The sequence below is a fragment of the Aquarana catesbeiana genome, linkage group LG03, assembly GCF_042186555.1.
Source record: "Aquarana catesbeiana isolate 2022-GZ linkage group LG03, ASM4218655v1, whole genome shotgun sequence".
In the NCBI taxonomy this organism is placed as follows: domain Eukaryota; kingdom Metazoa; phylum Chordata; class Amphibia; order Anura; family Ranidae; genus Aquarana; species Aquarana catesbeiana.
The window spans coordinates 557,762,897-557,902,773 of NC_133326.1; the positions used below are offsets into that span (position 1 = coordinate 557,762,897).

Below are 139,877 nucleotides of genomic sequence, written 5' to 3' on the forward strand. Positions count from 1 at the left end.
TACCCCCCATCACCGAGTTTATTAAATTAAATATCCAAATCCAAAATCTAGTCACAATGGGGCGTTGCCACCAAATATGATGCATCGTCCCCAACTGACCACAATGTCAAAAATAAGTCGGTGGGAAGGGATGGATTTTAGCCACCAGCGTAGGGGCCAAGTACCAACGCAGAAGTGTTTTATAATTGGCTTCCATTAGCGTTGTATTAATGGAAACTTTAGATAAAGCATAAGCAATATCTTGCCATTCAGACAAGTCAAGGGTAATATTCAGATCCCTTCCCCATTGATTTATGTAAGGGAACTTTGAATTTGGATCAGTGAGGGAAGCATAAACCGCAGACACTTGTCCCTTCAAAAGGCCCCTTGTTTGACAAGATAATTCAAAATTTGTAAGTGTAAGAGGCCCAACTAGTAAATTAAGTTTAGATCTGACAAAGGATGTATTTTAGGTATATCTAAATATTTCACTGGGGGGCATCTGCAATGTGTCCTTAAAATGTTGTAGTATATATGAATATGTCCCCATTGAGGTAGCCACCAAACCTTAAAAACCCCTTATTAAGCCACAACTGAAACAATAAAGGTACCAACCGAGGTGGGAACTCCGCATTGCAGAAAATAGAAACCAACGGTGTATACGGGGATGAGTGACGTACTCTGTCCCAGACAGCCAACAAATGCAATAAAGTAGGACATAGAAGGGTGCAGACGGCAAGGAGGCCACAATAGACAACCTATAGCAAAAGGACAAAAGGAGAGTGTCTCAATAGAGACCCAAAGCGGTGTAGGTCCTTTAGCAATGGTATAGGCAAGTTGGGCAATTTGAGCAGCTTGAAAGTAGACTAGTTAATTTGGGAAGGCCAAGCCCACCCCTAATTTTTGGAGGCATACAAAGTCAATTTATTAATCCAAGGCTTTTTGTTAACCCATATACAATGGATGACCTCAGTTTGCAGACGCTGTAAGTCTCCCGTCAGGACCGCTACTGGTAGGGTTCTGAAATAGTAAAGTATCCTAGGTAAAAATGTCATTTTAGGAGTTGATTCTGCCAAACCAAGATAGAGAATAGTCTGCCTGGTGATGGAGGTCTTCCCAAAGTCTTTAAAAAAAAGCAGGGGATAATTAGCCCTGTAAAGCATCTCGATAAAGGATGTTAATTGAATCCCTAAATATGGAAGGGAGCATTGTTTTTTGAGAATTGAGGGGGGGCCAGAAAGTCACGAGAATTGACTCAGTAAAGATAGTAGATTAGGTAAAGTGACTTGAAGATTAGTAATATGAAGAGAACGCATTTATGTTCTTGTCGTCCACAGCAAACGCCATGGATGTTGGGGTGAGAGCAAATTGCCAAAGCTAGGGGCACAATTGCTAATGCAAAAAGTAAAGGAGAGAGGAGAGAGAGTGGACAACCCTGCCGCTGCTATCAATCTGCCAATGAAGAGGGAGACAGCGGAGGAGGGAGACAGCTGCTCTCATGCACATCATTGGATCAGATTGGGCTCAGGTAAGCATAAGGGGGGGGGTGGCTGGGCGCTGGGTTTTTTTACCTTAACCACTTAAGCTCTGGAAGATTTACCCCCCTGCACGACCAGGCCATTTTTTACGGCACTGCGTTACTTTACCTGACAATTGCACAGTCGTGCGACGCAGTACCCAGATAGTTTTTTACATTTTTTTCCTTTTTTTTCCTCACAAGTAGAGCTTTCTTTTGGTGGTATTTGATCACCTCTGTGTTTTTGTTTTTTTTTGCACTATAAACAAAAACGACCAACAATATTAATTAAAAAATATATATATTTTTTACATTCTGCTAAAACACATCCAATAAAAGAAATGAAAAAAATCTAATTTCTTCATCAATTTAGGCCCATATGTATTTAGCTACATATTTTGGTAAAAAACATTATGGGTGCACCGAATGGAAATTTTGGTGCCGAAACCAAAAACGCAGGATGCACTTTGCCGAAAACCGAAACCGAAAATGACAGTTTTTAAAAAATATTTATATTTTTACATATAATTGTATTATATTTGACTTTTTAATTAATATCAATTTAAATTAATATGATTTTATTGTTGGCCATTATTGGCACCTTTAGTGCAAGTAAGGTCAAGAAAAATGCAGTCTGCAATCTCCAACCATCTCTTGTATCATTTCCTCAGTCTCTAACCATCTCTTGTATCATGTCTGCAATCTCTTACTTAAACACACTGCTAATAATATTAGCAAAATTTCCATTCAGTGCAGCTCTAGCAGACATGATACAGGAGATGGTCATAGACTGAAGACATGATACAAGAGATCATTGCAGCTTCACCAGTGTCCATCAAATGCAGCCTCACCAGTGCCTGTCAGATGCAGCCCACCAGTCAGATGCAGCCTTGCCAGTGTTTGTCAGATGCAGCCTACCTGTGCCTGTCAGATGCAGCCTACCAGTGCCTGTCAGATGCAGCTTTGCCAGTGCTTGTCAGATGCAGCCTACCAGTGTCTGTCAGATGCAGCCTACCAGTGCCTGTCAGATGCAGCCTTGTCAGTGCCTGTCAGATGCAGCTTTGCCAGTGCTTGTTAGATGCAGCCTACCAGTGCCTGTCAGATGCAGCCTACCAGTGCCTGTCAGATGCAGCCTTGTCAGTGCCTGTCAGATGCAGCCTACCAGTGCCTGTCAGATGCAGCCTACCAGTGCCTGTCAAATGCAGCCTACCAGTGACTGTCAGATGCAGTCTACCAGTGCCTGTCAGAGGCAGCCTTGTCAGTGCCTGTCAGATGCAGCCTACCAGTGCCTGTCAAATGCAGCCTACCAGTGACTGTCAGATGCAGCCTTGTCAGTGCCTGTCAGATGCAGCCTACCAGTGCCTGTCAAATGCAGCCTACCAGTGACTGTCAGATGCAGTCTACCAGTGCCTGTCAGAGGCAGCCTTGTCAGTGCCTGTCAGATGCAGCCTACCAGTGCCTGTCAAATGCAGCCTACCAGTGACTGTCAGATGCAGCGTACCAGTCAGATGCAGCCTACCAGTGCCAGTCAGAGGCAGCCTTGCCATTGCCTGTCAAATGCGGCAATCTCCCGCTGTGTCACGAAGCTGGAATTGAATTTTTCCCGGCCGCAGTAACAATGTCCTGCCTCCTGTGATCATGTCACACTGATTTAATGTCCCGGCATTGGATCAGTGTGCCGCCTATCACAGGAGACCGGACATTGTTACTGCGGCCGCCTGAACAATTTAGCTGCCTGTCAGATCCAGCCTTGTCAGTGTTCGGATCAGAGCAACGATCTCCCGCTGTGTCACGAAGCTGGAATTGAATTTCCTGGCCGCAGTAACAATATCCTGCCTCCTGTAATCATGTCAGACTGATTAAATGTCCCGGAATTGGATCAGTGTGCCGCTTATTACAGGAGGCGGCACATTGTTACTGCAGCCGCCTGAACAATTTAGCTGTCTGTCAGATCCAGCCTTGTCAGTGCCTGTCAGATGCAGCCATGTCAGTGCCTGTCAGATGTAGCCTGCCTGTCAGATGCAGCCTTGTCAGTTTCTGGATCAGAGCAACGATCTCCCGCTGTGTCACAAAGCTGGAATTGAATTTCCCAGCCGCAGTAAGTATCCTGCCTCCTGTGATCATGTCACACGGATTTAATGTCCCGGCACTGGATCAGTGTGCCGCCTATACCGCCACCCCAATGGGTGGCACCCAGGGCGGACCCCGCCCCCTTTTCAGCTCCATTATCGGGACCTTTTTTTCTTTTGGCCGATTGCCGAAAACCGATATGTTTCAGCGGCCAATAATTCGGCGCACCCACTAAAAAAAACCCCAATAATCGTATATTGATTGGTTTGCACAAAAGTTATAGTGTCTACAAACTTTGGCATATATTTATGGAATTTTTCTTTATCAATTTTTTTTTTTTGCTAGTAATGGCGGCGATCAGCGATTAATAATGGGACTGCGATATTATGGTGGACAAATCAGACACTAGCTGACACTTTTGTGGGAACCAGTGACACTAATACAGTGATCAGTGCTAAGAACATGCACTGTCACTGTACTAATGGCACTGGCTTAGGAAGGGGTTAACATCAGGGATGATCAAAAACTTAACTGTGTGCCTAGCTAGTGTTTTAGTGTAGTGTGGGAGGTGCTTTTATTAGTGGAAGGCATGGTTCGGTGTTCCTGCTTTGCAGAGACACAGGACCCATGCCTTCTCTACTGATAGACCGGCAATCTCCATCCGTTCTGCCTGTGTATAGAAAGATCAGTGGATGCCAGCGGACATCCAGTCCGCCAGCTCCTGCTGTGTAAAATCACAGTGGTAGCAAGCATCTGGCAGCATGCACTTGCGCCCAATACCCGGAAGTGCAGGATCACTGCTATAGGGCAGTTGGCAACTGGTTATTGCACAGAATGCATTAAAGCGGAGGTTTACACAAAAACTGAAGCTCTGCTTTTCAGAACCCCCCCCCCCCCCCCTCCGGTGTCACATTTGGCACCTTTCAGGGGGAAGGGGGGTGTCGATATCTGTCTAACACAGGTATTTGCACCCACTTCCGGGCATAGACTCCCACGGGAGTCTACGCCTCTTCCCCCCCCCCCCCTGCTGTCTGCTGGGACACACACGGGCCCCAGGAGATAGCGGGGACTAGTTAGGACGCGCAGCGCGACTTACGCATGCACAGTAGGGAACTGGGAAGTGAAGCCGCAATGCTTCACTTCCTGATATCCTCACCGAGGATGGCAGCGGCAGCTGCCGAGAGCCGAGCGATTGATCGGCTTCGGCTGGCGACATCGCTGGACCCTGGGACAGGTAAGTGTCCATTTATTAAAAGTCAGCAGCTGCAGTATTTGTAGCTGCTGGCTTTTAATATTTTTTTTTTAGGTGGAGCTCCTCTTTAAGGAAAAAACCTTGAGGCTTTAGAATCATTTTAAGGTTGTTTTAGTGTTTAGATAAACTTATATAACTGGCATCTAAATAATTTTTACTGTTTAAAGCTGCTTAAGTCCTGCCTAGAACCCCTCACCTCAAAGTGTCCTACATAAGAGTTACATTGCTACACAACAACAAATCCTTAGAATGTAGTCTAATACAAAATGAAAAAATAAACCGCAGTGCCCAGCAGTATGTACAAGGAAAAACTGCTTTAATAACAAGTATGAAAATATTTCAGTATTATATAGCACAATCTATCCCCCAAAATGTCTTCCAGCGCGTTTGCTTCCTGTGGGAAGAGGAATCCTTCAGGAAATGCTCTTTGTGTTTTTTATTTTCTGTAACATATAAAATACAAAAATAATGACAACTGTGTCTAAGCCCCATTAGATTACAGTACGTTTTGGTTGTGCGTTTAATGGCGGTCGGTGTTTAGCCCTGCTAAAGTGTCCAGTGTATATCATTCAGGCTTCCATTGTCACCAAGGCCTCCATCTGCCTCGAATAAGTTCATCAGGGTGGCCATGGTGGTTTCGTCATTCTCAAAATCAAGAGCAGAACCCTCACCTGAGAGACCAAAGAAATAAACAAAGTGAATGACAAGAAGAGTTAATATACTTTTAACACTTTATCTCTTTAACATACAGTGGTTAGGTAACGCAAGCAAATACGACCTTTCACTTTTTTTTTTCTTGCACCAGCTGTCCCCAGGGATCTGTAAAATTCACCCTACATTATTTTACCCACTGTCAGAGACTAAACAAAACTTTTGACAATTCAGAAGTTACTGCTCCCTAGTAATAATGGAAGTTGAATTTCAGTGGTTCTCTTGCTGGTGAAGTGTCAATGATAACAAAACTGGCCAAAGGCTGTCCATAGATGGATCTTTCAATGGCTGAATGAAAAAATACAAATGGATTCTTCCATCCACACAACTGAGGTAGGTGGAGTAATCCTCGCTGCTGAGACATTGTGTTTTGACAGCAGGGAGTCCCCACTATCAGAATATACTGACAGCCCAATAGCTACAGCCACGGATGAGTGGGAGTGGCCACACATAAATCTGGTCCATGCTAAACCACCCAAACTTCGATCCATCTATGGCTAAGTCCTCTTGCTAAGGGAGACAACGGGAGGGTACTACATTTTTTTTTTAAATATATAAAAGCCCAACCTTGAGAAAGCCAAAAGTCCACTCTTGCAGTGGTACTGCAACCTAAATGCGCTGTAGCAGTGGACTGCCCCTTGTTGGCATTGTGTCCACAGTAGGATTTGCAGTGGCAGAGCAGAGTAGGACTGGCCAGAGAGAGATTACTTTCATGCAGCTTGCCAGTTTAACCGCTTGGCATCCGCGCTATAGCCGAATGACGGCTACAGCGCGGACCTACATTCCCGGGAGGACGTCATATGACGTCCTCCCCTGTGCACGCTCCCTGCGCGCGCCCAGCAGGGCGCGCGCCGGGCGCGTTGTGATCACCGAGTCACTGAGACTCGGCTGATCACCGATCTGTGTAAGGGGCCGGTCCTGGCCCCTTACCATGTGATCAGCTGTCAGCCAATGACAGCTGATCACATGATGTAAACAAAAGATCGGTAATCGTTTTTTTTTTTTACTCACGCTGACAGCGCGAGTAGAAAAAAAAGCCGATCACCGGATCGGATGTGAGGGACATCGGTCCCTTAGTGGAAGAGGCACATCTGCCTCATCAGTGCCCAATAAAAGTGCCACCTAATAGTGCCCACAGTGCCACCTAATAGTGCCCACAGTGCCACCTAACAGTGCCCACAGTGCCACCTAACAGTGCCCACAGTGCCACCTAACAGTGCCCACAAGTACCACCTATCAGTGCCCACAAGTACCACCTATCAATGCCCACCTGTAGTGCCAATCAGTGCCACCTGCCAGTGCTGCCCATCACTGCCACCCATCAGTGCCCATCACTGCCACCCATCAGTGCCCATCACTGCCGCCCATCAGTGCCCATCACTGCCGCCTCATCAGCGTACATCAATGAAGGAGAAAAATTACCCGTTTAAAATTTTTTAAAACAAAATATAAAAAAATAAACTTTTTTTTAAAAAAAAATTCAGTTTTTTACATTTTTTTAATAAAAAGTAAAAACCGCAGAGGTGATCAAATACCACCAAAAGAAAGCTCTATTTGTGGTGAAAAAATGATAAAAATTTCATTTGGGTACAGTGTAGTATGACCACGCAATTGTCATTCAAAGTGCGTCAGCGCCGAAAGCTGAAAATTGGTCTGGATAGGAGGGGGGTTTAAGTGCCCGGTAAGCAAGTGGTTAAACATGTATTGCAATATGTGTGAACTAAATATCCCTATTTTGTATTGCAAAATTTGCTAGAAAGGGTGTATAGCAGTGTGCAGAGATGTGGTCACACCCCTTTATCAACTGATAGATTATATGCATGTACAAACTATTGGGATATGAGCAAAGGAATATCTTGTCTCTGTTGCATTTCAGGTCATTGACCAGACCTGAACCTAGTAGCTATCCCCCACTTTGTGTCTGTTTGCCACATGTTGCCATGGTGTCCACTATAGCATTTGCAGAGCAGAGTAGGACTGGCCAGAGAGATTACTTTGACACAGTTGGCCAGCTTAAACATGTATTGCAATATGTGTGAACAAAAAAAAAAATCCTATTTTTCATTGCAAAGTCTACTGGAAAGGGTATATAGCAGTGTACAGAGGGTTCATCCACAATTTCTAGTGTCCCTTGGTCTCCCCATGTCCAATGCAGGGCTAGTGGCCCTGCACCAGTCTTGATGACACCAGAGGACCTCAGACCACTGGCATGTAGAAGCAGAGGAGGCTGCAGGGACCGGTCTGCAGCGAATAGGAGCCTACAGTAGCGGAAGATCAGGTAAGTAAAACTGCTCTATCCAGTCCCCCTAGACAAGAACAGCAAGTTAACACTTGGAGTTCAGCATTAAACTTTTTTTTATTGATGGATGAAATGGTGTTTTGTTTTGTTTTTTGTCTTTTTTTGCAGTTAAGCTTTTGGGCTGCACCCCAAGGCAGATCTAATAATAAAACACCAATATATGTGCATTTCAAAAATAATGTGATTTATTTCTAAATACAACTAGGATAAAGTGTTTGTTACCTAAACATTTCATACTCCGTATATGTGGCTGCTGTACAATAGAAAGTATCCTGTTCACTTTGTATTGGTTCCTTTATGTGAAATCCCTGGTATTCCTGCAAGTCTATCTGCTTTCCTATTAAAAACTGACCACACTAAGCAGGTGAGCACACTGTGGTCAGTTCTCTAGCTATGCTGGGAACTCAGTCTGCTCCCCTCCAATGATCAGGCTTGTCCTGACATGCCCCTCCTGTACAACCATTCACTGGGAAGATCAGTGGACTTTTGCTTCTCCTCCCCCAAGCTTTTATGCAGCTGAGAACAGAGGGAATGTGATCACTTATAAAAAGGGGAAAAAAGGTATTTATAATGTATTCTGTTTTATATCTATACACAAATGTTTTCTCTTTCATTTCTATTTTAAACTGAATGGGATGTTTTAAAAGGTGATTGTTTACAATTACTTTAAGTACTCAAATTGAACTGGAATTAGCCTGTTGTGATTCTTTGTACAGCAGAGCTCAGACTGGGAGAGGGAGGGACAGCACTACAGGCCAAACAGACTCTTCTGCAAACACATGTGTTGACAAGGAACATGATGACAGAAGGAGAGAGCAGTGTTAGAAGAGTAGTGAACTCCTGCTGCTTCTTCCCTGCCCAGTCACAGGCTGGGAGTGGCAAGGTGGCCTAGCTTTTTTTTTTTTACTTTACCTGAAGCAAGGAAAAGTCAGGTACAGGAAAACTAAATATAAGAGAATTAAATATCGGCTTTTAAATACAACAGCAGAAACTTACTCAGGAGGTGATCTGGAATAGGGAACGAAGGCAAGATGTCATTTTGAGAAGACGCGTCTAGTTTCTCAATTTCTGTAGGGGACAGTTGTACCAAATCGTCTTTCTGAACCTGAACAAAAGCCGTCAAACAAACACTTCTTTAAAAAAAAAAACACAAGAGTAAAAATGCCACATTGATAACACTCACATTTAAAGCAAACAAGCGCTAAGCCTTTGGTTTCCATGGCTGTACAGTGTAACCTCATGTACATAACCTCGGCTGGTGTGTAACCAGGACACAAAGTGATGGCAAATCCAAAATTCCACAGTTGCCACCCCAAAAAGAACCAAAGGGAAATCTTACAATGAGAACACTTGTTCTAGAAACAACTATCTTAGGCCTTATTTAGATGGGCATACAATTGGGTGGTACTGGCGCAAGCTGTTAAACATAATACTTAATCTGACAGGGGATGAGGGAGTAAAATCCCTCAATCAGGGGTCAGCAGTCTGAGTGAGGCCTATGGACATAGATTGGGTAAATAAATCTATGCACAGACAGCAGATGATGGTCCAATGATGATAGTGGGGAACAGTTCAGTAGTTAGGGCAAGCCTCTTGAGGGAAGCAGAAGCAAAAACTCCAGGAACATGTAAAACAAAGATAGAGGCGCCGCTGAAGTAAACTGTATGACAATTATTTTAACAAGGCATAAAAGCACTTACATTTAGGTACGGTAAATGAAGCACATCGTGGAGTCCTGTATGATTAGTCTCTGCGCTGGCTGGGTGCAGTGGTGATTCATTGTACAAACACCACAGACTATATAGAACAAAGTCACCTGCTCAAAAGAAAATGACTCAATAAGAGTTATCCTGAGTCTCTTGTTGAGCAAGCACACAATTTCTACCTTGACGGCAAGCCAGTACGTACCGACAAGGAGACGGATAAAAAAATTCCACTAGATTTATCACCAAATTTCATCATCAGTATAAACACATGGAGAATATTCTGAGTAAACACTGGAACATTCTGGCTGGGGATCCACACCTAAAAACCATCCTACCAGCAAACCTAGGGTCACATACTGAAATGCGCCCAATCTTAGGAATAAAATTGCCCCAAGTAAACTAAAACCTGATAAACCCATACAACCCACACAATTTATGTCTCTTCCCTCTCAAAGGCATGTTCCACTGTAAAAAGGCACTAAAAACGCGTGCTTTCGTAAAAAAAAAAAAAAAAAAGGTAATAAAGAATATACTGCCAAAAGGAAAAACATATAAATTTGATGAATTCTACAATTGTTCATCAGATTTTGTCATTTACTGTTTGATATGCCCATGTAACTTGTACGTAGGCCGTACCATCCGACCACTCAGAAAACGTTTTGGAGAACACCGTCGCCTAGTAGAGGAAGGAAAGGACAAACATAGTGCCCCTCGCCACTTCGCTAACTGTCACAAAAAAATCGACCACAGGCCTCGAAGTTTGGGTGCTGGAGCAAATACCCAGGGGTCTTCCAGGGGCAGAGAGATTCGAAAGGGAGACCTACTGGATATACTCTCTGGATACCCTTTCACCAGGAGGGTTGAATAAGGAATTAGAGGTGGCGACCATCATATAACATTACACACCAGTTCACATACACATCACCCTGTTCCTTCTTCCCCCCCACCCCCCCTTTCCTTTTCGCATACCCCCTCTAGGTTTTTTTGTCTATATTTTAATCAATGTACTAATTTTGTTACAGGATTTTTTTCATACTACTCCAACCTGGAAGTCGGGTGGTCCCTAATCCAAGGGAGGTTGGGCACATATGTCACTCCTCTCCCCCTCCCCCTTCCCATCACTCACTTCAGTAAGTATATAGTGGTATAAGGTTAATTTAGTTGCCCATATTACTGCTCTGTGGTCTGGCTAGTGTTGTGCATGACGGGCTGCCCTGCTTCTCAGTAGTGTCTAGCCAGACTTGCGGCTGACATAGCTGAGGATAGGGTACCTAGTCGCCCACGTTGGGATTATAACATATCCATAGCACTCACCTCACCATTACATCCCCCACCCTTCCCATCATGCTAAGCATGACTGCGAATTACCCATACCCAATTACCCCATACTTTATACATGGATAATTCTATGTATATTGCACATTATCTCCACTACCAAGTTGAGGTGATGGACAATAGATTATAGACAAAAGTCTATTATGTATAACATCCGGTCATACCATTACTTCATACAGAATTGCCTAGACGACAAGATGTTGTGTCCACAGTATAGGTGTTCTGACCGACATGTGGATATGTTCACCAATGGATTACCATTGCATATCATATATGCCTATCCCTATGATACCCAGTAATTTAGACTCTATAGGTGCACAATTCTAACATGTTTGCTTTGTTCCATTGCATATTTATAATGAAACAACTGTCATCCATTCCAGCATTCCATCTACTTCTATGCATCATCTTGTAATGATGCATATGGCTTACCCAATTATGGTCTCCCCCAAGCACATATAGAGAGCTGTTTCAAACACAATATTTATCATGCGAGTATGTAATGTTTCTCACAACACACTATATTAGCGGAGTCTATTTTACTATAATGTTGAATTTAATGCGGGTTCTCTTTTAGGATTTTTAGATATCATTGAATTAATACATTTTTATTATTCAACACCATAGTGTTTACCATTTATTTCAATTGGATTGTTTGAGATGCATGTTGTTTTTCTATGTCTTTATCTTTTTAATTTTGTACCAATTGATGTCCTGCCAAGTACTAAGCAATGAAAATCTCACTATTGCTTTTTAAAAAGTAATTTTAGTTTATAGCCACAAGATGGCGCCAATCTCAGCCACTAGAGGGCCTTCTGAACCATCCATACATGTGAGTGTTAATTGATGCACCGCATCCGCCAATCATCGCCCCTTTATAACGCTCTCACACTCCTGTACAAGCCAGCTTGAAAAAGGAGCGCGCCTGTCATCACCATCGGCAGAGCGCACGCTCGGAAACGCGTTGCATCATATCCAGTGACGTCAGATGCCGCTGTGGTCCATGTGCGTTCCAGCCCTTCTTCCTGTTCCAGCCTAACCTATCTAGCTGACGATCGGCGCCCGCAGGAGATAATGCTATCAAACCACCGCTGCAACCCCAGCCAGCGCAGAGACTCATCATACAGGACTCCACGATGTGCTTTATTTACCTTACCTAGATGTAAGTGATTTTATGCCTTGTTAAAATAAATGTCATACAGTTTACTTCAGCAGCGCCTCTTTGTTTTACTTATTCAGATGGGCGCTGTCACCTGTACTACAAGCATTAGGCGTTTGTTTTGGTGTTTGCTTACGCCCCTGCTGTGTGCAGGGATCCGATGGAAGTGGGTGCAGACGCAGCGTCTGCACAGAAACCATTGCATATAAAAATTTTACAGGTGTGCAGAGCGGATGCATGGCCCAGAACACAGGAATCCACTCCTGTACACCTGTCAAATTTTAATACGTGTCTGCATCCACTTCCATAGGCTGCTTCACACAGCTGGGGGCTGATGCAGACACCGAAACAAACACCTCATGCATGCAATAAGTGCCTGAATGAGGCACTTAGGCAATAAGTAACTGTCTGAATGAGGCTTAAGAGGGAAATTCTTCTCACTTTTTTAAATTTCCTGTTGCATCTACAGGACAGGAAGTGATGAGAAATCTCCCCAACAGAACATAGTGCCAGCACAGAAGAAAGTCAAGGGAATCCTGATTGGTTGAACATGGAGTAACTTGGTTCTTCACTATTCTCACTCCTCTTCAGGCATGACAGTTCAGTCTTTGACTTACTCCAGGGGCACATCCTCCATTATCTGGTCCCACTTGACAGTAGCACTAGCAACCCCAAACTTTTTGCGTGTACCCCAATATATTGGCCTTCCAATAGTTACAATAGATCTTAGTCATAAAATCAAGTCCTGCTAGATGACGTCACGCTGGCCCCTTTTGCAGGTATAACTATGTAAAACATTAAAAATAAGCGTTTATGCGGTTTAAAATCCAGTAATACTCGGTCTCACCCTGCTCTGCACGTGCTCAGTTGCTCTCTATTTTTAGGCACTGTGCTGAATTTGTAGAGGCCGATCTACTGCCAGCCTAAATATTTACTGCTGTTCAGGAGCTCTGGGCTTCAGCAAAATGGCAGCCTCTAGCAAGAAGAAACGGGAACAATGCTAAAGGCAATTTACAGCATAGGTGTGCGCAGCCTCTTGCATTAGGGTGTGCACCCAAAAGCTCCAACACATATGCGTTTGACATATTTACCGGCCTCTTCCCCACTCTCCATCCTGAAACAATGGGGGGAAGGGGGAGCAAGGGAGCACATGGGGGATCCCGGCAACAGAAGGAAGAGGAACAGGGAAAGGAGGGGTGGCATATATTAATACCGATCCCCTATATTTTCCTCCTGTGGCAGCTGAATGTTGACAAAGGGAAGAAGAGGGGGAGAAGCCTACTTTCAGCTGCTGCAGGAGGAAAATACAGATCAGTTCCACAAAATTCCACCCCCCGCCACCTCTCCTGTGCAGGTTCTGAGGGTCGACAAGGAAGGATTGCAGTTTACCTATCAGCTGCCCACCACTGATGGGTTGCCAACCCCAGGATTAGGGTGTGCCCAGGCACACCTGGCACACCCCTTGCGCATGCCTATGATTTACAGCAAACACTAATTTTGGTAGTATAATTATTAATATGGAATGTATGTTCTTTGCTAAAGACCATTATTTTTATCACGTTGTTATGGGTAAAGTTCCACATTAAAAGGAGGAGTACAGCCAAAGCTCGTTTAGCTGTACTTCTGTGGATCACTGGCGTGCAGTTCGCTCTGCAGTCCTGTGACCCGTTTTCAGCAGACAGCAGGGTCAAGCCACAGAGCCAGTCCAGGCTTGGGAAGATCACAACCATATAGTCGGGATCCACCCACAGCCGCTGAGAGGACTAGCCGGCCTCTTCCGCCCCCTCCACAGTCCATGGCTCCAATGAGTGTGGGGGCAGAGCAGAGAGCTCGCAGAACTGAGCGATCGGCGGTGTTTGATCGCTCGGTTCTCAGTCTTAGAAGCGACGGGGGACAGATGAAACATCGAACCGATGCTGCATCCACCTAGGTAAGTATGATTCTTAAATAAAAATAAAACTCACACTTCTCTTTTAATTATAATAATCCATCTTACTGTTTATGGACCCCCCTCTCTATTTCTCCAATATCTGATGCTCTCTCAGGGAATAACTTAAAACGGTTAAGGGAATTAACCACAGGAACTGATCAGGTGTGGGGAAATTGGCCGGTGTACTTTCAGCTTAGGAATTTTTACACAAATCTTTTAAAGAAAGGTACCATACATCGATCCTTTACAGATTTAGAAAAACTGTGCTTAGGGACACAAGAGCCCAGAGCTGTCCAATTTCAACCATCTATGCTATGTTGTTGTCTATACCTCCTACAGTGCCATATTATATAGCCGAGTGGAAAAAGGAATTGGAGAGTATAATATCACAAGAAGACATTGGCAAAGGATTTTTGTGGCACACTCACTAAATGTCTATGGCCAGTAGGGATGAGCCAAATACCCCCCGGTTCGGTTCGCAGCAGAACATGTGAACAGGAAAAAAATGTGTTCAAACACACGAACACCGTTAAAGTGAAGTCAAAAGTGCTAATTTTAAAGGCTTATATACAAGTTATTGTCATAAAAAGTGTTTGGGGACCCGGGTCCTGCCCCAGGGAACATGTATCAATGCAAAAAAAGGTTTTTAAAACATCCGTTTTTTTTGGGAGCAGTAATTTTAATAATGCTTTAAGTGAAACAAGCATTTGCCGCGAACACCCCAAATTGTTCGCTATTTGGCGAACAGGTGAACACCCAATGTTGAAGTCGAACTTAATTTAGACTCCAACATCAGGCTCATCCCTAATGGCCAGTAGAATACAAGAAAATAATTTTAAGTTATTAACTAGATGGTACCGATACCTGGTAAGACTGCACAGAATATTACCCCAAAGGTCAAACAAATGTTGGAGATGTAAGACACATCTGGGTACACTACTCCACCTTTGGTGGTTGTGTCCCAGAATTGTACCTTTTTGGTCAATTGTACTTTATGCACACAAAACTATATTGAATATAGAAATTGCACAAACTCCACAGATGGCATTGCTGTCAATTATTCTAGGATCTGTTAGGGAGATCAAGGAGAGTTTTTTATGTTTTTTTAATGGCCGCAAAGGCTGTCTTACCAAAATATTGGAAATCTTCTGACTCACCAAAAATAGTAGAATGGGTAGAAGAAATGCAATACGTGCGAAGAATGGAGGAATTGACTGCAATGTTAGGCGATAAGTATGAGAAATTCCTGTGCAGTGTGGTCTCCTTGGATATCTTTCAGTGCATCGTTGGAAATTAGGGAACTGATTGAGGTAGGTAGGATATGTTGTAAAAAAAAAGCGAATTGGGGAACAGGGAGGGGTATGTGCCCCTGGATGGGGGGTTGGTAAGAGGGGAGAGAATTATATCCCTTTTTTTCTGGGTGAGTGCTTTAAGACTCCTCAATATATGAGGATTGCAAGTATTAGTCGGTCCCTGCATGATATTAAGGTCTGGTTGCACTATAGCCTGTAAAATGAAAATTGAGGGACCTACTTCTATGAGATTATGTGTATGATGTGTTAATTTCTCTGTAAAACTTAATAAAATTATAATTTAGCCAAAAAAAAAAGTTTTAGATGTGTATTTCTACTTGAAACTCAGTGTGCTTTGCATATTTCTTTCAGATCTGTACCGTAATTCAGTGTGAAACTTTGCCTCTGTGCAAGAGCTTCCTGTCATAAAGACCGGTCACTGCTGCTCTCTCCCCTTGTGCAGGGTGACTGGTCTTGTCTCCACCCACTATTGTAGTTTTCTGCAGGTAGCCTGTAGTGGGTGTGGCCTGCTGTGTCCCTCTTACAGCTCTCTGCACAGGCTATGTACAGCACAGTGATTATGTCATTGCTTATTATTATGTCACAAGGTAATATCTGGTTTTGGAAAGGTGTTTGATGCACACAAAGTGGTCTCAAATAATGTGTAGCTGGAATTCAGCTTTAAGCAAACAGTCTTAGCCTCTTTATTAAACTAAAACTATTATCAAGGCAAAGGATTGATGCATGGTGATTTCACAAAGACACTCCCGAGGCTGCAGAATTCTGAACTTACCTCCACGCATGGGGCGCCGATGCCAAGAGGGGATTTCTTTAAAAGGTCACTAGGACTTATATCCCCATTAAACGGAGGAGACTGTAACCTGTAAAACAGAAAGGATTTATACTTTGGTTATTGTGGTTATCACTGTATTTTTCATTTCCATAGCGCCATCATACTCTGTGGCACTGTAGGGTGGGATATACGGGATATACCTCACAAGCCCCTAAACATTTTCATTATATCCATCAGATGGTCCCAATCCCTTACCAGTAAGGTGATAAAGAAATGTTCAATAAGACGGTCTTGGCCTTGTTGCTATTAGAAAGACTTATGCTACCGTTAACTTCAGAATTCACAAAATGTGTTGGATAAAGAGAGAGTTCAACCAATAGAACCGTCTACAACTGGCTGAGCAAGGATGCGTTTTAAAGTCTAAGCCCCTGTTCACATCGGTGCGATTTGTCATAAAATTTGACAGGTCCAATTCGCATGACAAGTTATTGTTGGCAATGTAACAGTTTAAATCGGTGTGACTCCGACTTTGCGGTGCCACACTGATTTCAAAAAAAGGATTCCTGCACTATTTTATTGCGATTTCAGGTGCGACTTGCATAAACATCTGTGCATGACGTCGCACAGATATCAGCCAAAGTCACACTGACCTGCGGCTTTGAAATCATGCTAATCCCTCTCCACTATCCCGAACCAAAAAAAAAAAAAAACATTTTGCGTTTAGTGACACATTAAAGAGTGTCTAAAGTCAAGAACAAAAATGTGATATAGTGGCTGCATTCGTTTTTTTCTTTCATACTTTTTTGCCTTTATTTTAACTTTGATCCTGCCGTTAACAAACTTCTTGTCCTAAGGCAACAATGCTCACTGTACTCAGGGCCAGATTAATGTAGGGCAGGGGTCTCAGACTGGTGGCCCTCCAGCTGTTGCTAAACTACAAGTCCCATCATGCCTCTGCCTGTGAGAGTCATGCTTGTTAGCCTTGCAAAGCCTCATGGGACTTGTAGTTTTGCAACAGCTGGAGGGCCGCCACTTTGAAACCCCACATGTAGGGGCTATTGAAACTGCAGCTCCAGTTCCCTATCCTAATATAGGCTCAGCCGCTCAAAAAGAACAGGCCATGCACAGAAAGCAATAGGTGGGATTAATAACGGGTGACGTGGGTAAAGCGGGCACCTGCCCTGGAGCACTGTGTTGGTAGCTCACCCCGCTCCTCACTGACATGAGTAATTGCAGTGTCACCCCTGTCAGAAGAAGCAGTGGCCGATGGAGAACCTGCTGCTGAAGGCAGGATTCAGCTTTCTCCTCCCTCCAGCCTGCATGGGAGGGAGCCAACGGCACTGAGACAGAAAACTGTCCTTAGTCTCCAGTGTGGCGCTGCTGAGGAAGGAGGGCAGACTGTGACCTTCTTCCTCTCTCTCTAGTCATGTGACATGTCATATGACTGGAGAGAGGAAGGAGAGGTTGTTGTGAGCACCGATCTGCCAGTTTCGGTGAGTACTGATCTGCCAGTAGAGGGGGGGGGGGGGGGGGGCAACAACACGGAAACATGGGGACGCCCGATGTAAAGGGGGACTCTACTGGGGACGCCCGATGTAAAGGGGGACTCTACTGGGGACGCCCAATGTAAAGGGGGACTCTACTGGGGACGCCCAATGTAAAGGGGGACTCTACTGGGGACGCCCAATGTAAAGGGGGACTCTACTGGGGACGCCCAATGTAAAGGGGGACTCTACTGGGGACGCCCAATGTAAAGGGGGACTCTACTGGGGACGCCCAATGTAAAGGGGGACTCTACTGGGGACGCCCAATGTAAAGGGGGACTCTACTGGGGACGCCCAATGTAAAGGGGGACTCTACTGGGGACGCCCAATGTAAAGGGGGACTCTACTGGGGACGCCCAATGTAAAGGGGGGCTCTACTGGGGACGCCCAATGTAAAGGGGGGCTCTACTGGGGACGCCCAATGTAAAGGGGGGCTCTACTGGGGACGCCCAATGTAAAGGGGGGCTCTACTGGGGACGCCCAATGTAAAGGGGGGCTCTACTGGGGACGCCCAATGTAAAGGGGGGCTCTACTGGGGACGCCCAATGTAAAGGGGGGCTCTACTGGGGACGCCCAATGTAAAGGGGGGCTCTACTGGGGACGCCCAATGTAAAGGGGGGCTCTACTGGGGACGCCCAATGTAAAGGGGGGCTCTACTGGGGACGCCCAATGTAAAGGGGGGCTCTACTGGGGACGCCCAATGTAAAGGGGGGCTCTACTGGGGACGCCCAATGTAAAGGGGGGCTCTACTGGGGACGCCCAATGTAAAGGGGGGCTCTACTGGGGACGCCCAATGTAAAGGGGGGCTCTACTGGGGACGCCCAATGTAAAGGGGGACTCTACTGGGGACGCCCAATGTAAAGGGGGACTCTACTGGGCACTTAACCTGGTGAGTTATTCGTCATTTTCGCCCTGGGTGCTGGATTACTTTTTACGGGCGCTGCTGGGCAGGAAGTCCTAATGGAGGCCTGGTATTTGGCTTCTTCAGTGTTGCATTAGGCCTGCATGGTTGCACCCTTCCATCTCACCTCAGCTTGCACGCTTATGCAGACTTCCGCAGGATTGTGGCTGCTCCTTATTACCTCAGGGCGCATGGCCATTATGGAAGATTGGTAAATCAAATGCCAGACTTCCCTAGCGTTACCCCTGTGGTGTTTTGGCGCACACCAACACAAGCTCTTGGAAACGCAAGAGGGCGTCCAGTAAGAGGAGAGCGGAGATTTGATGGTTTGACAGCCTGACTGTCCCTGACCCGTCCCTTTCATTCACAAGATTTCAGTTCTTGCAGTAATAGATGCTCAACATCACAAGCAGCCCTTACCTGGGGTGGTTTGTATGCACATATAGTCTGCCTAGAAACACTCACTCCTCCAGACTGACATCCACCCATCAAGGCACCAACTCCTCCCAAAAGGCAACCCACTGCTTTCATCAGGGCTGAGGGCTCCTAAGAGAAGTACTGAGGTAGGGTGCTGTGATATTTTAATAAATTTGTACAGCACCCTGCCGGCCCCTCCCACCAACAAGCTCTTTCTTCTTGCATAGAGAAACACAGAGACCCACTGATGACATCACTGCATCTAAAATAAGGTAATGAAAACTGAAAGGTTTTATTAAAAAATATCACTAGCATGTTGATGAGTGAGGACAGGAGGAACCAGGGAAGGCAAAATATAAGATTAAACTTCTTTTAATCCATTTTTTTTTTAAACAGTCGGAAAAAGTTAGGTTTTAATTGTGACAATGCAGTAAGACACCTGTGCACACTATAACCATAAACAAATCACTAAAAAAGTTAAATATATGACTAAGGCCCCTTTCACACTTGTGTGACTTGATACTGCAAAGTCACATGACAAGTCGTAACCCAGGTTTTCCAATGAGTACTGTTCATATCTGTGCGACTTCAAGTCGCAGCGACTTCAAAGTAATCCCTGCACTACTTTGGTCAGACTTTGATGCGACTTGAGGTCCATAGACCTCAAGATTACACAGGCATTGCTCTAAGTCGCGGCAAAGTCCCGGCAAAAATTGCTACAACTTTCAGGTCGCACAAGTGTGAAAGGGGCCTAAAATGATGAAACACGGGACAATCCCCCCACACTGTTTACAGTAATCATACACAAAGTGTTAGCAAAGTAAAACCAAGAAACAGGAAACCAATGGAAGTTTTACCTTTGCAGTTCTAATATCTGTTTTGCAATCTCTTTTCCAATGTTTGCAGCACCGAGCAGTGTCCCGCTGGACATCCCAGGTACATGGAGGTAAGGACGCTTGGAAGTATCTACCACAAAACATATCAATTAGAAATCAACTTCAAAGTGCACCTGTGACCAGGCTTTGGACATTAAAGTGTTTAGTACTTAATAAGCTGTAAGGGGAGGTGCATCTGCATGCAGGCAGTCCCATGCAGGTCGTTTGGGAAACAGCCGCTGCTCCTTACTTGGCATCTGTGTGGGTGCAAGTGCGTGTCCCAAAACTTACACTGTCTGCGTTCGGGGACCTGAACCCCCATCCACGTGGATGTCAAATTGGGAGTAGTGGCTGTGTTTGTGCAGCTGTTGCATCCCAATTGACATGAATGGGACAGCCTGCAAGCAGATGCACAGAACACATGTGTATTCCATGTAGGTAAGACACAGCCCTCACACTGGTGTACACTTAAAGGGTTTGTAACCCTAAATTATGCTTTGCTGCCAGCCTCCCTATTTTAAGCTGCCATCTTGCATTGTATAAGTGTTTGTTAGAATAGATGCCTCAAAATACCTTTTTGTGCTGTATCTTCAGGCCAGTCATGTGACTCCCAGCCACTCTGCTATTCTGATCTAGGTCTACAACCTCTGTCGTCAGCCAGGAGTCACATGACCAGCGACCTGGCCACTCGACCCCTCCCGTTGTAGCCCTGGATTGGAATAGCAGAGTGGCCGGGAGTCATGTGACTGGCCTGAAGATACCTTTTTGTGCTGTATTTAGAGGCATCTATTCTAACAAACACTTTTACCAGTGTAGGATGGCAGCTTAAAAGAGAGGGGCTGGCAGCATTTTTTACTAGTTTACAGGGGGGTGCGCAGAAACTGGCAGGTTTTTTACCGTTTCCAGAGGGGCAGGTTAGACAGCACAAACACTGTGCTGTTAAACCTGCTATAAGGAAACAGGATCTCTATATTTTTTTTATTTAGGGTAACAACCACTTTAAGTATGTCTGTGTGCATGACACCTAAGGGAGCTTTAAAATAAGCCCTCACTAACCTCTTCAGCTTCAGGTACTGTGAATTTCCAAAGATCACATACAGCATACACTCTAAAGTCAGTTACAATCTGTTTTCTAAAAAATTTAGAAACATTTGAAAAGTTGCCTTATGACCAAACTCATGCACTGCCTGCCTTAGTTATGAACATACTATTGAGATTATTGTCCCCAGGGCAGGTAGGTGACCGACACCCCTTAACATCATCATGTTCTTACCTCTGCTAACCGCTATTGGTTAAAAAAAAAGAACTATGGTTATTCAATATTAACAAATACAATCCCTTCGGCTGTATAATCACGACAACTCAGAGCTTCCAGAGCACTTTACCACGCTGCCATCTCTCCGTTTCCGACTGTGGTAGGGGGCAGTGTGGTGCGCAAATTTGTTGTTCTCTCGCTTCTCATTAAAACAGAAGTATGGAAAACTTGAATACATTTCTTATTTTAAAAAAAATGGGTTTACATTAAGTGGCTAGCAGGCAGCTGCCATAGAGAAAAAGGGGAGAAAAGCTATGATTTCAGTGCCTGTGTTGTGAATTTTGGAGATGAATTTCTCCACAATGCCTGAAGGTACAGAGGTGATAAGGGAGTTGTTTTAGTGTGTCTTAAATGCTTGCTTAGAATATGTACATAATCTGTGCAAAAGTTCACTTAAAAAAATACAGCAACAAATTAAACAAACAATAGATAAATCTTCTCACCTTCTGAAGAGTGTGAGCTCCCAGGGAGAGAGGCAGTCTCTAGAGATGACCACTGGCCTCTGCAGAAGGATAACACATGAGCTCATAAACATTTTTGGGGTTCAAATAGTAAAAACCAAAATTGCTTTTGTGTTTCAAATGTATTCATATTTCATGAATATATATATACACATGGCTTAAAAAAGGAATTTTTACTCACCTGTAAAATTCCATATCTTGAGAGTACAGTACAGGACATAGGCTGGATATTCATAGACCCTGGGTTATAGCCTACCACGAGGGTCTATGAATATCTAGCCTGTGTCCTGTACTGTATGATTAAGAGAAAAGGAATTTCGACTTACCTGTAAATTTCATATCCAGACTCCACCTTACCAACCACTCAGCATCTGCTGCCCTTCTCTGTCAATCCCTCCACTGGATTCTGCTCGCTTAACGAAAAACACTAGCATCCAACCTATCCACCCCTATATCCAGAGCTACATTAGAAATCTTGCAACACAATATCACCCAAACCGTCCTCTTCGGCCCTCTCAAGACCTCCTGCTTTCCCATCACCTTGTCCTGTGCTCGACTCCAAGGCTTCTTCAGAGTCTCTCAAATCCCCTGGACCCCTCTACCTCAAATTTTCCGGCTATCTCCTACTCTGTGCGCCTTTAGGCAACCCTTGAAAACTCATCTCACCAGGGACGCCTACCCCGCTGCTATCTAAAAAGGTTTATTTACCTCAACTCAATCCCCCACAGTTATTACCTTTTGTATCACTTGACACTCCCTTTCAGATTGTAAGCTCTCACTGTTATTAGAAGCAGTAGAGAAGAAATATCCTCTGCTAATCTGCTGGTCACAGTGTTGGTGTAGGGCAGGGTGGTAAAAGCAGTGAGGGAGCTGACAAGCACAGGAGATAACTGGCAGAGCTGCAAGCACCGGAAGGAGAGAGCCTAAGATCTGTACAGCAGGGGTTTCTGTAGATCCTGCCTTGGAGTGAAGAACAGGTGCACAGCTGTTGGGGTTTGCAATATGCAGACGTTAACACTGAAAGAACTTGGCCGGGTAGCAGAGTGGCGGTATGTCTCCTAGGCAACACTCTCCCACCAGAACTGAGCCTCCCCGCTGTACGGAGCAGCTTATCGGCTCTCTCCTTCCAGTTTTTGCAACTCTCCACAGACATCTGTCAGTATGCCTCTCTGAGCCTGTCAGCTTCCACAGTGAGGAAGTGGACAGGCTCAGTGAGGCATGCTGACGGTGGAGGCATCACGGGTCGAACATGGATGGCCCAGGGGCCACAATTTACACAAGTCTGGGTTACATTGATCAAATTCCTATTAATAAGAAAGGCAATACCTTTACTGTTCAACCACCTGATACCAGGCACACACCTAGTGAAGGACCTGCCTTTTACCCTTAGTCAGATCTGCCACACCGCCTTGCCATTCTAGAATCCAAAGAGGACATTGCGAAGGCTGAGGCCCCCCCCACACACACACACCCTCAAAGGATTGGGAGATGGCAGGGTGGAAACTTGGGAAAGCTCCGAGATAGAACAAATGAACAACATGAACCCTGTGGAGTCAGAAAAAGATATACTAAGTATTAAAAGGTACCTGTGGGAACATTGTGCGTCATGCTTTTAGGCTCTAATATGCATGACCAGTCCCCTTTAATACTGACACAAGAATTTATCTGAAATTCCCCAACACTTACGAGACCACGGTGTTAACTGACACAATATATTCAAACTCTTTGGTCCACGGATTAATGAAACTGAACCACTGGCTCCTCAGAATAATGAAGGACCCGTCTTTCACCCTGAACTTGTATGGGTTTGTCACAATTTTCTCCTTGCTCTGAAGAACTGTATGAAGGAAAACAGACCATCAGTGGTGTAAAATATTTAATTCTTGCGTGCAATAAATTAATCTTACTCGTAGCATGATTTTACTTTTGCAGATAGCCAAGGGGCCCAAAAATTAAAGGAGTACCATGGGCAAAATAGCAAAAGTGACATTTATGATGCAGTCTGTCAGTGGCCTTAACACAACAATTTCTGTTTTTCTGCATCCCCTTTTAACATAGTTTTACTACCTGATAATCCAGCTGGTGGATCCATTATCTTATGACTTCTTGTAACAGGGTGACAACACTATTTGTTCTGCAGTAAATCACATAGCAGCACTGACACCCTGTGGACAGGTTAGTCTTAAATGAATATCTAGTTTTAAATGGACTTTAAAACAAGAGACAAAGAAATTAAACCCTAACTCCAGCTAACACTGTAAGGCAGCCCACACATTATGCGTTTTCTTTTCTTTCAACCATCGGGTTGAATAAAAGAAAAATGCCTCGATTTCCCCATCCACACATTCGATGTGGATGAGGGAATCCCTCCCGCTGCGGTATTGTATTCTGCCAGTGGGGAGCTTTCTCTGCCCTTAGTGTTGTCTTGTATAGCCGGCGCAATCGATGGTTCAGGAAAAACCTGACTGGCTGTTTGTATACAAGTCAAACAATAGATCGACTTGTGTACAACCAGCCTGGCCATACAGTACATGGACCAAAGTTCAGCCGGTCTCTGCTGAATCAGCTGAGTTTCAATCCAGGTATGGCTGGCTTATTTGTCTTTGATCCTTTTCCTGAATACATAACAGCAATCAGGAGAGTTAATTCTTAGACAATTGGGTTATGCTCCACTTCCACGTGATTATACACTGGCAAATAGCAAAGCCTGACACAGCCCAAATACTGGAGTGAAACCAGAGAACCTGTATCTTGTGATGTACTCCAAGAAAGGGATTTTACAGGTAAGTCAAAAATCCCTTTTTCTTGTAATTCACTGGACAAAGGAGAATTAAATCTTAGATTACTAGGGCATATAAAAGCAATCTCATGAGGGGTGGGCAACAGCAGACAACTGCTAACAGGCCCAACAGTAATAATCCTCTCAATGTAACAAGAGGAGGAATAATTGACGAGGCCTCTATAGGGCTGCCTGTAGGTTTTTTCGACCAAGGACAGCATTCATCAAGGCCTGAACAATAACTTGGTAAAACTTAGCAAATGTGTCAGCAGATAACCAGGTGGTGGCCTTACATACTTAGGAATTCTGCTGTTGAAAAGCCCATAAAGCACCAAAACTTCTGGTAGAGTGGACCTTCACAGGAAAGGAAGGAACACCACTTTTCAGTACTGGATTTGGCATATCAGTAATGTTACGCCAAATCGACCTAGCAATTGTGAATCGAGAGGAAGCTAGTCTCCTTCAGGAGCATTCAGCCAACACAAATAATATGGAAGTTTGACAAATCGAGACCATGGCTATGAGGTAGTCTAGCACAGCGCTAACCGCACCCAGGCAGTGAAAAGCAATTTCCTTACAATGCTTTGGAGCAGGGCAAAAAAGGAAAGCAATACTATGGCCTTCAGTTAACTGCACTAGTATGAAAAAGGAGACCTTAAAAAAAAACAAAACATTTTTTGGTTTGCAAGGTCCTTTAACACCAGCAGTTTAATGGTACAGAAAGGGTCACATTTAACTAAGGTCCACAGAGATCGCCCACTTGTTGGGGAAACAGGTATTGTTGCACAAATTGCTTAGGGGGCACAGATACCTTTCAGAATGAGAATGCAACAGAGAGGACTTGGTTGGTTTGGCCAGTTGCCAAGACCCTAAGCCTGATACCTTAGGCTGTGAAGGTTCTAGTAATGGTAGTTCAATTCTTATGGCCCACCTCTGTGGACTTTTGAGATGGAGACATATGAAATCCCAGGCATTCTCTTCAGAGAATTAAGCGGCCTTGCAGGAGTTTGCTTCCTTGGACCCTGCCTCTCAACCTAAGACATGGTAGAAGGGGAAAGGGAGGGAAACCTAGATTTCTCACAGTCATCTCTTTGCAAATCTTTACAGATATCCACCAGCTGTTCTAATACAATGGTAAAAGCAGCTTAAAATTCCTCCTTGGACACAAGAGATCCCTAAAGATTTTAAAGAAAATCAAGCATTAAAGCAAAAAAGGACTCTCTCAGCAAAGATAGAGACAAGTCAATCACTTATGAAACTAGCAAAAATGGAGGCAATGCTGGAAATGAGAGGAGTTAATGCGGAGTGGTGTCATGCTTGCTTTTCGACAGGGTGCAATCAACTGGAAGTGGAGCATAACCTAACAGTCTAAGAATAAACTCTCCTTTGTCCTGTGATGTACAATAAAGAAAAAAAGCTGAATAAAATCTAACTATTGCAAGCACCCCTAGTGTTATATAGTTTGTATAAACCCTTGTAGCTGCCACTTTTGCTGGACAGTTTGGCCCGTTACAGAAAGAGGAAAAATCTATTAATGGCAGGATAAACAGTTAATAAATTATGTTACCGGGGACTGAGAAAACAAAAAAGAGGGTGTGTTAATGCTAGTAACAGACTGTATTATGCACAGAATGTAATTTTTAGCCCACAGGTCAATTTTAAAGGAGGATATTTATAAAAGCAATAAATGTGACTATCACCAAACAATCACAGGTAGTGAATCAATCACAGTCGTTTAAAATACTTGCGCCAGAAAGGTTCACTTGGGGTAAATGTTTGGTGAATGTCTGCTAACTGCTTTAAAAATACACCTCTAGGTGTTGACACCTAAACATTTTAAGCAATTTCTTTCAGTATGAATTAAACTGAAATAAGAATATTTTTAGTGAGGGCTTATGTGGACTTATATTTTACAAACAAAATACGCAGAGACCAAAACACAGACATACGCCGCAATAACATGTATTAATTGGCTATTAAATATCCAGCAGGGACAGAAGCAGTACTGGGGAACAGGTGGACATTACCACTTTTGTGATGGTCCGTTAGGTGGCTGTGGTCATCTGGATGGAAGTACTCATAGCAGGAAGTGCCCAAAAGCTCCTGAGGAAGGTACCCTAAAATAGCCGTGGCTCTGAAAAAGACACAAGGTGGTTGAGTAAAGTGACTACAAAGCATGTCATGTTCAAATATTTGTTGCAAGGGATAGCTAGGCTTTGAGGGAGTTAGTAAATCCCTATTACATGTTTGCTTTTTGTAGCAGCAGAATCTCAATAAAAAAAAAAAATAATAGACTGAGAGCCAAACAAGTTTCAGAAATCTGACATAGTAGATGTAGTAAAATATGTACCACTTCCTTAGAAGGGAAGGATGGAACACAACAAAATCCAGCCACATTTTTTATCCTAGTTTTGGCTGACGTTTTCTATCTATTTGATAGGGTGTCAGACATAAGGGAGGGTAAGGGGGTCTGAGAAGGGGAGATTTTCCCTTTTTTACAGCAAGTGCGGGGATTGAAACGTAAGCGAGCCAAATAAAAGTGATCTTCAGTATAATTATCATCAAGTCCAACCTGATCCATTCTCACCGCAGCTACAAACATATGGTATTATTGTAGCCTCCCTGGCAGTATGATTATGTAAGATTCTCAAAGCAATACATTGTTTCGCAAGGAAATTTGGCATTTTATATTGTAGGCCTGTAATTCTTAGGAATAACTCACTTAAATCTGTCCAAACAAGAGTCTAGTAGACATCCCGGGTATGGTAAAGTTTGAAACACGAAATCATAAATTATAACATAATAAATACCGTATTTATCGGTGTATAACACGCACTTTTTCCGTCTTAAAATGAGGGGAAAATCGTGTTTGCGTGTTATACGCTGATATAGGCTGCCACAGAGGGGGAAGGAGGGGACGAGCGCTGCCAAAATAGAGCCGGATCTCCTGTGAACTCGGCTCGCAGTCAGGCTCAGTCCCGCCCCCTGGACGGCTCCTAGCATTGACGTTCTGGCATTGGGCTGGTGTTATGTCCATCATAGGATCCGGGCCAAGGGGCGGGACTGGGCGTGACGCCGAGCCAAGTACACAGGAGATCTGGCTCTATTTCGACAGCGCTCGTCCCCACCTTCCCCTCGGTGGCAGCCTAAATTTCAGCAAGGCTGCAGATGGACACTGATCAGGCTGCAGCAAGGAGCAATGCTGTAGATGGGCACTGATTAGGCTGCAGATGGGCACAGATCAGGCTGCAGATGGACACAGATTAGGCTGCACTAAAGCTGCAGATGGGCACAGATAAGGCTGCATTGATGCCCACTAACCATTATTTTTCTTCAAAGTGGTCTATTTTAAAGGAGTTTTTTTCCCTAAAACTTCCCTCTTAAATTGGGGTGCGTGTTATACGCTGGCGCGTGTTATACGCCGATAAATACGGGTAACTATAAATAATTATAAAAATAATAATACAATAATAATAAAATTAATTTCCCCACGACTCACTATCACTCAATTCTGCAAGTGTTCTAATTTACTATCGCTGTTTTCTAGCTGGTCTAAAACCGCTTTTGACTTAAAGGGACAGTTTTTGGTTGCCATGGACAATCTCAAGTTTCCAGGTAGAAATATATATATATATATATATATATATATATATATATATATATATATATATATATATATATATATATATAAAACTGCATGCAGGGCACTGGACAAAGTACTAGGGACAACAGGGATGTGAAATAATTTGATACAGTAATGTAATCTGTAAGATTACAGTGTACTGTGTTATGTATTTTGTACTTTTTGAATTTGCCACCGGGCTCCGCCCCATGCGTCGCAACGCTCGCAGGGCAAGAAGCCCGGAACACAGGACATCGGGAAGATGATCCGGAGGAGGACACAGCGGGGGGACTTCGCAGGATCCTGGTGACAAGGCAAGTATGTTGTACCAGGATTCTGCAATGCAATCCCGAGTGTGGCTCGGGGTTACCGCTAATGATAATGAAATTTGACACCGAGCCACACTTGGGAATACTGCCAGGAGGGTTAAATTGGAATTCTAGCTAAATTTTTGCTGCTATCGGAGTTCCAACTAAGAATATTTCCTTACTTTCAGATGTGTTGTCAGGCAGGAGGTGAGGGGAAAATATCCTCAATTCGGACTCAGACAGCTTTAAAAATCCAACTGAGATTCTAACCCTTTCCCATCCCATCCAAAATTAGGCCATTTTCGGCTAGAGTTCTACTTTAAAATGAAGTACATCTTCATTAAAATGTCATTAACAACAAGTAAACAAAACAAAAACACTTTTATGGCCACAAAACAACAACCCAACACGATAGGAAGGAAAGGGAGAAGGATTGATTGACAGTCCTTACCGTTGATCCACATAAACAAATTTACCATCCATGGTGTAACGTGTGACAAACTCGGTGGGCTTGACTTTAATCTCGGGGGTGCTCTGCGGCATGATGAACGGGTGGAGCCTCCCAATGGCCACAAGGCAGCTGAAATTGTAGGACTCTTTCTCAGAGTCACTGTCTTCTTTCATTCCTACTTCGCTGGATAGGCAGTTACGGAGGTAACCCGTGCAGTGGATGGTACAGAATCGCCGGTGTTCTACAAAGGAAAAAAAATAAGACCAGTGGCATTCATTTATAAAAGTGGCCCTTTTCAACCAGGAATCCCGCAGAAATTGCTAGGGTTCCCTGAGCAGTTCTGAAAGGTGGATTGACCTCCTGATACAGCCTGCATAGTTTCCTTACCAGGCACTTTGCAGGTATCATGTATAGTGGCTGCCAGTGGATCTCTCCTGTTCTCTTATAGGGAAGTAAATAAGGATACCAATGACCTTTCTAGTGGTCTATATGTGTGGCATTCTTCTCACTTAGCATTAATGTAAGGGACAGGCTTCCCTTTGACTCCATATTGTAAAAGGGTACACTTCTCACTGAGCAACAATGTAAGGGAGATCACCCAATAAGCAAAAATGTAAGGGAACGCTTCGCTTTTCCCAATGAACACGTGTGGCAAAGCTCCTAATTTATTTTTTTTTTTTTTACATTTTTCTTCTTTTTTTTTTAGCAGCCCTGTTGGGAGGAGGGGGGAGGCTTTAGTAAAATATCAGGGGTCTAAGCAGCCTCCTCATGTCTTACTTTTGAGACAGAAAGGTACAGAGGACATAGATTCCTCAATCCCTTTTTCTGTAGCCTCATGAATGAACAGGAGGACTGCTGTACAGAGGCTCCCTGTTCATTGACAAACTGAACTATAGTAAACACAGTTAACATTGCTTCAGTTATGAATGAGCACCAGAGCGATTGGTACCGTTCCCTCACTCTGTTCATTTAGAAAGGGAAGGGGCCAGTAAATATCACATGATTTACCATCCTCCATTCCCCTTTTCATCCTATCCCCCAATCCTCCTTTGCCCAGCAGCAGCTGCAACCGGCAGGAAGATCAGGAGGAGAAGCTGGCAGCTCTGTGATGGGGCAAACAAGATTGGAGAAATGGAAAGGGGGATGATCAGAGTGATGGGAAGGGGGGCGCAGTTAATTTAACCGATCCCTCTGTAGCTCTCCCGGCAGCAGCTGAAAGCCAGCGAGAGGCAGAGGAAGAGAAACTGACTGCACTGCAGTGAGAGCCACAGGGAGATCACTTTCGGCGATAAGGCAGTACAGCCAGCCCCTTGCTCCTTAGGTGCCCGGGCCTCTTTGTTGAACTTATGAGGCCTGGGCCCTGTACAGGATGGCCAGCTGTACTGCCTTATCAGCAGCCTTGAGCACCATGTAAAGGGGACTTTCCCCCAATAAGCACCAATTTAGAGAGACTTTCCCCCATGAGCACCAATGTAAGGGGAGACCTTTTCCTAATGAACAAGCTATTGCACATAAAATTTTTAGTAGGGATTTTCTGAACGATGAAATTTATTTCAAGGGTACCTTCAGCCTGGGTTCACACTAGCGCAATCTCAGAGATCGCATGTGATTCGCACCCGCACCGCAGGTGCTGATCACATGCGATCACTGAGCAATGCGAGTTCAGCCATACAGTTGTATGGCTGAACTCGCATTGGATTCGCACAGAAAATAGTGCAGGGACTTGTTTTTCCACGCACTAGAATCGGATCACATGGGGGTTCTCAGGATCAGTTTATTCTTCTTTTTTTGTGTCCCAGAGACACAACAGGAAACTAACGGTAATTTCCAAAGTGAAGGAAAATCCCACTTAGACAACTGTCACCAGAACAGGTGTCCCAACTGGAAAACTTCTCTCACCCAGTTACCCCACCTACTACCAGTTGTAAAAGTTTGAATTCCTATCAATGACAATGGTCGCCTGGACAAACAGAGGGCTGAATCTCCCAATCAGGGTCACAGACAGCAATAAAACATCAGAAGTTATAATCCTTATCTACAGCGGGAGAGAAGCTCAGACTATGTGTGCTATATGTCCACATCCTAACAAATCGTATACAACTATGAACAGAATATGCAGTCATGGACTTTGTGTGGACATATGGAAGAGGAACTAAGTAACATAAAACAACTTTATTATGTACCATTAAAAATGTATTACACAACAATAAAAGTTACTCTCCACATAGGGGTTCAGGCTGGATCAAGAGCCCTCTCTTTAGAATATACAGGTGCATTTCAAAAGATTAGAATATCATCAAAAAAATAATTTATTGCAACAATTCATTTCAAAAAGTGAAACTCATATAGATTCATTACACATAAAGTGATATAATTTAAGCATTTCTTTGTTTTAATTTTGAGGATTATGGCTTACAGCTAGTGAAAAACCCGAATTCAGTATATCAGAAAATTAGAATATTGTGAAAAAGTTCAATATTGTAGACTCATGGTGTCACACTCTAATCAGCTAAATGGTTTCTCAGTCTGGTTCAGTAGGTTACACAATCATGGGGAAGACTGCTGACTTGACAGTTGACCAGAAGACAGTCATTGACACCCTCCACGTTGCTAAAGAAGCTGGCTGTTCACAGAGTGCTGTATCCAAGCATATTAATGGAAAGTTGAGTGGAAGGAAAAAGCGTGGTAGAAAAAAGGTGCACAAGTAACAGGGATAACCGCAGCCTTGAGAGGATTGTGAAGCAAAGGCCATTCAAGAATTTGGGGAGATTCACAAGTAGTAGACTACAGCTGGTGTCAGTGCTTCAAGAGCCACCACACACAGACGTATCCAGAACATGGGCTACAACTGTCCCATTCCTTATGTCAAGCCACTCCTGAACTAGAGACAATGTCAGAAGCATCTTACCTGGGCTAAGGAGAAAACTGGATTGGACTGTTTTTGGATGAAAGTAAATTTTGCATTTAATTTGGAAATCAAGGTCCCAGAGTCTGGCGGAAGAGTGGAGAGGCACAAAATCCAAGTTGCATGAGGTCCAGTGTGAGGTTTCCACAGTCAGTGATGATTTGGGGAGCCATGTCATCTGCTGTAGTTGATCCACTGTGTTTTATGAAGTCCAAAGTCAGCGAAGCCCTCTACCAGGAAATTCTAGAGCACTTCATGCTTCCCTCCTCTGACCAGCTTCATGGAGATGCTGATTTTGTTTTCCAGCAGGACTTGGCACCTGCCCACACTGCCAAAAGCAACCTGGGCTTCCATAACAGGCTGATCGCCTCCATGCCATGCCGCATTGATGTAGTAATTCATGCAAAAGGAGCCCAAACCAACTATTGAGTGCATACTATACTGTACAAGAAATATACTTTTCAGTAAGCCAACATTTTTGTATTAAAAATCCTTTTTTTATTGGTTTTATGTAGTATTCTAATTTAATTTTCTGAGATACTGAATTTTGGGTTTTCACTAGCTGTAAGCCGTAATAATCATCAAAATAAAAGAAAGAAATGCTTGAAATCGATCACTGAGTGTGTGTGTGTGTGTGTAACACATCTATATAAAATAAATGAGCTTCACTTTTTAAATTGAATTACTGAAAAAAAAAAATGTACTTATTCATGATATTCTAATTTTTTGAGATGCACCTATATGTGCGCCTTGACTACTTTGACTACCATGCTGTCTTTATGGTGACTTATTCACATTGGGTCTGGATGGTTCCCCATTGGGAAGTTGGTCCTTTTATTTTAAGATTATGTGTACAAGACTATTGACTGTTTACTGAATGTACCCGCATTTTCCATCCAAGAAGCAGTGGCTTCACCTTGGCTTACTCATTTGCACCTCTATGAGCAGCATACACATGCTATGAATTCCTGTCTACCCCACTGGCAGATATTAAAGATTATTAAATATTAAAGATATTAAAGATTAGGAGTGGGTTCCAGTGTACCGATTCTGTCACATGTGCTCCTGAAGGATTCCCAAAATGTGAATGTGAACTGTAAATTGGAATAACTGCATGTTGTGAACCCCTATGTGGAGTGTAGTTTTCAATTTTGAGTAATAGATGTTTAATGTTACATAATAAAGTTGTTTTTATGGTATGTCCACACAAAATCCATGACTACATATTCTGTTCATAATTGTAAGTTATAATCCTTCCCCACTCCATCTAAGATGCAAAATCTGCTATGTGTTGGAGTGATACAGTGACATCCTAGTGTACCATGCCAATGAATGTACACTGCGGTGCACTGACAGAAGTGGAGCATTCACCTGTTTTTTATGCATTGTGGTGCATTGGCAGCCCAGTCATTTTGAATGTGCTGTCCTAACACAACAAACATTGACAAACAGAATTGCGAGTGTCAAATGTACAACATTGGGCCCTTAGATTCATTTTAAACCTGACAGTGGGAAGTCACTGTTGCCTTTAGTAACATAAGAACTACCTTTTTTCTTTGCTCCGCAAAGGAATTCCTCCTTCTCTTTGTTGGACACGCGACCGGTCCTTATGCGACAGAAGAACGACCGCCGGGAGCCCCAATGGAGACGGGAAGAGCCAGCCTGAAAGTGTGTGTGCACTTGCAAACCAGCTTTCAAAACAGTTTAATAAGACTGAATCAGTTCAAAAGATGACGTCTGGATTAATGAGGAAAGACATTTAGTTTTATTATAGCAAGGAGCGACAGATGATGAGTCCACAGGCAGACAGCATCAAACTTGAAAGCGAGTGAAAATTTTACAACAAAAGTTTGTTGTTTTTTTTTTTTCGTTTTTAAAGATTAAAGCTGAACTCTAAGAAAAGCAAATATTATTTAAACAGAAGAGTCATGTATTTTTACTTGACTCTTGGTGTGCTTTGTGTATTTCTTCCAGATCTGTGCAGTAATCCAGTGTGAGACTTTACCTCTGTGTAGGAGCTTCCTGTCATGAAGACCGGTCACTGCTGCTCTCTCTCCTTGTGCAGGGTGACTGGTCTTGTCTCCGCCTCCTCTTGTAGTTTTCTGCAGGCAGCCTGTAGTGAATGGACCTGCTGAGCCCCTCCCACAGCTCTGCTCTCTGCACAGATAGATTATGTACCTCACACATTGATGATGTCATCGTTACTTTTGCAAGAAAATATCTGGACTTGTAAAGGAATTTGGTGAACACAAAGTGGATTTAGATCCATGCAGGCTACTAAGGAACAAATTTAAATACAGGTCTTTGTGCCCGGAGTTCAGCTTTACCTTTGACAGCTAAAAGAAGCTCCACAAAGCACCAAATACATCTAAAATGGCCATATAAAATTATGTCATAACTCCAAGGTCATTTTAGAAAAGCCATAACCTTTTCTTGGGGAAAAAAATATATATGTTATGGCCGAGGTTTATATGAATCCTCTGCATCTAAGGCTGGCCATACATGCTTTAATTTTATTATCCAACTGATGGGTGATTCAATCAATATGATCATATCTGCAAGCAATCAAAAAGCCATAACCTAGATTCCAATTGATGTAGACTCAATTTAGATTGTATCTGTTAAACTGAGTCGATTGCCCAGGGTGGAATAATATCAGTCGTTTTGTATCAATTAGCAGCACGGAATCTGCTCATATTTCGATAGATTAGACCATGAGACTGAATAGTGGAAACAGAGATCTGATTGATGACGTAGGATTGGAAGTTACAATCATATCTTAACTATCAATAAAAATCTACTTACCCATGTGTGGCATATCGACTGAATGAGTTATTGATTCTATATTGATTATTCCAGACGAGATAGATCGAAAAAGAAATTGATCCTTTGTTGAAATGTGTTTGGTCACCACAAGGGTTATCCACACAAGGAAGAAATAATCTTTATATATAATTAAATATATACACTGTATTACCAAAAGTATTGGAACGCCTGCCTGTACACGCACATGAACTTTATTGGCATCCCAGTCTTCGTACGTAGGGTTCAATATTGAGTTGGCCCATCCTTTGCAGCTATAATAGGGAAGGCTGTCCACAACGTTTAGGAATGTATCTATGGGAATATTTGATCATTCTTCCAGAAGCGCATTTGTGAGGATAGGCACTGATGTTGGACAAGAAGGCCTGGATCACAGTCTCCGATCAAATTCATCCCAAAGGTGTTCTATCGGGGTGAGGTCAGGACTCTGTGCAGGCCACCCTAAACGTGCTCATCAATGTCTTTATGGACCTTGCTTTGTCCACGGGTGCACAGTCATGTTGGAACAGGAAGGGACCTTCACCAAACTGTTCCCACAACGCTGGGAGCATGAAATTGTCCAAAATGTCTTGGTATGCTGACAACTTAAGAGTTCACTGCAACTAAAGGGCCAAACCCAACCCCTGAAAAACAACCCCACACCATAATCCCCCCTCCACCAAATTATTTAGACCAGTGCACAAAGCAAAGTGCAATAAAGACAATAGATACACTCCTAAACCTTGTGGACAGCCTTCCCAGAAGAGTTGAAGCTGTTATAGCTGTAAAGGGTGGGCCAACTCAATATTGAACCCTACGGACGAAGACTGGGATGCCATTTACACGTACAATTCATGTGCGTGTAAAGGCAGGTGTCCCAATACTTTTGGTAATATAGTGTACATGTACATACATACATCTCCTTATGAGCATACTGTAGCTGTGCAAGTCTGAGCCAGGAAAAAAAATCTGCAACAGACAACTGCCGATGAGAGTTAAATTGTCCATAAATTGTGTCTGATTTTATAGGATGAGTTGAAAGTTCTCTGCACATGGCTGTGTTGTTACTTTAGGCCATTTTACATATAGATAGTAGTTTGTGGGATTGGCTTGAAAAGCACTTTGTGTCATCACTGTGTCTTTTGTCACGTGAGTCACGTGCTTCTCCAAGACTAATCACAGGTGTGGGAAATTCAAGAGAAAGCGCGTAAGCCATAGACACAGTTCGCTTACTTTTGGAATCGATTAATTTTTCCCGTGGGGTGATGTCCGAGGAGGACAGCTGTTCCTTTACTTTGGCAACATCCTTGGGATGTAGATAGTCGAAAAGACTTTGTCCTATAAGGTCAGCCTAAAAAGGAGAAATGATAATGGATAATGCATGGCACTTCAACAGTGATTATAATGGGAAATTTACATTAAACAACCTTTCAGTGTGAATGGCATCTCACGATTTACTGATGGGGAATTTATTTCTTCTATTACCATTTACTATAATACTCAGTACTGCTGGAGAATATTGCTCTGCCCGCTCACCTCCAGTCCTTTCCCCACATTTTGCTCCCGTTATATGCATTCCTTTTATTAAAGCCCAAATCCAGGCAACTAAAAAAATTCTTCCTTGCATTGGGATTGTGCCAGCATTGCAAGGGTTAATAGCTTGTTTTGTCTAAGGGGGGGAGAAACAGTTTTGCCTACCCGATCCCCCCCCCATCTGGAACTGGACTCTCCCTCTGTGTCTTCACATCCAGTGCAGGGCTATGGGCCATGCTCTGGTTTTGATGTCTTTAGGATTCTAAATCAGTGCAGCGTGGGGGTGCAGATGCTGCAGGGGCTGGTTTAGCTGCAGGAAGGAGCAGAGGATCGGGTAAGTAAATCTCCTTTTATTGCTCCCTTAGGCCCCTATCACGCGATCGGCCCTCTCGGATCCGCCCGTCCGTTTTTCAGGCGGACTTGAGCAGGCCACCCATGACTTCTATGGGCAGGCGGATATCAGTAGAGATGTGTCCGCTGACACCAGCCTGCCATCCGATCCGACAATATCCACTCAAAACAGACGGATGATGATACTTTCACCATCCGTCCATCGGATGAAAATGGACAGGCTGTCCGTTTTCATCTGCTCTCCCCAGATCTCCAGCCCAGCCCCTGATCTCCCCAGCTCCACAGCGGGGCTCTGACAGGTCCGTCCCTGCACAGTGAGCAGAGACGGACCAGTCATCCACCTGCTCAGCGGGGATCAATGGAGCGATCCCCCGCTGAGATGGCGGAGTTCGTCCAGTGGATCCGCGCCATGTGAAAGGGGCCTTAGACATAAACGAGCAATTAACCCTTACAGTGCAGGCACAGCCCCACTGCAATGGATGATTTCTTAGTTGCCCGGAGTTGGGCTTTACATTAGACGCCTTTCACACCCAAGCATTTTGTAGTTTAAACCCCTGAAATCCCATGGTTGCTTAAAGTCTGTAACTCGAAAAAGTACATGAGTTTCTTTTGAGCTACAAAATTCCTGCCTTTTTGGTCCCAGTAGACGAAAACACACATAGCATGCGATTTTCTTTCCCCTTCTAACCAGCTTTGCATTGGCTAAAAATTGTTTTTATAAAATTGCTCAAGCCTCAGACACCTGCCTGTACAAATGCTCAAAAAAGGAAAAAAGTCTAACGAAAAGCAAAAGCTCATATCCAGGAACACTCTCCCCTTAAACTACCTTTTAACCCCCACCTCCCTCTAATCCCTGGGTTAGACAAGTAGTTGTGAACAAACTAAAAATTAGAGACACTTTCAAATATAGTTATACTGTAACTATGCAGACACCGTAACTGCTTTTGAATAATTTCACAGATGATCTTTCTTTTACAAGGTTAGAAAATTCTGTCATGTGACCAAGCACCTCTTCCACCTGACAATGGGGTTACAGGACATTGAGCAGACACACCGTATGCCTGTATTATTATTATTATTATTATACAGGATTTATATAGTGCCGACAGTTTACGCAGCACTTTACAACATTAGGGCAGACAGTACAAGTACAATACAATTCAATTCAATACAGGAGGAATCAGAGGGCCCTGCTCGTTAGAGCTTATTCTATAGTCTATTCAACCGGACACAAGATGCAGGATGTGCTTGGGCAGGGGGCGTGTTCAAGAGGCAGGCTGTGATTGGATGGGGGGGGGGGTGCGCCAGTGGCAGGCTGAATGCTGAGCCAACTACCCAATACAGGCATGCTGTGTGTCCGCATAGTGTCCTGTACCTCTAAAAACTCACCACGATAACACAGATGAACTTCAGTGCTTTTAGATGGAAGAAGTACATGAATATGATAGACTTTGATTTATAAAATACATATACTGTATGTGAACAGGCTATGCAAAAAAACTTAAAAATAGCACTGCACAGGGGCATGGCCTGGCTATGGAGGAGTGAGGACGTGCTGAGACCGAGCTCCGTCCAGTCCGCAGGTATAACAGCAGCTACAGGGGTGATTACCCCCCGATTTCCACCCAGGGTATGTCACAGCGACGGCGGGCTTCATCACAGCCGAAAAAAGCCCACTCTCACGGCCAGGGATCGTTGGATTGCTTCCTTTCAGACACCCCTCGTCAGCAGAGGGGAAAATCCAAGATGGCGCCGGGAACGAACGGCCACGCTGCAGCAACAGGAGACTCAGCCTGCACCTCCAGCACTATCTCCTATCTCCTCTCCCAGGCTTGTAAGCGACTCCATCCCCCCTGCATCCCCCCGCTCCACATCACCACAAGACAGGGGTACAGATTTGGCAGATCTGACTGAAGACAGGGATATCAGACAGCACCTATGGTCTGAAAGGGCTTTCAAGCAGGATATTGAACAATTGCAAGCAGATACCACTGAGCTGGTTCACAGGGTAGAGACTTTGGAGCAGAAATTCGACGATACTATACCCACCATCTCCCAGCTCAGAGAACAGACCGTAACCCACAGTCACCAAATTGAGGCCCTCCTGTGCCAGTTAGACGACATGGAGAACCGCAGCAGGCGAGCGAATATTCGCATACGAGGCCTTACAGAAGCTACCGCACCTAAAGATATTGCTCCCACGCTGCAGGGAGAGTTCTGTGAAATCCTGAGTCTGCCTCCGTCAGTGCCGATTGAGATAGATAGGGCTCATAGGGCACTCAGGCCCCCATCAGAAGACCCGGAAAACCCCAGAGATGTGATCTGCAAGCTGCATAAATTTACACTAAAGGATCGCATCATGCAAAAGATGCGCAATAGACCAGTCTTTGACTTTGATGGAGCTCAGCTGTCCTTCTATCAGGACCTCTCCAGGCGCAACCTAATGCAACGACGGGCCCTAGGCCCACTTCTGGCAGAAATTCAAGCGGCAGGCCTCACATATCGCTGAGGCTTCCCATTCAGCCTCCAGGCGTCTAAAAATGGCCGTTGGGCTATATTGCGTACAAAAGATGACCTCCCCCGCTTCTTACACACCTTGGAGCTTAGCCCTGTGGATTTCCCAGATTGGCGCACCGCACCGGACATCCCGATCCCCCAGCTACCTCAACCATGGATCCAGGCGGCTGGAAGCAGGCGCTCCCGTGGTCGTAACAGGCAGATAGACGGCCCCCGTCCGGGCACCTCTGCAACCAGCGACTGAACACGCTACTGCCAACCTTTCTCTAACTTCTGGACGAGACCACGGATTACCTCCTCTCCATTATCGGTATTTTGGCCGGGACACTGGACTCAATGGACGCACTGCATTAAAACCGCACCTCCTCTTGCAGGACGCTGCACCTTGGGTCCCCTGTAGTACTACCCAACTTCGAGCTACACCTTATGCACCGTGATGGACTGGGGGGTCTGTTACTCAGCCCTCTGCCCGGCTGCCTTGTTTTTGCACTTTTTGGGAGTTTGAGTTCCATATACTTTTTTTTTTCCTTTCTGTTGTTGTTTTTCTTTTTTTGCACCTCATTTTTTCACCCTGTTTACATGTTGTATTGAACTGGACGGGGCAATGGGCTACTTGTCCCCTTGGTGGTTGCCCACGTACCCCACCTAGACCTCACCTTATCAGGTGATAGTCCCTGGAGGGACTCCGAGCTTCTACCCAGGCGGTTTTTGGGTTGATACCCCCCTCCCGGGTGAGCTCTGTAGTTCACCACGGTGCAACACACCGGGCCTGTTAGACACGGTCCGGCCCCTGTGGTGCTGTTTTATTCTCCTCTTCTTTCCTTCTCTCACCCCTTTCTCTCCCTTACCCCCTCCCCTATCCTTTTCTAAACCCCCCCCCCCCTTTGCTCCCCCACTTCTCCATCTTATATCACTACTGTGCCTTATATTGCTTTTGAAAGCTAACATTTATTGCTTTGACCTTCAGGTTGCCTCTTTATCAACTGAAACATGCGCAGAGGACCTAGAAGAGGTGAGACAGATCGGTTATCATCGACTTCAGGTACGCCATCACTAAAGGTACTGTCCTATAATGTCAGGGGGCTCTGCTCTCCACACAAATGCAACAGGCTCTGGCTAGAATTAAAGCGTCTGGGGGCTCAGGTGGTTTTCCTGCAGGAGACCCACTTCAGACAACAATCCCTCCCCAAGATACCCACGCACCTATACACCCAATGGTTCTTTAGCAACTCCCTGGTGGCCAAATCGCGTGGTACCGCCATTGCATTTCATAAATCCTGCCCATTCCAACTTTCGGAGAGTCAGGTTGACCCACATGGCAGGTACGTATTCGTGAAGGGGGTCTTGGCCAACACAAAATTCACATTTGCGACTCTCTACGCACCCAATGCTCAACAACTCCCCTTCATAGACTCCGTGCTAGACAAATTGAACGAATTTAGGGAGGGTCACTTAATTCTTGGAGGAGATTTCAACGTGAGCCCTGACCCGCTAATAGACACGTCCCGCGGCCGCCCTACTCACTCCCAAGCCTTCCTCAAGCATTTTCGCAAATCACTGCAGAATAACTTCCTTATAGACACGTGGAGAGCTCTTCATGCGTCGGATAGGGACTATATCTACTGCTCGGGGGTACATGACGTATACACGCGCATTGATCTCTTGTGTGTGGATCATGATACCCTTGAACTACTGCAGTCAGCTGAAATAGGAAATATCACTATATCAGATCATGCCCCTGTTTGGGCCGTGCTTAGGGTTCCAGATGGATCACCGAGGGCTTGGTCTTGGAGACTCAATGAAAACCTCCTGGACGATGCCTCTGTGGTAGCTAAGGTCTCTGAAACCATCACGCACTATTTTGCAGAAAATGTGTCTGAGCACATGGCGGAAGGAGTGGTGTGGGAAAGTCATAAGGCAGTACTTAGGGGTGAACTAATCTCCCTGGGTTCTAGACTCAAAAGAGAAAGACAGATAGACTTCAAGAGGGTACTGACAGCCTTACAAAAGGAAGAACTTAGACATAAACGTCAGGGAGATGCTAAGGCCCGCGAGCGGTTGACCGAGCTGAGGGAGCTGTTCTCACGCCTCCTTGATCGTCGTGCACGTAGACAACTACGCTACCTATCACATAAATATTATGAACAGGGCAATAAGTGTGTCAGAATGCTAGCTAGAGCACTTCGGAAGCAACGAATGACAGCTCATGTACACTCGCTTAGATCCCCCGATGGAACTGCGACTTTACACTCCTCTGGGATTGCTTCAATCTTCAGAGATTACTATACAGACTTATATCACTTAGATAAAGATATCTCCCAAACCGGGCGGTCGGCTAAACTGAAAACTATAGGCGACTACCTCGCTTCGGCCGGACTCCCCTCTCTAACACCCGAACAGCAGCTAGACCTTGTCTCCCCTCAGGAGATCATCGCGACAGTGAAGGCCCTACCTAACGGGAAGAGCCCTGGCCCGGATGGATATTCCAAAGCTTATTACGTAAAATTTCTCCCCCTGCTACACAACCATATGTGCAGGTGTTTTAACTCTTTAGCCACAAACCACCAGATTCCCACTGAGGCATTGTTGGCCCATATCATTGTACTTCCTAAGGAAGGCAAAGATCCTACTCTCCCACAAAGCTATCGACCAATATCGCTACTAAATGTCGATATAAAAATCTTTGCTAAAATCATGGCAAATCGACTCAAACATGTCATACCATCCTTTATTCACCCCGACCAAAAGCTATTCATTTCGGGTAGAGAAGCTAGGGATAATTCCATCAGGGCCATGCAGCTCATACAGTGGGCCCGTTCCCACAGGGATTCCACCCCCTACCTCATTCTGTCCACAGACGCCGAAAAGGCTTTTGACAGAATAGATTGGTCATACCTTAAGGCGGTCTTGGAGGCTTTGGGACTGGGCCCTCATATGCTCCAATGGATCATGGCACTCTACACGACCCCCAGTGCGAAGGTCAAGGTAAATGGCCACCTGTCCTCGGGGTTCCCCATATGGAATGGCACGAGGCAGGGGTGCCCCCTCTCCCCCCTTTTGTTCACTCTAGCTATGGAGCCCTTGCTTAGAACAATACGGGCGAGCGCTGATATTAGAGGGGTGATGATGGGGTCCACGGAACACAAACTGTCGGCCTACGCTGACGACGTGCTCTTTCATTTGACCCAACCTCTTGTATCGTTGCCAATCCTTATGAGGGAACTCAAAATTTTCGGACACATATCAAATTTCAAGATTAACTTCTCCAAATCCGAAATTCTGCCCATCACCATTTCCGCGAAGATGGCTACTGACTTACAGCAAGCTTTCCCGTTTAGCTGGGCTAAAACCTCTATTAAGTATCTAGGTATCCAACTTACAAACCAGTTTGACACTATATACTCTGCTAACTTCCCTACCCTTTTGAGCTTGGTGCATAGGGACTTACAAAACTGGGCCAAGACCTCCTTTACATGGCTAGGTAAACTTAGCATACTTAAGATGAACATCCTCCCTGGAGTGCTTTTTTACTTGCAGATGTTGCCCATCCCTCTCCCCAAAAGCTTTTTCACGCAGCTTCAAAGCCTAATGATTAACTTCATTTGGCATGGTAAAAAAACCAAGACTGGCTGTGTTGGCCTATTGCAGAGACCCAAAGAGATGGGAGGTTTGGGCCTCCCAGATGTACGGCGATATTACAAAGCCATTGTGATCCAACACATCCTCAACTGGTGCCACCATGGGGGCTCAAAAATGTGGGTCTCCTTAGAGAAGAGTTTAGCTGGTCGCGACTTGTCATATGCCCCCTGGTTACCCCACGAATACAGGGGACTCTCACAGACGTCTTCCCCGCTGACCACCCACACCCTACAGGTCTGGGACCACACAAACACTCTGTATGCCCTGGCGCCCCCTGGCTCCCCACTGGCACCACTGGGGGAATTCAGGTGGTTTCCTCCGGGGGAGCAGAGGACCTTCTTTGGTTCCTGGGTGAACAATGGCAATTATAGTTGTGGCAAATTTATGGATAAGGGCAAGTTGATACCCCTAGACGCTTTACGGAATAGTCATGGCAGATTCCCCATGGATTGGTGGAGACACCAACAGCTCCAGCATTTCATTGCGACCCAGGGTGCGAGGGCTGGACACTATCACCACACTGGAAAGACTGTTCATAGAGGAGGAGCCCACTCCCCATCTGATCTCTGAGATATATAGGCTTTTGGGATCAGTGTCCGTCGTCAGCAAGCCAACTTTTATACAGGAATGGGAGCGGGATCTAGGGGTAGAGTTCACACCGGAACAACATTCGCACATGTACAGACTAGCACACTCCAGCTCCATAAAGTCTAGAACGCAAGAAAGTAACTACAAGCTTCTGACTCGCTGGTATCGCGTACCAGCTGCCATATCACGTATTTACCCCTCAGTTTCGGACCGTTGCTGGCGGGGCTGTGGTCAGAAAGGCACCTTCCTCCATATTTGGTGGGAATGCTCAGCAATCAAGCTGGATGGAAATACATACTTCTATTAAAAATGCCTTGCAGATCGAAATCCCGTTCTCCCCAACGCACCTCCTCTTGCACCTCCCTGCCCTTCCTTTGAGCCATTACAAAAAAAGGGCCCTTCCTCATTTACTAAATGCCGCTAAATGGCTTATACCTCTCTATTGGAAATGTCCGCAGATCCCTACTTTAACAGAATGGGTACAGAAGGTGGGCGATATTAGAGAGGCGGAGGAGTGGGTGGCGAGGTGCAAAGATAGGAGTGAGCGTTTCAATAGAGTTTGGGCCCAGTGGCGGAAGTATACCACTGACGCTAACCCTGTGTCATCTAGCCTGGATGTCGCGCTGCTGGAGCTAGCAGAGCCCTCCCTGAGGCTGAGGAGGCCTGCGAATGGTGATGTGCGTACCTGACTACTATGTCTCACTGCCCTACTGGTAGCGCAATGATATATACTCTTCCTTTTCTTTAGCGTGGCTCATAAGGTCTACAGTTGAAGGTCAACCTAAGGCGCTATGCACTGCTAGTGGTTAAAGGCATGTTCATATGTTTCTCTCTTTAGTTATCACCATGTCGTTACCCGTTTGGATGTATTAGATAGGAGTTCTGCCTGGCGGCCTCGGTACCTTAGTTAGAAATTAGCGCCCGAATTGGCCTTGTGGGGGGCCCGGGGGGTGCTTCCCCCTTGCTGAAGGTCAGTTGGAGGCTTGTAGCCCCCCTCCTGGGGGACCCACCCACCGGGTCTCTGATAGCCCCAAGGCCGAGTAGTGCCCCCCAGTACATAGGTGGGGGACTGGGAGAAGATAGGTCTGGGCTGAGGCCGCGGGGGCAGGAAACTCTTTATAACTCATTATGACTCTTTTGTGGTGTGGAATGGTGTAGAGATAACCTAATCCCCCACTCCCCTTCCCTCCCTTCCCTTGCCACTCTGTTTTATATTCTTTGTCTAACTCTTAGGTTTATAATGTATAGTCTGCACTGCTATGTGGAAAGACCAATTGTACATTATGTGTTTTGTATTTTCTCTATAAAATAAAGATTACATAAAAAAAAAAAAATATATAGCACTGCACTAGCTTTATATATTTACACATGTGAACACACACATAGAAAAAAATATTCAGGGTAACATGCACTTTAATTAAAAAAAATAAATAAATAAAAATCTACTTAAAAGTGGTTCTAAAGGCAGAAGGTTTTTTTACCTTAAAGAGGAAGTAAACCCTGACTGGTTTGACTTCCTTTTTTTCCCACTGCAAAGTAAAAGCATAATGTGCTAGTATGCATCACATACTAGCACATTATGTGACATTTACCTTCAAACGAAGCCTGTTCAGTCCCTGCTGCAGGCCGCATCCATGTTTGTCCCTCTTCCTTCCGGGGCCCCGGACTCCAGGCTCTGTGACTGGCCAGAGCCGCCGTTCACGGCACTCACTATTGAAGAAACGGCACAGGCGGCTGCTTCTTCACAGTGCATGCACCGATGACATCATCAGCACAGTGTACAGCAAATATACACCCTCTTTACAGCCTCTTTAATGCATTCTATGCATTAAGGTTATACTTACCTGAGCCAGATCTCATTCCAGTGATATGCACAAGAGCAGAGGCTCTATCTGCTCTCTTCCTCCTCACTGGCCCAGAGACAGCAGTGGATGCCAGTGGGGTTGACATAGACAATTCCAATTCGCTGGTCAGTGCTAGGGTTCTCTCCAGTTCCAGAAGACTGCAGCAGTGTAACAAGGTCAGGACAAGGAGCAGCAACAAGACCCTTTGGCCGAGGGGGCAAATTGCAGCACTGGATTGCCGGAGTCTCCATCCGTGGAAGAGGCACCGTGAAGGGTCACTTGACAGTGGATTCAGGTGAGTAAAAGAAAAGGTGTCAGAGGGGATTCTTTTTTAAATGCATAAATGGGTAGAAGTAGGGTGTGTCAACATTTGTACAGAGAAGCGCTTTAAAAAAAAATTCCTTTTAATGGGAATAATCTTTTAATTAGCGTTTTAATGTTTTAACATTTGTGTTTCCACATAAAGTTTACCAGGCAGGGTCTGTCAGATTGGAAACAGACTCCCTGCAGTCTCTAATGATACAAAAGTAAGTACACCCCTCACATTTTTGCCAGCGGTTTAGACATTAATGGCTGTGTGTTGAGTTATTTTGAGGGGACAGCAAATTTACACTGTTATACAAGCTGTACACTCACTACTTTACATTGTAGCAAAGTGTCATTTCTTCAGTGTTGTCACATGAAAAAATATAATAAAATATTTACAAAAATGTGAGGGGTGTACTCACTTTTGTGAGATACTGTATATTACGGGAGGGAGATTAGAAGCAGAAGTTTTTTTTCATAGCCAGAAACAGGTACTTTTCTTAAACACCAAACAATAATGTGAATTGCCCAATGCTGACATGTGTTCTAATAATCCATGTGACATGTGAACTTTAATGACAGGTCCACTTAAACAATGCTTCCCCTGCATGTGGGTACGTTTTCTCAAGGTAGAATTAGAACTGCTAACGTTACCAGCAACCGGTTCGTATAAGATCAGCATTTGTTTCATGTTTAGTGACCTATTAATGGCTCAATGTGTCACAGCCCCATCTGACTTTAATTCTTCGATAATAACTCCCATCTTGCTATTGATTTGCCGGATAAAGAGCTCCCTGCAGAGAACAATGTCCCCATAAACATCCGCGCCTCTCGTTAAACTAGGACAGGCGATCACAAATTCACTTGTATTTCTGGGTTACGGTAACAATTTCCTGGAGGATGGATTTGCACTGGGATTTGCGGCAGAGGAAACGAGCTCAGGGGACTTGGCAGATCTGGGCAGACAGTATCATGTACCTGGCTGTACTTCAGCGTCTTCGACACAGATTCAGACACAAACAGGATTTTTCCTCTGTCACATCCGACCACAAACAGGAAGCCGTCGGCTGCCTAAAAAAATAAAAAGAGCCTATTGGACTGGGGAAGAAAACTGGCAAATGAGAAAATTAAACTGGACTGTGTTCAGCTTGTATCAACAAGGAGAACAATCTCCTTTCCATTACATAGGGAGGATGGGTTGTGAAATTCTCAGAAGCTGAGAAAGCAGATAACGGTTGGGATTTCAGTTCAGTCCACAGAAAGTTACAAGGACACTGAATTTCTGGCAGGAACAAAAAGGCATTTTCTACATTTGCAGAAAATCTATTTACCTTGAAAGGAAAACTAGAGCAGCCACCACATCTAAGGATCCGTAAGCTGCAATATATTACTTTACTGGATTAATTGTATTTTAAAATTGAACTCAATATATAGTTACATAAGTGCCTTGAAAAAGTGTTCATACTCCTTGAAAATCTTCCACTGTTTGTCATGTTACAACCAAAAACATAAATGTATTTTATTGCGATTTTATGTGAAAGACCAACACAAAGTGGCACATAATTGTGAAGTGGAAGGAGAATGATACAGTAAATGGTTTTCCACGTTTTTTTAGAATAAAGTGTGGCGTGAATTTGTATTTAGCCCCCCTGAGTCAATACTTTGTGGAACCACCTTTGGCTGCAATTACAGCTGCAAGTCTTTTTGGGGATGTCTTCTACAGGCTTTGCACATCTAGAGAGTGACATTTTTGCCCGTTCTTCTTTGCAAAATAGCTCAAGATCTGTCAGATTGGATGAAGAGCGTCTGTGAACAGCAATTTTCAAGTCTTGCCACAGATTCTCAATTGGATTTAGGTCTGGACTTTGACTGAGCCATTCTAACACATGAATTTGCTTTGATCTAAACCATTCCATTGTAGCTCTGGCTGTATGTTTAGGGTCGTTGTCCTGCTGGAAGGAGAACCTCCGTCCCAGTCTCAAGTCTCTAAAAGGATTTCTTCTAATGCCGTGTACACACGACCGGACTTTTCGACCAAAATGGTCCGATGGAACGAATCTGTCGGACAATTCGATCATGTGTGGGCTTTATTGGATCTTTTCTGTCGAAAAATCTGTCAGACTTTAGAAATAGAACATGTTTCAAATCTTTACGACGGACTTGAGTCCAATCGAAAAATCCGTTCATCTGTATGCTAGTCCGATGGACAAAAAACAACGCAAGGGCAGTTATTGGCTACTGGCTATGAACTTCCTTATTCTAGTCCGGTCGTACTTCATCACGTTCGAAACGATCGGACTTTGGTGTGATCGTGTGTAGGCAAGTCTGTTTCGTTGGAAGTCCGACGAAAAGTCCGGTCGTGTGTACACGGCATAAGATTGCCCTGTATTTGGCTCCATCCATCTTCCCATCAAATCTGACCAGCTTCCCTGTCACTGCTCAAGAAAAGCATCCCCACAACATGAAGCTGCCATCACCATGTTTCACAGTGGGGATGGTGTGTTCAGGGGGATGTGCAGTGTTAGTTTTCTGCCACACATAGCATTTTGATTTTAGGCCAAAAAGTTCAATTTCGGTCTCATCTGACCAAAGCACTTTCTTCCACGTGTTTGCTGTTTCCCCCACATGGCTTCTTGCAAACTGCAAACAGGGCTTTATAAGGCTTTCTTTCAGCAATGGCTTTCTTCTTGCCACTCATCTATAAAGGCCAGATTTGTCGAGTGCACGACTAATAGTTGTCCTGTGGACAGATTCTCCCACCTGAGCTGTGGATCACTGCAGCTCCTCCAGAGTTACCATGGGCCTCTTGGCTGCTTCTCAGATTAATGCTCTCCTTGCCCGGCCTGTCAGTTTAGGTGGACGGCCATGTCTTGGTAGGTTTGCAGTTGTGCTATACTCTTTCCATTTTCAGATGGTGGATTGAACAGTGCTCTGTGAGATGTTCAAAACTTGGGATACTTTTTTATAACAATCCTGCTTTAAACGTCTCCACAACTTTATCCCTGACCTGTCTGGTGTGTTCCTTGGCCTTCATGATGCTGTTTGTTCACTAAGGTTCTCTATAAAACCTCTGAGGGCTTCACTGAACAGTTGTATTTATACTGAGATTAAATAACACACAGGTGGACTCTATTTACTAATTAGGAGACTTCTGAAGGCAATTGGTTCCACTAGATTTTAGTTAGGGGTATCAGAGTAAAGGAGCTGAATACAAACGCACGCAACACTTTTCAGATATTTATTTTTTTAAAAATGGAAAGCCATTTATCATTTTCCTTCCACTGGACAATTATGTGCTACTTTGTGTTGGTCTATCACATAAAATCCCAATAAAATAAATGTATATATTTGGTTACAACATGACAAAATGTGGAAAATTTTAAGGGGTATGAATACTTTTTAGACACTGTAGTTAGCCTTTCTAAAAAATAAAAAATAAAAAAAAAAGACACAAAAGTCCATCTAGTTCAACCAATAAAAGGGAAAAACACAATTTTACAATCCTATATACAGTGGGATATAAAAAGTCTACACGCCCCTGTTAAAAAAGTCAGGTTTCAGTGATTAAAAAAAATGAGACAAATATAAATAATTTCAGAACTTTTTCCACCTTTAAAGTGACCTATAAACTGTACAACTAAATTGAAAAACAAACTGAAATCTTTTAAGGGGGTATATAAAAATTAAAAACTAAAATAATTGTGTTTGCATAAGTGTGCACACCCTCTTATAGCTGTGGATTAGCTGTGTTCAGAATTAAGCAATCACATTCAAACTCATGTTAAATAGGACTCAGTACACACCTGCCATCATTTAAAGTGCCTCTGATTAACCCCAAATAAAGTTCTGCTGTTCTAGTGGGTCTTTCCGGACATTTTCTTAGTCGCATCCTACAGCAAAAGCCATGGTCCGCAGAGAGCTTCCAAAGCATCAGAGGAATCTCATTGTTAAAAGGTATCAGTCAGGAGAAGAGTACAAAAGAATTTCCAAGGCATTAGACATACCATGAAAATATCAAATGGAGAAAATACGGCACAACAGTGACATTACCAAGAACTGGACTTCCCTCCAAAATTGATGAAAAGAGAAGAAAACTGGTCAGGGAGGCTGCCAAGAGGCCTACAGCAACATTAAAGGAGCTGCAGGAATATCTGTCAAGTATTGGCTGTGTGGCACATGTGACAACAATCTCCCCTATTCTTCATGGCTTGGGTATGGTGTAGAGTGGCAAGAGGGAAGCCTTTTCCTACGAAAAAAAAAAACATCCAAGCCCGGATAACTTTTGCAAAAACACATGTAGCCGTGTGGTTGCCACTAGTAACGAAACATCCACCATATCACCCTGCTGACAGACCTCCAAATATCACCTCTGAGACAATGAACAGTCATTTGCTTTGTTTTTGTTTACTGAGGGGTATAACTTGGTTGGGGAAAGGGGTATATGGGATGCCCATAGATTAAATTACTTTGCCATCATATTATAAATTAGAACTTTGTTTGAGCCTGAAGAAATGATGCACATGTATAACATCTACAGTCTCTTCCCTGCATCACCATGCAGATTATTGCTCCTCCTCTACATAACTCCTGTAGACTATTGCTCCCAGGAACTCCTCATCAATGACCGTGTAAATATGAGGATTTCACCCATGACCGTGTAAGGGTGAAGCTCCCAGAAATCCTTCCCTCCAGCACAAACTTATACTGTAGCACATTAATTTCTTCTCACATCCTCTTCTGTATGCAAAAGAACCCACTCTGAATAGTCTCTAATGCTAACTCTGATTGATTGCTGCTACTAGGCCAGAGGCCTGCAGTACCTCTCCCCGGAGGCCTAGTAGTTTAATAGCATGTGCTGAATGGTGAACTACTGTTCCCAGCCAGCCCAGCTTGCAAATTCTGCACCCTCGGGCCACATTGATTTGAAACTATTCCCCACAGTCTCTCCTCTGATCCAGGACTCCTCATCAATGACCGTGTAAAGATGAGGACTTCACCCATGACCGTGTAAGGATGAAGTTCCCTCGCAGACTTCCTGGCATGTCTCCACATCCAGCCCTCCACTGTGGTACACTCACAGACCCTTCTCTGCCCGAGTCCATGATGGAGAACTTAACCGGACCGTACGTTCCGACAGCTTCTCCTGCCCCTCTGCTCCAGGAACTTCTCATCAATGACCGTGTAAAGATGAGGACTTCAATGACTGTGTTAAAGGTGAAGTTCCCTCACAGTTCTCCCGGGCCTCCTCCTGCGATCGGCCCACCCCCTGCTAATTCCAGCTGGGGATTGGTCAGGGCTCCTTACATGAGCTGCCTGCCACTCCAGTTCTAGGCTCTGCAACTCTTCCAGAATATTCTCCCTGTTAGCAGGGGAGGTGCCTCAGCACTGAACCACAGGTGGTCACACCCACTGCTACACTAACCACTCCCTGTCCCCAGGTCAAAACAAACAGGCCTAGCTTGAAGCATAGGCCTGCCTAAATGTACCTGTACTGACAGTTTCCCTAGCAAAAATCCTATGCTAGCACCTACCTATAGTAGAGGGTGCTACACACATCTGAAGTCTCCCAAAAGCATGTGGGAAAATGTGTTATGATCTGATAAAACCAAGGTTGAACTTTTTGGCCATAATTAGAAAATATATGTTTGGTGCAAAATCAACACTGCACATCACCAAAAGAACACCATACCCACAGTGAAGCATGGAGGTGGCAGCATCATGCTTTGGGGCTGTTTTTCTTCAGCTGGAACAGGGGCCTTAGTCAAGGTAGAGGGAATTATGAACAGTTCCAAATACCAGTCAATATTGGCATAAAACCTTCAGGCTTCTACTAGAAAGCTGAACATGAAGAGGAACTTCATCTTTCCACCCAAAGAATACCTTCAAATCAACAAAGGAATGGCTTCACCAGAAGATTAAAGTTTTGGAATGGCCCAGCCAGAGCCCAGACCTGAATCAGATTGAAAATCTGTGAGGTGATCTGAAGAGGGCTGTGCACAGGAGATGCCCTCGCAATCTGACAGATTTGGAGTGTTTTTGCAAAGAAGGGGTGGGCAAATATTGCCAAGTCAAGATGTGCCATGCTGACAGACTCATACCCAAAAAGACTGAAAGGTGCTTCAACAATTAGTTTATGGGTGTGCACACTTATGCAACCATATTATTTTATTTTTTACTTCCCTCCGCCTAAAAGATTTCAGTTTGTTGTTCAACTGACTTGTACAATTTATAGGTCATATTAAGGGTGGAAAAAGTTCTGAAATGAGTTATCTTTGTCTAAGTTTTTTACATCAGAGAAACCTGACATTTTAACAGGGGTGATTAGACATTTTTATATCCACTGTATACACAATCCGATACCCACAGTTAAACCAGAGGAAGGCAAAAAAAAAGCAAAGTATAATCCAATTTGCACCAGCAGGGGAAAAAATTCTTTCCCGATCCCCCAAGAGGCAATCGGATATTCCCTTTACCCATTCCTATTCAACTTTACCTATAAAATGTTAGTATCCAGTTATATTATGTACATTTAGGAAAGAACCAAGCCTTTTTTAAAGTGATTTTAAAGGCTCGTTTTTTTATTTTTTTAAAATAACAAACATATCATACTTGCCTCCACTGTGCAGCTCGTTTTGCACAGTGTGGCCCCGATCCATTTCTGGGGTACCCCGGCAGCTCCTGCGGCTCCTCCCCGCATCAGATAACCCCCTAGGAGAAGCGCTCTCCCAGGGGGGTTACCTTGCGGGCACATTCCCGAGTCCAGCATTTGCATCCATAGACACGAATGTCAGACTCGGCCCTGCCCCCGGCTCCCACGTCATTGGATTTGATTGACAGCAGCGGGAGCCAATGGCTGCGCTGCCATCAATCTGTCCAATTAAGAGCCGGGACCCCAAGGAGAGAGGGACAAGAAGAAAACATGCTTACCAACCTTTAGGATTAACCGTCTGAGCTCATCCTGCTGCAGGAAAGATGGCCTGTAACTTTCCTCTGCGAACGAGCTGCTGGAACCTGAAATGAATAAAAAGTGACTTGCATACAACACAAGAGATGGGAAGCCTCCAGCTACTGGGGATTTAAGCTGGACACACACACACTCTCAAATTTGGGTCTGTCAGGTCAATATATTTTATTAACCGAATATAAGAAAAAAATATTTTGTAGTATGTGTGCACCCAATTCTAACCCCTAAATACATGGTTTTCAATGTTTTTAATTTTTTCACATGTAAAAAAACAAAAATAAATTATTTGACATTCACAAATGTGTTAAAACCATGAAAAGGCCTATTGCAACTCCACAGTATAAATCATAGATAGGCTTACATTTGCTATCCAACACGTTTCTTGGCACAAAGTCCATGTTGTCAAGGCTGCAGATGCAGTTCAAATAATAATCGCATATAATAGATATTTGCAAAAATTGCTTCAAAGAATGTTTCTTTTTTTTTTTTAAACTATAAAATGTGCAATGTCCAGCTCACACCATAGGATAAATAACATAAAGAGGCAACTGGAATGATGGATTTGTTTGGAACAACTAAGTGCCGGTTCACACAGGGGCGGCACGACTTGCAGGTCGCCTCAGCGAGGCGACCTGCAAACGACTTCTGAGGCGACTTGCAAAACGACTTCTGTATAGAAGTCTATGCAAGTCGCCCCAAGTCGCCCCCAAAGTAGTACAGGAACCTTTTTCTAAGTCGGAGCGACTTGCGTCGCTCCTATTAGAACGGTTCCGTAGCACAGAACGGGAGGCGACTTGTCAGGCGACTAGGTCGCCTGACAAGTCGCCCCTATGTGAACCGAGCCTAAGGGGTTCCTCAGGCTGAGACTGTCCTTCAAGGGGACTGTACCTCCTGGCACCACTCTTGTAAGCAATGAAAGAGAGCTATGTAATTTACTCTCATTAGTTAAGAGTGATGGTTTAACTGACAGAATATGATTCGAATAGGTTTATGTTTAGGACCCCACTGGCACTCTCACATGTTCGAAGGTGGTAGCAGGTCATCAAATCACCCTCCACTACTGCCCCGGAAGACGTTTGTTTATGACAAAACATCTAGGGCGGCGCCTCCCTGCGACATCATCGTGTAGAGGAAGTGAACTGGAAGTTGATGCCAATATTACTGGCTTGATGATTACACTTTTATGTGCATACTGGTTTATGTTTGTAAGTGTGTTTTTTGCTCAGTAAAAGGTGTTTTCTGTGTTTACACTATAAGAACCTAAATTGTAAGCTCTAACGAGCAGGGTCCTCTGAATCCTCCTGTATTGAATTGTATTGTAACTGTACTGTCTGCCCCCATGTTGTAAAGCGCTGAGCAAACTGTTTGCGCTATATAAATCCTGTATAATAATAATAATAAGAAGTGTTTATCTGTTTGCTTTACATGAATATACTTACCTGTATTGAGCTCATCAAATTCCTGAGGAGCGATGCTGGTGAACAGTATTGGGATTGGTGTGGAGAGTTGCCATTGAGGTTGAGCATTCTGAGCACACAGTTTTTGACCACTCTGAATAAAAGGCTCTTTGCATCTCGTAAGCCCGCATCTTAGCTTTACAGTGGTGACAGGCAACACTGGTGCTGGCAGAGGAAGACAGAAGTTTTGGAGTGTTCCTCTTTTTCTTTGAAGTGGATTAACACTTTTAATTCATTCACTGTGGACTAATAGTTTTTGACTTCATATTTTTTTTTTTGTATGTACTGTGATTTTTTCTTTCTACACTTTTTTTGTAAATAACTTTGTTCATTTTATGTGATTCTAGGTTGGTTTATAAAATAGCGCAACACTTATCATATTGAAAGTTATTAGAGAGGATATCCTCTTTTGTATTTACTGCTCACTTTTTAGATTGTGCACAGATTTGCGCGGTTTCCACCTTTAATCAAGTGTATCAGAATAACACTAGCAATGGCAAGCAGTAATTGCACTGACCAATGAAAATTACTTTTTTGTTCCGGGACAGAGGTACGACTTAAAGGGGTTGTAAATGTAAAAGTTTTTTCACCTTAATGCATTATATGCATTAAGGTGAAAAAACATCCGACAATACCGGCCCCCCGAGCCCCCCCCCCTCCGTTTTACTTACCCGACTCCTCGAAAGTCCCCCGCTCTCCCCCGACATCCTCTTCGCCGCTCAGCCTCGCCGTTGATTGGTTACAGTGGATGGATTGATAGCAGCGCAGCCATTGGCTCGCGCTGCTGTCAATCACATCCAATGATGCAACGCGCTGGGGGCGGAGCTGAGTGATACAGTGAGCGGCTATGGCCGCCGGCTGTATCACGGGAGCTCACCCGCAAGCACTCAACACCATGCGAGGGAGCTCGCATGAAGGTGTTGAGTCCTTGCGGGGGGGGGAGCCGAGACAGCCGCCCAGGAACCCCAGAAGACCAGGTTCGGGGCCACTCCGTGCAAAACGAGCTGCACAGTGGAGGTAAACAGAACATGTTTGTTATTATATATATATATATATATATATATATATATATATATATATATCTTTAGTGATCCTTTAAGTACTAGCCTGTAATACCCCTATATTGCCAGGTAATTTTTTTGTTTTCAGTGCTGTGATTAGTTTTATTGACAATTATTTGCAAATTGGATCCAAATTAATTTTATATCTTTTTAGACAGATAGAGCTTTCTTTTGGTGGTATTTAGTAACCACTGAGTTACTACCAATATTTCTCTAACCTTCGGTTATAAAATATGTCAAATAAAATGCCAGGACAGTAAAAACTCCCCTAAAATGACCCATTTTGGAAAACAGATAATCCAAGGTGACCTGATTTTTTGCCACAATTTTTGGGAATGAAGAAATATGCTGTTATCAAAGGGGGCGAAACATTTTGCTTTGTAATAGCGCACTAGGCACAGTGCATCACTAATGTATAAATCATATATAGGAGGAGAAAGCAGTGAAAGGATTAATGTACAGGTCATATACAGTGATGAGAGGGTTTGCATACAGAAGTGCAGAATAAGATAGCACTGAGATATACTGGAGAGGAAGAAAAGGTTCAAAAGTATTTAACAACTTTGGGATTTACAGATGCGCTGATCTGGAACCAATGAATGAATGATTCATTCATTGGTTAGTTCCTCCTTCTTCCATTGTAAGAGGAAGGGGTGGGCTCTGCAATGTAAACACTACACTGTTTACATTTGTTAGAGCTGTTGGTCATCACGGGCATCACATGGTACAGAGCCAGTGATGTTTGCATTGCATAGAGAAGCACAGAGATCCAGATATAACATCACCGGGTGTATCATAAAAAGGTATGCAATGAAAGCAGAAAGGGGTTATCTAAATTTTCATTATTCTGTTGCCAAAGGGGGATAGGGAAGAACCAGAGAATGCAAAATAGAAGCATATTAAATTTCAACTTTAAAATCACTTTAAAGCAAATGGTTTCTGTTTTACCCTGAGAGAAGTGCGATTCAATGTTCTAGGACAATACAAAATTAAAAAATTCAAAGAGGGGTTAATACTTTTTTGTGGGAATTGTATACTATGCTAAATTATACAGTAAAGAACTGTTCACACCAGCCATTTGCTGTAAAATGCATGTGTTACCACAACGCATGTGAACGCACCGTATACTCTACAACACAACTCCACACCTGCGCTGTTGTCTTGAGCAGGCCATTAATGTTTTTGACTCAATAAAATAAATATGTAACTTTACAAATATTTTGCCAGGTTAAACCATTACTATGTATGTCACTCTGTTGCCCCTTTTAGATGTTTGGCAGGAGGTGTCCAATAATGACATAGTGTTTCAGATAATGAAATTTCTGCACAGTTGGTTTCAAGCCATACCAATCAATTCTAAGAATTCCTTCTAGTTCCTCACCAACCAGCAAGGATTGGCAGTCTCGCAGCACCCGCCTAAGAATTGGCCAGTAAGGCCAGCCATACACGATTCAAATGTCGGCCGATTCAGCAGGTATCAAACCATTAATGGGCAGGCTGAATGTACCAAGTTGATCGATTGACCATCCTACCAGATTCATTTGTGATTATCGCAAGCAGCTGCTTTAGCCGCTAGCGATAATCGATGTATTCTCCCGGCAGGGATAGCTTCCCCTGCCGGGAGAAGACAATTACTGATTCTCCTGTAAGCACTGCCTGTGTTGATGGGGGGAATTTCTTTCCTGCAGCCCATGTTTGCAGGAAAGACATTTGCACCATGTATGGCCTGCCTTAGTTAAAACTGGCAGAAGCTGAAGAGGGTTTTAGTTTAGTTGAATCCACGTCATTGAAAACAATACTGGTCTTTTCTTGCGAGATTACATCCACGTAGGATTAACACTGCTCAAGATTGTTCTCGAGTTTACAGTACCTGCGCCAAGTAGTATAAAAAACATAATTATTCCTGGAAATCCCATTCTCGCCACAGCTGGAACAAATCCAAAAGTGCATGCAGCAAAACACAGAGTTCAAATTATAGTTCAGGAATAATGGATACACCCCAGACACAAAAATCTTACATTTATAGTTGATCTTTTAGTAAATTTACAAGCCTGCAGACTTGGCAGACTCTGGCAGCATCACCGGGTAAAAAAAAAAAAAAAAAAAGTGCTTTTGAAGAAGTAATTACAGACTCAGAGGTGACCTTTTCTTTCAGAACTTGGGCCTCAACAGCCATGCTGTTTAAGCCAGCCCCCGTGCAGCAGAATGGTAAACCATACTGGTCTACAATTTTTTTGTTTACCAGTAGTGATGGGCTCGGGTGTGTTCGGATCAGTCCATCACTGCACACCGCCAATCATAGGGAGTGAGGCATTTCCCGACCGGCAGCTGCACATACACATGCTTCCTATGATTGGCGGTGTGCAGTGCCGTCTTCCTGGCGGGTTCGATCCGAACTCGCCCAAGCCCATCATTATTTACCAATGTCTGATCTTCCTGTAGGTGGCGTTATAGTCCAAAAAGTGAATCATTTCCTGTATCCCTTAATGAATGAGAAAGAAACTTGCGCCACACATGGATTGAAATTCAGCCAGTCCCTGCTAAGCCGGACAAATTTAGAACCATGAATGGCCGGCTTTATTTTACAGGACAGGCTAGACCAGTACCCTCTCAGTAGGGAGGCTTGGCTCTTACAGTCGGGATTTAATCGGCGGTTTTGGATCCCTTTCATCCACCCCTAACACTCCTTCGGGTTTCCTCTCTTGGTGCGGTAACCAAAATAATTAAATACATAATATGTGTGTGTATATATATATGTGTATTATATATATATATGTATATATATGTGTGTGTGTGTGTGTGTGTGTATATATTATATATATATATATATATATCCACACACATACAGTATCCCACAAAAGTGAGTACACCCCTCACATTTTTGTAAATATTTTATTATATCTTTTCATATGACAACACTGAAGAAATGACACTTTGCTACAATGTAAAGTAGTGAGTGTACAGCTTGTATAACAGTGTAAATGTGCTGTCCCCTCAAAATAACTCAACACACAGCCATTAATGTCTAAACCACTGGCAACAAAAGTGAGCACACCCCTATGTGAAAATGTCCAAATTGGGCCCAATTAGCCATTTTCCTACCCCGGTGTCATGTGACTCATTGGTGTTAAAAGGTCTCAGGTATGAATGGGGAGCAAACAAAGTAGTTACCACCACTCAAGGCTGTTCGGGTTCAAATCTCCCGTCCTCCACTGTGTGAGAAAATGAGAGCTCCAGGTGCTGGCAATTGCTGTTCCAATGGTGTACGTGCAGGAGAAAAATCTGCACAGCCGCACTCCGGAATAGGAGTAAGCGCTCTGCAAGAGCGTGAAACGCGTTAGTGGTTATGCTGTATTATCCCAACAGTGCCATGTACTGATTTTATGCTACGTTATTGAATAAAGAAGATTTTATTTATTTGCCTATTCAGGAGTACGGCTGTCCAGATTTTTCTCCTGCACGTACACCATATGAATGGGGAGCAGGTGTGTTAAATTTGGTGTTATTGCTCTCACTCTCTCATACTGGTCACTGGAAGTTCAACATGGCACCTCATGGCAAAGAACTTTCTGAGGATCTGAAAAAGAGAATTGTTGCTCCACATAAAGAGGGCCTAGGTTATAAGAAGATTGCCAAGACCCTGAAACTGAGCTGCATCATGGTGGCTAAAACCATACAGCGGTTTAACAGGACAAGTTCCACTCAGAACAGGCCTCACCATGGTTGACAAAAGAAGTTGAGTGCACGTGCTCAGCATCATACCCAGAGGTTGTCTTTGGAAAATAGAGGTATGAGTGCTGCTAGCATTGCTGCAGAGGTTGAAGGAGGTCAGCCTGTCAGTGTTCAGACCCAATGCCACACACTGCATCAAATTGGTCTGCATGGCTATCGTCCCAGAAGGAAGCTAAAGATGATGCACAAGAAAGCCCACAAACAGTGGGCTAAAGACAAGCAGACTAAGGACATGGATTACTGGTACCATGCCATGTGGTCTGATGAGATTAAGATAAACTTATTTGGTTCAGATGGTGTCAAATGTGTCTGGCGGCAACCAGGTGAGGAGTACAAAGACAAGTGTGTCTTGCCTACAGTCAAGCAAGGTGGTGGGAGTGTCATGGTCTGGAGCTGCATGAGTGCTGCTGGCACTGTGGAGCTACAGTGCATTGAGTGAACCATGAATGCCAACATGTACTGTGACATACTGAAGCAGAGCATGATCCCCTCCCTTTGGAGACTGGGCCACAGGGCAGTATTCCAACATGATTACGACCCCAAACACACCTCCAAGACGACCACTGCCTTGCTAAAGAAGCTGAGGGTAAAGGTGATGGACTGGCCAAGCATGTCTCCTAAACCTAAACCCTATTGAGCATCTGTGGGGCATCCTCAAACAGAAGGTGGAGGAGTGCAAGGTCTTCAACATCCACCAGCTCCGTGATGTCATCATGGAGGAGTGGAAGAGGACTCCAGTGGCAACATGTGAAGCTCTGGTGAACTCCATGCCCAAGAGGGCATGGCAGTGCTAGAAAATAATGGTGGCCACACAAAATATTGACACTTTGGGCCAAATTTGGACATTTTCACTTAGGAGTGTACTCACTGTTGTTGCCAGCAGTTTAGACATTAATGGCTGTGCATTGAGTAATTTTGAGGGGACAGCAAATTTACACTGTTATACAAGCTGTACACTCACTACTTTACATTGTAGCAAAGTGTCATTTCTTCAGTGTTGTCACATAAAAAGATATAATAAAATATATACAAAAATTTGAGGGGTGTACTCACTTTTTGTGAGAAAGTGTGTGTGTGTGTGTGTGTGTGTGTGTGTGTGTGTGTGTGTGTGTGTGTGTGTATATATATATATATATATATATATATATATATATATATATATATATATATATATATATATATATATATATATATATATATATATATATATATTAGATAGATAGATAGATAGATAGATAGATATTATATATATATCAACACTTTCTTTCCCTACAGGCTTGTCAGTTAATGGTGGTATTGATCAGGAGAATTCTTGGGACCAATACTCCACTTTTGATACAGCACTTTCTTTGCTAAGTTCTCTGGTGCTCCTACCCTTCTGGTGAAAGCTGACATCAAATCGGCCTTTCGCTTCCTTTCAGTACACTGCAACTGTTCCATCCCAACAACATGGAAGGTCCTGCCCATCTTCTGTCTTTTTGGGCATTGAGAATGATATTGTGGGGATGGTCTGCTGACTTCCTGGGGTTAGCTTCTTTCCTTGGTTAAATTCCCAAGGGACTCTAGGAAGCCATGGCTGTAGCAGCTTCAACCTTTTTGGGCCATCTTGTTTTCACATTCCACATACTTTTGATGGGCAGTGCCTTCTGTGGGCGTCTATGATATGTATATCAGATACACATCGTTATGTACCGATTATCAGCTCCTAGGTGTGACGACTTAAAAGTGCAGTTGTCCTTTTTGCACTCCTCTAATGGTCCTTCTTTGATGAATGGAGGAATTGTCGAACACACAGCTGCAGTTTTTTTTACAGGTCTGCATTCAGCTCCTGTAGCTTTGGCATTGTATTCATTATTTATAAACCTTGGCCAGCCTCATTGGCCCAACTATTTGTTGTGTAACATTATGCTGTTAGAGCCCTTACCTAATATGGTCAAGTGGTTAACTGCCTTTCTCCACCTTTGTTCTCCCTGTTGTATTTTTCTGGTGCTTGGATGTCTTCAGTTGACTGTGTGGTTTCAGATGTAGCTAATTGCTATGGGTTTTCCTTGTCCTTCCTTTTTTGTGTAGTCTCCTTTCTGACTCCTGTTGCCCCCCCCCCCCTCCCCCTCTGTGCCACCCCTCCCAGGTAACCTGTTGGCAACTTTTGAACGAATGGGTGCCTCCACCTGTCGATATCTCCCTTTACCCCCTGGGGTCGCGCATGTGGATCTTTTCTCCTACCTCCTCTACCTGCAGGATATAGTTGTGGCTGCTTCGACAGTGGGTACCGCTCCCTCCGCTGTATTGTTTGGTTCAGGCTATTCAGCTGGGAGGACATCTTAAAAGTTTTCTTATTCATAGGATTTTTTAAAGGAAATGGTTGGAAACCTCTGACTTGCTTCCCTCATTCTTGGCACCTGTTTTCTGTGCACAACTTAACCGACATCCTCTGCATTTTTACCTCTGTCTGTTTTCTCTTGTTTTGAGTTGCCTTTTCTTGGGCATTCTTTGGCACATTTAGGGTAGTGAACTTACTGCGGCTGACAAATGCAGTTTATGGTAACTCGGAGAATGTGCTGATCATAGAATCCTTTGTTTTTATCTCTCGCTTATTCTTAAAACCTCAACTAATTCAAATTTTTTTGGGTCGTGTGCTTTTTCCTTTCCCCAGCTGGTCTTGCCTCCTCATGATTTTACCCACGTACTCTTTTCCCATTGGCGCATTACCGGCCTGCAGGTTCAACCTCCTCTATTAGGCATGGTATTGCTCCGTGTTGTGCCAGTTTTACCTATCTATTGTTTGGTCCAACATTGTTCCCCTTTTCTGGTTTTGGCCCGTCACATACTTTGTTCTCATTTCTAGTACTTGTTTGGAGCTGTTTCACCGCAAGGTGAAAGCCTAGGTTTTCAAATTTGTCCACAGGATTGGTGGCATTGTTGTCTGCCGCTGGGGTCTTGAGGGAGATAACAGTATTTATTAAGACCTATATAAAAGCAGTGTTATAAAGTAATCACCATTTAGACTAAATTATCACACTAGACAGCGCTAATGTTGAGCATTTGAAACTTGTGGCCAACAACACATATATGGACAGTCTTATATCAGAGAAGAGTCCTTTAAAAGAAAATCCCTTATAAAGGGAAGTGATGAAAAGTTCAGGGTCTAATTCAGATAATCAACAGGTGATCTTGAAAAAACAATTCTCCACATGCACCTTCCACCGATCACTGTGAAATCCACCCGGTGACAAACACTTTCCCCCTAGGGGGTTAAACTCACCAGAAAAGGGGAGTAATAAAGCCTTTAGAGTCAGCACTCTTTAGAAGTAGTATGTTGCCATCATTACTATACACAGGGTCACAGGTTTGCAGGGCTCATAATGAATAAAAAAAAAACAGAAAGAATGGTGCACATAGCGTAATCCTGTTTATTGATTCAAACCCCTTGCACAAAGACAGACAGAGAACCCCCCTTCAATAAAAATACGTACATCAAATAAAACAAACAGTGAGCAATCAATCAAACAGGCAGGTATTGCCAGTGTGTACACTTCACCCAAAGCTGTCAGCGCCGCTACACAGGAAAGGCTCAGTACTTCCTGGTTGTGCAGATGACTCAGGTGGAGCGCACACGTCACTTCCTGCGTCGTGTTGGCCACGCCCTGACGCGTTTCGTCATATCCTTTGACTTCAACAAACGCGTCAGGGCGTGGCCAACACGACGCAGGAAGTGACGTGTGCGCTCCACCTGAGTCATCTGCACAGCCAGGAAGTACTGAGCCTTTCCTGTGTAGCGGCGCTGACAGCTTTGGGTGAAGTGTACACACTGGCAATACCTGCCTGTTTGATTGATTGCTCACTGTTTGTTTTATTTGATGTACGTATTTTTATTGAAGGGGGGTTCTCTGTCTGTCTTTGTGCAAGGGGTTTGAATCAATAAACAGGATTACGCTATGTGCACCATTCTTTCTGTTTTTTTTTTTTATTCATTATGAGCCCTGCAAACCTGTGACCCTGTGTATAGTAATGATGGCAACATACTACTTCTAAAGAGTGCTGACTCTGAAGGCTTTATTACTCCCCTTTTCTGGTGAGTTTAACCCCCTAGGGGGAAAGTGTTTGTCACCGGGTGGATTTCACAGTGATCGGTGGAAGGTGCATGTGGAGGATTGTTTTTTTCAAGATCACCTGTTGATTATCTGAATTACACCCTGAACTTTTCATCACTTCCCTTTATAAGGGATTTTCTTTTAAAGGACTCTTCTCTGATATAAGACTGTCCATATATGTGTTGTTGGCCACAAGTTTCAAATGCTCAACATTAGCGCTGTCTAGTGTGATAATTTAGTCTAAATGGTGATTACTTTATAACACTGCTTTTATATTTGTTTTTTTTTTTTCTCTGGTTTGAGACAGCTGCTGCTCACTAGATTGTCTCTCTGCCTAGACAGACACAGTGGAGTTCAATCTTATTTATGTCTAACTTTTAATTGCATACTGATGTTTATTCACGGTTATGCACCTTTGAATATTTACTTATTCTTTTTTTTAATATTAATATATCTACATCTTGGGTCTGTTTGGGTGTTTGGCGCTGAGCGGTGTTTCTGCAGGCCTGGTGAAACACTTATATATCTTTATTTATTAAGACCTGATGGGGTTAATTTAAATGATTGGCCTAAATATGTTCACCTCGGCCTACAATTTGGTGTTGAGCAGGTGCTTGCTGCGGTGGGGCGCTTGTCAGTATACCACTAACTTGCGTGTGGCGGTTTTGACCTTGCCAGCAATTAATGTTTCTTTATGGGCTATGCCCTCAAGTTAAATTCTGGGGGTCAGTCTAATGCCTGTCTGGCACTGATGGTAAGGACAGGCCTCTTAGACTATGTGAGTTTATATTTATGGGTGCTCATGGTATACTGTGACTGGCATTGTTTGGTACATTTGGAAAGTTGTACTTTTCAAAAGTTCAATAAAGCTGTGGCCTTGCCCTATTTCCAACTTAATCAGCTTTCGTGTGTTTTTTTTTTTGGGGGGGGGCAAGGTATTGGTTTATTAGTTGATCATACATGAGCCTATGCTTCTCAGCAGTAATGCACATACACCATTTCCTGAGAGGCAAGGATTTACTTTATAATAACTTAAGAAAAACAGTACTTACCCTTTAGTGATTTCAAATGCTGAACAGCTGTCCGTAGGACAGTCAGCTTGTCAAGCTTGCGGGGTAAGGGGTCACACTGCGGGATCATGGCAGACAACTCCTCAATCAAGGTGTTCATTTTATCCCGCCGTCTCTTCTCAGTTTGGCTGTGAGCCTCTCTGCAAGGTAGCCAAATTTTGTTAATGCACAAAATAAAAATGGTTATTAATATTTATTGAAAAAAATGGCACTGTAGATTATTGATATGGGAGCATCCAATTGCCTTAGGAGATCAAGACATTTTTTTTGCCCATTGGATCATACTTTATAAGGGTTTTTTTCCTACCTTTGGCCAACTGCAGGTTTATTGTTTTGAACAAGTAGGTTTATTTATTTATTTATGTCTAAGGGCTAGTTTACACTTGCTTCAAAACATGGCTTCGAACACACTTTGTTAAAGCTCTCTGAACGCCACTGTCACTAAATAAAATGTTAGCTTACAGTCCTGTTTACACCTGCTTTTGCTTGATACTTCGATGAGCCTTCGGTGGGGCTTCGGTGAGGCTTCAGTGGGGCTTCAAGCGAGCTTTGCCATAGACTTCTATGGAGGCTTTGAAGACACTTTAAAGCACCACTGAAGCTACATGGGGTATAATTTTTGAAGCAAAGCCAAAGCAAAGCAAAGCAAAAGCAAGGTGTAAACAGGACTGTAAGCTAACCATTTTATTTAGTGACAGGAGCTTTGACTAGCGTTGAGAGAGCTTTAACAAAGCCTGTACAAAGCCTTGTTGAAGCCGAAGCAAGTGTAATTTAGCCCTAATGGTTTTATCTGGCTAACTATATAACTATGTTAATCAACCTAATCATGAATATCGGTCTTGTGTGGCCAAAACTTTAAAACAAAGGACACGCCAAAGATTGAGTTAAGCCACATGATGAGATTACAAATGATCGTCCGCTTTTTTTTTTTTTTTTGCATGCTAGTCTCCATATCGAATGTGAATAGGTTACTAAAGTACGAAAATTCTCGTACCACAGAAAAAAATCTCGGAAGTGATGTAATGTATTTGTATTGTATTTTCGGATGAAAACTGTACTGGTTAAACAAAAATCATACGATCTGGTGTCGTACGAGAAAAATTTTCATGTTTTTTCCCCCTCCGGAAAATTTCGGACAACAGCTGTGTACTAACGATCAGATTATTATACAATCGCATCGAAAGCCATTTTCATCCGATTATCCCATTGTGTGTACGAAGCTTGTGTGTTTGCTAAAGATGGCTAAACAAGTAGTGATTTGTTTAGATAAAAAATGATCAACAAAACAGCGACAGCGGAGTCAGAATCAATCAAATTGAGAATCTTTGGTTTGCAATTTTTATTGAGTGCGATCATTTTAGCTGCATTGAATGATCATCCATATTATCATATCTGCATGTTTGGGGCCACCTTAAAGTGATTGTGACTTTACATGTGCTGCCATCCACTATGTTTTTTAAAAATAAAAAAAAGCTAAAAAACCTTGTGTCAAACCGCGGCTGTGTTCTCACGTGATCCCCCTGTGCTAGCTGGCCCCGATCTATGGAGAGAAGCTGTAGGGGTCGAGATTCCCCGGTGATGTCAGCTGGACAGCAGAGGGGGATCTTGGCCCCTCCCGCCTCTTTCCAAAGATTGGGGCTGGCCAGTACAGGGGGTCACGTGACTGTACAGCTGAGGTGTGACAAAAAGGTATTTGGCTTTTAATTTTTAAAAAACAAACCCACTGTAGTGGATGGCAGAATGCCCGGAGGGGATACTTGTATATTAGCTGCATTATGCAGCTTAATAGCAGCGGGAGGGGCGGCAGGAGAGCTGCTCTCATGATGACAGGGAGGGAGAGAGGGGAGAGACTGTCAGAGATGATCAGCAGATGAGGGAGGCACGTAAACTGACCACGGTAATCAGGGCTCAGCAGCCATGATTATCATGGTCAGCAGAGGCAGAGGGACAAAGAAACTGGCAGGATCAACCAGGTTTTTTTACAAGTTAGGAAGGTAAAAATGGCATTTCACAAGCACTGTGCTATACAGCATGCCTTAAAGGAACAGCATCTGAGTTTTTTTTTTTTACAACCACTTTAAGTTGGGTGGAGTGGTATAAAACTATTTGGAAGTAATTTAAGATTTTTACCTGCTCTGCAGATCATTAGGTTCATTCCCTTCTGTGGTTCTGCGGAGGGCAAATAACATAATCAGTACACACAGCGTAAGGTGACCTGTTATGAAATTATTTTACAAAACCAAAAAAGGGTAGCTTTCATGACAAACAGTACATGCTAGTAAAACTAATAACTGGAATAAAGCCCTTTTGACCAGACAATGAAAATGAGTGGCACGCAGCAAGCCGTCCCTGATTTAGGTTTCTACACCCCACACACACTGCAATGCAGAACCTCGACTGTCTTCAGAGAGGTCCCAAAATTGCAATGGGGTGGAGGGGTCATGTCTGATATCCTAATTGGAAGACTTTTACTGTTTGAACATCATAAGGGGATAAAGTGGGTCAGCTTCATGGCTCTAGATAACACTGTCATCTATATCTAAGGCAGCCCATAGATGACTTAGTTTTCTTTTGGATTCTCACAAAAAACACTGATTAGCCCTGCTGGCTATAGCCAGTGGTGCTGATCGAGCAGGAAAAATCTGACAGGGCAATTGTACAGAAGCTGATTGGCCTGTACAACCTGCCTACATGGTTCCTGCTGAACAGGACGAATTTCAATTCATGTATGGCCAGCTTAAAATTTAGATTTTTTTTTTATATAGCATTCCTACATCAGCTTTTCATCCTTTGATTTGTTAGATAGTTTTGGTTGCATTGCAATACATAAAGCAAAATGCACAAAACATTTTAAAAAATAAAATTGTTTATATTAGCAAATTGCAACCCCCCCCCCTCCACAGGTTTTGCACTTTTCTGCTACATTAAACCTGCTCTCAGCCACATTCTAAGCCTGATCTACCTAGCCCTGTAAAGAAGAGATTGCTATACTTACCTATTCTGCAGCCGCTTCAGTCCAGTCCCATGCTGAGCTGTAGGCAGCGGCTTCAGTATATGGGCGTGTGCAGGAGAAGCAGCTGACAGCGGAAACCTCATAGTAACTCTATGGGTGACATCACCAGGCAGTTCTCAGCCATTGTGGGCTCTATGAACACAACAGCCACCGCTAGAGACCAGACTGGATCGACTTCAGAAAAGCTAAGTATAGTAATTTTTTTTCTTTACAGGGTTGTATAGATTAGGTTTAACATGTTTGAGAGAGTAGATTTAGCGTTGTAGGTTTTAGCTGAACTCCCATTTTAAGGAGGGCAGAGGGGGGCATTATTGAATAACTGGACCTTGCCTGAAGTGCAAGGTCCACGTTAAGCAGTAAAATACAATCATGAAAATATGGAACAGCAAAGAAAAGTGGGAAAGACACATTGAAACTGCAAAAAGGCTTCCCCATCTGGACAATACGGACTCTAATTCAATGTGTTTTATTTCTGGAGCACTTACTGACTATCAGTCTCGCTGATCCTCCTCTTGCGGGAATACTCCAACAGCGGGCTAAAGGACCTGGAGCTGACGGAGCTCGGCATAGGACCCAGAATACTGGACACTGCCAGACACTGGCTGGGTTCCATAATCAGGGTATCTGTCACAAGAAAGAGATTTATCAGCAACAAGAAAAAGTACAGGAGGCACTACAGAAAATACACCTTAACTCTAGGCAAATACGGAACACAGTCAAAATACATACATGGGAACATTTTTTATAATGCCTTAAGGATTTTTGGGTTTGTCCAGACAGTCCTAAGATTTACACAGCCCTGCTACATGGCCAGTGACTTTTATCTACTGCCGCGTACACACGATCGGAAATTCGGCCAGCAAAAGACCTGATGAGAGCTTTTGGTCGGAAAATGTGACCGCGTGTATGCTCCATCGGACTTTTGCTGGCCGAATTCCAGCCAGCAAAAGATTGCGAGCATGTTCTCAATTTTTCGGTCGGAAAAAGTTCCTATCCAAAAATGCGATCGTCTGTAGCAATTCCAACATGCAAAATTCCTACGCATGCTTGGAAACAATTCGACGCATGCTCGGAAGCATTGAACTTCATTTTCTTGGCTCGTCGTAGTGGTGTACGTCACTGCGTTCTTGAAAGTCAAAAGTTCAGCAAACTTTTGTGTGACCGTGTGTATGCAAGGCAAGCTTGAGCGGAATCCCATCGGAAAAGCCATCATATATCTTTTTCCGACCAAAATCCTGATCGTGTGTATGCGGCATACTACAGTTAGAGCTAAACAGCTTGGTCACCTTCCTTCCTACAACCTTTAAGTGGACATTGAAGGAGCAGCAATAGACCAACAATACAGGGGATTACAGGAAACCAATACTAAAATTAAATCTAAATACTTATACTAACTGCATTTAAATTCATTACATTTTTTAATAAATACATAACTACATTTTCTGGGCTTGTTTTATATGGGCTTTAAGACATCATTCCGCTTTGATGGAAAAGCAGAATACTGGCTTCTCTCCTGAGGCTCATGTGAGCTGTTAATTCCCTGACTAGCCAATCTCAGCACTGGCAAAGGACTCCGACATTCACATGCAAGGCATGTTCCAACTGCCAATATAAGTGATTAGGAGGTGACTTGGGAAATTTACTTTGTTGACTGCGCGACTCCTGAACATATTCATGTTTAAAACCCTTATTTTCACGTGCCAGGTTCCCTTTAAGCCCCTCACCTCTCCTCAAAGAGGAAGTTGCTTGAACAGTTTCTTAAGCATGGAATCTTCCTTTAAGTTTATTAACCCAAAAAAAAAAAAAAAAAAGGTAATTTTTCTCCTTAACTGATGTGCACTGATGAGGCTGCATTGATGGGCGCTGATGATGCGGCACTGAGGGGCATTGATGGACTCCGATAGGCTGCACTAATGGGCACTGATGAGGCGGCACTGGTAGGCATCACGGATAGGTGGCAAGGGTAGGCACTGACAGGTGACATTGATGGACACTAATGAGGAAGAACTGATTGGCGGCACTGATAGGCAGCACTGGTGCAGCACTGGCTGCCCACTGTTGGAACTGCACTAATAATCAGGACACTGATAATTAGTGCCCTGATTATCAGTCTAGATGTCCCTTTAACACAAGCTATTATCTCTCCTCCCTTTTCCTTATGCTGTCAGCGTGAGAAAAGGAATGTCGATAACTGGCTTATGTTTACATCGTGATCAGTTGGGATTGGACAACGCTGATCAAGTGGTAAAGAGCCGCTGACTGTCTCTTTACTCCGATCTGTGATCAGCTGTGTCCGGGGGACACAGTGATCACAGAACATGGCACACGCGCACTGCAGCGGGAGCGATTACGGGAGGATGTGATACAGCGCCCAAAACGGATTGGCCGCGCTGTAGCTGTCAATCGGCTATAGCTCGTTTGGTAAGTGTTTAAAGTATATCTAAACCCAATCATTAAAAAATGGATTTTTAAAAACAGCTTACCTGTAAAATACTTTTCTTGGAGTACATCACGGGACATAAAGCACCATAGTAATGACTATCTGGGTTTATATGCTACCTTTAGGTGAATGGACACTGGCAATCAATAGTAAGAAGGTTCCTCCTATATAACCCCTCCCATACAGGAAGTACCTTAGTTTTTTAGCAAGTAATAAAGATCCCAGAAAAGAGGGGAGGGACCTCTGTGTCCCGTGATGTACTCCAAGAAAAGGATTTTACAGGTAAGCTGTTTTAAAAATCCATTTTTCTTTATCGTACATCACGGGACACAGAGCACCATAGTAATGACTATCTGGGATGTCCTAAAGCAATGCCTTTGAGGGGAGGGAACATACCTAAATCCCCCTTATTTTAGGCTCCAAATTATAAAGCTGCTTGCAGCACGCTCTGGCCAAAAACTCCTTTTGAGATCTAACATCCAGTCGGTAAAATCTGGTGAATGTATGCACCGAAGACCAAGCGGCTGCTTTGCAAACCTGAGCCATCGACACTTGTTGGCGCACTGCCCATGACATACTAACTCCTCTGGTAGAGTGAGCTTTGAGATACCGAGGTGGAACCTTGCGTTTCAACTCATAGGCCTGGATGATGACCTGACGAATCCACCTAGAGATTGTAGAACTAGCTGCTGCCTGTCATTTCTTAGGACCCTCAGGCAGAACAAAAAAAGAGTCAGACTTCCGAAAAGGGGCTGACATATCCAAATAAACCTTAATAGCTCTCACCACATCGAGTGAATGGAGCAATCTTTCCTCCTTAGACTTAGGGTTAGGAAAGAAGGAAGGTAAAAGGATATCCTGATTCAAGTGAAAACGGGAAACCACTTTGGGTAAAAAGTCCGGACGGGGCCCCATTACCACCTTGTCCTGATGAATAAACAGAAAGGGTTTCTCACAAGAAAGGGCGGCCAACTCAGAGACTCTTCTTGCTGAGGTTATAGCCACCAAAAAGACTAATTTTTTAGTCAGTAGGATCAAAGGAATACACTTAATAGGCTCAAAGGGTTGACTCTGTAGAGCTGAAAGTACCAAGTTCAAGTCCCATGGGCACAAGGGTGGTTTAATTAGTGGCCTCAAATGTAGTACTCCCTTGATAAAGGTTCGTACTAAAGAATGAGACGCGATTGGCCTCTGGAAAAAAAACGACAAAGCCAAAATTTGTCCCTTAATGGTCCCTAAGGATAAGTTTAAGTCAATTCCTGCTTGCAGAAAGACAAGAACCCTTCCAATTGTATACTTGCGAGGGTGCCATCTTCTCTTCTCACACCATGAGATGTATGACTTCCAGACTCTATGGTAAATTTTCCTAGACACTGGCTTTCTAGCATTTATCAAAGTAGCCAGAACAGAACCACTGATACCACGGTCTCTCAGTACCTTGGTCTCAATAGCCATGCCATCAAATTCAGTGACCGTAAAGAAGGATGGTATATGAGACCTTGGGACAACAGGTCTGGGCGAAATGGAAGACACAATGGGTCCCCTACCGCCAACCTCACAATCTGTGAGTACCAAGACCTCCTTGGCCATCGTGGGGCCACTAGAATTACCATTTTCTGCTCCACCTGTATCCTGCACAACAGGTGCGGCAGCATCTGAATCGGAGGAAAGGCGTAAATGAGAGAATACCGATCCCAGGGAACCACCAATGCATCCGTCCCCACGGCAAGTCGATTCCTGGTTCTGGACACAAAGCTGTCCACTTTGGCATTGAACCTGGATGCCAGGAGATCCACCTCTGGCATCCCCCAACGCTGGCATATTTGAAGGAAAACTTTGGGGTGAAGGGACCATTCCCCTGGTAACAACTGCTGACGACTTCGATAGTCCGCCTGCCAATTGTCTACCCCTGGAATATAGACTGCCGAAAGAGATGGCACCTGTCTCTCTCTGCCCAAGTCAGAATATGATTTATTTCCTTTTGGGCTGCCCAGCTCCGGGTACCCCCTTGGTGGTTGATGTATGCCACCACTGTGGAATTGTCAGACTGGACTCTGACTGGAGACCCCCGCAGCCTGGCCGTCCAGAATACGAGGGCCAAGTGAGCTGCTCGAATTTCTAACAGATTGATCGGCAAGGTTTTATCTACCTGGGACCATTTTCCCTGTACAGAGGCCTCTTCCAATACTGCTCCCCAGCCGAGATGACTGGCGTCTGAAGTTACCACCTTCCAAGTTATTGGTGGAAAGGACTTCCCCTTTTTTAAGTTGTTGGTCTTTGACCACCAAGAGAGGTCCTGTTTTACCTTTGGGGATAGAGACATTGGATGATCCAAGGCTAGGACAGACTTGTCCCAAGCCTCCAGGATTGTTCTCTGGAACAACCTGGAATGAAACTGCTCATAAGGAACTGCGCTGAAAGATGACACCATCTTCCCCAGCAGCCTCATGCACAATCGAATTAAGGGTCTTTCTACCCTTTTGACTTTCCTGGCCAGCTCTACTATTGAGTTGACCTTCAAGAGGGGTAAAAACACCCTTTCCCGGGTCGTATCCAGGATCAAGCCTAGATATGTCAGGATTTGAACTGGATGAAGAGCTGATTTGTCCATGTTCAGAATCCAACCCAGGCCCCTTAGAACATGAACTGTAGTTGAAACGTTCTCTAACAGGGTGGAATAGGACTGGTCCTTCAACAGAAGGTCGTCCAGATATCCTATCACCGATACCTTCTGGGATCTTAGAGAGGCCAACACCGGAGCCAACACTTTTGTGAAGACTCGAGGGGCCGTAGCCAGACCGAACGGTAGTGCTACAAATTGGAAATGACACCCCTCTACTGAGAAACGTAGAAACCTTTGATGTTGGCCAAAAATCGGTACATGCAGGTATGCATCCTTGATGTGTATGGATGCTAAAAAGTCCCCTTTTCTTACAGATACCATTACTGAACGAACCAATTCCATCCGGAAGGTTTGCACTTTTAGAAAGGAATTGAGGGATTTGAGATCCAGAATGGGCCTTACTTCCCCATTTGGCTTCGGCACTGTGAATAGGTTTGAATAAAACCCTTTGAACTTTTTTTTGTGCGGAACCTTGATAATCACCCCCTGCCTTTTTAGCTGTTTTAAGGCTAGGAATAGGCTTTTCTTTTTCTCTAGATCCGAAGGAACTCTTGATCTCAGAAACCGATTTGGGGGAAAATCTCGGAACTCTATTTTGTAGCCTTGTGTTATAGTGGAGATAACTCACTTGTCCTGCACCAACCCTGCCCAAGCATCTGCGAACCACCGCAGTCTGCCCCCACTTGTAATAGTGGGGGTGCCCCTTCACAAGGAGGACTTGGCATTGGCCTTATTTGGCTTCTGAGTCCAAGTTCTTTTCTGATCTTGAGGTCTTTTAAAGGCAGGTGGTTGAGGCCGTCAATCTCGGCTGACTAGTTCTTTAGCCACAAAACTCTGCGCATATGTATTGAGAGTAGCGCAAAGCAAGACATCTGCTGGATTGAGTCTTTTAATGCGTCTACTGCAAAACATAAAGCGCAAGGAAGTTCTGTTAATTCATTAGAATATCCCTCCTGAACAGGTAGGTTCCTGACCAGTCTTTTAAAACGGTCCTTCAGGGCTTGACAGATCCCAATAGCCGCAACAGCTGGTTGTACTGCTGATCCGGCCACCGCAAAGGAGGCCTTTAGCAAGGATTCCAGCTTTTTATCTGCTGGATCTTTAAATCCTTGGGCATTATCCACTGGACAGGTTAAGCTTTTATTTACTGAAGAAATAGCAGCATCCACTAAAGGCGTATCCCACCTTTTTTTGAACTTTTCCTCCATTGGGTACAAAAAAGAAAACCTTTTAGGAGGTAAGTATATTCTGTCTGGATGTTCCCAATCAGCGTAAATCAACTGCTCCAATAATGGATGCACAGGAAACGCCTGAGAACCTTGCTGAGGTCGCAAGGATCCCAATGTAGAACAGGAACGTTCCGGTCCTTGTACAGGGGGCAACTTGAAACTTGCTCTCACCATTTCGGTTAAAGACTGGATAAACAGCTTTTGGGATTGCGAAGCTGACAACGGCTCCTCAGATCCTGAGTCCCCCGCTGAGGACTCCTCAGCCTCAGCATCTTTATCCCCTATGGCCACCTCCTCAAAATCCTCTGTCCATTCAGGATCCAATCACAAGGACCCAATTGGCTAAGGGAGTCCTGGTGATCAAGTGACTCAGCACTGGGACCAGGCTCAGGAGAGGGAGATCTATTTCGTTTCTTCCCTCCCTGTGTTACTGAGGCAATCATACTCGCTATTTTGCCTTCAAGACCAGCGAGAGCTGACTTTAAGTCATCCTTAGTAACATAAGCCAAAGCAGGGATATTGGTGGTGGCCACAACGCCTGACAAATGCAATGGCTCAGCCAGGCCAAATGCCTCAGGTCTTTCAGGGGAGACAGGTGCTGCAGTAGCCTGAGGTTGATCTCCTGTTTTTGAAGGAGTCACTTTAACCCCTGGATTAGCCCTGTTCCCTACATCTCATTTTCTGGAAGACATTGCTTACAGGTTTTTGAAGAAAATTCACTGTGCTATATGTTGAATCAAAGCCAATACTATAGCCTCCTTACAGAGTTTGCAAATGCCCGACTCACGTGCCCCGCTCTGTGTCCCACTGCGACCGGCTCCTGGCTCCTCTGAGCCAACAAGAACAGCACTGACACACGCAGGCGTCTGACTTCCCTATATGTGCGAGCGCCATCACGTGACGCACGCACGCCCGGGAAGTACTGCGCATGCCCGCGGGAAACACGCGGCCACGATGCCGCCATCGCGCACGCTAGATCGTGCACAGGAGGGAGCGGGCTGCGCACTCACATGCGTGCTACCTGCGTGCACGCACCCGCGACCCGTCCGCGCGGTCCCCAGCGGGAACCTTAGTCTGAGTGCACCGCTCTCTGAACCACCACAGTGGACACAAACAGACACTACAATCTGGCATGACAATCTGCATAACATTACTTGGAAAATAATGTAAAAAATGGGCCTCCAAAGGGAGCACTCACCGATCCTCGCAGCAGGGCCTGAGATAGGCCCAATCTTCCCCCATCACCGCAGGTAACGCCACTGAGGACCTTCAGGGACCATTAATTGTAATGTGCCTATGCACACAGGCACGTAAACAAGCACCATGTATTGTTCAGTGAAAAAAATAGAAATATCTGCATTTTTGGTCAGTAATTTACACCTCGTGCGTGCATATGCGCACATTTGTGCCAGAATTGGCCATTAATATATTGAAAACACGAGAATATGTTTGCGCGTGAATCCGTGAATGCATTTGCGCAAAAAAGCGTGCAAATACATTTAAGAACGGTTGAAAAAATAGATGCTCAAACAGGAGTATCGTGTGCAAGAGGCCTAATAGTAGCAGTGGCAACATCACTATGCTGTAGTCTGTGCAGGAAGCAAAGCTGTGGGAGGGACCCAGCAGAGCCCACCCACTACTGGAGGGGCGGAGACAAGACCGATCACCCTGCACAAGGGGAGAGAGCAGCAGGGACCTGTCTTCATTACAGGAAGCTCCTGCACTGAGGGAAAGTTTCACACTGGATCTGGAAGCAATACACAGAGCACACCAAGATTCTAGTAAGAATACACTGGACTCTTGTATTTACACAATATTTCCTCAGCTTTAATAATTATAATAAGGTCACACAGGACATCCAACGCATTTCAGAGACAAAACACTTCCCTATAATCAGGGCTCGAGTTGTCAGAACTTGAATGGACTCAGATGGCAAAATGACTAGAAAGGATATGTTGAAAAAGGAACTTGTGAGACACATTGATAGTGTGTCAGAATAAGCTTCATTAAAAGAACCCTGTGGGGGCCACACTGTGTGTGTGTGTGACAGAGAAACAAGGTAACAGCCAATAAGATAAAAGTACGTTGTTTTCCTTAACGGGGGCTGCTTCAGCTGACTTGTTCTCCAAGGTACATGTTCTAGGGCTCTCCTCTTCATGCAGGCTTCACTACCAAGTGAGTCACTGACCTGAAACTAGTATGCAGGTTTACATTTTTCAAACTACTTGCTGGCTCAACATTGGTGACTCACTAGGTAGCCAGAATAAGAATAAGAATGACAACCCTGGAGCCAGCCTCTTTAAAATAAGCAGGAACCCTTATAATAATAATGGGTACAGACTCTGGAACTCAGCACAGGGATGGCAATAACCCCCTCATAATAGGCACAGCAAGTGTATGTACCCACGAACTCAGCACAGGGATGGGGATAACCCCTTATAATGGGCACAGAAAGTTTACAGTCTGGGAACTTAGCTTAAGGATGGTGGAAGCCCCCATAATGCACACAGCAGGTGTGCAGACCCAGGAACTTAGCTCAGAGATGATGGGAACACCTCATAATGGGCACAGCAGGAATAAAGACCAAGGGAACTTAGCTCAGGAACAGTGGGAACCCCTCATAATGGGCACAGTTGGTGAAAAGAAGCTTGAACTCAGATCAAGAATGGCAATAACCTCTCATAATGGGCACAGGAGGTATACATACACAGGAACTCAACTCAATGATGGTGGACGCCCCTCATAATGGGCACAGCAGGAATAAAGACCAAGGGAACTTAGCTCAGGGACAGTGGGAACCCCTCATATTGGGCATAGTTGGTGCAAAGAAGCTTGAATTCAGCACAGGAATGTCAGTAACCTTTCATAATGGGCACAACAGGTGTTCAGACCCAGGAACTCAGCACAAGGATGGTAGGAACCACTTATAATGGGCACAGCAGTTCTACAGACCTGGGATATCAGCTCCAGGATGGTGGGAGCCCCTGATAATAGTTACAGCAGGTGTACAAACCCATGAACTCAGAGCAGAGCCCCTCATAATTGGCACAGTGGTTGTGCAGATCTAGGAACTTAGCTCAGGAATGATGGGAACTCCTCATAATGGTCATAGCAAGTGCACAGACCCAGGAACTCTGCACAGGGTTGGGGGGGGGGGGGGGCTATAAGGATGATGGGAACCCCTCATATTGGCACAGTAGGTGTGCAGACCTAGGAACTTAGCTCAGGGATAGTGGGAACTCCTCATAATGGTCATAGCAGGTGCACAGACCCAGGAACTCAGCACAGGGTTGGGGGAACCCCTAAAAGGGGCACAGCAGGTGTACAGACCCATGAACTCAGTAGAGCCCCTCATAATGGGCACAGTAGGTGTGCAGACCTGAGAACTCCAGAGATTTCACCAATAGAGTCCCTGAAAGATAGAAGAAATCTCCACCACCCACCTGACACATCGATTTTTGGGTGGCCTGGACCTTTAGGACCATAAAGACAGGAACTTTATCCCTGCAGATTAAATGATCCGGCAGCCAGACAGTTATTACTGGGCTTTGCCAAGAGATTAGTCTTTTTCACAAATCTTGTCTGACCTGGAGGCGGCCGGCTGCTGTGAAGCATAATACACTGAAGATCACAGATCAGTGAGCTGTAAATAGCCTTTTCCTCCTTCGTACTGCTAAAAAAGATTTAAGGTCTATTTATGGGGCAGGGGCAACTGCTGTAACCCACAGCAACCAAATAAGATTTATACTGTGCAGCAGAATTTGATTTCAAGAATCTGCTCTGTGATTGGTCACAGTAGGTTACTGGACATTACCATTACGTGTATCAGGTTAAAGTGGTACCCCAACCAGTCTGCGAAATCCACAAATCACCAAATTATCTGTCATTCCGCTAAGCTCAGCCGGTCTTACAACTGCATCACACTGCATAGCCACCACTTTTCAAAGGCTGCTCCAACTTGGCACTATGGAGGATCACCACTGCATGGCAAAGGTCCTTTCAAGGCCCAGTGCCTGAACTATGTTAATGCCTAACTCACACCCACATTGCTCCTTTCCCCTCAGTTTTTCCCATTGTGCATATAGAGTGGAAAAAGGTTACATTGCCTGTCTTTTTTTTTCCATCTGTGTCCCAGAAGAGAGATTTCCCTTTACTTCTCGCTCTGTAGACACAAAAGGAATTGAGGGGAAATTTCTACAGTGAGGGAAGTCCTTGGGGGCAGTTGTCACCTCCCCACTGGAAGAATTCCCCTCCATTCCTGTTTTGCTGACAACTCAAAAAACTTCTAATCCCGATGACAATGGTGACCAGCACCTGCGGCTGTCAGCATACCTGAAGAGAGCCTGCATCTGATTGGACAACAATTTTCTGACTTTTTGCCAAAAGTCACCTAACCAACATTTGTCGAACAGAATGGTGTCGGCAGGGCCATACATTGCTCGAATTTTGGCTGAGTCAGCAGGAACCGGACAAAATTGGAGATGTGTATGGCCAGCTTTATACACCAGCTTCAGTAAAGCTGAAGCAGAAATTCAACTGATAACACTCCCAGCCTCCCCTGTCCGACCTGAACATTTGAATTTTACCGACTTGACTCCCTGTCTTGGCTAATAATAGCCTTATTATTTCACAATCCTCTAATCCGCCGCTAATTATACAGCAGGACAATCTGGAAAATCCACATGCGGTGAAGTGACATTGATGGCGGTGACGCATATACAGACAGCCCGGGGGGACGGAGCATGAAGCAATGAAATTACTCAATTATAGGCCAGGAAGAAAATAGGAATATTCTGTTACATAAAAAAAAAAAAACAAGTCCAAATACAAAATCCTCCACCGCAGATTAATGGGCTCTCCCTCCCCATAAGGCCCACTAACCTAAATACTGATAACAATGCTTACAAATACACTGACAGACAGACAGCTTTCCAAACCATGTCCATTTAAAAAAACTGGAACAGGGATTAAAAGAGGTGGATCCAAAGAAATTTATAGCTGTGGTTGGGCTGAGCAAGTTATAGTCCTGCACAACGGACGCCACAACAAAGGCATCGGGACCAGACACACCATAACCCTAAATGAGCGGAATGTAAAGCTGAATTCCAGGAATTCAGCTCCTTTATAAAAGATGATGGCATACTATGCATTAATCCAAGGAACTGCATGACATCTCCTGGACCTACCTTTATTATTTACATGTGACAGTTTTATTGCACTCCTTGAAGACTGCTAGCGCTGGATTTCCGGGAGCCCGACTCTGATGCTTCAGGTCTAAGTATTTTCAACATTAGAATCAGTTCAGCTGCTTGCCTGCTCCAAACCTCCTCCAGCCTAATCACAGAAGCCTTTGTATTATGTGAACTCATTCACCAATTACAAAGGCTTCTCTGATTGGACAGCAGAGGAGAGGGGCAAGCATAGCTGCTTTGTGTGGCTCTCCCCTGCTTTGTGTGCCTCTCTCCTCTGTTGCTGTATGCTCAGGCAGAGCCATAAACCTGTCAGATATAAATAATAAAGATAAGTTCAAGAGATGTCATGCACCTCCTTGGCCATAACTCATGGCGTGCCTGCATGTTTTACAAAGTGTCTGAATTCCTGGAATTCAGCTTTAAAAAGGAACCAAGGATTGAAGTAATACCACAAGCTGCCAATGCTGACTTGTTTCTAAAGGAGCAGGTTCCAGGGCACATAGGACTTCAGACGGTTTTGGGGCAGTGGTTTACTAGGTGACAAAAGTATGGTAGGGATATCGGCCCTGAAACCTGCACCTACCAAAGTCAGCTCTAGCAGCTGTCATGTCCCTCAAAACATTATCTGAGAGCTACCAATTAACTCTTCCCTTAAAGTGGAACTAAACCCTCCTATCTTTTACAGACAAGGAAGCTGCCATCTTATAGTGATATTTGGGTTTTTTTTGTTAAAGTAAAAACAAAAGTTATACTTACTTGCTATTGCATTGACTGGTGCCTTACCCCCTCTTGGAGCCCCCCAGATGGCCTTCTTCAGTTCTGGATCAATAGAAGGCTTGGGGTAAATGTTTACTGATAGGTGATGAACAGATTCCCCCATAAACCCAAGTGTGGTGGATCGAGGAATTCTTCCCATTGTGCTATTGTATTCTGACAGCGGGACTCCTCCACAGCCTGAATACACTGATCAGTGATGCAGCCGTTTGGTTACATGCACTGATTGAACATACTTATTCCAACATTCACCATTCGAGAGAAGACGATCATTAGTGGAAATGGCCACAGATGGATTTAAATTTGGCTGGTCCCTGCTGAAACTAGCCACAATTTTTGATTCATCCATGGCTAGCTTTATCCTGGGTTTGATCTGCAGAAGCAAAGAACGACCCAGAAGACACTAGTACGTAGAGCAGCGATTACGTCACTCTCGCATGCACAATACCCCAGACCTTCGCTGCAAATGTGCCGCTGACGTCAGCGGCTGTATGCAGGATAAATATCTCCTAAAGTAAACCATGTAGGTTTAGGAGATATTCATTTTACCTACAGGTAAGCCTTAATATATAGCTTTACCTGTAGGTAAAAATGTCCAAGCGGAGTATACAACCACTTTAATGACAAGGTCATTTTTTGCAATACGGCACTGCATCATTTTAACTGACAATTGCATGGTCATGCGACATTGTGGTGGTATTTGATCACCTCTGCGGTTTTTATTTTTTGCGCTGTATACAAAAAAAGGGCCGACAATTTTGAAAAAAAAAAAAAAACATTTTTTACTTTTTGCTATAATAAATATCCAAAAAAAAAATTTATAAAACAAAAAACGAAATTTCTTCATCAGTTTAGGCCAATATATAGTGGGACTGCGACATTGCGGCGGACAGATCGGACAATTTTGACGCTTTTTGGGGACCAGTGACATGCATACAGCGATCAGTGCTATAAAAATTATTACTGTATAAATGACACTGGCAGGGAAGGGGTTAACACTAGGGGGCGATCAAGGGGTTAAATGTGTTCCCTGGGAGGTGTTTCTAACTGTGGGGGCAGGGGACTGACTGGGAGTACAGAGAGATTGCTGTTCCTAATTAAGGATGAGTTTGGGTATGTTCGCAAACGGCACGTCCAGAGCTCCTCCGCCGTGCAGGCTGCTATAGCTGTTAAAGGGACCGACATACAGCTACTGCGATTTGCGGGAATGAGCCAACCTGCCGCAGTATGACAGCGGCTGGTCGCCAAGCGGTTAAGCAATAAAAAATCCACATCTACATTAAGACTGCTTACACACTGGGGTAGGCGGGCGTTTTAGCGACGCTTTACCATCATTGTAGCTGCACTATTCGGCCGCTAGCGGGGTGCTTTTAACCCCCGCTAGCTGGCGAATAAAGGGTTAAATGTGCCTGTGTAGCGCCGCCGCCAAAGCGCTTTGCAGGCGCTTTGGCAGCAGTGCCCATTCATTTCAGCACTGCTCCTTCACCACCCCAAAGATTCTGCTTGCAGGACATTTTTTAACGTCCTGCCAGCGCAGCGCCCCAGTGTGAAAGCACTCGGGCTCTCACACTGGGGCTGCAGGGGAGCTGTTTTTCAGGCGCTTTACAGGTGCTATTTTAAGCCCAAAAGCGCCTGAAAAACACCTCAGTGTGAAAGGGGTCTAAGCAGAACTGCTGACTGCACTGCTTGATGCCACAAGAGGGAGAAACTACAATTCTACATATGAAATAGAATGATGGAAATGTGGGTTTTATCATAAAGGACTTTCAGCCAGTGTGCAAACAGTAAGCAGTTGTGTACATACAATGTACGGCGCATACCAGGACATGAACGGGTTAAAGGCCGAATTTTTGTTTCTCGGATGACACATGTATGTCTCAGAGGCTGTGCTGCAATCCCATCTCTCACCTAAAATAAGGTAATAATAACAGAGGAATTAGCATGAGGTTAATGACTACGTGCATCAACATGATGAGATGGCTGTGCTATTAATTTATTGTGACTAATGGAAGCCATCACACCTACAGAGAGCCGTAAAATACACCTACAACCCTACAGACTTAGTCAACAAGGAAGCGCAAAAAGAATGAAGAGCATCAATCAGAAAGCGACACTCAGTGGTTTGACTAGGTGTATAATACAAAGTTTTAATATATTGCAGCCTATTAGTCCCTGGATGTGGTGGCTGCCTTACCGCCCGTACACACAATGAGATTATCGGACGAATTATTGTTTTTTTGGGGGGGGGTTTTTGCATGTTAATCTCAGATCGAAAATTCTCGCACGACAGAATAACAATTTGAAAGTGATGTAATGTGTTGTAGTGTATTCGTATTGCATTTTCAGACGGCAACTGTACTGATTTAATGACAATGGTACGATCTGGTATCGTACAAGGAAAATTTTTGTGCTTGCACCATCGGCTAAAATCGGATGAACTGTCAAGATCTGCTATCGAAAGCTGTGTACTACCGATCAGATTATCGTACAATCGCTTCGAAAGTGGTATTTTTTTGTACGATTTTCGGATCGTGTGTACGTGTCATTGGTTTTCTTATTCATTACACCAGTCGGTCCTGCTGGTAACACAAGGGAAGGTTTTAGGGCTCTTTCACACGAGCGGTCTGCCCGACGGACCTCGCTATGCTCAGCGGGGGATCGAACCGCTGATCCCTGCTGAGCAGGTGGATGACAGGTCCGTCTCCGCTCACTGTGCTGAGACGGACCTGTCAGAGCCCCGCTTCACTGTATGGGGAGATCGGATGAAGCCTGTCAGTTTTCATCCGATTCGATCCTCCAGACGGATGGAAAATAGGGTCTCATTTTGTCTGGATTTTGCGGACAGGATCGGATAGCAGCGGGTGTCAGCGGACATCTCACCGCTGACATCCGTCGCTCTATAGGGCTGAATGGAGCCTTCGATCAGGTCCACCTGAAAACGGACAGGCGGACCTGATTGGAAAGCCTGTGATGTATCTATGGAAGGGATGCGTCTCCCTGCAACAAGAAGTGTGTTAGGACTACAGAACACCTCCTCTCCACAACACGGGGAGAGGGGGGTGTCCAGTAGTCTACAGAAAGCGAGGGGAACTAACCAATAGTACAGGCTGGGAGCACAGGGTCTTAGGAGCTCACAACATTTCTGGGAGGATCAACATGAACATACTGTATATGACAAAACACTTTTAATGATATATTCACCAGATCAAACAGGAGTTCTAGCAGTAAAAACGGTCGCTGGTTCGACCACAACCACAACACTACCTGCCTGGAGTTTGCATGTTCTCCGTGTGCCTGCGTGGGTTTCCTCCGGGTACTCTGGTTTTACTCCCACACTCCAAAGACATGCTGGTACTTTAATTGGCTTCTGTCTAAATTGGCCCTAGTATATGAACATGTGTTAGGGACCTTAGATTGTAAGCTCCTTGAGGGTAGGGACCGATGTGAATGTACAATGTATATGTAAAGCTCTGTGTAAATTGACGGCGCTACTGCACATCACCCTGAACACACCATCCCCACCGTGAAACATGGTGGTGGCAGAATCATGCTGTGGGGATGCTTTTCTTCTGCAGGGACAGGGAAGCTGATCAGAGTTGATGGGAAGATGTATGGAGCCAAATACAGGGCAATCTTAGAAGAAAACCTGTTAGAGTCTGCAAAAGACTGGGGCGGAGGTTCACCTTCCAGCAGGACAACGACCCTAAACATACAGCCAGAGCTACAGTGGAATGGTTTAGATCAAAGAATATTCATGTGTTAGAATGGCCCAGTCAAAGTCCAGACCTAAATCCAATTAAGAATCTGTGGCAAGACTTAAAAATTGTTGTTCACAGACGCTCTCCATCCAATCTGATAAAGCTTGAGCTATTTTGCAAAGAAGAATGGGCAAAAATGTCACTCTCGAAGTGCAAAGCTGGTAGAGACATCCCCAAAAAGACTTGCAGCTGTAATTGTAGTGAAAGGTGGTTCAACAAAGTATTGACTCAGGGGGGCTGAATACAAATGCACCCCACACTTTTCACATATTTATTTTAAAAATTTTGAAAAACATTTATCATTTTCTTTACACTTCCCAATTATGTGCCACTTTGTGTTGGTCTCTCACAAAAAAAAAAAAAAAACAATAGAATACATTTACGTTTTTGGTTGTAAATGTGGAAAATTTCAAGGATTATTAATACTTTTTCAAGACACTGTACCTTTAGCTTGTTCAGTTAAGCTTTGACAATAAACCCTGGAAGGGGATTGGTTTCTATGCAGAGCTTCACCAGATTTTGCACCACGCAGTTTTAGTAAATAACCCCCACTATGGTGCATTGATAGTAAATTGCACTCTTTAAGATCTGGACACAGACCGAGAGTGACGCTATGCCGTTAGGCCAGCCATCATTCTGGATTATCTTCAAAAGTCGGTTCACATATCTCCGCAGCGGCTTCATGCGATTTGCATAGGAGCCCTGTGCGTCTTTTGGTCCATTTCAGGTCCAAATTCAGCCAAAAATTTGGGCTGAAATCGACCCTGAAACGGTGAACAAGGACGCACCGGACTCCTGCTGTGAGCCACTGCGTGCTCATATGTGAACCCAGCCTAAAAGGTTTAAAACTGAGCTCCGGAGTGCACAATTCTGTAATTTTTATTTGTGACACAAAGTGAAAAAAATTGCACTATTAATTAAAGCTCGGAGATCAGCGATGGGAGTTTTTGGCGCAGGGCTAAATGAAAACTGCCTAACCACCCCCCCAACTTCCCCTTATACTAAACTTTCTTGTGACTTTAACATTAATCCTCCCTGGAAAATGAACCCTTCCATTAACCCTTACACTTAAGCCTAGGACACAGTGGTTGTTGTTTTGTTCAACCCAGCAGGGCTGAACGAAAAAAAACTGACAGCTCAGGAGGAGCTGCTGTACTGACTATACGACATTAGTACAGCAATCTCCCCTACTCCTCTATTGTGTTCTGACACTGGGATACCCCCCCGAACACTCTGGTAAAAGCCCTCAGCCATTGGCTGAGTGTACTGATCTGGAGCCGATCGGAAGACCTTTTTCAATCATGCCCCTTTGATAGAAATGAATTGGTATGAGAAAAAATTTCCAACGGTGTATGTGGTTTTTGTTCGAAGCAAACAAAATCTTTTGAACGACAGTTGAATGTTCAGGGAATGTTCGTACGAATTTTCCTACGGCTGGCCAAACATGGAGTCATGACTCAATTCTCCTGTTCACACACTCAAGGTGGATGGGGGAATCCTCTCCATTGAGCAACTCTATTCTGGCAGCGGGAGACTTCCCTACCGTAAGAATACACTGATCAGCAACACTGGTTATAGCCGATAGCGCTAATCAAGAAAACATTTTCCATCTATAGATTGACTTGTGTACAACCAACCTGCCCATATATGGATCGAATGTGGCAGGTCTCTGCTGAACCGGCTGGATTTCAATCCTTGTATGGCCAGTTTGAGACTTTTTCTAAGAATTTTTGTAGGAAATTCAATCCATCTATGGACAGCTTAACCCTCCCTGTGACCCTAACCGTCCCTATAACCCTAACACTAACCCTCCTTGTGACCCTAACACTAACCCTCCCTGTAACCCTAACCGTCCCTATAACCCTAACACTAACCCTCCTTGTGACCCTAACACTAACCCTCCTTGTGACCCTAACACTAACCCTTCCTGTAACCCTAACCGTCCCTATAACCCTAACACTAACCCTCCTTGTGACCCTAACACTAACCCTTCCTGTAACCCTAACCGTCCCTATAACCCTAACACTAAGCCTCCTTGTGACCCTAACACTAACCCTCCCTGTAACCCTAACCGTCCCTATAACCCTAACACTAACCCTCCCTGTAACCCTAACCGTCCCTATAACCCTAACACCAACCCTCCCTGTAACCCTAACACCAACCCTCCCTGTAACCCTAACCGTCCCTATAACCCTAACAAATTTTTCCTGTAACCCTAAACCAACTCTCCCTGAAAGCCAGCAGACACCACACACCATGCCAAACTGGGGGTGCCTTCTAATACAAGCACGTTCAGTCTATAATGGCTGCCGCAGTTGACCGGTACACTTTATTGCCATCATTGTTTTATAGAAGATTTTGGGCAGATGATAATGTCAGAGAAGGAAGTACTGAAGAGGAAAACATCTCTAAAGTGTGTCAGGCAAAAATTAAAGCTTTCACGGAGCCAAATCCACATAAAGCGATGAAGAATCTGCGAAACCTCGAGTAGTAACCGCGCCTACTTTCCTGTGCTCAGGGCAAACAGAACAGGCATTGTGGCCGGAAGGGTCTTGTTGTAAATGCTCCATTAGGGCGCTCACATTTTCATCCGATCCAAGGAGAAACCATGATGTGTAGGAGTGTTCATTCAACTGCCATGGACTATTGGGGCTCATTCACACCAGGCACCCTGATCAATGCAAGTTTTCTGCAAAGGCATTAATGTAGAAGTCCACCCTAACACTAAAATCCCTGCATCTACAGACATCCACAAACTAACACTAACCTATAAAAACACAAAAAAGAGCAGCGCCATCTAAGTGCAGCATAATTGAAACATCCTAATATAGGACAGACAATTACACACTCACAAGATTGTAGAGATCACAGCACATGTGGGGGGTATAAGAGGCTCATCCACTCCTGGAGGAAGGCGGTCAGCTCGCAGATGGAGAGGTAGCTGATGTTCCCGGCTGTGCTGGTGGCTCCCAGCGCTTCCTAGTTCTCAGAATCGGCTCAGGGGCAGCTGGACACGTCACTTCTGGATGGTGAGGGAGTGCCAGCGCTGTGATCTCTATGATCTTGTGAGTGTAAAATTGTCTGTCCTATGTTAAAATGTTTCAATTATGCTGCACTTAGATGGCGCTGCTCTTTTTTGTGTTTTGCTGTCTACAGAGCCCCTTCTAGCTTGTTATGAGCCGGCAGCCATCCAGAGTCAGCCTATCTGTGAACATCAACATACCTCGTGCTGCATTTGAACTCTCACGCATGGACTCCCCACTATAGAGAGCATATTAACTGCCCATCTCTCTCTTTTTGAGCTGGCAGAGCGCACATGAGCATATGTACACAATATTCCTGTGTTTTAACACTAACCTATCTAGCCCTCTAAAGAAGAAATCAGTATACATACCTTTTTTTTAAGCCAATCTGACCCGATCCAACGCTGAGCTGTCAGCTGGGGCTTCAGTGTGGAGCCAAGTGCTCCTGGTCTCTGGAAAAATTGTCTGCCACAAAACCAGGCCCTGGTGCCAAAAAGCTTGGGGTCCGCTGGTAAAAACATGTTTGTTATTTAAAAATAAAAATCCCTTTACAATCACTTGAAGGAAAATTTCTGATCCATTTCTTAAATCTACAAAAATTGTCTAATGTGTGAATTTCAAAAACTAAATTTTTTTTTTCTTAAACATTTCTATATTTATTTATTTCTTTTTTTTGTGTGTGTGAAATAAGTTGGATCTTCATCTGGTGGTGCAGTGAGAGGAGTGAGCGGACGGGTTAATTGTAAAGCAGAGCGGAGATCGATAAACACACAATACAGGCTTATAGCGGACCCACCCTGACCTACTTCTCCCGACAGACGAGGCCTAGTGATTGCAGGTGGTGAAGACGACACTACGTGTTTGTTTCCATAACATGCCAAGAGTCTCCTGTCATCCCTGACACACGGACACAGGAGGAGGAGGGGGTCCCTGTTAAATTTTAGGACCTGTTCACACCGATGTATCACATTAACACACTGTGAATACATACAGAAACAGGTGTACTGCAGTGATACATTGCACAACAACCTTGTGAGCGGAGGGGGAGCTGTGTGAATTCTGCCTTGGATCCAAGTGGATGGAGATTTTATCTCATTGATGGTCCTAGAGTAGTCTCCTACCAGAGGGAGAATCTACAAATTTTTACATGGAATGCAATAATAAAAATATGGAGCAGCATGCTTGAAAAAAAAAATCACATCAAAAAGAACTTTATGCCCCTTCACACTACACGTTCCATTTAAAGCTTAACTCCAGTCTTGGACAGTTGTACAGACTTCTCTGCTGTGCTGAAATTGCTTACTCCGATTTCACTGCACACTGTGAGCTTCTCACAATGTGCAATACAGCCCCCCTCATTTCCTGACTGGAGGACGTCTGGCATCATCTAACCTTTTCTTTCCCAGTGTAACTGTCCCTGTCCCTTTATAGCTCTTCCCCTCGTGTCCATGGGATAGGGGGTGGCTATTCATAAATTTGTATGTATTTAATGTGTTTGTACTCACTATATATAGATTTGATGGTTAACCCTTTCATGCCTTATGCCGCATACACACGACCGGACTGTCTGGCAGAAAAGGTCCGACGGAATCATTCCGTCGGACATTCCGATTGTGTGTGAGCTACATCGGACTTTTTCTTTCTAAAATTCTGACAGACCTAGAAAGAGAACATGTTTCAAATCTTTCCGACTGAATCAGTTCCTATCAGGAAAACCGCTCCTCTGTATGCTATTCTGATGGACCAAAAACGACGCAAGGGCAGCTATTGGCTACTGGCTACTGAACTACCTCTTTCTAGTCCCGTTGTACGTCATCGTGTTCTAAACGATTGGACTTTGGTGTGATCGTGTGTAGGCAAATCCGTTTCAGCCGAACTCCGTTGGAAAGACCGTCAGAGTCCATTCTGATGGAAAGTCCAGTCGTGTGTACGCGGCATAAGCTTATTTCTGAGTGACATTTGTTGCTTACAAGTTAAAATTCATATTTTTTGCTAGAAAATTACTTAGAACCCCCAAACATTATATATATTTTTTAGCAGAGACCCTAGAGAATAAAATTACGTTTGTTGCAATATTTTATGTCACACGGTATTTGCGCAGCGGTCTTTTAAACGCAATTTTAGGGGAAAAAAATACTGTTTCGTTTTTAAAACGAAACAGTAAAGGTAGCCCAATTTTTTGTATAATGTGAAAGATGATGTTACGCTGAGTAAATAGATACCTAAAATGTCACGCTTTGAAATTGCGCACACTGGTGGAATGGCGACAAACTATGGAACCCAAAAATCTCCATAGGCGATGCTTTAAAAAAAATCAGTTACCAGGTTAGAGTTACAGAGGAGGTGTTTTGCTAGAATTATTGCTCTTACTCTGACGATCGCGGCGATACCTCACATGTGTGATTTGAACACCGTTTACATATGCAGGTGTGACTTACGTGTGCATTTTTTTTTTTGCTGCGTGAGCACGCTTTAAACATTTTTTTTTCTTATTTATTTTATTTATTTTTACATTTACATTTAAAAGAAAAATTCACTTTTATTGCTGTCACAAGGAATGTAAACATCGCTTGTGAGAGTAATAGGTGGTGGCAGGTACTCTTTATGGAGGGATCGGGGGTCTAAAATACCCCCGAATCCCTCCTTTGCACTTAAAAGTATTCAGATCGCCAAAACTGGTGATTCCGAATACTGTCATTTTTTTTTCAAATCGGCGCCATTGGCAGTCGAGTAAACGAGTGACGTTGTGATGTCGCTTCCATGTTTTTACATAGGAGACTCGAACGAAGCCGTTTCCAGCTTTGTTCCAGTCTCAGGATCGTGAATCGGGTCTCCCGGTGGGACGGGAGGCCCGGGAAGAGCAGCGGAAGGCGGCGGGAGGGGGACCCCTTCAAGCCGAGAACGCAAATTTGCATACAGTCAGCGCTAAGGGGTTAAAGTGGTTGTAAAGTCAGAAGGGTTTTTATCTTAATGCATTCTATACATTAAGATAAAAAGCCTTCTGTGTGCATCAGCCCCCCTAATACTTACCGGAGCACCATCTCTGTCCACGACCTTCTGGGACTCTCCCTTTCTGATTGCCTGAGACACAGCAGGGGCGCCATTCGCCCCCACTGGTGTCAAAGTCAGTTAGCCAAACAGGAGAGAGAGGGGGCGGGGCCGAATGGACACACAAAGCTGCAGCTTGGCTTAAGTACCCCCATAGCAAGCTGCTAGCTGTGGGGGCACGCAACAGGTGGGAGGGGCCAGGAGCACTGAAGAGGGACCCGAGAAGAGGAGGATCGGGGCTGCTCTGTGCAAATCCATTGCAACAGAGGAGGTAAGTATAACATGTTTGTTTTTTGTTTTTATAGAAAAAAAAGAAAACAAGGCTTTACAATCACTTTAACACTAGGTATTGAGTCAGTTGATGAGATGTTGAGGCCATGAAGAAGCAGCTGCAACCGCGAAACGCGTAGGAAGTTCCTGAACTTATCTGACTGCTGCCATCTTTCTGGTTTTATGTACGGTGGGATTGTATCACCCACCCGATGTAAAATGTTTTTTAATGCTTTGTAATAAAGATATGAAATTTTTAGCACGTAGTGTTTGGTGATATTTGACATACCAAGGGCTGTCGCTAAACACCCATTATCTCCTATTCTTTCAATTTTGACCAACTGTGCCTGGCCCACCTCCTTCATTTATTGGATTTCAGTTCTGTCAATCATGGAGGCACAGCATGACTTGTGGCTCTACCTAGGGTGGTCTGCATGTAAACACAGCATTGCCTAGGAACACCCACTCTGTCAGACCGACATCCACCCAACAAAACATATTGATATTTGCATAAATCCTCCCCCAAACCAGCCCACTGCTTAAATCCTGGCTGAGGGCTCTTGAGAAGAGTGCAAGCCCAGGTGCTGTGATGTTTTCATGAAGTTATGTATAGCGCCCTGCTGGCCCCTCCCACCACCCATGATCTGTCTGCTTTGCATAGAGAAGCACAAGGAACCCGTGATTACATCGCTAGTCTGTCTGTAATAAAAACAGAAAGGTTTTTTTTTAAATGTCATTAGCATTTTGATGGGGGGGGGGGGGGACCAAAGTAGACAATGTATAATCAGATTAAACTTGAGCTTTAAACATGTTCAGCATTAAAGTGTTACTAAACCCACAACAGTAAAATCAGTCTGTATATGCAGTAAAGCATGCTTGTTATACTCACTGTGGATTGTGTAAAATGGCTGTTTGAGCCTATCTTCTCTGATCCTCCCCTTCTTCCACAATCCCCAATCTATCTCGTAATACAACAGAGCCTTTGGGGAAAGCTGCACATGCTCAGTTTGGTGTGCATTGCTAGAGAGTTTTTTTTTTTTGGGGGGGGGGGGGGGTACATGTGATCAACACAGGGCCAATCAGCAGTGTCCAGACAGGGGGTCAGGGGTCATGCAGTAGGACAATCAGGGGAGAATGAAAACGCCTACGACAAGTTTTAACCAGTGCTCGGCCGGACACTGATACAAGTCACTCAACTGCTATATACGGATAATGAAAAAAGGGTAGTTAGCAGTTTATATTTACTAAAACTATTGCATTTCTATGTGCTGTGTACTGTGGGAGATATAGTGACTGCAGGGTCCTGGGTTTAGTAACACTTTAAGAGACCATGCAATTAGACGAATAACAATTAGTTTGTCAAAGCACTGTGCAACATAAACCATTGCTATTTATTTTTTCTTCATCCATTGATGAAGCTCAGTGCTGCTCATCACCTGCAGCCTATTTCCAGCCATTTCCAATCTATATGCATTCCAGCAATGGCTGAATAGCATTTCACAGGGCAGGTTTTCTGATGGTGACAACAGTGGACCGTGCCTGCATGTGTAGAAGCAGCCAGCCACTAGTAGTCCCCATTGGAAGCCTGTGTAACAGGGCGGCAATGCAGGAGCACAATCTGGAGACAGGGCCACAGTGTTGTCATCCTATAAACAGGAAGTGACTGATCAGGGACCTTCATGGCAGGATCGCCAGGGATTATTTTAATGAAATCTACAGATTTGTAACACATATAAAATGACATTACCATTTTAAAGCAAATATGCTATTGTAGTTATTGGGTTTAGATACATTTTAAACTACAAAGATGCATCGGGCTATTATAGACATGTTCAGAGTGTGATGAAATACATTGTATCTCACAGAGTAACATGAATCATCTTGTTGCTCATTGGCAGCCATGACCCATCTGCTTATTATTCCTGCAGAACTAGCAAAGTCTTCTCTATTCCCTGTTCCAGGCGCAGATAATCCGCCCAGCTCTGGAAGCAATTCATGCTCTACTAAAACCAAAGAAGCACTCTGAGGAGGCTGTGTGACCCAAATCCAAAGATCCTAGACTGGACAGTAGGCGGATTCCGATGAGGTTCAGGTTTTCAGGTTATCACCTACCACTAAGTGGGCCTCACTCAGACACAAGAATATAGACACTTGGGTTGTTTTTCCATTTGTTTGTTTCTATATGTAGGGCAAGTCTTGTTGCTCAGAATCAGGTCAACCAGAGGGAATTATGGTCATAATATGAGGGCTTTGGGGGCTTCAGCTAACAACAGTGGAGGACAAAATTAATAAAGGGCCCATGTGCACTACTCATTTCTGGGCCCCCTAGTCAACTACTGACTACCAAGTAAAAAACATATTCACTGTTTTTCAATGGACAGCTAGAGAAGGCCCCATTCACCCATGCAAATGGAACCATAAGGCCCCTTTCACACGGAGGCAGTTTGCAGGCATTTTAACGCTAGAAACAGCGCCTGAAAACTGCCTCCCATTCACTTCAATGTGTGCTTTCACACTGGGGAGGTGCGCTTTCGGGACGTTAAGAAAAGTCCTGCAAGCAGCATCTTTGGGGCAGTTTATGGAGCGCTATAAATAATGCTCCAAAAACGCCCCTGCCCACTGAAATGAATGGGCAGCAAAAGCACTTTGAAAGCGCCGCAAAACGCGTCTTCTTTCCTTTTTTTTTTTTTAAGGTCACTTGACCTTGAAAAAAAAAAAAAAAAGGAGGCCAATATCGCCTGGAAAACACTGCAAAAGCTCCACTAAAACGCAGCTTAAGCATTGCAAAAATATCTGGCGCTGTTTTAGCGGTGCTTCAGTGTGAAAGGGGGTCTTAGTGATTATGTGCAACAGACACAGCAGGGGTTCCCAGCAATCGGATGCGGCCAGCAGCCCCATTGAAAGCAATGACTAGCCCTGAAGGTAGACAGTCTGCATCCAGGGCCGATCATTTGCAGGTAATCGCTCCTTGATAAACTACATGCTAGCAGACAATTAGCTGCAGGAGCTGTCAGCCTTCCATTCCTTTTAAACAGGACTGCTGCCCACAACGAGATGCCAGGAACCCCTGCTGGGTCTCCTGTATGTAATCGTTAAAGTGGTTGTAAACCCTGTTACACCACTTTTACCTACAGGTAAGTCTATAACAAGGCTTACCTGTAGGTACCGTGAATATCTCCTAAACTTGCACAGTTAAGGAGATATTCAGTATATGCGCTGCTGCCGACATCATTGGTGCATGCGCACTGAGGAAATGGCTCGCTGGTGCCGTTTCTTCAGGACTCGTGACGTGAGTGGCGGATCCCACGCGCATGCATGGGAGTGATGTCATTGCAGCTCAGGCCAAGCACAGCGCCAGAGCCGCCAACCCCGAAGTAACTCCAGTGGAAGATGTCGGCCGAGTACTTGGAGTGCCGATGATGATTCAGGGCTTCATTCTGAGGCAAGTATTTCATAATGAGCTAGTATGCAATGCATACTAGCTCATTATGCCCTTGTCTGGGTTTGTTTTTTTTTGTTTTGTTTTGTTTTTTTTTTGAGGTTTACAACCTCTAACTGTCATATTGGCAGGAGTGAATGGGGCTCTAAAGTGAGCCATGTCCACGTATATGTGACAATTGGAGAGGTCCCAGCACCCATCTGATCTACAACTTGTAGGTTACTTTCACACTGAAGCAGTTTTCAGGCGTTTTAGCGCTAGAATTAGCACATGTAAAGCGCCTAAAAACTGCCTCTCATGCCTCCCCAGTGTGAAAGCCTGAAAGCTTTCACACTGGGGCGAAACACTTAAGGGGCGGTGCGCTTGTGGGACAGGAAAAAAAGCCCTGTAAGCAGCATCCTTGGGGCGGTGTAGGAGCGCTGTGTACACCGCCCCTGCCCATTGAAATGAATAAGCAGCGCTTCCAAAGCGCCTGAAAAGCGTTTCGGAAGCGACGCAACACAGGCACTATTAACCCCTTCTTCGGCCGCTAGCAGGGGTTAAAAGCACATGAAAAGCCCAGCTAAAACTAGCGGCGCTTTACCGCTAATGGACCCGCTAAAGTAGTTCTACAGGCAGAAGGTTTTTTACCTTCCTGCATTCTATGAAGGCTCGGGAGCCTGCCTGCTTAGCTGCCCCATTGCAAGCTGCTTGCTCTGGGGGTACTCGACTAGAGGGAGGGGCCAAGAGCGTCGGCAAGGGACCTGAGAAGAGGAGAACCGGGGATGCTCTGTGCAAAACCACTGCACAGAACAAGTTAGTATGACAAGTTTTTTATATATTTTTTTTTTTTTTTTTTACAGAAATTTTTACCTTCAATATCACATTAAGTGAGCTGCAGAAGGAGCTCGTCTGTGTCATACATTTGTGAACACAGCCAATAACTGCATAGGCATCAGGATTTAGATGACCGTATGTCATCTCTGAGCCAGCATCTGAGTAAGTGACCCTGGGTGATGCCTTAACAAAGATGGTGCCATTCTCCTGGAAAGAAAAGTTGATGAAGGCAAGGTGAGAGATAATACATGCCTGGAAGTGTTACACTGCACTTGACAATTATATCTAATGATAGGTCCACTTTAAACCCTTTGCCACTGCAAGGAAGAATGGAAAAGTAGGTTTTAGGGATTCCAAGAGCTTTTTTGATTTCTCACTTTTCAATTAGACGGAGTTCTTTAAGAGTTGCCAGATGTTAAATCTGACAATTTGTCAGGGACACTTGGCCAATCATCACCTTTCAGGAGAAAAGTGTGAAACTGATGTTTGTTTCAAGAGACAACTGAAGGAACAATCTGGAGCGAAGTGAGGACAGCCACGCACGCTCCCCGCTGGGCATTCCTGCCTAATAGAAGCAGTTGGCACACATGACGTGAAATAAATTAACCGTTTCACAACGCACACTGAGGTTCTCCGCATAACTTCCAGGAGAACAACGCATATTCTAGACAAAAATTAAACCCAACGGTAACACCAGCGAGCTGAAACTGATTACCCTCATTTGTGTGGCGGGAACAAAAATCACATCGTAGACAGCGAAGGACGCCACCAGCTAACGAGTCTTTTACAAGTTCAACCAACAAGCCAAAATTTTCTCATAAAGCGGAAAACATGGTGAACTCATTATCCTTTGTCTCGTATGCAGAGCCATCACGTACAAACCAGTTTTAAAATAAGTATAAATGCCAGTTATAAAAAAACAGCTGATGTTTTGGGTGACCGCTGGATGGCACAATTAGTATCTCTTGAAGGTGCAGATGATGAGATTTCCCAATAGTTTCTCTCTGCCCCCTCTCATAATAAAGGTGTCACCCTCTCTCCTAGATGAATATCCTTCTTATCCATCTATGGTAACACAACACCATCAATGTTATCACTGACAATAAGAACATTTCGCCATTGGGGTGCCAGAAGCAATAAAAGGGTCATGGTGTAATTGGGTGTAGTTGGCCTTCAAAAGCTGAAGAGTACAAGAAAAAAAAAAAAAGCTGGGTTTGGGAGTCCAAAAGTACTGATTCTGTCATGAAACACTAAAAGATACCAAGCCAATACGTTTCAAGAGCTGCAATGCTCCCCTTCATCGAGGCTCAAAGTGCTTGTTTGAAAAGAGCAAGAGGCTCGTATGGAGTAAATAGAGGGTGATTGAGCTTGGAAGTTGAAAGCTTTAAATAGGAACTGAACTGTGGAAGCAGTGCCCAAAATCCCAAGCAGAGGGCAAAGGAATGATCTCAGTATTGCCTGTAGGCTCTCTGCGGCCAATCTTAATAAACTTACCATATCTTGTCCTTTACTTTTTCTTTGGCCATATTTTTAGATGCAAGGCTTTTTTGTGTAGAGCTGCCCCCCTAATGAATGATGATCTGATAACTGCAGGAGTAATATTTAAGAAGTAGTAGAAGATCTACAGAATGAATAGGTAGGAGCATGGTGATCCTTGCACTGCAGGCCCTCAGGTACAGCTTCCACTGCAGCAAGAACAGTGAGCAGCAGAGAAGTGAAATTTTACTCCACAAGACTAGCAGTATGAAGTAACAGTGCTTATATGATCTCAAAAAACAGATATACAGCTATGAGGCTCAAGGCACAAGTTTTTTCAGAGTCCTTGGCAGCACAGTGGCTAAGTGTTTAGCACTTCTACCTAGTACCTACCTAGTAGAACTAGGATCGTCAGTTCAAACCCCACTGCATGGAGTTAGCATGTTCTCCCTGGACCTGTGTGGGTTTCCTCTGGATGCTTAGGATACTAGGGCTGTTTGACCATTCTTCCAGAAGCGCATTTGTGAGGTCAGGCACCAATGTTGGACGAGACGGCCTGGCTCGCAGTCTCCGCTCTAATTCATCCCAAAGGTGTTCTATCTATCTATCTTCTGGGAAGGCTGTCCACAAGGTTTAGGAGTGTGTCTATTGGAATGTTTGACCATTCTGCCAGAAGCGCATTTGTGAGGTCAGGCGAGAAGGCCTGGCTCACAGTCCCCACTCTAATTCATCCCAAAGGTGTTCTATCAGGTTGAGGTCAGGACTCTCTGCAGGCCAGTCAAGTCCCTTTGCCCCAAACTTGTTCATCCATGTCTTTATGAACCTTGCTTTGTGCACTGGTCCAAATCATTTGGTGGAGGGGGGATTATGGTGTGGGGTTGTTTCTCAGGGGTTGGGCTTGGCCCCTTAGTTCCAGTGAAGGGAACTCTTAAGGCGTCAGCATACCAACACATTTTGGACAATGTTATGCTCGCAGCTTTGTGAGAACAGTTTGAGGATGTCCCCTTCCTGTTCCAACATGACTGCGCGCCACTGCACAAAGCAAGGTCTATAAAGATGAGAGAGTTTGGGGTGAAGGGACTTAACTGGCCTGTACAGAGTTCTGACCTCAACCTGATAGAACACCTTTGTGATGAATTAGAGTGGGGACTGTGAGCCAGGCCTTCTTGCCTGACCTCACAAATGCGCTTCTGGGAGAATAGTCAAACATTCCAATAGACACACTCCTAAACCTTGTGGACAGCCTTCCCAGAAGAGTTGAAGCTGTTATAGCTGCAAAAGACAGGGCAACTCAACATTGAACCCTACGGACTAAGACTGGGGTGCCATTAAAGTTCAAGTAAAGGCAAGCGTCCCAATACTTTTGGCAATATAATGTATGTAAAGGTGCTATAATAAATAAATAAGCACAATTTACATTTCTAGATATTGCCTGTCACATATCACATTTTCAAGGTCAGGTCCACTTTAATCCCTTCCTCCAATGTTTGTCTGTGTTGTAGCCCCTGAAACGCGTTGGCTTGTTATCTTTGGACTTCTATAAACAAATACTTTTGGACATCTATAAATGAGATATGGCGCTCTTGTTTTCTTAACTGTGCATTCCTATAGTCGCACCCAAATGCCTTTGAGATCCCTTCATGTTAGAGCTGCCTAGTCATTGCATTCTTCAGTATGGACTTATCCTCACACTAAAAAGCAAAACTATCTCTGAATCCAGCGCCTCCCCCTCATATTTCCCCAAATTTTAAAAAGTAAAACTGTCACACAGGAAATATACCCAACCACACTCTGTCCAGGTTCCAAAAATTTTCTGCTATCAATCTATCCAATCAAGAGCCGAGAACCCCGGGCAGAGAGGTACAGCAAGTCTCCACCGAGGGAACCAACGGGCTCAGGTGAGTAAAACAAGGGGGCTGGGGGGCTGGTCACTGGCAGACGTTTTTTCATCCTTAATACATAGGATGCATTTAGGTGAAAAAACACAAGGGTTTACAACCCCCTTAACATCATGCTGGCAGCTCCGTCCAGAAGTAGATAGTGACCCTGGATGATGCCTGAACAATAACTGAGCATAGAGTGGTCACAAATGAGTGAGTCTCTCTATCTGGGGTTCCGGACGTGTTGAGGTATGTGCTGTGCATCTACTGGAGGACGTGATAATACTGTTTAAATGTGTATGTCATCTTGCTCATGTTATTTTTTACCTTTTGTTAGAGCTGGATTACTAGTTTGGTGGTCTCATATTTATCCCCTGAGGAAGCTATCACTGGCGAAACATGTTGGGAATTAACACTCATTTGTGACCACTCTTCTCTTTCCCTCTGGGCCGCCAGCAACCCACTGTACTAGATATGCTCAGTTATTGTTCTTAACAAATGTTGACATAGTCTGTATGTTGTTTGCCATATGTTAATTGTATTAAGAAAAATAATTACAATTTTAATATATGTTGATTCAGTTGTTGACAGCACCGTTATAATCCCACTCCTCCATATCCAAAAACTAGTCTACGGCACGTGGTGCATTACGTTATATATGTTCCAAGGGTAGCCACAACACTCTATTCTTGAAGTAAATGCAGAGGAGGAAGATCAAAAACTGCAGGTGTTTTTATTGTCAACTTTTCAATGAAGCTCAGTCCATCTTTTTCTCTTCTGCAAGACCCGTGGAGTCCCCCTAAACCAGTTGTGGAGATATATATATATATATATATATATATATATATATATATATATATATATATATATATATAGTGATTTTAGTTGTTACTCATCGCAATATATAGATTTACAAATTACAAGATAACAGGAATTGTTATACAGAATATGGTACAGGATTACAAAGTACTGCACAGAATAGAAGGGTAAATATTCTATAAAGTAATGTATAGGTTCCTATACTACTGTACAAATGATATTATTGGAAGGTATAATGTATAGGATCCTATAGTATTGCACAAATGATATTATCAAATGAAGTAACGTACAGTATAGAGTTCTATTGTACTGTACAGGTGATCATTTTATCAGCGTAATGTATAGGATCCTATAGTACTGTACAGGAGATATTATCAGACAGTGTAATGTATAGGATCCTATAGTACTGTACAGGAGATATTATCAGACAGTGTAATGTATAGGATCCTATTGTACTGTACAGGTGATAATATTATCAGAGTATTGTAAGCACCCTATAGTACTGTACAGGTGATCATATCACAAGGTATAATGTATAGAATCCTATAGTATTGAACAGGTAATGTGTACGATCCTATTAGTACTTTGCAGATGATAATGCTATCAGAAGGAGTAGTGTATAGGATTTTAGAGCACAGTGCAGGTGATTATAGGAATTTCAGACACAGTAATGTATATCCTTAAGGACTCTGCTGGTGGTAGTAGTTGTTAAAATAGATAGAAATGCAGTGGACTATAGGAGTACTTTAGAGGTGATAATAGGAGGTATTATAAAAAGAAATGCAAAGGATCATGAAATACTCCACAGGTAAAAACTGGAAATATTACAGAAAGCAACGTATACGATTATACAGAAATCTATAAAGGATGATGGGAAGGTATTATCTATATACAGAGTAAAGTATATGATGCTATATAAAATGAAATAAAGCCTCTGTGTCTATGGGGCAGAATGAGGTAAAATAAGCTGTTGTACTTTTTTTTACTCTTGTTTAGAGCACTGCACCAACTTATACATAATAGGATGCTATAGTATGCTTCATGTGATGATAAGGAAGTAATATATGTAGTAAAGCATGGAATCACAGTAGTCTATAGGTGATAACAGGAAGTATTATAAAGAACAGTGTATAGGATCACACAACACTATAAGTGATTAAAGGAGATATTACATAGAACAATGTATACGAGTCGTCAGTACTCTATAGTGGATGAGGGGGTAATATATTGTCAGTATACAGAGCATTGTATGTGGTATTATAGAACTGTAAAGGTGGTAATAGGGAGCGTATGTTGTATGGGATCAAAGCGCTCACTAGAGGGGATAATAGGAAGTATTAATAGAGTATCATATGGAACAATCTAAAGATCCCGGAGAATCCATAGGATCATGGCGAGTATTATTATAGAGTAATGTTCAGTATCATACAACATTGTACAGGTGAGATCAATACGTATTTTTCTAGTATAGTAGTAATGTAGAGGATCACATAGGATAAAGGGAAGTATTATACAGAGAAATGTGTAGTAGAGGAAGAATTATTCAGGACAGTGTATAGATCGCACAGAGCTCATATATATATATATATATATATATATATATATATATATATATATATATATATATATATATATATATAACAGAGTAATGTAAAGGATGACACAGTACTCTATTTGAGATGATAGAACATACAATGTATAGGATGAGTACTCCAGGTAAGGTAGAATGACACTACAGAACACCGAATTATATATAGGGGGGGGGGGGGGTAGTGGGAAGTATAGTATGGAGTGATGTAAAGGATGACACAGAATTCTATGGGAGATGATAGAACATACAATGTATAGGATGATAGAGAAATCCATATAGGGGGACAGTTGGAAGTAGTCTATATGGGAGAAGGGGGGTGATCGGAGGAATTATATAGTCGTGTAACATATAGAATGTATAGATGTCACAGTACTCCATGGGGGATGATCGGGAACAATGTACGGGTGTATGCCGTAATCTATAGGGGACATGATAAAGTCTATACGGAGTGATGTGTAGGATGATATATGGGGCGGCATACAGACGGAGCGCTAGTAAGCAGCACACACACGGTGCGATCTCCGCTGTCAGCGATGACAGGCTGGACATACACTCACCCGGCAGCTCGTCTCCGTCCCCCCCGGCTGCTGTCATCTTGATCCCGGCCACCCGGCATTGAGCAGCCCGCACTGCCGCACGGTCCCGCCCCTTCCTTATACCCCGCCCACACCCGTCCAGCGGCCAGATTATTGCTGGGATCCTTCCCGCGAGAGTGACAGGGGGTGGGACCATATGTTTCCAAGACAACCGCAATGCTTCCCGTGAAAGGAAACGCCCACTCTGCAAGCAGAAAGCGGCGTGCAGACAGGCAACTCAAAGAGAATAAATAGCGCAGCCAGAGCCCCGATCCCAGCCAGGGGCCTCAGACGGGGCCCCGATCCCAGCCAGGGGCCACAGACGGGGCACCGATCCCAGCCAGGGGCCACAGACGGGGCACCGATCCCAGCCAGGGGCCACAGACGGGGCACCGATCCCAGCCAGGGGCCACAGACGGGGCACCGATCCCAGCCAGGGGCCACAGACGGGGCCCCGATCCCAGCCAGGGGCCACAGACAGAGCCTCGATCCCAGCCAGGGGCCACAGACAGAGCACAGCCCCCCGCTCACACCAAACATCTAAATATACAAATAAAATACATAAATTCAATTTGTTATACAAGCAAAATGATTTGTATCTCTGCCCACACAGTACCGGGATTTACACTGCTCTGCTATAGAACAGTCCTTTCTGGTGGCATGTCTTTTCTCTGCTGCAGTTTGATGGGACATTGAGAAAGCAGCAACAGACTGACAAGCTGATCCTCTGTCTGCTCTCTCCTCCTGTCCCCTTCCCTCTCCCAGTCTGAGTACTGCTGTACAGGCAATTTCAACAGCTTGAAAATACAGTAAAACATATTTAGGTATTTCTGTTATTTGTATTTAAAACACACACCTTGTTTTTTTTTTTCCCCCCAATGTTTATTACTATGTATGTAGTTATGTATCTGTCAGAAGTTCAGCTTAATTATAAGAAGAGTCTTCTTCAGCCACCCAAAGTTACCAGTCCGGTTTGCGCAGTGTGCAATACAATGTAATTAATTAGAGTTTATGTCAATTCTTCCAGGAAGTGGTCATGTGACCTGTATTCTGGGAATCGGCACAAGGAAGTTCTGGCTTTAAAGGGACCTCATGTTCGGAGAAACAGGCAAGAAACAAAGATCCACATGCCGAGCTGCAATTTTTAGTATCTGTTGTCGCTCTCTGATGAGGATGATGAAAACATCAAACAATGAGTAAAGCCATTGGCTCCTGCTGCTGATAGTCAAATCCTGTGAGGAGGGAGCAAGGGGTGGGGCCCTGCTGCTCTGTGTGTGTCAATGGACGCACACACAGTCCAGCTCAGGAGCAAGCCAGGAGGTGTGTCACCATAGGAAGCAGCTTCAATGGCACCGCTTCGGAGGAAGTTTTGCCTACAGCCACGTGCTTAGCCAGTGTGGGAGAACTTTATTGCAGCCATTCAGGAGTTAACACATGGTGCGGAAATGTAGGCGCAGGCAGAGGCGTTGCTAGGGGGTGGCTATAGCCCCGAATCTGGGGCCCATACCCCTGAGTCTCTAGGGCAGGGGTTGGCACCCGGCCCGCCACAGCTAAATGCAGGCACCTGGCCCGTGGAAATTTTCGCTGCTGTCCCCTTCATTGGACAGTGGCGAGCGCCCAGTATCACAGGGCTGGATGGGGGTGGGAACCGCAGGAGTTAACTTTTTCATTAAACAGCAGGTGATTGGTTGCTGGACAATCCTAGCAACCAATCACCAGCCTGTTAATGTGAAAAGTTAACTTCTGTAGTTCCTGCCCCCATCCAGCCCTGTGATGCCGATCTCAGATGCTCTGCTTGCTGTAAACCTGTGTAAGGTAAGAGTTCTACTTACACAGTGTGTGTGGTGGGGTGCAGGGGGTGCATTGCTCGGCCCTGGTGAGGCTGCATTGCTGGACACTGGTGAGGCAGCACAGATGGGCACAGCTGAGCCCTGCATTGTTTATGTAGCCAACTCCTGAGCCCTGGGCCTCTCTGGGGACCCTGATGTAAGGGGGGCTCTGGGGACCCTGATGTAAGGGGGGGGGGGGGCTCTGGGGATCCTTATGTAAGTAGGAAGGCTCTCTAGGGAGCCTGATGTATGGGGGGGTGGGCTCTCTGGGGACCCTGATGTAATGAGGGGGGCTCTGGGAACCCTGATGTAAGGGGGGGGGGGGGCTCTGGGGATCCTTATGTAAGTAGGAAGGCTCTCTAGGGAGCCTGATGTATGGGGGGGTGGGCTCTCTGGGGACCCTGATGTAAGGGGGTGGGATCTCTGGGGACCCTGATGTAATGAGGGGGGCTCTGGGGACCCTGATGTAAGGGGGTGGGATCTCTGGGGACCCTGATGTAATGAGGGGGGTTCTGGGGACCCTGATGTAAGAGGGGGTGGGCTCTCTGGGGACCCTGATGTAAGTAGGGAGGCTCTCTAGAGACCCTGATGTAAGGGGGGTGGGCTCTCTGAGAACCCTGATGTAAGTGGGGGGCTCTCTGGGGACCCTGATGTAAGGGGGAATCCACACTCAGAGATATATATACTGTACACCCACACATATATTATATACATGTGTATGACTTTCTTTACTTCACTACTATGGGCTCTAGCCCCAGATCTTTTGTAGCCCTAGCAACGCCCCTGGGCACAGGATTACCACCCAAATGTGGACCAATAATAAAAGGGGGGAGAGGAGCTGATGCCTGGATTTGTCACCTCCCCGCACTTGGTCTAGAGCTGTTGCTCAAAACAAGCTCCATCAATGCCTGATTAAAAGAGCCTCCAACCCATGTGTGCGCCCAGGAAGGGGAGTCAAAGATGCACTAACTCGATTCTTCCAGATACAGAGAGTTGTTCAAAGAAGGGTGGCTCTAGAATTTGGGTACAAATATCCATAAGTACCCCCTGCCAACACAGATCAGGTAGAGGCCACAAAAAGGAGGACTGGTGCAATGAGGAAATATGGGAATACATTCAGGTACCAAAACCCCCACCACCACTCTGGATCTGCTGAGTTCTGAAAGGACTTTGGCGAAAGCTTGGGAAATGAGACCAAGAACGCTTTGTGAATATTTGGGGTTCAGAGGGCCAGATGAAGCAGGTCCCAGACACCAATTTCTAATTGTAAATGCCTTTGCATGGCTCCTAGCTGTGCAAACTATGATTATGTTTGAGGATTTTTATATCTCCTACCTGTGAATACACTTTGCATGACACCCAGTTGTGCAAACTCTGCTAATGCATGGTCCTCAGTTGTGCAACTGCTTAAGGGTGCTGTGGATCCCTGTCAACAATTTGACTTTTTGCTTACCATTGTCACTGGGCAAGTTTCTTGAACCAGTGGACTGCCCCTACGTCAGGAAGGATCCAGTCTTGTGTACAACATCTCACCCTCAATAACTCTACGGGTGCAACCAAGGATAAGAAAAGCTACTTGTTGTAGGGCAGGCAGTCATTAGCCTGGGCTGGCTGCCCATCTACTTTGGCCTGAGTCAAGAGAACTCTATTCAACTGTCTGTGAGTGGACACCTCCTACCCATCTTCCATACAAGGAGATCCTTGTGTGTAAATGTGATTATCTCCAAACCCCCTCCTTTTGCGCTTTGGGATCCCATGCTCTCGGGCTCAACAACTATATTTCAAATTTTTGGGAGGTAGAGTCTGAACTGGCCCTGGATACAGCCTCAGCCAATCCCTGGTCAGGGAAGTGAGCAGCAGGAGGCTGGGAGGTGTATATAGGGGCTGGAGCAGAGAGTAGCAGGGACCTTTGCCTGCTGGAGAGTGACCCAGCCTGGAAGTGCTGTTAAATCTTCCAAGGCTCTGAGAAGCTTTAAGAAGTCCTGGAAGATTCTAGCTCACCAAGAAGCTGAAGGATCAACCCCAAGTCACAGGAACACCCGGGCAACATCCAAAGAGGATCTTTCTGAGATACTTTTGTGCCAGTGTCAGCTGAAGCAGGAAGAAGGCCTCCAGATTAACCCAGTTAGTAGGCCTTAGAGAATTCTCAGGAAAGAGACTGTTGCCTTTGCACCCCTTTTTCTAGAGGGACTGTTCCAGACCTGCTGCCAGGGCTGTGTCCATAGTGGGAACCCCCCCTGTGTTGAGTCATTACTACTTTATGTACAGAGGTCTCTGCTTTATGTCAGTTAACCATTGCAAGATAGCATCCTCCAAGTTGCTAGTTCTAGGTATCCCAAAGTTCTTTCCCAATCCCTAGCCCAGTTCTGCAAAACAAATAAAAAGACACCACCCTGCCTGATTAATGTGTGAGGACTGAGTGGGACTTGGCTGAAAATACCCCATACTTGGCTGTTTGCACCATCAAGCGATCAGAACCTGGGTTTACAGCAGGACCATAATAGAGGGTCTGCGCTACAGTAACAACAAGGTAGGATGGGATGATGCCATCTCTCGGAATTTTTCAGTCATGGTTCAAGAAGTACATAAATGGCCTACACCTATATCAAGGACATTATTTAATTTTGGTGAAAGCCACACAGTTTGTTTTTTAATCTACAGATGCCTGTTACCATAGGCCATTTTGTTTGGTAAATGTGAACTATGCCTTTACAAAAACTGAGGGTTTTATATCACTTTAAAGCCGCTTAAAGAATTTTGGTTACAATATTGCCTACAAGATTTCCCCTCATTTCCTGTCCCAGTGAACAAACAGGAAGTGAAGACCTTTCCAACAGTGAGGCAGATGACCCTTTGTATCCCAAACTATACTGCTCATGACACCAAAAGAGCCTGGTAACTACAAGCAGGACTACACCTACAGCAGGACTGTGACAACCCATGGGAGGATTGGATTAAACACCGCTAGCAGTAATTCCTTCTAACACAGAGGATAAGATTTGGAGTAAAGCAGGACTTTCATTGCATCTTTACACCTTTTCATTTTCACTTGTGCTTTCACTTTTTTTATTTTTTTATTCTTTATTTAAGGATTTAAGGGTATGCAACACAACACATTAGTATGACTTGACAGCATAGTCCTAACAAAGATTGTCAGCGGTGACACGATGGAAATAAAAATAACATAGGTTAATTGTCATTAATCAAACTATATACGCTATGTCAATTTGGTGATAAATCGTGTCTAACAAGTCAGGGTCATATTACATTTTAGGGAAAAAGCCATAACCGCGTGTAGAAAAATAGTTGTAGGAACATGGCTCACATGTACATACTAAGAGGTTTAGATCACCTACATGCACGCATCATTTGTAACGAAAAGGCAAGTGATGACCCTCTTCAAAAATGGGGCACCCCGCTCACCTCAAAAAAGTGGCGTACCATATGGTCGGTGCCTACCGAAAGGCATTTTTGGATGTTTTTTTTTTAAAGAAGAAAGGTGGACACACTAGGTGTCTAAAAAGGGAAGAAGAAGAGTAAAAGCGAGAAAAAAGGGGCAATGCAAGAGAAAAAAAAAACATGTCCCAGTATAGCCAGCCTGCTTTCACATTTAACGCAAGTTAACACGTGCGGTAATGCGCACATAACAATGGTGGTTAATGGGCAGTGCAATACTTTGCCATTCATTCTGACACCAGAATGCATATATACAGTGTAAAGCAATGCACCCACCCTTAAAGTGTTACTAAACCCAAGACCCTGCATTCACTATATCTGGTCTCCCACATTATACAGAACATGGAAATACAATAGTTTTAGTTAATATAAACTGCTAAATATGTACCTTTTCTCATCAGCAGTATATAGCAGTCTTGTGACTTCTGTCAGTGTCTGGTTGAAGCTTGTAGGAGGAAATTTCATTCTCCCCTGATTGTCCCATGAGGCTGCAGGACCCCTGACCCTCTGTCTGGACAGTGCTGATTGGTCCTGTGCTGATCACATGCACCCTCCCAAGAAAAAAAAAACAACTCTCTAGCAATATACACCAAACTGAGCATGTGCAGCTTGCCCCAAATGCTCTGTTCTATCAGGAGATGGATTAGGAACAATGGAAGATGGGGAGGATCAGAGAAGACAGAAACAAACAGCCTTTTTACACAATGCAAAGGATTAACCCTTTAGATTCTATGGTAAGTATAACAAGCATGCTTTACAGTTTACTGCATATACAAACTCATTTTTCTGTTGTGGGTTTAGTAACACTTTAATGCAGAACTCTAAAAAAAACCCTTTAAGATAAACTGAAAAAAAATAAAGCAGCTTTGCCACAATACTGACAATCAGTCCACAGCTTTCCCCTGCAGTACTTCTTTTCCAACACAAGGTGTCCTTAGTTTCCCAGGTTGTATGATGGCCATTGGCCAGCATCATTCAGCTACTTCTTGTGAGCCCAAGCCATGACTCGATCCTGAAGGAGAAGAAGCACAGTTACCAGCCGGTTTTCTGTCACTCTGCTCTCTCCTAGTATGTTCCTTGGCAGCACAAACTGATTGGGTCCTTGTGCTGCTTCTCCTTTACAGTGTCTAAGCTCTCCTGTAAAGTGACTGCAAAGGGGTCATACTAGGTCAAATTCAGGTACTAACACGGCTTGTTTTTAAACAAGATACGTTTAAAGTAGAACTTCTACCTAAAGGGAAATTTACCCTTCATGTCCCCTCTGCCCCCATGACATTTGATACGTGATTTTTTTTTTTTTTTTTTTTTGAGGGGGGAGCGGGTACTTAGTTTTGATAGGTACTCACCATTGTCACTTTTGCGTGGATTGCCTAGGCAATCTGAGCAGAAGTTTGCCCCCCCATACACATATGTAAATGTGGCCATGTAGCAATGTGACAAATTCAACATGGAAAATTAAATTGCATGCTGGGAGCCAAACTGGGTTCTCAATTTTCAGAAGCATGTGACTGAACTATATGCCAAACTCATGGATAATCAACCGCATCAGAAAACTACATGCCTCAAAATTATTTTACAAGCAGTTCTAAAAATCAAAGTTGCATTCTTGGCAAAAACTTTTTTTTTACTAGCCCTTTCTTCCACCCATCATCTAACCCATCCTACTAGACATTGTTTTCCCCTTACTATGTGAGGCCAGATATACTTCACTATCCAGGTTCTTAGTCACCACTGATTTTGGGTGTAGAGGAACACAAATCCAGCGGTGTGAAAGAAGCCCAAGTTCCCCTGTCTGTACTGTCCCCCTGTGATGGCATTGTACCATTCTGGAACCTGAGAGAACCCCACTGCAGGCCATCCTATAGGAAGTGTCCACACCCAAAGAAGAAACCAAGCAAAAAGTAAACAGAAGAGGAGGAGACTCAGAGGTGCAGTGTAAGGTGACCTCGGCTGTATTTTTCTTACAGCAAATTTCTTAAAAGTGTATACATATTCTTAGTTTGGAAACCCTTTAAGGGGTAAATCATTTGAAAAAAGCAATGGCTCTGTGAAATGCACACCGAACGGCAAAGCGTGATTGTCCGAGTTTCTCTTTCTCATCTACTCACGTAGGCATGTGCACAGGGTGTGCCGGATGTGCCTGGGCACTCCCTAATCATCATGTGTGCATTAGTGTAGGCGAACCAGGTGCCATGGCAATGTGTGCTGTACAGAGTGGCTGTTCCTGGTAGTGACAGAGAGGTTTGTGCCCTCCTCCCGCAGCTGTGTTGTTGGAGAGTATGTTGCTCTCTGGGTGCCTGCTCTTTCTCGCTCTTACCTTACTTATTGTGTCTGTTCCCTCCTCCCATCTCTCTCCCAGGGGCAATGTTACACAAGGGAGAGAACAGAGTGCAGCGCTCCTCCCTCCCTTCTGGATGATGTATCTCAAAGGATTGGGTGAAACATAGTGCAGAGGGGCAGGAGTGCAATGAAAATTAATAGAGCTGCAGCCTGTAATGGGCACAATTCCTTGCTAAGGAAGGAGAGGAGACAGAACTTTTTGTGGGAATACCACGAGATACTGGGGGTGGTCTAGGGCCCCATTCACATTATCATGTAGTGTTCCCGCTATGCGATTTTGACAGCGTAATTGTGTGTTTTGCATAGAGCAGCCCATTCACTTGAATGGGCTGCCCTGTGCATGTTTGTTGGCCCAAAAGAAGCTCCTGTTCCTTTTCATGTAAAGAAGTAAAGTTCCCCCTTATGGGCCTTTAAAGGCTCTGGTGGTGATATAGCTACACCAGAAAATTAGTCATATGAAGAAGTATTATAAAAAGTATAATTTATTCTGACAATATAAAGAGACAATGCAGCAAAAAGAAAGAAAAATCGTGGCTATACCAGTTACACATTGACATGACCATGTGACTATATACTGTTAGGGGTCCCGGACCACCGTGATGCGGAATCCAGGTGCCACACTCAACGCGTTTCAGAATCGCTTCCTTCTTCAAGGGTGTATCAATTAGAGTCCCTTCACACCGAGCCGCCCATAGCGTCGGCGGTAAAACGCCACTATTTTTAGCGGTGTTTTACCGTCGGATTAGCGGCGCATTTCGGCCGTTAGTGGGGCGCTTATACCCCCGCTAGCGGCCGAGAAAGGGTTAAAACCGCCCGCAATGCGCTGCAATAGCGGCATTTTGTCGGCAGTATCCCAGCGCTGCCCCATTGATCTCAATGGGGAGCAGCGATGGAGGAGCGGTAAACACACCGCTCCTTCACCGCTCCAAAGAAGCTGCTGACAGGACTTTTCCTGACGTCCTGCCAGTGCAGCGCTCCAGGCTTTCACACTGGAGACAATGCTGCAGCTGTTTGAGGGCAGATTGTAGGCGATATTTTTAACGCTATAGCGCTTGCAAAACGCCCTCGGTGTGAAAGGGGTCTTAGTGAAAGCATTCATGCTACAATGCAAACAGATAAAGTTTGAGGAATACAGTATATGTCATATAAACATAGAAAGTAAAGTCATTGCCTATTATGGTAATTTATACCAGAGCAAACTTACATGTTGACAATGAGAAAACACATAATAGCCACGAAATTATAAATTCTAAAAACAGCAGAATCCATCCAGGAGTTGCTCATGTGCCGGGACCAATCACCATACCCAGGAATCGACCACAAGAGGCCCAGCGAGACCAGATTTAACGGAACGCGACCAAAAGCAGAGCTGATGTGCGATAGGGAGGTGTTTAGATTGTAAGTGGTATGGCTGTTGGATAGAGAGACAGAGATGTGTTTATAGTCAATACGGATCTGTATATATGGCTATGCAGACATGACTAAATTTATATTCTATTATCCTAACTTTGTCAAGGAGGAATGATAATAGCCAGTGTATATATATATGTACTGTAATGGGCCGAAAAAACATATGTGTTCACATGTACATGCAGTAAAAATAATGACTATGCCCACATGTCCATCCATATACAGGATCGCATACATGAGCCTAAGCGGAGCCAAAGAAAAAAAACCAAAGTGTCTGCAATCTACCACAGACATCCATATATATTGTATGCACAGTAGCAACCCCTTCCCTTATGCGAGCCAGCTACTAGCTGTATATAAAGATCACAAGGGGAAAGAAGATCCTTAGTGGTGGTTTCATACAATGAAAGGAGAAACAAAAAGTCTGTGCAACTATAACTGCAGCAATGACCAAAAAATCAACATGTTTGAAAACAAGGCGTTCACAGTGCTGGGCTGGCCGTCTAGTATGTACGGTCAGTAGCAATGTCACTAAATTACTCACCAGTAGAGATCATTCAGTGAAACGTCCCCTGGAGGATGAAAAGGCACCCACCCTGTTGATGGCGTGGGGTGACTAATAGAGCTACTTAAATACCCCCCATGTATAACATAGAACCACGCTGGGCTGGTGTGCGTTCCATGCTGGCCCCCGGGAGCATGGCGCACGGCCACCTGACCCAAACCCACCCCACAATTGCTGGGCAACCAGGGGGATGAGAGGTCGCCGCCTGGAGAAACACACACCCAAGATGAAAAAGCTGCCACCCTCTGCAGCCAGAATGGGTGGCATACGTGCACCGGGTGGGCATCAGGAAGAGCCCATGGCATGGACAGGGGGCGGGACAGAGATAGCCTTGGATGGAGAAAGCTGTGCACCAAATATTTTTTATTCCAGTCACACCGCCCCCCCCCCATCTTAACTCACATTGGAGTAATTTTTTATTCCAGTCACACCCCCCTCATCTTAATTCACATTGGAGTAATTTTTTATTCCAGTCACACCCCCCTCATCTTAATTCACATTGGAGTAATTTTTTATTCCAGTTACCCCGGGGTGGCTGGAATAAAAAATTACTCCAATGTGAATTAAGATGGATTTATCACCTTGGAACCACATTCATCCCCTGGTATGAATGAGGCTACCAACTTTAAACCCTTTTTAGAGGGTTTCACCTCAGGGGGTTGGGAAAGAAAAAAATGGTCCCACTACTTATTAAAATTAGTGGAGGGGCTAAATGAATCACAGCAGCCCAATATTATATTCTGGGGTAGTAGTAGTTTTTTTGCCCATAATGAGTAGTTGACAGGCCCACTGAGTAATTCTTCATTTTCGATCTATTAGCACTGCAAATTTCCTTAGTTACTTTGTATATTTTCCCCCCAATTTTCTGCCCTGATACTGTTGTTATCCATTTGATTTGAGTGTTCTTTTGCCATCAGTCTGGTCTTTAATATATACTATGTATATTTATTGGAACTGTAATCCCGCTAGTTACCATGTAACATCTCTGCCATATATGTGGGGAATTCTTTGGATGCTGTTATTAAGCATTCACTGCATATATTGTACAATTATTAATAGTTTTTTCATCCTGAAGCTCTGATCACTTCTGTAGTTCAGAAGGCAAGTGTTCCGTCAGATTAGGGACCCATCAAATCTTGTAACGGAAGTGACGTTCCATCGCAGCCATCTTGGTACACCTGCACTAAGCCTACAGCCTGAAGTTGTCAAGTGGACATCTTTTTACACCCACTGAAGTCTTGCATTTCACACTTATTTTTACCAGTAAACTGAGCTTATATTGTGAAATACAGTATTTATAAATCCATGACACTGTTTTGATGTTGAATTTTAAAAGCAGCGGTCTTTTGTCAGATTAGCAAACCTTTGAGATCAGCAGGCTTTTAAAATTCAACATCAAAACAGTGTCACTGACTTCTATATACTGTATTTCACCACAGAAGCTGTTTACTGGTAAAAACGAGTGTGAAATGCAAGACTTCGGTGGGTGTAAAAAGATGTGTTTTTGGCGACTTCAGACTGTAGGCTAAAGGCCCGTACACGATATGAAAATCGGATGCAAAAATTTGTGTGACGAGCTGTCTGCCGATTTTCAGCTTGTTAGTACGGTGCTTTCGACAGCTGATTTTGCTTTTTCATCAGACAAAAGCTGGATGTGCAGACTATAAAATTTTTGGCAGATGTGAACTTAACAGTTTTCGTACGAAAAATATCGAAAGAGCAAGACTACACATGCTCAGAAACGAAACAGTACATACAAAACTATTCAACACATTACGTCACGTCTGACGTTGTATTCTATTGTACAAAATTTTCGTATTGTGCGAGTAACCTCTTCACTTTCAACATGAGACTAGCATGCCACAAAAATCTGACCTTCAGTCATCCGAAAATCTAAGCGTGTGTACGAGGCTTTAATGTGGCCGAGTGCGGGGTGTACCAAGATGGCCGTGACGGAACCTCTGTTACAAAATCTGACGGGTCACCTAATCTGACGGAACACAGGCTCTGTGCAATATGTGACACAGCTGTGCCTACTCACAGGGCAAAGTGAATATGTGTCACAGAAGTCAAGGAAGTAAATGCGTCACTCAGATTATTGGAGTAGCCTAGAAATAAACAAAATACAAATGTGGAACTGGATAAACTATTTGAAATTTTGACCATAGATATGGTTTAGATTGATCACTGATTTCCTATGTTGCTTAATCCACAGAACATAATACACAAATTAAAATTAAGTTTTTTTATAAAAAAAAAACAAAACAAAAACACACTTTTATGCATAACGGAAAAACGGAATACTTGTACAGATATTCAATTTTTCCTGGCATAACACAGCAAGCCATTATGCTGATCTCATCCTACAATCATTCCACCTACAAGTTCCTCCAAACATCAATTCCAACATTTGATATCAATCCAAAGAACAATAATGAAATCACAGTCAGATCTTAGAAGCATGATTACGCTTCAGCTACAACTTTGCAGCTGGTTTGAACACAAACATACAAAGCATTATTAAAGTGTTACTAAACACGGAGGGCTGGTTCCTCTTCCACTTTTGGGTATGAGCATTGCACATACTGTATATTGTGGGCACTGCACAATCTAATGAATGGGGGGGGGTGTTTGCTGTGCTATTTGTGCTGGCACTGGCTGCATCGGCACATACTACCGCGGAGCGTGCCAAGTAGGGTGGCTACATTCCCACATATAAGTGGGACATTGTAAACCACATGTAGCCACACTCATAATGGAAATTGGAGCAGAACACTTAAACTAAATTAAACAAAGTTTATTTCAGGATGTTCTACCAGACGTTGCTATAAGGAGATACAAACGTGAAAAATTTATGAAAATGATTTTTGTTGTTGTTCCAATTGAGAGTAGTGACACTTTGAGGAACAGCATGTTCCTGTTTGAGTCACATGCAATTCTGTGTGGTGCGATTTGAGCCCATTCATTTTGAACAGGCTCAAATCGCACCACAATTAGTAGATGCAATACTTTTGGAAACGCACTGCAACCGGATCGCATGGTCTATTTATACCATGCAATCTGGTGCAGGCAAACGAAATGCGCTTGGGGTGTAAACGCAAGTCACTCATTAGGGGGAGAACCCCTAGGGGCTTCCAGGATGGAGAAAGATTTGGGGTTCCTAGTAGAAGACAGACTGAGCAAAAGCATGAAGTGTGAAGCTGCAGCTACCAAAGCCAGCAGAATATTAGCATTCATTAAAAAGGGGATTTACTCCAGAGATAAAACAATTATTCTACCACTCTATAAAACTCTGGTTCGGCCGCATCTGGAATATTCTGTCCAGTTCTGATCACCAATCATCAGAAGGGATGTGCTGGAGCTGGAGGGAGTCCAGAGAAGGGCAACTAAATTAATATGGAGATTGGAGGACCTCAATTATGAGAAACGACTGCAAGCGCTAAATTTATTCTCCCTGGAGAGGAGATGGTTGAGAGGAGATATGATAGCGATTTACAAATATCCCAACAGTGATTCCAGCGTAAGTATGAAACTTTTCTGTCCCAGGGAGTGTGATGCCGCGTACACACGACCGGACTTTACAGCATACTTTGCCCGGCGGACTTTGACGGACTTTACAACGGACTTTCCGAATGAACGGACTTGCCTACACACGATCAACCAAAGTCCGACGGATTCGTACGTGATGATGTACACCGGACTAAAACAAAGAAGTTCATAGCCAGTAGCCAATAGCTGCCCTAGCGTCGGTTTTTGTCCATCGGACTAGCATACAGACGAGCGGACTTTTCGACCGGACTCGAGTCCGTCGGATAGATTTGAAACATGTTTCAAATCTAAGTCGCAGTAAGTGGGCTTAGCACCATATAGCGATATGGTGTGACCAAATCCCCATATTTTTTGCTAATATTTTTTAGATTGTCTAGGTGTTTTAAACTAGCCCTGCTGGAAGTAAATGTCTTTTTTGCATGTGTGCGCTGTAATATTTTGCTCTGCTGTATGGTCTTATGGCTGCACCAGCTTTAATGCATGTTTTAGGGTGTGCCCCCCAAATATCTTGTTTGTTTATGCGGCATGAGAGGACACGGGGCCACACGATGAGACTGGAAAAGAGGCGTTTTAACCTTAAGCTGCGTAGGGGTTTTTCACTGCCAGGGCAGTAAAGATGCGGAACCCTCTTCCACAATCGGTGGTATCGACAGGAAGTTTGTATAGTTTTAAAAGACTCTTGGACAGGCACCTTAGCAAAAACAATATATGGAGATGTGGGAAATTATTTTTCTACACACACACACACACACACACACACACACACGTTGAACTGGATGGACTGTTGTCTTTATTCAACCTTACCTATGTAACTTAAAGCAAAACTTCACCCAAAAGGGGAAGCTCAGCTTTTTCACCTCCCCCCTTCCTCTATCAATTTTGGATGAAGATTTTTTTTTTTTTTTTTTCTTGTGGGGAGCAGGTACCTGGTTTTGAAAGGTACTTCTGCTTGGATCACCTTGTTCAGCCTTCACCCCGTCTTTGCCTACAGCTTGCTGGGACACGTCACAGGTCCTAGGAGGCTGCGGGACAATTCACAAAGTGCAGTGGGAAGCTGGCAGTGAAACCACAAGGAGTCACAGCTGGCTTCACCTAGTAAACATGCTGGCACCAGGGACATGAAGACCAGTGAAGAACCAGCCTGGGTGAGAACAGCGCTGGACCCCTGGATTGGTATGGGTCTCTTTGATACTAGTCATCAAATCATTCTCAAGTCTAAAACTCTACAAAGCAAAGTACATGAAAACAAAAATGTACAGACTCTTGCAGTTAATTTTCTTTAGAAAGCAGCCACAGTCCAAATAGAAAAAGGTGTCAGAACTATTGGGGTTAAAAAGAATTCCTAAGGCCTTTATATCATATATTTTTCATATATGTTTTATGAACAACTCAGAGGCCATTTTGTTAAATTTTATTTTCCCTCTCTCTAAAGTTGAAACTAAGTTCACTGTCTTTAGTTAGACAAGAGATTTTTTTGTAAGGGATTCTAAGGCCCTTGCATTATCCCAGGTTGTAAATTAAGAGCCTTTGATACTTAACCACCTGGCATCCGCGCTATAGCCGAATGACGGCTACAGCGCGGACCTACATTCCCGGGAGGACGTCATATGACGTCCTCCCCTGTGCACGCTCCCTGCGCGCGCCCTGCAGGGCGCGCGCCGGGCGCGTTGTGATCACCGAGTCACTGAGACTCGGCTGATCACTGATCTGTGTAAGGGGCCGGTCCCGGCCCCTTACCATGTGATCAGCTGTCAGCCAATGACAGCTGATCACATGATGTAAACAAAAGATCGGTAATCGTTTTTTTTTTTTACTCACGCTGACAGCGCGAGTAGAAAAAAAAGCCGATCACCGGATCGGATGTGAGGGACATCGGTCCCCAAGTGGAAGAGGCACATCTGCCTCATCAGTACCCAATAAAAGTGCCACCTAATAGTGCCCACAGTGCCACCTAATAGTGCCCACAGTGCCACCTAACAGTGCCCACAGTGCCACCTAACAGTGCCCACAGTGCCACCTAACAGTGCCCACAAGTGCCACCTATCAGTGCCCACAAGTGCCACCTATCAGTGCCCACCTGTAGTGCCAATCAGTGCCACCTGCCAGTGCTGCCCATCACTGCCACCCATCAGTGCCCATCACTGCCACCCATCAGTGCCCATCACTGCCGCCTATCAGTGCCCATCACTGCCGCCTCATCAGCGTACATCAATGAAGGAGAAAAATTACCCGTTTAAAATTTTTTAAAACAAAATATAAAAAAATAAACTTTTTTTTTAAAAAAAAATCAGTTTTTAAAATTTTTTTAATAAAAAGTAAAAACCGCAGAGGTGATCAAATACCACCAAAAGAAAGCTCTATTTGTGGTGAAAAAATGATAAAAATTTCATTTGGGTACAGTGTTGTATGACCGCGCAATTGTCATTCAAAGTGCGTCAGCGCCGAAAGCTGAAAATTGGTCTGGATAGGAGGGGGGTTTAAGTGCCCGGTAAGCAAGTGGTTAAAGATAAGAGGACCCATGGATAGTACTTAGACCAGTGGTCATCAACCCTGTCCTCAAGGCCCACTAACAGGCCAGGTTTGCAAGATAACTATAATACATCACAGGTGATATCATTTGCTGCTCAGTGATTGAAGTATTCTAGTCTGCATCTCCCCAAGGTAATACATAAAACCTGGCCCGTTAATGGGCCCTGAGGACAGGGTTGATGACCACTGGCTTAGACTAGAGACTTATTTCAAATGAGCTCACAGACCTACATTTTGTTTCCAGGATTGAAGAATAAGATAGGGCTTATTCACAACATATTGTATAATTTACTGCATAATCATATTAACATAAGTTCCCAATATATTTATATTATATTGAAGTACTTATATGCATGATTAAGTGAATAATTTTACATATATTGGTTTATGTATTTTAATAATAAATGTTCTTTCATAATATTTTCATAATGTATGGATATTCATAAAACCCAATGAATGCATATATATTATGATAAGGGTTACAAATATGGAATCCTAAGAAAAGTTTAAGAGTATAGAAATTATACTGGTGTAATAATCCTTGTATTTTGAATAATCTGAATATTTCTTGTACCATGACTTAACTTTCAAGGTATGCGAGAAGTTAAGTCAAGGAATGAAAGAAAGAAAAAAAAAATGAAAAAAATATTACAGCGCACACATGCAAAAAAGACATTTACCTCCTGCAAGGCTATTTAAAACAGCTGAGCATTTTCAAAAAATATGGGGATTTGGTCACACCATATTGCTATATGGTGCTTAAGCCCACTTACTGCAAAAAGTACAAAAAGACCCAATGTCTTTTTTGCATGTGTGCCCTGCAATATTTTTTTCTGTTTTATGGCTGCATCTTTTAGGGTGTGCCCCCCAAATATCTTGTTTGTCTATTGTATGGATTCTGACCAAATCCTTTTGGGCAGGAGCGCCCCACTCCCTCATCATTGCCTCTCATTAGTGTCCACCTGTGTCATAGGTGGAGTCCTTTAGTTCTCCCATATAGAGGAGTGTATTTCTCCCATGGTTGAGAGAAACTCCCATTCTATGGATAGCTTAGGACCCACTAACAATGGGGTACTTTGTCGCAGTAAATGGGCTTAACCACCATATAGCAATATGGTGTGACTAAATCCCCATATTTTTTGAAAATGTTCAGGTGTTTAAAATAGCCTTGCAGGAGGTAAATGTCTTTTTTGCATGGGTGCGATGTAATATTTTTTTTTCTGTTTTATGGTCTTATGGCTGCACCATCTTTAATGCATCTTTTAGTGTGTGCCCCCCAAATTTCTTGTTTGTTTAACCAGTTGCCGACCGCCGCACGACGATGTACGTCGACAGAGCGGCACGGGCAGGCAAAAGGACTTACATGTACGTCCCTTGCCTGCCCGCGGGTGGGGGTTCCGATCGGACCCCCCCCCCCCCCGGTGCCTGCGGCGGTCGGCAAATCTCCCCCGGCGATCGGTGGTGAGGGGGAGGCCATCCATTTGTGGCCCCCCCCCCCCTCACGATCGCTCTCAGCCAATGGGATCATTTCCCTGCCTCTGTATTGTACACAGAGGCAGAGGAAATGATGTCATCTCTCCTCGGCTCCGTATTTTCCGTTCCGGGCCGAGGAGAGAAGACTGTAATGTGAGTGCACCAAACACACACACACAGTAGAACATGCCAGGCACACAAAACACCCTGATCCCCCCCCCCCCCGATCGCCCCCCGATCACCCCCCCCCTCCCCCCCGTCACAAACTGACACCAAGCAGGTTTTTTTTTTTTTTTTTTCTGATTACTGTATTGGTGTCAGTTTGTGATACATCAATATCTGATCCGATCAGATCTATACTAGCGTCCCCAGCAGTTTAGGGTTCCCAAAAACGCAGTGTTAGCGGGATCAGCCCAGATACCTGCTAGCACCTGCGTTTTGCCCCTCCGCTCAGCCCAGCCCACCCAAGTGCAGTATCAATCGATCACTGTCACTTACAAAACACTAAACGCATAACTGCAGCGTTCGCAGAGTCAGGCCTGATCCCTGCGATCGCTAACAGTTTTTTTGGTAGCGTTTTGGTGAACTGGCAAGCGCCAGCCCCAGGCAGCGTCAGGTTAGTGCCAGTAGCGCTAACACCCACGCACGCACCGTACACCTCCCTTAGTGGTATAGTATCTGAACTGATCAATATCTGATCTGATCCGATCAGATCTATACTGGCGTCCCCAGCAGTTTAGGGTTCCCAAAAACGCAGTGTAAGTGGGATCAGCCCAGATACCTGCTAGCACCTGCGTTTTGCCCCTCCACCCGGCCCAGCCCAGCCCACCCAAGTGCAGTATCGATCGATCACTGTCACTTACAAAACACTAAACGCATAACTGCAGCGTTCGTAGAGTCAGGCCTGATCCCTTAGATCGTTAACAGTTTTTTTGGTAGCGTTTTGGTGAACTGGCAAGCGCCAGCGGACTAGTACACCCCGGTCGTAGTCAAACCAGCACTGCAGTAACACTTGGTGACGTGGCGAGTCCCATAAGTGCAGTTCAAGCTGGTGAGGTGGCAAGCACAAGTAGTGTCCCGCTGCCACCAAGAAGAAGACAAACACAGGCCCGTCATGCCCATAATGCCCTTCCTGCTGCATTCGCCAATCCTAATTGGGAACCCACCACTTCTGCAGCGCCCGTACTTCCCCCATTCACATCCCCAACCAAATGCAGTCGGCTGCATGAGAGGCATTTTCTTTATGTCCTCCCGAGTACCCCTACCCAACGAACCCCCCCAAAAAAGATGTTGTGTCTGCAGCAAGCGCGGATATAGGCGTGACACCCGCTATTATTGTCCCTCCTGTCCTGACAATCCTGGTCTTTGCATTGGTGAATGTTTTGAACGCTACCATTCACTAGTTGAGTATTAGCATAGAGTACAGCATTGCACAGACTAGGCACACTTTCACAGGGTCTCCCAAGATGCCATCGCATTTTGAGAGACCCGAACCTGGAACCGGTTACAGTTATAAAAGTTACAGTTACAAAAAAAGTGTAAAAAAAAACAAAAAAACACAAACAAAAATATAAAATAAAAAATAATAGTTGTCCTTTTATTGTTCTCTCTCTATTCTCTCTCTCTATTGTTCTGCTCTTTTTTACTGTATTCTATTCTGCAATGTTTTATTGTTATTATGTTTTATCATGTTTGCTTTTCAGGTATGCAATTTTTTATACTTTACCGTTTACTGTGCTTTATTGTTAACCATTTTTTTGTCTTCAGGTACGCCATTCACGACTTTGAATGGTTATACCAGAATGATGCCTGCAGGTTTAGGTATCATCTTGGTATCATTCTTTTCAGCCAGCGGTCGGCTTTCATGTAAAAGCAATCCTAGCGGCTAATTAGCCTCTAGACTGCTTTTACAAGCAGTGGGAGAGAATGCCCCCCCCCCCACCGTCTTCCGTGTTTTTCTCTGGCTCTCCTGTCTCAACAGGGAACCTGAGAATGCAGCCGGTGATTCAGCCAGCTGACCATAGAGCTGATCAGAGACCAGATTGGCTCCAAACATCTCTATGGTCTAAGAAACCGGAAGCTTAGATGACTTAGATTTCGCCGGATGTAAATAGCGCCATTGGGAAATTGGGGAAGCATTTTATCACACCGATCTTGGTGTGGTCAGATGCTTTGAGGGCAGAGGAGAAATCTAGGGTCTAATAGACCCCAATTTTTTCCAAAAAGCGTACCTGTCACTACCTATTGCTATCATAGGGGATATTTAGATTCCCTGAGATAACAATAAAAATGATTAAAAAAAAAAAAAAAAAAATGAAAGGAACAGTTTTAAAATAAGATAAAAAAGCAAAAAAATAATAAAGAAAAAAAAAAAAAAAAAAAAAAAAAAAAAAAAAGCACCCCTGTCCCCCCTGCTCTCGCGCTAAGGCGAACGCAAGCGTCGGTCTGGCGTCAAATGTAAACAGCAATTGCACCATGCATGTGAGGTATCACCGCGACGGTCAGATCGAGGGCAGTAATTTTAGCAGTAGACCTCCTCTGTAAATCTAAAGTGGTAACCTGTAAAGGCTTTTAAAGGCTTTTAAAAATGTATTTATTTTGTTGCCACTGCACGTTTGTGCGCAATTGTAAAGCATGTCATGTTTGGTATCCATGTACTCGGCCTAAGATCATCTTTTTTATTTCATCAAACATTTGGGCAATATAGTGTGTTTTAGTGCATTAAAATGTAAAAAAGTGTGTTTTTTCCCCAAAAAATAAGTTTGAAAAATAGCTGCGCAAATACTGTGTGAAAAAAAAAAATGAAATACCCACCATTTTAATCTGTAGGGCATTTGCTTTAAAAAAATATATAATGTGTGGGGGTTCAAAGTAATTTTCTTGCAAAAAAAAAATAATTTTTTCATGTAATCAAAAAGTGTCAGAAAGGGCTTTGTCTTTAAGTGGTTAGAAGAGTGGGTGATGTGTGACATAAGCTTCTAAATGTTGTGCATAAAATGCCAGGACAGTTCAAACCCCCCCCCCAAATGACCCCATTTTGGAAAGTAGACACCCCAAGCTATTTGCTGAGAGGCATGTGGAGTCCATGGAATATTTTATATTGTGACACAAGTTGCGGGAAAGAGACAAATTTTTTTTTTTTTTTTTGCACAAAGTTGACACTAAATGATATATTGCTCAAACATGCCATGGGAATATGTGAAATTACACCCCAAAATACATTCTGTTGCTTCTCCTGAGTACGGGGATACCACATGTGTGAGACTTTTTGGGAGCCTAGCCGCGTATGGACCCCGAAAACCAAGCACCGCCTTCAGGCTTTCTAAGGGCGTAAATTTTTGATTTCACTCTTCACTGCCTATCACAGTCTCGGAGGCCATGGAATGCCCAGGTGGCACAAAACCCCCCCCAAATGACCCCATTTTGGAAAGTAGACACCCAAAGCTATTTGCTGAGCGGTATAGTGAGTATTTTGCAGACCTCACTTTTTGTCACAAAGTTTTGAAAATTAAAAAAAGAAAAAAAAAAATTTTTTTTTTGTCTTTCTTACATAGTTACATAGTAGGTGAGGTTGAAAAAAGACACAAGTCCATCAAGTCCAACCTATGTGTGTGATTATGTGTCAGTATTACATTACATATCCCTGTATATTGCGGTCATTCAGGTGATTATCTAATAGTTTCTTGAAGCTATCAATGCTCCCCGCTGAGACTACCGCCTGTGGAAGGGAATTCCACATCCTTGCCGCTCTTACAGTAAAGAACTCTCTACGTAGTTTAAGGTTAAACCTCTTTTCTTCTAATTGTAATGAGTGGCCACGAGTCTTATTAAACTCTCTTCTACGAAAAAGTTTTATCCCTATTGTGGGGTCACCAGTACAGTATTTGTAAATTGAAATCACATCCCCTCTCAAGCGTCTCTTCTCCAGAGAGAATAAGTTCAGTGCTCGCAACCTTTCCTCATAACTAAGATCCTCCAGACCCTTTATTAGCTTTGTTGCCCTTCTTTGTACTCGCTCCATTTCCAGTACGTCCCTCCTGAGGACTGGTGCCCAGAACTGGACAGCATACTCCAGGTGCGGGCGGACCAGAGTCTTGTAGAGCGGGAGAATTATCGTTTTATCTCTGCAGTTGATCCCCCTTTTAATGCATGCCAATATTCTGTTTGCTTTATTAGCAGCAGCTTGGCATTGCATGCCATTGCTGAGCCTATCATCCACTAGGACCCCCAGGTCCTTTTCCATCCTAGATTCCCCCAGAGGTTCTCCCCCCAGTGTATAGATTGCATTCATATTTTTGCCACCCAAATGCATTATTTTACATTTTTCTACATTGAACCTCATTTGCCATGTAGTCGCCCACCCCATTAATTTGTTCAGGTCTTTTTGCAAGATTTCCACATCCTGCGGAGAAGTTATTGCCCTGCTTAGCTTAGTATCGTCTGCAAATACAGAGATTGAACTGTTTATCCCATCCTCCAGGTCGTTTATGAACAAATTAAATAGGATTGGTCCCAGCACAGAACCCTGGGGAACCCCACTACCCACCCCTGACCATTCTGAGTACTCCCCATTTATCACCACCCTCTGAACACGCCCTTGTAGCCAGTTTTCAATCCATGTACTCACCCTATGGTCCATGCCAACGCACCTTATTTTGTACAGTAAACGTTCATGGGGAACTGTGTCAAATGCTTTTGCAAAATCCAGATACACCACGTCTACGGGCCTTCCTTTATCTAGATGGCAACTCACCTCCTCATAGAAGGTTAATAGATTGGTTTGGCAAGAACGATTCTTCATGAATCCATGCTGATTACTGCTAATGATATCATTCTTATTACTAAAATCTTGTATATAGTCCCTTATCATCCCCTCCAAGAGTTTACATACTATTGATGTTAGGCTAACTGGTCTGTAATTCCCAGGGATGTTTTTTGGGCCCTTTTTAAATATTGGTGCTACATTGGCTTTTTCTCCAATCAGCTGGTACCATTCCAGTCAATAGACTGTCTGTAAAAATTAGGAACACCGGTCTGGCAATCACCTGACTGAGTTCCCTAAGTACCCTCGGATGCAAGCCATCTGGTCCCGGTGATTTATTAATGTTAAGTTTCTCAAGTCTAATTTTAATTCCGTCCTCTGTTAACCATGTAGGTGCTTCCTGTGTTGTGTCATGAGGATAAACACTGCAGTTTTGGTTACTGAAGCCCCCCGATTCACTCGTGAAGACTGAGGAGAAGAATAAATTCAATACCTTTGCCATCTCCCCATCCTTTGTAACCAGATGTCCTTCCTCATTCTTTATGGGGCCAATATGGTCTGTCCTCCCTTTTTTACTGTTTACATACTTAAAGAATTTCTTGGGATTTTTTTTGCTCTCCTCCGCTATGTGTCTTTCATGTTCTATCTTAGCCAACCTAACTGCACCCTTACATTTCTTATTGCATTCTTTATAAATTCTGAATGCTGTGGATGATCCCTCAACCTTGTATTTTTTGAAGGCCTTCTCCTTTGCTTTTATATGCATTTCAAAAACAAATGAGAGCTGCAAAATACTCACCATGCCTCTCAGCAAATAGCTTGGGGCGTCTACTTTCCAAAATGGGGTCATTTGGGGGGGGTTTGTGCCACCTGGGCATTCCATGACCTCCGAAACTGTGATAGGCAGTGAAGAGTGAAATCAAAAATGTACACCCTTAGAAATCCTGAAGGCGGTGATTGGTTTTCGGGGCCCCGTACGCGGCTAGGCTCCTAAAAAGTCCCACACATGTGGTATCCCCGTACTCAAGAGAAGCAGCAGAATGTATTTTGGGGTGCAATTCCACATATGCCCATGACCTGTGTGAGCAATATATCATTTAGTGACAACTTTGTGCAAAAAATAAATAAATAGTCACTTTCCCGCAACTTGTGTCAAAATATAAAATATTCCATGGACTCAACATGCCTCTCAGCAAATAGCTTGGGGTGTCTACTTTCCAAAATGGGGTCATTTGGGGGGGGTTTGTCCCATCTGGGCATTTTATGGCCTTCAAAACTGTGATAGGTAGTGAGGAGTAAAATCAAAAATGTTCGCCCTTAGAAATCCTGAAGGCAGTGATTGGTTTTCGGGGCCCCGTATGCGGCTAGGCTCCCAAAAATTCCCACACATGTGGTATCCCCATACTCAAGAGAAGCAGCAGAATGTATTTTGGGGTGCAATTCCACATATGCCCATGGCCTGTGTGAGCAATATATCATTTAGTGACAACTTTTTGTAATTTTTTTTTTTTGTCATTATTCAATCATTTGGGACAAAAAAAATGAATATTCAATGGGCTCAACATGCCTCTCAGCAATTTCCTTGGGGTGTCTACTTTCCAAAATGGGGTCATTTGTGGGGGTTTTGTACTGCCCTGCCATTTTAGCACCTCAAGAAACGACAGAGGCAGTCATAAATTAAAGGCTGTGTAAATTCCAGAAAATGTACCCTAGTTTGTAGGCGCTATAACTTTTGCGCAAACCAATAAATATACGCTTATTGACATTTTTTTTTACCAAAGACATGTGGCCAAATACATTTTGGCCTAAATGTATGACTAAAATTGAGTTTATTGGATTTTTTTTAGAACAAAAAGTAGAATATATCATTTTTTTTCAAAATTTTCAGTCTTTTTCCGTGTATAGCGCAAAAAATAAAAACGGCAGAGGTGATCAAATACCATCAAAAGAAAGCTCTATTTGTGGGAAGAAAAGGACGCAAATTTAGTTTGGGTACAGCATTGCATGACCGCGCAATTAGCAGTTAAAGCGACGCAGTGCCAAATTGGAAAAAGTGCTCTGGTCAGGAAGGGGGTAAATCCTTCCGGGGCTGAAGTGGTTAACCAGTTCAATACCAGGCATTTTCACCCCCTTCCTTCCCAGACCAATTTTTAGTTTTCAGCGCTGTCGCACTTTAAACGACAATTGCGCGGTCGTGCAACGTTGTACCCAAACAAAATTGACGTCCTTTTTTCCCCCACAAATAGAGCTTTCTTTTGGTGGTATTTGATCACCTCTGCGGTTTTTATTTTTTGCGCTATAAACAAAAGAAGAGCGACAATTTTGAAAAAAAGACAATATTTTTTACTTTTTGCTATAATAAATATCCCAATTTAAAAAAAAAAAAAAAACGAATTTTTTCCTCAGTTTCGGCCGATACGTATTCTTCTACATATTTTTGGTAAAAAAAAAAACGCAATAAGCGTATATTGATTGGTTTGCGCAAAAGTTATAGCGTCTATAAAATACGGGATAGATTTATGGCATTTCTTTTTTTTTTATTTTTTTATTTATTTTTTTTTTTTTTACTAGTAATAGCGGCGATCGCAATTTTTTTTCATGACTGCGACATTATGGCGGACACATCGGACACTTTTGACACATTTTTGGGACCATTCACATTTATACAGCGATCAATGCTATAAAATTGCATTGATTACTGTGTAAATGTGACAGGCAGTGAAGGGGTTAACCACTAGGGGGCGGGGAGGGGTTAAATGTGTTTCCTAGGGAATGCTTCTAACTGTAGGGGGAGGGGACGCATAAGGGGAGGAGACCGATCAGTGTTCCTCCGTTCTGGGAACACAGATCGCTCTCCTCTGAGCTGACAGGACATGGATCTCTGTGTTTACACACAGAGATCCACGGTCCGGCCCGGTTAACGGGCAATCGCGGGTGCCCGGCGGACATCGCGGCCGCCGGGCACACGCATCGGGTCCCGAGCAACGCGGCGGGCGCGCGCACGCCCCCTAGGCCGTCATATGACGTCCACCCAGGATGGGAGATCCCATCTGTGGACATCATATGACTATAGGCGGGTAGGGAAGTGGTTAAGTTAAGTCAAGGATCTCATCCAAATAGTCTCTTAACCATATATCCTTGTTTTAGATGCAAAGTCTACCAAATTTGACACATAAGTGTCAGCTATAGATATTTAATAGTTTCTGTTAAGCCTAAGTCAAGGGTCATTCATAAATTGGATTGGACATGAAAAATAACATTTAAAAATATAAATTTCTAATCCTATACTGCCCCTACTGGAAAACTATGTGTAAGGACACTACAATTTCCCTAGAAGGGTTGTACAGGAAATTACGCGTTTTGTCTCTTGTGACGTGAAAGGCATTTCCACACCCACAGTCTCGAGGAATATAGAGGGTTACACATGACAGTGATAGGAGAATGAAAGAATTTTTGGAGACAGAAAGAATCTTGGAAGGCGAGAGGATGTTGAGATCTTGAGCACAGAAGAATGTAGGAAGGAGGATCAAAGAAATCCTTTAGACACTCAGTTGATACTTCTCAAAACAAAAGAATCTTAAGCCATGGTAAAGTATTAGCCCGGGTTCACACCTATGCAAATTAGATGTGCGTTTCCGCACATCTAATTCGCATAGCAGGAGAATGTGACTGGCTCCCTATGGAGCCGGTTCACATATCTCCGGGGCGGCTGCAGAGCGCACTGCATAAAAACGCTGTGCGTCTTTGGCTCCGTTTCAGGGCCAAATTCAGGCATAGAATTGGCCCTGATTCGTCCCTGAAACGGGGAACAGGGACGCACAGCGCTCCTGTGCGATCCGCAGCCCGTTGTAGTGTGAACCCGGGCTTAATCTTTTACTTTTACCTTTTGGTAATGGAATTGTTTTAGCATATACAAAACAAAACCATTTAAATATATGGCAGAGCAAATTGGAGTAATGTTATTTTTACCTGCATCATGAAATAATTATATTCCAAATATTAAGAAACATACACATTTTCGTCTGTCTCTACAAAGCTAAGGCCAAAGTCTGTACAATGGTTTTGTCGTGATATGCGTTTAAAAATAAATTCATTCTAAATGTATTTTTTTTATTTAAAAATGAGTCTTGGTTAAATTATCAAGTTTGTATATGGTTAACAAAATTGTCCATATACTGTAAAAGAAATTTAAGCTTGAAGGTCTATTTGTTTTGAGAAGAATCACAAGTGTTAAAGTCAACACCTAGCCTGTTTACATAAGTCTGTAGAGCCACAGAAAGCTATTTACTAAGTGTTACTAAGTTTACCAAGACATAAAATGTTGAAATATGACATTGTGTAACAAGAGCTTGTGATAAAATTGTATTATTATCTTTATTAACCATATACATTTGAAAGCATATATTATCTTTTTGTATTATCACCAAATATATTGGATATTATTTTACACAGAATTTTAGTTAATATATATTTTTAGCACATTGTTGTCTTCACAATAGCATGGACAAATGAACTTGAATTGGTTGGATTTGTGAAAATGACCAGTTACACTTACCGGTAACGGTGTTTCTGGGAAGTCTTCCAGGACGGCACCCTGAGAGATGACTGGTCCACCTGACAGGAAACATAATCAAAGAGGTTAAAACCCTCGCCCCTCCCTGTGCTCCTCAGTTGTGAAAAAGTATTGACCCACACCAGTACACGAGAGTTAAAATAAACACCACAAAACTCTATACAATATAATACATCAAAAAAGAGCGGGTGGGAAGTAGGCCTGCCGTCCTGGAAGACTTCCTGCAACACAGTTACCGGTAAGTGTAACTGGTTATTTTCTCAAGTCATCTTCCAGAACGGCACCCTGAGAGAAGAGCAAGTAGTTCAGGCCTACCTTAGGGTGGGACAACCGCTTATAGGACCTTCCTACCAAATGCCAAATCCGGAGGGGACAGTAACTCCACTCTATAATGCCTCAGGAAGGTGTTCTGGCTTGTTCATGTAGCAGCCTTACATATCTGCTCCACCGAAGCTCCAGCCCTTTCCGCCCAAGAGGTTGCCAGAGATCGAGTGTAATGTGCCTTAAGGTCTTTCGGGACAGCCATACCCGAATGCTCATAGGCTAAGGAAATAGCACGTTTAATCCATCTTGCTATGGATGCTTTAGATGCTTTGTGGCCTTTCTTTTGGCCAGAAAAATGAACTAATAGATGCTGGACCTTCAAAACTCTAACTTTTTCTAAATAAATTAACAGACAACGTCTGACATCTAGACAATGAAAAGAAATTTCCCTCTCATTTTGGGGATTGTTACAAAAGGAAGGAAGCACTGCTTCTTGAGTTCTATGGAACTTGGATGCTACCTTGGGGAGGTATAGGGGGTCCTGCTTAAGTATAACACTATCCTCTAGCAAACAAAAAAATGGTTCCTTACTTGAAAAGGCCTGAATGTCGCCTATCCTCCTGGCTGATGTAATTGCCAGTAGAAAAGCCAACTTAAAAGGTGGAATTTTGAGGGGGATCTGATTTAATGGCTTAAAAGGAGCTTTGGTTATCCCCTCTAAAACCAAAGTAAGGTCCCATGGCGGAAATCTAGACCAGTGTTTCTCAACTCCAGTCCTCAAGGCGCCCCAACAGGTCATGTTTTCAGGATTTCCATTATTTTGCACAGGTGATTTGATCAGTTTCACTGCCTTAGTAATTACCACAGCCGTTTCATCTGAGGGAAATCCTGAAAACATGACCTGTTGGGGCGCCTTGAGGACTGGAGTTGAGAAACACTGATCTAGACAACTGAACAAGGGACAACCTATATCTGACCGATAAGAACCTCTTGATCAGGGGGTCTAGCACCAAGCGTTTTTCCAAAAAACAGGACAAGGCAGCAACCTGTACCTTGAGTGTCTTGGTTGGCAGTCCCTGATCCGCGCCATCCTGAAGAAAGTCCAGGATGGCAGGAATTTCTTCTTGGGAAGTCCCTCTCGCCTGACACCAGCGAGAGAAAACCCCCCAGGTCTTAGCATAAATACGCCTTGTGACTGGCTTCCTATTTAGCAGAAAAGTATCCACTACTCTGTCAGATGGGCCCTTCTCCCGCAGGTTCTGCCTTTCAAGAGCCAGGCCGTAAGCTTGAAGAAGCTGGGGTCTGGATGGCAGACTGGACCCTCGAGGAGAAGGTCCCGTCGGACAGGCAGATGCAGAGGCGGGGCTATGGACCAACTCAGTAAGGTTGGAAACCAAGCCCTCTTGGGCCACCATGGGGCGATTCGGATCAACCTGCCTTCCGAGAGAAACAACTTCTGAAGAACTCTTGGAATTAGCCCCGGGGGGGAAGGCATAGGCCAATCGGAAGTTCCAGACCTGGGCCAATGCATCTATCACCTCCGAGCCTCCTTCGAGGGAGAGAGAAAAGAATCTCCTTACCCTTCTGCTCTCTGTGGGCAAAGAGATCGATCTCTGGATCGCCGAAATGCCGGCATACCAGGGAAAACACCTCGGGGTTCAACTCCCATTCCCCCTGGAGAATCGGCTGACGACTGAGATAGTCTGCTTTGATGTTTAAAATTCCCTTTATATGCACTGCAGAAATGGAGAGAATCCGAAGCTCTGCCCAGCCAAGGATCTCTAGTGCCAAGGTCAGAAGAGCGCGAGATCTGGTGCCTCCTTGATGATTTAGAAATGCCACAGTTGTGGCATTGTCTGACAGAACCTGGACCTCTCGGTCCTTGATCCTCCCTTCGAAAGCCTTTAATGCTTCCCCAACGGCCAAAAGCTCTCGAAAATTGGGAGGAGGCGCTTCTCGGATTCGGGTGCCAGGAACCCTGGGCTCGCAGTTCCGGCAGGTGGGCCCCCCAACCCCAGGAACTTGCATCTGTAGTTATCCTGAGAGGCTGAAGCTGGTTCCAAAGGAGACCCCCCTGAAGCATCTGAGGACAAAGCCACCAGTGAAGAGTCTTTTACTGTGACTGGAAGGGCGACCTTGATATCCAGAGTTCTTCTTTCCCTGTCCCAGGAGGACAGGAGGAAGTGATGGAGGATCCTGGAGTGAAGCTGAGCCCATGGAACTGCTGGGATACACAAAGTCATTAGACCCCAGAACCCTCATAATACCCCTGTAAGGGATCGTCTCTGCCTCTAGCAGGGATATGACCGCTGAAACGAGGCCCTCTACCTTGCCCTGAGGTAGAACTAGTTTTTGTTCTGAGGAATCCACGAGAAATCCCAGATACACTTTTGTCTGGGCAGGAATTAGCAAGGATTTCTCCTTGCTAATGATCCACCCCAGAGATTCTAAGGTCTTCACTACCTTGGTTAGGTCAGAGAGAAGCTGATCTCGATTCTGATTGTAAATCAGAATGTCATCTAAATAAGGGATCAGCGCTACTCTCTGGAGGTGCAGGAAGGCCACTACTTCTGCCAGGACCTTCGTGAATACCCTTGGACTGGCAGTGCTGAATCCCCTGTGGGGAGGCAATTGCAAATCTTAGGAAGACCTGATGATCTTGAAGGATGGGGACGTGGAGATAGGCATCCTTCAAATCTATAGTTACCATAAACACGTCCTTGAGGAGAGGTCTTCTGAGAGAGTAAATACTCTCCATGCGGAACTTCTTGTACTGCAGGAAAACATTGAGGCTCCTCAAATTTATGATGAGGCGATACTTTCCTGAGGGTTTTGGTACAACAAAGATGTGGGAGTAAAAACCCCGACCCCGGTGACCCTCTGGGACTGGCACTATGACTGCTTGATTGGCAAAATCCTCGACATTCTGCAGAATTCCCGCTGCCTTGAGGGGATCCCTGGGCAGGTGGGTTAAGAGAAACTTGGGGAAAGGAGGGGAGAGAAATTCTAGTCTGCAACTCTCTCTTATGATCTGGAGAATATGGGGGCTCTGAGTGATCCTTTCCCACTGAGAGATAAAATGGGAAAGCCTTCCCCCTACTGGAATGTCATTTAGGGATCTTGTCGGCCGACTTCTGGCTGGAAAAGAGAATGCCTCCTTTTTGTTTGTCTCTTCCAGCCCCCCAACGTCTATTAAGAGAGACCTTTTTATCTGGGAAACGGTTCTTCGCCTGGGGGCCTCAAAAAATTTTCTTTTTATCCTTCCTAGATTTAGTAGGGAATTTCTTCCCCTTTTTGGTAGATTTAGCAAGAGCTTGATCTAAACTGGTACCAAACAGGAGGGAACCTTCAAAAGGCAGGCCACATAAACGGCTATCTCCGTCCCAAGTTTTGACCCAGAGGGCTCTCCTAGCTGAATTCAATAAGGCACTGGATTTGGCGGTTGTACGCACTGTCTCAACTGCTGCGTTCGCTAAATAGGCAAGAGCACTACCTATCACCTCCAACGAATCCAGGACTTCATTAGACTTGGAGGTCTGGGACACGTGATCCATTAATTTGGAGATCCACATCAGCATTTCTTGCTATGCAAGCTGAGGCCAATGCAGGGCTCATAGCCGCAGCATTGGCCTCCCAGCCCCTGCGCAAAATAGTCTCAGCCCGCCGATCCATCTGATCTTTGATGTTACCAGTATCTTCAAAGGACAGATCGGACTTTTTGGAGACTTGTGGCAAGGAGGCGTCTAATCTAGGAGTTTTGAAAAACTTCTCCTCATCCTCCTCTTTAAAGGGGCATCTACGCTTCCAAGTTTTGAATTTCAAAAGCTTCCTCTCGGGTTCCTTCCACTCCCTTAGGATAATATCCTTAAGGGCAGAATGTACTGGAAGCACTCTGGCTTGGGGTTTAACTAGGCTTCTATACATTTTGTCTTGAACAGAGACTTGAGTCGTGGGCTCCTGCATCTCCTCAGATGCGTAGATAGCTCTAAGAAGACCCTCCATGTCGTCGGCTGAAAAAATATGCCTACTAGACCTGGAGTCTTCCTTTTCTTCCCCATCTTGGCTGTCCACTAAACCCTCATCTGAAAAACCCTGCTCAGGGGCTTCGGATTCATCCTCCTCCTCTGAATCCTGAGAAAGGAGAGATTTCAGAGTTTCCACCAGCCTTTTAGACCCCCTGAATGAAGTGGAGCCCTCCTGAGAGGAGGCATCTTTACTGGTCTGAAGTTCTGTGTCCCTAGACTTAAGGGAGGTCTGAAATGCTTTAAGAGTAGACAGCAACTCAGTTTGTACCGTGATGAAGTCTGAAATGTTACCTTCCCTGTCAGCTTTTGTAGCTTGGAACGGTCCAGGGGTAACTTATCATTGCAATTCCCGCATCTCTTAGACCAGGTAGAGGTTTTAACAGGACGACTGGCAACCCCAAGGGCAGTGGCATCCTCCCCTGGAATAAAAAAGATACACAGGCAACATTAACAGCACTGTGACACACAGAGGAAAAGAGTTGGGGTACCTTCCCCCATCTAAACCTCTGGCAACTGGCTGACTCACCCCCTGTGGTCTCTTCCATGGCCGTGGACCCTGTGGGTCTCTCCTCGCGTTCTATGCTGCTGGTGTCAGTATCCTTTCCGGGGTAATCTCTGACAGTCACCATGCGGGTGGCAGCTGATATGCATAGGAGAAGTGGGCGCCTGCTCCTCCTGGACTGTGTCCTTTTATGTGTATCGATAGACCTCCTCCTCCTCCTCTCTATTCGCGCCGCCGCCATTTTGCCGGAGACCAGAACCGGAAATGACGCGAGGCAAGCTGAAATCACTTCCGGATCTGGGGAGGAAACGATGTCATTCCTCCACCAGACACCAGGAAAATGGCGCCAAGCGCTTTACACAGGCGGCGCCTACCTCCTCCCGCCACGCGAGTCACAGGAGGCGTGGCTGCCTGCCTGTCCCATCCCCTCTAACAGGGATATGCCGCTGCAAAACCCTAGGGGATCGCTGTAAGGCTGAAAAAGGAAGAGGGAAGCAGTCTCTCACACACAGCAGGTCTTCACTACCTTGCTCTAGGTAAAAAGGATATCCAGGCTGCTTTTCTGTACGGCATCCGCACAGGTAAGAAGGGAAGACAGGAAAGTGGCCCCTGAAGTTCTGGGTACACCACTGTACCCAGAGCCCTTCAGTCCCTAGGGGGGTTCTTCCAAGTGCTGCCCCCCCCTAAGGAAGATGAATGGGGAAGCTCCCTAGGAAGAATAAAAGAATCATACCGGACCCAGAGGCTTCTCGAGCTTTTGGTCCGGCTCCCAGGGGGAGACCACCAGCCCCAGGCTTCGGATATATGGGAAAAAAAAAAAACAAACAATCAAAAACTGAGGAGCACAAGGAGGGGTTGGGGGATTTTAACCTCTTTGATTGTGTTTCCTGTCAGGTGGACCAATCGTCATCTCTCAGCGTGCCGTCCTGGAAGATGACTTGAGAAAAAAAAATGTGAAAATCTCCCTAAACCACAGATTTTGCATAATTCCATGAATATAATATTGTTTTAATACTTCAGTATAAACATTCTGACAACTGGAAAAGCCTATCACCTGCCATTATCCTTTAGAGCAGCACCTTGGAAGCAGTCGTCTTGCTGTCAAGGTCCAACACAGCTCGACCCCCCACCACTGAGTCAGAACTAGAGCTCTCCAATCAGCAGTGGCAGCCCATCTATTAGGGGCGCCCAGTCGCTGCCTCCTCTCTCCAGCCACCCCCTATATGACTAATGGATAGATTCATGCATAGCATGAATCTATCCACTGCCACCGCTACCACCCCCTATTCAGGCGTCTGGCCCCTTTCCGGACGCCGGGAGTCTGAATTACAGCAGCGGTGGTGTATTTTTATGAAGCACCTGATTAGAGCCATAGGCTCCAATGGGCTTCCAAAAAGGTGGACTCGTGGCACAGAGCATTGCACTACGAGCCCACCCAGGTGTTACAACAGCGAATATTCTGACTGGCCGAAAAGAGAAGACTCCCTATTGGCCGCCCGTGGAGAGTAGGGGAAGGAGGGTGGAAATGGGAGCCAGAGCCAGGAGGGAGGAAGCTGAGGGAGAGCTGCCACCACTGAAAGTGCCTGAAGCGCTGATTACATGGGGCAAGTCAGTGCACCAGACCCGCCGGCTGACCGACAGGGGGGTAGTGTTACTGTTTGCCGCCCCCCCCCCAAAGAAAATAACCACCGGCTGCCACTGCCAATCGGGGAGGGTGTCAGACCTCTGCAGAGAAACCACCGCTTCCACACACAAAGCAAGAGAAAGGGTAAGGGAGGCCTGTAAAGGAGAAGTCCAGCCAGAGCTCGTTTGGCTGGACTTCTCCTAAGGGTCACAGTAGTGCAATTCGTTTTTCACTCCTCTGACTCATTTTCAGCAGAGAACGGTCTGAAGTCCGCTCTCTGCTGATGTCACACAGATGAGTCCAGGCACTGCGTCATCCTGACACTGGGAGTCTGGATCTGCCAGGTGGCAGTCTCAGCGAGCTGCTGAGACTGCCGCTCCCCACCCCTCCACAGCTCAGCGCTCCAGTGAGCGTGGTTGAGCAGAGCAGTAGAGCTGCTGATTTACAGGCAGCAGCTCTCTGCTCGGGTAGCTGTGAGAACTGAGATATCAGCGATGTTCGATCGCTCGGTTCTCAGTGTAGAGGCGCCGGGGGACAGATGCAGCATCCACCTAGGCAAGTATGATTATGGGGGGGGGGGGGGATTCCCATACTTCTCTTTTAGGTACAAAACTAGCTATTACAATGTGGTCCAAGTCAAAAGCAGATTTGCTTAAATTTAGTGGTAGTTATTACTGCAGTTTTAAACCAGGTAATATAGTTTTATACATCAATATAGGGACCTCTGAAGCTCACACAAAAGTATATATAACATGGGATTATGGCAGTTAATTGATTATCTTTTTCTCGTGGACCGACATTTAAATTAAATATCAGAAGGCGGCAACTAGGCAAATATAAAATAATTTGTCATCTCAGTTCACCCAGCAGAGGGCAGCAAAGCATTAATGGTTGACATAAACCAGGAATACTTGTAACGCTGGAAAGGTGACCACATGCATAGACACTTTTAATTACCATCAAAGAAGTGACAGAAAATTATTACATTCTTCTCTAGCAGACCTACAACACTAATTTCACAGAACAAACAAATGCATTTTAAGCACAGTGCAAGATGCAGTTCCAACGTCAGCGATTCCCGTGTTCACCTAAATTGCAGTGTGCGCTACTTTTTTTCCCCCAATTTTCCAATTTGTGAATTAGCACTGATCTCACTGCTGAAGTGTCTGAAAGATGCACTATATTGACAAACGTTTGTGGACACTTCACCATCACACCTATTATATGGCTAAAATCATGAGTACACCTCTCTGTTATGGAGTTCAGGCATTTCCAATTTTATGGTAGCAGTTTGGGGAAGGCCCTTTTCTGTTCCAGCATGACTGTGTCCCTGTGCACAAAGCCAGCTACATGAAGACATATAGTTTGGCCAGGTGAGCGGAGAGGAACTCGAGTGGCCTTGCACAGAGACCTGGCCTCGACCATGTTAAGCACCTTTTGGGATAAATTGGAACTTTAAATGCCAGCTAAACATGTTTTACTTGGACTGACCCATTAAGGCTTTATATACACTGCTGCTGGTAAACTGACGTTTAGGAGCAGTTGGGCATTTTTTTTCAGCTGCCCCTGAACTCTCCTCCGTTATCTTATCAGTACATGTACACAGGGTCGTTTATAGGCAGTTGAGTTTAGAGGCATTTTTTGGAAAGCAAAAAAAAAAAAAGCGTTCAGGACGGTTGTTTAGAGGCATTTGAAACGCTGAACACCTGAAACAGCTTGCAAATGTTTTACCTGCGTTTCGTTTACAGGCATTTTTCAATTTTGAGCATTTGAAAAAAAAACAAAAAAAAAAACGCGGCAAGTAAACGTGGCAAATTGGACGTTTGTAAACGTCGGTTACTATCTGTCAAGTTAAATCGTTCAGGAGAAGTTGTAAAACGTCCCGTGTACATTAAGCCTAAAGCTGAACTTCAGCCTCACCTTTAGTCTTATGCAGGCCATACATGGGCTGAATTCTGAACAAATTTTCTTTTGAAAATCAGAAATTTTGTGCATTTTGTGATCTGATGTCGTCATCGTTTATTTTAATATTCGACCAACCAAGCCTTCAATTTCACCTCGTCTTGCCACAGAAAAGAATTTTCCTGGCCGGAAATTTTCTTTTTTCTGGGAATTTTCTTTTCTTGTGCTCATGTGCATTTCCTTTTTGATTATATTTCTCACATGATTCTCCCATCATTGATTAGAAAATCCTTAGAGATTTTTTAAAAAACTCTCTAACAAGCTCGATAACACAAATTCGATGGCCACACAAAAATCGTCTGTTGCTGCAGCGCACTAATGCGAAATGGTGCAAAATTCGAACGAAAATTCTTAGATAAGATTTTCGGAAGAATATTCTTTTGAAATACGACCCATGTATGGCCAGCCTTACACAGGTGTACAGGCTCCTCTCCAAAATTGATGTAGCCTTACTCTGATTTCACTGCAAAACATGAGCTTCTCACAACGTGGATTAGAGGAGAAAGGAAGTCAAATAAAAACATCCTTATATTCTAACTAGCATCAAAAGGTAAACCGGTGTGTAGGCCCTACAACCTTTCCACATAATAGCTTCGCCCGGTGCTCAGACCTCCAGGTGCTGACACCTCCAATATACCAAAGTAAAGAAAAGACAATGACGAAGGACTAACGTCCAAAACGCGTAGGCTGTTTTTACAGTATTGTACATATTTACTTAAAGAATACAATTTTTTTGGATGTCATCCTGCGTGCTGACCATCCCTTTCCTTACTCTGATATCCAGCATCAGCCAGCCCTTTCATACCCAGCCTGACTATCCCTGGCCTGCTCCTTTTATTGAAATTCAGTTTTTAGTCACAGTGGCCAAGTGTCACATGTGGGAATTACCTAGCGCTGTGTGCCTAGAAACACCCACTCCTCCAGACTGACATTCTCCCATCAGGATAGTTTGATATTTAGGGTAAAAAATGTCCCACTACCTTTCCAACACACTCCCATCCCTAAATACTTACCTGGCTTCTGTCAACTGCTCCAGTGCTGTGTTCGGCTCCAGCTCTGCTCCACTCATTTCCTCAGGGCTCAGTAGACACTCATTCTTTCAATACTTGCCATGTGCCATGCATTACAAGCCCAATCCCATCTAATCACCTTATTATTTGCTACTTCCTCAGTGCTCTCTCCGAGCTCAAACACGTCTCCTTATCCAGAAATGTAAAGGTTTTTCCCTTACAATCTTCAACATCTAAAGAGTGGCGCATGAAATAGCCTACCTTGCAACAACTAAAGCTGTGTTCCAGACATCATCTGACAAGTCATGTGACTGAATATCCCCAGGAAGTATCTCTGGATTATACACCTGGGACTTGAACAGCCGGCGACCATTACCAACGTGCAATTTAGAGCTATCACAGTTCATTCCAAATGGCCTCCATGTGGAGAGACCATAGAAACAGAAACTTACTTTGGCTGAGGAGGTGATCGATATGAGCGGTAAGAGCCCTGATGGGTAGCTTCGTCTGAACCCCTCCTGTCCTTATTCATCCGTTCCTTTTGTGGACTGTGGAGGTCTATGTGACTTGTGAGATTTGTGAGAAACATAACTCTTTATGCACGCTGTTGGCCCTGATTACTGTCTAGTCACACTCAGAAACGGAGATCCCTGGCTAATATACTGGATCCATTATATGGCAATTTATGTGAAATATATGTTTAATCAAAGGGGACTGCAATAATCTGAGCCTCTGAATTTACAGCACTATTTGTCTTTAACGACTGGCATTTCAAAAAGGGTCTGGTGTGGCTATTTGCTCCCACGTTCAAGAAACTAAGCTACGTTATTTCCTCATTAGTGTATCAACTTATTTCCCGTTGTGGAGAGAACTATGCTAATATCTCTATATGGCTACATGATACTTTAACAATAAGGCAATTTGGAGGTTCCAATACCAAGAAGACATCTTTATCGGGAGTTACATGCGCTACTTTCAAATGGAGAAGGGAGACTGATGGTTTGCGGTGGTGGTATTTACAGTGCTCTGTGTCTTTTTTTTATAATAACGTTATTGCTAACTGCAGTATGTTTTTATCATTGTGATTGGGTATAGCGAGAGGTGCAGTTCTAGATAGAATATAGTGTTGCCTTTTATATTTCCCTATCATTGGGTGTGCATCTTTTTCATCAATAAAGTCTAATTTATTTCATCATAAAGATGTGGTTGACCCTTCCCTTATCTGGCGTTCCTGGGACAATTTCTCTTTTTTTTGTCCCATTCAGTTTTATTTTCACATATAGTTCTTTGCTTTAATAGGGCAGGTATCCCGTCCTAAGGACGAAACAGCTGGTGGGTAATTTAGTAAATTTTTCAGGCTGGAGGATTCATTGATTTTTTTATTTATTTTTTGCCCTTTCATTCCCAGCCTGACTATCCCTGGCCTGCTCCTTTTATTGAAACGCAGTTTTTAGTCACAGTGGCTGAGCATCACATGTGGGCATTACCTAGCGCTGTGTGCTTAGAAACACCAACTCCTCCAGACTGACATTCTCCCATCAGGATATTTTGATATCTAGGGTAAAACATGCCCCACTACCTTTCCAACACACCTCCATCCCTAAATACTTACCTGGCTCCTGTCAACTGCTGTTTTCAGCTCCAGCTCTGCTCCTCTCACTTCCTCTGGGCTCAGTAGACACTCATTCTTTCAATACCTGCAACTGTGCCATGCATTACAAGCCCAATCCCATCTAATCACCTTATTATTTGCTACTTCCTCAGTGCTCTCCCTAGTTGCGCAGTCCACAGATACCAGGAAAGGGCTGATCACTGATGTGTACTCTATATAATCCTACCTACCATAAAGTGGAAGTTCAACGCTATACCTGCTCTCTGCCAAATTCTAAACCTAATCTATCTAACACTCTAAAACAAAAATCGCTATACTTACCTATTCTGCAGATGTTCCGGTCAGGTCCCAGCATCAGCTCTCAGCGGCGGCTTCAGTGTGGTGGCGGGAGCAGGACAGGCAGCAGACAACGGAAGCCCCATAGTAAGTCTATGTGTGGCGTCACTTCCTAGCCATTTCAAAGCCGTTGTCGGTCCTCTCCTGCACACAGCTTCTGCTGCCGGAAACCAGACCAGATTGGCTGCAGAATAGGCAAGTACAGTGATTTTTGCTTTACAGGGTTAGATAGATTAGATTTAGAATGTGGCAGAGAAAAGGTTTAGAGTTAGTTTTTGCCTGGACTTACAGTGGGGACGGAAAGTATTCAGACCCCCTTAAATTTTTAACTCTGTTATATTGCAGCCATTTGCTAAAATCATTTAAGTTCATTTTTTTCCCTCATTAATGTACACACAGCACCCCATATTGACAGAAAAACACAGAATTGTTGACATTTTTGCAGATTTATTAAAAAAGAAAAACTGAAATATCACATGGTCCTAAGTATTCAGACCCTTTTCTCAGTATTTAGTAGAAGTACCCTTTTGATCTAATACAGCCATGAGTCTTTTGGGGAAAGATGCAACAAGTTTTTCACACCTGGATTTGGGGATCCTCTGCCATTCCTCCTTGCAGATCCTCTCCAGTTCTGTCAGGTTGGATGGTAAACGTTGGTGGACAGCCATTTTTAAGTCTCTCCAGAGGTGCTCAATTGGGTTTAAGTCAGGGCTCTGGCTGGGCCATTCAAGAACAGTCACAGAGTTTTTGTGAAGCCACTCCATTATTTTAGCTGTGTGCTTAGGGTCATTGTTGGAAGGTAAACCTTCGGCCCAGTCTGAGGTCCTGAGCACTCTGGAGAAGGTTTTTGTCCAGGATATCCCTGTATTCATCTTTCCCTTGATTGCAACCAGTCATCCTGTCCCTGCAGCTGAAAAACACCCCCACAGCATGATGCTGCCACCACCATGCTTCACTGTTGGGACTGTATTGGACAGGTGATGAGCAGCTCCTGGTTTTCTCCACACATACCGCTTAGAATTAAGGCCAAAAAGTTCTATCTTGGTCTCATCAGACCAGAGAATCTTATGTCTCACCATCTTGGAGTCCTTCAGGTGTTTTTTTTTTAGCAAACTCCATGCGGGTTTTCATGTGTCTTGCACTGAGGAGAGGCTTCCATCGGGGGGCCACTCTCCCATAGAGCCCTGACTGGTGGAGAGCTGCAGTGATGGTTGACTTTCTCCCATCTCCCAACTGCATCTCTGGAGCTCAGCCACAGTGATCTTTGGGTTCTTCTTTACCTCTCTCACCAAGGCTCTTCTCCCCCAATAGCTCAGTTTGGCCGGACGGCCAGCTCTAGGAAGGGTTCTGGTCGTCCCAAATGTCTTCCATTTAAGGATTATGGAGGCCACTGTGCTCTTAGGAACCTTAAGTGCAGCAGAATTTTTTTTGTAACCTTGGCCAGATCTGTGCCTTGCCACAATTCTGTCTCTGAGCTCTTCAGGCAGTTCCTTTGACCTCATGATTCATTTGCTCTGACATGCACTGTAAGGTCTTATATAGACAGGTGTGTGGCTTTCCTAATCAAGTCTTATCAGTATAATCAAACACAGCTGGACTCAAATGAAGGTGTAGAACCATATTAAGGATGATCAGAAGAAATGGACAGCACAGACAGTTAAATATATGAGTGTCACAGCAAAGGGTCTGAATACTTAGGACCACGTGATATTTCAGTTTTTCTTTTTTAATAAATCTAAAAAAATGTCAACTGTGTTTTTTTCTGTCAATATGGGGTGCTGTATGTACATAAATGAACTTAAATGATTTTAGCAAATGGCTGCAATATAACAAAGAGTGAAAAATTTAAGGGGGGTCTGAATACTTTCCGTCCCCACTGTACACTTTAAATCCGGTATTTAATCACACTGCCTAAAATATTTAAATCGAAACCTTGGTCTCTTAGACCTGGATCAAAGAAACAAGGCCTAGGAGACTGTGCTGAGTATTTCCCTTTCACCAATCCACAGACTTTCCCAACTCTTTATACTCCACAAAGTGCATCATACCCAACAGAAATTCTCTTGGGTCCAAACTAACTTACCTACTTCACTAGGTGCTCAGGAGACACAGGTACACTCATCCACTAGTTGTGGAGATGTCCAAAACTATTTAGATATTGGACCTTCATATTCCAACAAATAGTGAATATGTTTATACTTGTTATAACTTTCACAAGACCCTAAAATCGGTATACTGGGAATCCTTCTCAAGGATGTGGTTCCTGAGTCTCTACAGTTGCCACTTACAAGGTTGCTTTTTGTAGCTCAGAAACTGAAATTGACCTTAAACATTCACCCAATTGAAAGACGCTGTTAATTCCCTGCTAGAAAAAAAAAAAAAAAAAAAGCATATTTTTCAGCACAGAGGATGCACCGAAAAGTTCTTTAAACTGTGGACAGCCTGGCTGTCCTCTCCCATCCCCCCCCCCCACTATGTTGGTAACTGCTACATTAAAATTCCCAACCCTGTACAA

At 44.2% G+C, this 139,877-nt stretch overlaps 1 protein-coding gene across 2 annotated transcripts; it reads right to left on the reverse strand.

Moving 5' to 3' along the window:
* Positions 1 to 5,116: 5,116 nt before the first annotated feature.
* On the reverse strand, positions 5,117 to 99,661 carry BMAL2 (basic helix-loop-helix ARNT like 2). Of its 2 annotated transcripts, XM_073621736.1 has the most exons (16): positions 99,524 to 99,661; positions 67,074 to 67,212; positions 65,706 to 65,744; positions 63,558 to 63,715; positions 52,132 to 52,211; positions 46,179 to 46,271; positions 35,656 to 35,773; positions 33,168 to 33,311; positions 28,716 to 28,956; positions 26,362 to 26,468; positions 23,242 to 23,392; positions 21,538 to 21,596; positions 19,762 to 19,870; positions 16,043 to 16,130; positions 8,824 to 8,932; positions 5,117 to 5,488 (listed from the first exon to the last, which is right to left on the reverse strand). In XM_073621736.1, exons 1-16 carry the CDS (start codon positions 99,558 to 99,560, stop codon positions 5,364 to 5,366), a joined length of 1,797 nt encoding a protein of 598 aa, XP_073477837.1. In that variant the 5' UTR covers positions 99,561 to 99,661; the 3' UTR covers positions 5,117 to 5,363. The 2 variants fall into 2 exon arrangements, with proteins under 2 accessions (XP_073477837.1, XP_073477838.1); XM_073621737.1 differs by lacking the exons at positions 5,117 to 5,488; positions 8,824 to 8,932 and adding an exon at positions 9,515 to 9,643.
* Positions 99,662 to 139,877: the final 40,216 nt, after the last annotated feature.

Coding starts and splice junctions, on each gene's coding strand:
- BMAL2 (XM_073621736.1), bottom strand. CDS start 99,560: ATGACAGCAGCCGGGGGGGACGGAGACGAGCTGCCGG. Junction 33,312..35,655: donor AAAATTAATCGATTCCAAAA/GTAAGCGAACTG, acceptor CTGTTTTGAAAG/CTGGTTTGCAAGTGCACACA. Junction 19,871..21,537: donor GAGCTCACACTCTTCAGAAG/GTGAGAAGATTT, acceptor GTTTTGTGGTAG/ATACTTCCAAGCGTCCTTAC.